Source organism: Oncorhynchus clarkii, chromosome 12 (assembly GCF_045791955.1).
Source record: "Oncorhynchus clarkii lewisi isolate Uvic-CL-2024 chromosome 12, UVic_Ocla_1.0, whole genome shotgun sequence".
Lineage (NCBI taxonomy): Eukaryota > Metazoa > Chordata > Actinopteri > Salmoniformes > Salmonidae > Oncorhynchus > Oncorhynchus clarkii.
Window position 1 is genome coordinate 83,404,538 of NC_092158.1, and position 130,490 is coordinate 83,535,027.

General features: G+C 43.8%; 6 protein-coding genes and 3 pseudogenes across 24 annotated transcripts; 6 read left to right on the forward strand and 3 right to left on the reverse strand.

Annotated features, from left to right (window-relative positions):
• Positions 1-8,541: 8,541 nt before the first annotated feature.
• Positions 8,542-13,993, reverse strand: LOC139422320 (GTPase IMAP family member 8-like; annotated as a pseudogene).
• A 1,723-nt stretch (positions 13,994-15,716) lies between these two features.
• LOC139421517 (migration and invasion enhancer 1-like) lies at positions 15,717-18,938 on the forward strand (annotated as a pseudogene).
• Positions 18,939-19,319: 381 nt separating this feature from the next.
• Positions 19,320-21,603, forward strand: LOC139421518 (migration and invasion enhancer 1-like; annotated as a pseudogene).
• Positions 21,604-24,631: 3,028 nt separating this feature from the next.
• Positions 24,632-36,084, forward strand: LOC139421519 (band 3 anion exchange protein-like). Its single transcript, XM_071172481.1, has 20 exons — positions 24,632-24,854; positions 28,401-28,487; positions 28,631-28,686; positions 29,247-29,332; positions 29,447-29,493; positions 29,599-29,764; positions 29,965-30,173; positions 30,328-30,370; positions 30,737-30,921; positions 31,078-31,285; positions 31,529-31,732; positions 31,872-32,020; positions 32,229-32,423; positions 32,614-32,859; positions 33,010-33,099; positions 33,253-33,419; positions 33,501-33,742; positions 33,896-34,065; positions 34,543-34,716; positions 35,105-36,084. The coding sequence occupies exons 2-20, from the start codon at positions 28,461-28,463 to the stop codon at positions 35,177-35,179; spliced, it is 2,739 nt and encodes a 912-aa protein (XP_071028582.1). The 5' UTR covers positions 24,632-24,854; positions 28,401-28,460; the 3' UTR covers positions 35,180-36,084.
• Positions 36,085-36,290: 206 nt separating this feature from the next.
• On the forward strand, positions 36,291-57,234 carry LOC139421520 (nucleolar transcription factor 1-like). Of its 7 annotated transcripts, none has more exons than XM_071172483.1 (23): positions 36,291-36,926; positions 37,033-37,144; positions 37,786-37,884; positions 39,812-39,909; positions 40,058-40,230; positions 40,384-40,467; positions 40,648-40,803; positions 40,978-41,042; positions 48,614-48,740; positions 48,879-48,989; positions 49,110-49,243; positions 49,358-49,499; positions 49,603-49,644; positions 52,506-52,604; positions 52,914-53,069; positions 53,292-53,438; positions 53,544-53,654; positions 53,742-53,830; positions 53,910-54,099; positions 54,202-54,249; positions 54,377-54,445; positions 54,551-54,667; positions 54,781-57,234. In XM_071172483.1, the coding sequence occupies exons 4-23, from the start codon at positions 39,828-39,830 to the stop codon at positions 54,895-54,897; spliced, it is 2,259 nt and encodes a 752-aa protein (XP_071028584.1). In that variant the 5' UTR covers positions 36,291-36,926; positions 37,033-37,144; positions 37,786-37,884; positions 39,812-39,827; the 3' UTR covers positions 54,898-57,234. The 7 variants fall into 7 exon arrangements, with proteins under 7 accessions (XP_071028584.1, XP_071028587.1, XP_071028588.1 ...); XM_071172486.1 differs by having other exon boundaries at positions 54,787-55,123; XM_071172487.1 differs by having other exon boundaries at positions 54,377-54,430; positions 54,787-55,123.
• Positions 57,235-57,505: 271 nt separating this feature from the next.
• Positions 57,506-69,429, forward strand: LOC139421521 (ataxin-7-like protein 3). 10 transcript variants are annotated; one of them, XM_071172491.1, is made up of 15 exons: positions 57,506-57,555; positions 57,675-57,718; positions 58,307-58,386; positions 58,531-58,643; positions 58,734-58,866; positions 58,970-59,141; positions 59,264-59,364; positions 59,470-59,528; positions 60,041-60,086; positions 64,859-64,896; positions 64,985-65,053; positions 65,190-65,233; positions 66,896-66,967; positions 67,327-67,463; positions 67,554-69,429. In XM_071172491.1, the coding sequence occupies exons 4-15, from the start codon at positions 58,593-58,595 to the stop codon at positions 67,751-67,753; spliced, it is 1,122 nt and encodes a 373-aa protein (XP_071028592.1). In that variant the 5' UTR covers positions 57,506-57,555; positions 57,675-57,718; positions 58,307-58,386; positions 58,531-58,592; the 3' UTR covers positions 67,754-69,429. The 10 variants fall into 10 exon arrangements, with proteins under 10 accessions (XP_071028592.1, XP_071028595.1, XP_071028597.1 ...); XM_071172494.1 differs by having other exon boundaries at positions 57,507-57,555; positions 59,470-59,492; XM_071172496.1 differs by lacking the exon at positions 66,896-66,967 and having other exon boundaries at positions 57,507-57,555.
• On the reverse strand, positions 69,194-74,106 carry LOC139421522 (transmembrane and ubiquitin-like domain-containing protein 1). Of its 2 annotated transcripts, XR_011635641.1 has the most exons (4): positions 73,745-74,106; positions 71,766-72,343; positions 69,530-71,648; positions 69,194-69,467 (listed from the first exon to the last, which is right to left on the reverse strand). XR_011635641.1 is itself a non-coding variant. In XM_071172501.1 (3 exons), exons 2-3 carry the CDS (start codon positions 72,326-72,328, stop codon positions 71,279-71,281), a joined length of 933 nt encoding a protein of 310 aa, XP_071028602.1. In that variant the 5' UTR covers positions 72,329-72,343; positions 73,745-74,106; the 3' UTR covers positions 69,375-71,278. The 2 variants fall into 2 exon arrangements, 1 of the variants encoding a protein (XP_071028602.1); XM_071172501.1 differs by having other exon boundaries at positions 69,375-71,648.
• A 275-nt stretch (positions 74,107-74,381) lies between these two features.
• LOC139422321 (ankyrin repeat and SOCS box protein 16-like) lies at positions 74,382-77,284 on the reverse strand. The gene is made up of 7 exons (XM_071173515.1): positions 77,069-77,284; positions 76,463-76,839; positions 75,981-76,248; positions 75,412-75,820; positions 75,163-75,246; positions 74,797-74,910; positions 74,382-74,703 (listed from the first exon to the last, which is right to left on the reverse strand). The coding sequence occupies exons 2-7, from the start codon at positions 76,794-76,796 to the stop codon at positions 74,518-74,520; spliced, it is 1,395 nt and encodes a 464-aa protein (XP_071029616.1). The 5' UTR covers positions 76,797-76,839; positions 77,069-77,284; the 3' UTR covers positions 74,382-74,517.
• An 88-nt stretch (positions 77,285-77,372) lies between these two features.
• On the forward strand, positions 77,373-82,277 carry LOC139422322 (homologous recombination OB-fold protein-like). Of its 3 annotated transcripts, none has more exons than XM_071173517.1 (10): positions 77,373-77,588; positions 77,787-77,837; positions 78,064-79,140; positions 79,275-79,361; positions 79,501-79,635; positions 80,212-80,320; positions 80,885-80,970; positions 81,152-81,280; positions 81,438-81,630; positions 81,735-82,277. In XM_071173517.1, exons 1-10 carry the CDS (start codon positions 77,577-77,579, stop codon positions 81,785-81,787), a joined length of 1,932 nt encoding a protein of 643 aa, XP_071029618.1. In that variant the 5' UTR covers positions 77,373-77,576; the 3' UTR covers positions 81,788-82,277. The 3 variants fall into 3 exon arrangements, with proteins under 3 accessions (XP_071029618.1, XP_071029617.1, XP_071029619.1); XM_071173516.1 differs by having other exon boundaries at positions 77,391-77,588; positions 79,278-79,361; XM_071173518.1 differs by having other exon boundaries at positions 77,401-77,588; positions 77,787-77,859.
• The last annotated feature ends 48,213 nt before the right edge of the window (positions 82,278-130,490 follow it).

Consider the following 130,490-nt stretch of genomic DNA (forward strand, 5'->3'; position numbering starts at 1 on the left):
AAGTGCACCAGTCCCTCCTGCAGCAAAGCACCCCCACAACATGATGCTTCCACCCCTGTGCTTCCCTGTTGGGATGTTGTTCTTCGGCTTGCAAGCCTCCCCCTTTTTCCTCCAAACATAACGATGTTCATTGTGGCCAAACAGTTCTATTTTGTTATTATTATTATTATTATTATTTTGTTTCATCAGACCAGAGGACATTTCTCCAAAAAGTACGATCTTTGTCCCCCCTGTGCAGTTGCAAACCATAGTCTGGCAAATTTATGGGAGTTTTGGAGCAGTGCCTTCTTCCTTGCTGAGCGTCCTTTCAAGGTTATGTCGATATAGGACTCGTTTTACTGTGGATATAGATACTTTGGACCTGTTTCCTACAGCATCTTCACAAGGTCCTTTGCTTTTGTTCTGGGATGTATTTGCACTTTTCGCACCAAAGTACGTTCATCTCTAGGAGACAGAACGTGTCTCCTTCCTGAGCGGTATGACGGCTGTGTGGTCCAATGGTGTTTATACTTGGGTACTATTGTTTGTACAGATGAACGTGGTACCTTTGGAAATTGCTCCCAAGGATGAACCAATCTTGGAAAAATGACTTGTGTCCTGCACAAAGTAGATGTCCTAACTGACTTGGCAAAACTATAGTTTGTTAACAAGAAATTTGTGGAGTGGTTGAAAAACAAGTTTTAATGACTCCAACCTAAGTGTATGTCAACTTCCGACTTCAACTGTACATTTGAGATGAGTAATGCAAGATATGTAAACATTATTGAAGTGGCATTATTAAAGTGACTAGTGATCCATTTATTAAAGTGGACAATGATTTCAAGTCTGTATGTAGGCAGCAGCCTCTCTGTGTCAGTGATGGCTGTTTAACAGTCTGATGGCCTTGAGATAAAAGCTGTTTTTCAGTCTCTCGGTCCCAGCTTTGATGCACCTATACTGACCTCGCCTCCTGGATGGTAACTGGGTGAACAGGCAGTGGCTCGAGTGGTTGTTGTCCTTGATTATCTTTTTGGCCTTCCTGTGACATCGGGTGCTGTAGGTGTCCTGGAGGGCAGGAAGTTTGGCTCCGGTGATGTGTTGTGCAGACCGCAACACCCTCTGGAGAGCCCTGCGGTTGTGGGCAGTGTAGTTGTCGTACCAGGCAGTGATACAGCCCAACAGGATGCTCTCAATTGTGCATCTGTAATAGTTTGTGAAGGTTTTAGGTGACAAGCCAAATTTCTTCAGCCTCCTGAGGTTGAAGAGGTGCTGTCGCGCCTTCTTCACCACACTGTCTCTGTGGGGGGACCATTTCAGTTTGTCAGTGATGTGTACGCCAAGGAACTTAAAACGTTCCATCTTCTCCACTGCTGTCCCATCGATGTGAATAAGGGGGTGCTCCCTCTGCTGTTTCCTGAAGTCCAAGATCATCTCCTTTGTTTTGTTGATGTTGAGTGAGAGGCTGTTATCCTGACACCACACTCCGAGTGCCCTCACTTCCTCCCTGTAGGCTGTCTCGTTGTTGGTAATCAAGCCTACAACTGTTGTGTCGTCTGTAATCTTGATGATTGAGTTGGAGGCGTGCATGGCCACGCAGTTATGGGTGAACAGGGAGTACTGGAGGGGGCTGAGAACGCTCAAGCTTAATGATGAGCTTGGAGGGTACTATGGTGTTGAATGCTGAGCTATAGGCAATGAACAGCATTCTTACATAGGTATTCCTCTTGTCCAGATGGGATAGGGCAGTGTGCAGTGTGATGGTGATTGCATCATCTGTGGACCTATTGGGGTGGTAAGCAAATTGAAGTGGATCATGGGTGACAGGTAAGGTGGAGGTGTTATGATCCTTGACTAGTCTCTCAAAGCACTTCATTATGACAGAAGTGAGTGCTGCTGGGCGATAGTCATTTAGTTCAGTTACCTTTACATTCTTGGGTAAGCCAAGCAGTCTCTGTTTCAGGCCAGGTACAAACCAATCACAGCTGATTCATCGGATAATAATAATTAATTTTAGGAACTGGGCCTGACCACAAGCCTTATCCTGTTCCCCCAATAGAGTCCTTCTGAATCCTTCTGGGTCCCATGGCATATTTTGAAAGCTTCACTATTGTTTGTTATTATATCGATCTAAATATATTTTTAGTAGATAAACATTATGACAGTTGTGTCCAGCAGCTTTTTAATAACAGCTTGTTTTTATTCATATGAAATCAGAAAGCATATGGCCCTATACATATCAAGATGCACTCTTTATGAGGTATAGAGGTTCAGCCCTCCCCCTGATCTACAGTGTACCACCTCAGACAGATATTGACCCCTTGGGGGGTCATGACATTGGAGCGTGGAGAGGGAAAGGGAAGGATGGCTGATTTATTTTTCACGAAGTCTAAATCATCCCTCTCTCTCCCTCCCTCTCCAAGCCTGCTTCTCTCCCTACCTCCTTTTCCCATCCTCTCTCTCCACCTGGAAAAATAGCAGGCGGTGAAACGTGATCCCGTATGTGTGTGTGTGTGTGGGGGGGGGGTGTCGCTGGGCTGTCCTACTAATGGAGATGAATGTGGGCTCAAGACTGTCTCCTGGGCCACTGCATCGCCATCACGCTGAGAGATCCATTTCTCTCCAGCTTCCGTCCAAGCTGCAAATCTTTTTTAATGAGTGGGGAGGGCTGAGACTCACAACTGGAGCTGTAAGATTGGGGTGGGGGTGGGGGGGGGGTGGATAGAGAGAGGAAGAGAAGAAGACTAGTGACTGGAGGACTATCCTATGCTGAGTCACCAGGACATGCTAACATCTGATTTACAGGGATGGAGTATTTTCAACCTAACTTCAGTTTCCCCTGAACATCGGAAGTGGGAACTTCGCTCAGACGTCTTTCTATGCCTGCTGCGTTAGGCTGTTGGAGGCTAAAGGAGGATGGATGATAAAGCAAGAGAGCGGGAAAGAGAGGGAGGAGTGGATAAAAGGGGGATTGATATTCATGAGGGAATAATGCAGTGAGATGCAGAGAGAGACTGACAGAGATAAAGAGATCATGATTGCAAACAAGTCACCTCTTTGGCTCACCGTGGGAGGAAGTCTTGCAAACACCAAATCTGCTCATCACCACTCTTTCCCTTCCTCCTCCCTTGTACACTCTTAGGGAAAAATGTGCTATCTGGAACCTAAAAGTGTTCTCCGGCTGTCCCCATAGGAGACCCTTTCCACAGAGGGTTCTATATGGAACCCAAAAGGGTTCTCCTTTGGGGACAGCCGGAGAACCCTTTTGGAACCCTTTTGTTCCTAAGAGTGGAGTTTACATCTGTTGTTTGAGAGCCATGGTTCATATTACAACATATTAAAACATCCCATATCCTCTCTGTTTACCACTTTGTACTTACTCTCCTTTCTCTCCAGTCCAGGCTATGCTGGGATGGCAGTCACAACCCTCTCTCCCATTGGCCAGTAAGGTGGGCGGTGGGGAGATGCACTCTGAACACACCAGGTGGGACCCTCCTCACTCTCTCCAAGCAGTCTGGGGATCTCTGCATAATGCATGTGTAACGGTTTTCTTCTATCTCCTCCTCTGATGAAGAGGTAGAACAAGGATCGGACCAAAATGCAGCGTGTAGATTTCGATCCATGTTTTAATAAACAAACGTAAAACACGAATCAAATACAAACACTACAAAAAATAAAGAACGTAACGAAAACCTAAACAGCCTATCTGGTGAAAACACATAGACAGGAACAATCACCCACCAACACACAGTGAAACCCAGGCTACCTAAATATGGTTCCCAATCAGAGACAATGACGAACACCTGCCTCTGATTGAGAACCATATCAGGCCGAACATAGAACTAGACAAACTAGACATGTAACATAGAATGCCCACTCAGATCACACCCTGACCAACCACAACATAGAAATATACAAAGTAAACTATGGTCAGGGTGTGACAGTACCCCCCCCCCCCCCAAGGTGCGGACTCCGGCCGCAAAACCTGAACCTATAGGGGAGGGTCTGGGTGGGCATCTGTCCGCGGTGGCGGCTCTGGCGCTGGACGTGGACCCCACTCCATAATCGTTTTAGTCCACCTCCTTAGCGTCCCTAGATAGGTTACCCTCCTTAATGACCGCTCGGGACAGAGGGACAGCTCGGGACAGAGGTAACTCGGGACTGATGGGTAGCTCAGCACTGAGAGGAAGCTCAGCACTGAGAGGAAGCTCAGCACTGAGAGGAAGCCCAGGCAGATAGTTGGATCTAGCAGATCCTGGCTGACTGGCAGATCTGGAAGAGTCTGGTCGACTGGCAGATCTGGAAGAGTCTGGTCGACTGGCAGATCTGGAAGAGTCTGGTCGACTGGCAGATCTGGAAGAGTCTGGTCGACTGGCAGATCTGGAAGAGTCTGGTCGACTGGCAGATCTGGAAGAGTCTGGTCGACTGGCAGATCTGGAAGAGTCCGGTCGACTGGCAGATCTGGAAGAGTCCGGTCGACTGGCAGATCTGGAAGAGTCCGGTCGACTGGCAGCTCTGGCTGCTCCATGCTGACTGGCTGCTCCATGCTGACTGGCAGCTCTGGCTGCTCCATGCTGACTGGCTGCTCCATGCTGACTGGCAGCTCTGGCTGCTCCATGCTGACTGGCAGCTCTGGCTGCTCCATGCTGACTGGCAGCTCTGGCTGCTCCATGCTGACTGGCAGCTCTGGCTGCTCCATGCTGACTGGCTGCTCCATGCTGACTGGCTGCTCCATGCTGACTGGCTGCTCCATGCTGACTGGCTGCTCTGGCTGCTCCATGCTGACTGGCGGCCCTGGCTGCTCCATGCTGACTGGCGGCCCTGGCTGCTCCATGCTGACTGGCGGCCCTGGCTGCTCCATGCTGACTGGCGGCCCTGGCTGCTCCATGCTGACTGGCGGCCCTGGCTGCCCCATGCTGACTGGCGGCTCTGGCGGCTCCTTGCAAACTGGCAGCTTTGGCGGCATCCTGCAGACTGGCAGCTCTGGCGGCTCCCTGCAGACTGGCAGCTCCCTGCAGACTGGCAGCTCCCTGCAGACTGGCAGCCCTATGCAGACTGACAGCCCTATGCAGACTGACAGCTCTATGCAGACTGGCAGCTCTATGCAGACTGGCAGCTCAATGCAAACTGGCAGCTCCTTGCAAACTGGCAGCTCCTTGCAAACTGGCAGCTCCTTGCAAACTGGCAGCTCCTTGCAAACTGGCAGTTCTGAACAGGCGGGAGACTCCGGCAGCGCTGTAGAGAAGGAAGGCTCTAACAGCGCTAAACAGGCGGGAGACTCCGACAGCGCTGAAGAGGAGGAAGGCTCTGGCAGCGCTGGACAGGCGAGGCGCACTGTAGGCCTGATGCGTGGTGCTGGCACTGGTGGTACTGGGCCGAGGACACGCACAGGAAGCCTGGTGCGGGGAGCTGCTACCGGAGGGCTGGGGTGTGGAGGTGGTACTGGAAAAACCGGACCGTGCAGGCGCACTGGAGCTCTTGAGCACCGAGCCTGCCCAACCTTACCTGGTTGAATGCTCACGGTCGCCCTGCCAGTGCGGCGAGGTGGAATAGCCCGCACTGGGCTATGCAGGCGAACCGGAGACACCGAGCGCAAGGCTGGTGCCATGTAAGCCGGCCCAAGGAGACGCACTGGGGACCAGCTGCGTAGAGCCGGCTTCATGGCATTAGGCTCGACGCTCAATCTAGCCCGGCCCGACACGCGGAGCTGGAATATACCGCACCGGGCTATGCACCCGCACTGGAGACACCGTGCGCACCACTGCATAACACGGTGCCTGTCCGGTCTCTCTAGCCCCCCGGTAAGCACAGGGAGTCTGCCCAGGTCTCCTACCTGGCGTAGCCATACTCCCTGTTAGCCCCCCCCCAAGAAATTTTTGGGGCTGCCTCTCGGGCTTCCATCCGCGTCGCCGTGCTGCCTTCTCATACCAGCGCCTCTCTGCTTTCACCGCCTCCATTCTACGATAACCTTCCTCGCACTGCTCCAGCGAATCCCAGGCGGGCTCCGGCACTCTCCCTGGGTCGGCCGCCCACCTGTCGATCTCCTCCCAAGTAGTATAGTCCATACTCCTGCTGTCCATAACGTCCTCCCATGTCCATTCCTCTTTACGCTGCTGTTGCTGCCTGTTGACACGCTGCTTGGTCCGTTGGTGGTGGGTGATTCTGTAACGGTTTTCTTCTATCTCCTCCTCTGATGAAGAGGTAGAACAAGGATCGGACCAAAATGCAGCGTGTAGATTTCGATCCATGTTTTAATAAACAAACGTAAAACACGAATCAAATACAAACACTACAAAAAATAAAGAACGTAACGAAAACCTAAACAGCCTATCTGGTGAAAACACATAGACAGGAACAATCACCCACCAACACACAGTGAAACCCAGGCTACCTAAATATGGTTCCCAATCAGAGACAATGACGAACATCTGCCTCTGATTGAGAACCATATCAGGCCGAACATAGAACTAGACAAACTAGACATGTAACATAGAATGCCCACTCAGATCACACCCTGACCAACCACAACATAGAAATATACAAAGTAAACTATGGTCAGGGTGTGACAGCATGCTCCCAGAATGGAACTTCTAGTCTGAGTAGGGAAAAACACACCAGGCCAGGGAAGAGACTGGATGCCGAGGCTATGTGTCAGAAATTAAACAAGTGCATTTATGCCCCAAGAGCCTCACTTTGTGGCTGTGGGATTTCTTTACTCTAAAATAACCCAGTGTTGCTATTGACAAAGGTGAATATTGGATGTAGAGAGTTAAACTAGAGGTTGACAAAAAACAGTATTGAGAGGAAAGTACAATTGTCTGGCTGGTTTTTGGCCTAAGTTTCAGCAATTCTACAATGTCTGACTATCAATATTTTTTACAGTACTGCCTATCTGGTGTATGTGACAATAAAACATCTATTTTTTTATTAATCTGTCAACGTTGTAACCTTGTTCAGAGGGTCCAAAAAATAATATCTTGGCAAAAACATTTTTTTTAATGTCTTCCCATTTCCGGATTTCAACAAAAATTGCCCTATAAAAACACTTTACTTTGAGGTTCTTACATGTTGGCTTTAAAGGTAGATAGAGATTGACCTTGACTGCACCAGGCTTTGCAAAGTGTTTACTTACCCAGCCAGAAATCTATTAGCCGCTGTATGTGTCTGTGTGACTCATCTCTCTGGCTCTTGGGCAAATTCTGAAAGGGTTTAGAAATGTAGCCTTCCAGCTTTATGGTATTCTCAGCTAACACAATGTCTGGTCTGCCTGAACCAACTTCCTGTTTTTCATTAACTGGAGATTGAAGGCAATTTAGGACATGCTCTGTTTCTGCATCTCTCTCTCTCTCTCTCTCTCTCTCTCCCTATTCCTCCCCCTTTCTCTCTCACTCTCTTTCTCTCTCATTCTCACACACCTCAGCATGTTGCAAGATGGAGAGCAATTGTGAATAGCACCTGAAGTGTTTCCTAACCATGTGACCTGAAGAGGAAAAACTCCATGCCCTTATTTATGAACAGTAACTACCCAATGTGAAGACCTACAGTATTTCCCTTCCAGTTGTGAATCAGCCCAGTTCTACTGTACATGTTCTGCTTCTGCTGTAGAGAGATGAGTCATCAGCCAGTGGGCTGAGGCTGGGGCTGCAGCACCTGCAGACAGTCATCACAGCACAGTCAGACAGTTTTTCATCCAATTCTTTTTTACATTGACTCGAACAAGTCTCATGAGCAAACACAAAAAAAGAGTCGCCCCGTGGATGGCATGATATGTTTCATGATATATAATATGTTACTTTTATGGCATGACACATGTGCTGTCATCTGGACCCTGATATGTCTGTCTTTATACAAGCCTCATAAGATAAATAAAATAATAATCTAGGAAATTATCAACAATAACTGATTTAAAATGACTGGTGTCTTGCATAATAATGGAGTGAAATATTTCATGTAGTGAATAGATACAGTAACCTATGCAGGAGACCAACCCCGCCACAATTGCTTGTCAGAGGGCTCCCCCTTGTGGAAACATATGACATCATGAAGTTAATATACTGCCTCACCATTAGCATTAACTCCATCAATAAATCAATACTGTTAATTAGTTGTTACCTGAACAATGATGTTAGGGCATATTTAGATAAAACAAACCAATCTATAACTTATAATTTATGTTATTGTTGAACATCTCTCCTCTAGCAACTTTCCTCCACTTCTGCCTCCCCTGCATCAGAGGGAACAGCAGGCTTCTGTGTTGCTTTACTTTTGTCACTGAGTTCCTGTATGACGTCACAGCTGTGATCCAGACTCTGTCTGAGGTCCAGCAAGTCTCTCTGCATGCCTTCCAGGATGTCCAGCGTAGACAGCTTATTGTCAATGGATGACAGCACCTCCTGGTCACCATTATTTACAAGATCCTCCCCAACATCATTCAGCTCTGGGCTGTTGCTGGTGAGACAGTCGTCCTCCTCTACTATGAAAGACCCCATGGTTTTCTTCCACACCATTTCAAAATAGGAGTCAATGAAAGATTCAAGCTCCTCCAAATTACTGTTCCCCCATTGGTCAGTCAAGGTCTGCAGGCCTCCTGTTCTGGCAATCTCCTTGAGGGTCCTGTCCCTCAGCCTGGGGTGTCCAAGGGACTGTATATCAACTATGTCTTTCTTCACCAGCATTTTTTCTGGTTCTTTGGGTTGCTGGACCAGGAGGAGAGCTTGGTGTCCTGGAGAGAACAGGGTGACTGGTTTTCTACCATTCTGTCCATTCCATCTCAGATGATGGCTCTGAGTAGGTCCAGTGTGGAGACAGTCTGGGAGGGTCACCACTAGCGTCTGTCTGCCCCCCATGTTCCACATCAGCCCCTCCTGATTCCCCCGAAGCACACTGGCCATGCTGGACAGAAACCCCTCCACATCCAGGATGGAGTGATTTGCTTCAGTCCACCATCCTCCGCTGGCCTCTGGTAGTGCCAACTCCTGTCCACCAAAGTCTGGGGCTCCTGAGTCATCTGGGGTTAGAAGGTCCTCTGAACTAGCCACCTCACATGCTGCAACACAAGAGAGCTCTGTCAGAATAAATAGTAAAATGATGCACTGTAAGTTCTATCTAATGTGCATCAGTCTTGCTTACCATCATGAAAGGGAGCATCTGTGTGGTTTGCTACAAGGACCTCTCTGCCTTCTCCCATCACTCCATCCATCTCTGGCTCCTGCATCACTGTGAGACTCTTCCCAACCTGTTCTCTTCTCCGTAGAACCTCCAACGTCTCCTCCACCAGCATCTCCTCTATCTTCTGTAGCAGGTCAGTGACCTGTGCACCAGTCCCCTGGTTCTTACTGTCCAACACGTGGTATCTGTTGCCACACTTCTCGACAAGCCTCTGGAGGGGCTCTCCCTCACTCTCAATGCGCTGCTCGATGGTCGTGACCATCCAGTCCCCAAAGGGGAATAGGACCATGGTTCTATTCCATACTTTCTCTCCGAGCGCCTCCAGGTGTTTTTCTGCTGTTCTCCAGACAGTGTGGCTGAAGGAGGAGCTCACATTCACAACCACCAGGACCACAGTTACCCCAGAGGCTGAGGGAGACATCAGGGAGCCAGGACCCACTGACAGCCAGCCTGGTGGGTCCAAAACTGTCACAGTCTTACCCCTGACCTTTCCTTGTACTTCCACACAGTCAGTAGAATGGCACCCTACTTTAAAGTGCTCTCTGTCCAGGATGGTGTTTCCAGCAGAGCTCCTGCCTGTGTTGCGGCCACTCAGCAGCATTATTCTAAGCTCTGAGGGACAGTAGAGCTCCCCTGTCACAAACAAATAAGAATACTGTCATGTATAACACGTCTGCTGTGGACATAAAATGAATGAATACAAAGTGTTTCATTCACATTGTCAGATTTAAAGCTCTATGAACAATTGCAAAATGTTCATCCTAAATATTTCACACCAATATGAATAGAATCAGACACCTAAAGTGCATTTTGAGAGAGATTGATTTAACTCACCTAATAGAGATCTGGCAGTCTCTCTTTGTTTCTGCCTCCTCGTCAGTCTCTCCCCTGCTCTTTTCTGTTCTTCCCTCCTCATCTCCTCCAACTCCTGCAGAATCCCACCCTCAATCTTACAGTAACAACTGCTGTTGCATGACATCAGTTCCTCAATCTTTCTCATCAGTTCCGTAACCTGAAATCCTGAGTTGCTTCTATTGTTGAGGACATGATACCTGTTGCCAAACTTCTCCACAAGCCACTGGAGGGCCTCCCCCTCACTCTCAATGTGCTGCTCGATGGTTGTGTCTCCCAGCCAGTCCCCAAAGTTGAACAGGACGATGATGTGAGCCCAGACTGTGTCTGTGATGAGCTCTAGGTGCTCCTGCACAGCTCTCCTGTAGGTCTCTGTGAAGGACCGGTCCACACGCACCATCAGCAGGAGGGCATGTGGACCAGGGGAGCAAAGAGATACACTACACACTATCTCCTGTCTGTCAAAAACAGGGCTATTCTGAGAGAAGTAATTCATCTGTTCTCCTTCTGACCTCAAAGCTTCCTCCTTGACCCAGGATGGTGTTTCCTGCTGAACTCTTCCCTGAGCCCCGAGCTCCAAGCAGTACGACTCTGATTTCGGAGAGATGACATGACTCCCCTGGTAGAAAAGAAGGAAACAATGCAACATCATAATAGGTAGTGCTTTACGCTGTCATTTTTTACAAGGAGCACATGTGCGCCTAAGTTGGAAAATGTAGGAGCACACAATGAAATGTAGGAGCACACAATGAAATGTAGGAGCACAATGAGAAATATGTATTTATTTTTTATTTTTTATTTAACCAGGTAGGCCAGTTGAGAACAAGTTCTCATTTACAACTGTGACCTGGCCAAGATAAAGCAAAGCAGTGCGACACAAACAACAACACAGAGTTACATATGGAATAAACAAAAGTACAGTCAATAACACAATAGAAAAAGTCTATATACAGTGTGTGCAAATGGAGTAAGGAGGTAAGGCAATAAATAGGCCATAGTAGAGAAGTAATTACAATTTAGAAAATTAACAAGGGGGTGATAGATGTGCAGATGAGGATGTGCAAGTAGAAATACTGGTGCGCAAAAGAGCAACAAAGTAAATAAAAACAATATGGGGATGAGGTAGGTAGATTTGATGGGATATTTACAGATGGGCTGTGTGCACCTGCAGCGATCGGTTAGCTGCTCAGATAGCTGATGCTTAAAGTTAGTGAGGGAGATATAAGTCTCTAACTTCAGCGATTTTTGCAATTCGTTCCAGTCATTGGCAGCAGAGAACTGGAAGGAAAGTTGGCCAAAGTTGGTGTTGGCTTTGGGGATGACCAGTGAGATATACCTGCTGGAGCGCGTGCTACGGGTGGGTGTTGTTATGGTGACCAGTGAGCTGAGATAAGGCGGAGCTTTACCTAGCATAGACTTATAGATGACCTGGAGCCAGTGGGTCTGGCGACGAATATGTAGCAAGGGCCAGCCAACGAGAGCATACATGTCGCAGTGGTGGGTGGTATATGGGGCTTTGGTGACAAAACTGATGGCACTATGATAGACTGCATCCAGTTTGCTGAGCAGAGTGTTGGAGGCTATTTTGTAAATGACATCGCCGAAGTCGAGGATCGGTAGGATAGTCAATTTTACGAGGGTATGTTTGGAAAGAGGCTTGGTTGTGAAATAGGAAGCCGATTCTGGATCAATTTTGGATTGGAGATGTATAATATGAATCTGGAAGGAGAGTTTACAGTCTAGCCAGACACCTAGGTATTTGTAGTTGTCCACATTTGAGGTAATAAAGCTAGAATCCTTCATTTTTGAATTCCAAGTCTCACAGCAAAATATTTTGGCACATATGTGAGTAAAATGGTCGCACTGTAGAGCCCTGATAGAACAGAAATATTCTAAAATCTACTGTTGGCAATATGTCAAAGCATTGTGTCCTAAGAACCATCTCAGTGATAACTCACCATTGAGCAGAGATCTCTGTTTCTGCATCTTCATCAATCTCTGCTGAGCCCTTTGCTCCACTATCCTCTTCTTTTCCTCCACCTCTTGTAAAAGCAGTCCCTCCATTTTAAAATTGCTGTGACTATTTTCTGTCACCAGTCTCTGCATCTTCCTGAACAGCTCTGTGACCTGATTTCCACCTGGTCCACTCTTCAAGTTGAGGCAGTGATACCTATGACTACATTTCTCCACCAGCCACAGTGGGGCCGTGCCTCCTCTCTTGACTTGCTGCTCCATGTGCAGGTGTCCATTCCAGTCACTGCAGGTGAAGACGACCATACAGTGACTCCACACTCTCTCACTGAGGACGGCCAGGTGCTCCTCTACAGCCCTGCGACGCTTCTCACAGAACACTGAGTGTGCCTCAATGACGATAAGGAAAATATGGGGTCCCGGGGTGGTCAGAGAGACACTGCGCACTATCTCCCTTTTCACCAGCTGAGGCGTGTCCTGCACCCTGAAGTCAAAACACCAGCCAGGTGTGTTCACCACAGTAACCCACCCACCTGCCACCTCTCCCACCCTCCTAGAGCACGTAGTCCGCTCCTTGATGACAAACTCCTCCCTGTCCAGCAGCACATTGCCTACTTCGCTCTTCCCAGAGTTTCTGCCGCCAAAAAGGATAACTTTCAGGTCTGAGAGACACACAAACAAGAGTCGTGAGAGTTACTGTTCATGCTAGTGCACATTTTGTGTTGACATTAGGCTTCCATTTTAAAGGGACTGTCATTCCCACAATGATTTACGAATAAATTGTAAAAAACACACACGTACAGTCACAAGTACACACACACTTATAGTCACAAGTACATACACAAACACACACGTAGTCACAAGTACATACACAAACACACACACATAGTCACAAGTACACACAAACACACACACGTACAGTCACAGGTACACACACACTTATAGTGACAAGTACACACACAAACACACACAAACACGTAGTCACAAGTACACACACAAACACAAACATGTACAGTAACAAGTACATACATAAACACACACACACTTACAAGTACAGTGCATACACAAACAGACACAGATAACATGCAGCTGTGTGTGTATTACGCCACTATGAAACTACTGATAACGTGGTGTATTGACAACTTGATCAGATGTCTGTCACATGTTGCACACAGTATGTACCTGCTACATACAGTATGTACCTGCTACATACAGTATGTACCTGCTACATACAGTATGTACCTGCTACACACAGTATGTACCTGCTACACACAGTATGTACCTGCTACACACAGTATGTACCTGCTACATACAGTATGTACCTGCTACACACAGTATGTACCTGCTACATACAGTATGTACCTGCTACACACAGTATGTACCTGCTACATACAGTATGTACCTGCTACACACAGTATGTACCTGCTACACACAGTATGTACCTGCTACATACAGTATGTACCTGCTACACACAGTATGTACCTGCTACATACAGTATGTACCTGCTACACACAGTATGTACCTGCTACACACAGTATGTACCTGCCACACACAGTATGTACCTGCTACACACAGTATGTACCTGCCACACACAGTATGTACCTGCTACACACAGTATGTACCTGCTACATACAGTATGTACCTGCTACACACAGTATGTACCTGCCACACACAGTATGTACCTGCCACACACAGTATGTACCTGCCACACATAGTATACATACAGTACATGGGGATATCATAAAAACATGAATAGTTGCTATAAGTAATGGTAATGTTGCCTAGAAATATCAGTACACGCACCACATTGATAGAGGGCAGTTAATCATCTTAACTTACATTAAACTGGCCATGTTAGGGTTAGAGTAATACTTTTACACTGATTGATGCTAAAGTTATTAAAAACAACTTCACAAGCCATGTGTAAATTGTCCTTTATATACAGTACAACCTTTTTCTAAAGTTGATATGTAAGACAATTGAGATGAAAAAACTTACCACATGTTGATGAATCTTTGGTTGCCATTTCTCTTCATCTTAAGCTTTATCTGTGCTTAGTTTCTCCCCAAAATTGTTACAATCCAACTCATTTTAGTCATCATGCCAATGCCCATTAACAGTCCTTTTACTTCTAGCTTACAACAAGTTCCTGAAAGACTGGGGTGTAGCTTTTACTCTGAAGGGAGTGGACACTTGCCATGATGACTTGTGATGTCTTTATGAGTCTGAAGGTGCGCAGTAATAAGCCGTAATAATGGTGTGTTTAAAGCCAAATGGGAAGATGGTAATTACGAGTTGTGAAGTTGTAAATATGAATTGAATGCATGAGAATAAACTGAGAATAAAAATGGGTTTAGTAGAAAGCAGATTATTCAGTAGACATTCCTATCGGTCCTAGACTATGGCGACATCATCTATATAAATGCAGATGCCACTTCATTAAAGCTGTTAGTTGCAGTTTATAATAGCGCACTGCGATTTATTATGGGCGACAATTTTAGTACTCATCACTGCCTTCTCTACTAGAATGTTGGTTGGCCCTCTTTGATGTCACATAGGTTGATATATTGCTATGTTTTAATTTATAAAGCTATTTTACAAAAAGACCCACTGTACTTAACATCATTACTAAACTTTAGACATACGAGCTACCACACCCGGTTTCAGGGATGGCTAACTCTGGAAATTCCTTTGGTCTCTACTGAGTTTTCTTGCACCTTAATTGTGGAGAAATTGGTCTCTAGGCCAATTCAGAAAGCTGATTGAGGACCTTATTACAGATGAATGTGTTTGTTTTTTATGACTGTGTTTTTCTTTCTTTCTGCTTGCATTTTGTATTTTGATATGTGTATTTTCTGTAATTTATGTAATTCAGGGCTAATCTGTAAAATAAACCTTGGTCTCAGTATGACTCACTGATAAAATAAAGTTAAATAAATAAAATCTACTTCTGAAAATGCTGGTATCAATGTATTTTCCTTAGTAGGTGATGTCAGAGTTCAGCATGTGGGAGAAGTTAGAGCTCAGGGATGACAGACGAGCTTCCCAATAGTAATTACCAGTTGGAGGGCCATTCAACTGGATCTTTACCAGTTGTATATGTGGTAAATACTACTTTCCCACTTGGTTATAAATGCAGCATAAGTAAGGAGCCAGCCATTTATTGCAGTTAAAGAGACATCAATCAACAAGCCACTCCTCTGAGTCAGCATACCTTGCAAAAGTAAAACATAAGGAAGAAAAATACCCAACTTTATGACATGACTCATCTGTCTGAGTTTGTCATCTGCCCAGCCCACCTTTGTCATTGATGCAGTACACCTGTACAGTTATTATTTTATGTTGACTTGCCCGTGACTGAGAGGCAGTATATACATCATGTTGTTAAGCATGTCTTAATTAATTGGTGCAGTCTGATTCCGGTAGGTAAAAACTGCAATCTTGCATACCAAACATTAATTTTGACAGCATTCCTAGAAAAAAATGGCAAACTACTACAATTGTCCATTGTTTTCAAATACTGCTACTGCAATTGATTTTTGCTACAAAGTTGGATTGTTCATTGCAGTGTCACCAATAACGACCCAAACCTCACCTATATGTCTATAGTATTTGCCATTCAAACAGATGATCAATCATCTCAAAGAAGGGAAGAAGAAAGTGAAAGGATGGATGCATTTCAAAAGTATTGGAACAGGTCCCTGCTAGTATTTTCTTCCTGCTTTTTCTCGCTCCTCCCACCTCTGGTTACACCAATCAACAGCATTTCTCTGTTCATACGCTTTAGCTAGCTATGTCGCCTTTTTAGCATCTGTGTTACACAATCGTGTCTTTAGGTCAAACCTGAATCAGCTTATCGAGAAGAAGGAACTAGCAAGCTAGCTAGTTTCTTCAACAGCCATGGGTGTGCAAGTCAAAGTCGAATACTGGTATGCTTATTTTCCATTTATTGGATTATTCCCATTTTTTTTAAAGCAGCTTCAATGCATTTTAGGTAGCTACTGTAGCTACCAGCTCGAACTAGCCACCTTCATAGCGCAGAGTACCCACTCTTTTATTATGAAACGGGCTATGTTTTATGCTAGCTAACGTTAGTTGATGAATGTTTACCTTAGACATTGCTTGGACATTTCCCCCCCAACTACTTTAGGGTTAATTATTCATCACCAAGCTGTGTTTTTGTTTTGTCGTTGTCTTTAGCGGTGGATGAGGGTACGGGCCCCGCTATCAGGAGCTCGCGCGGGTTGTCACCGCGGAATTCACTGAAGCGGAAGTGTCGGGCTTCGTAGGAAGGCAAGGTAAGTTGGTCCTTTCCACAGCCTACTACAGACAATACAGGTACGTACAGTGTTGGTAAGTACACTAATAATGTGAAGCATTTTGACATCGTTACATGTTCTTCTGTGTAGCTATATACTCACTGGACAGTTTATTAGAGAGGTGTGTGTCACCCTCATGCCGGGTTAGTGCAACGGGTGAGTGAGTAATGACAGTGGCAGTGATGGGAGCTCACTGCCACACGGACCCCCTTTGCCTCCAGAACGTCCTGAATTATTTGGGGGAATGGATTCTTCAAGTCGGACACATTCCAAAGGGATGTTGGTCTACACTGATGCGATGGCATCATGCAGTTGCTGCAGATTGGATCGTGGTACACCACCGCAATCAGCCTGTACCATTGACACCAGTCAGGATGGGTCTATGGACTCATGCCGCTTACGCCAAATCCTGTCTCTGCCATCAGCATAAAGCAACAGGAACCGGGATTTGTCGAACCAGGTGACGTTTTTCCACTTCTCAATTGTCCAGTGTTGGCAGTCGCGTGCCCACTGGAGACGTTTCTTCTTGTGTTTAGCTGATAGGAGTGGAACCCGGTGTGGATGTCTGCTGCAACAGCCCATCCGTGACAAGGATCGGTGCGTTCTAAAATGCCATTCTACACACCACTGTTGTACTGGGACGTTATTTGTCTGTTTGTGGCCCGCCTGTTAGCTTGCACGATTCTTGATATTTTCCTTTGACCTCTCATGAATGAGCTGTTTTTGCCCACAGGACTGCTGCTGACTGGATTGTTTTGGTTTGTGGCAACATTCTGGAGAACCTAGACACTGTTGTCATTGAAAAGCCCAGGAGGCCGTTTCAGAGATTCTCGATCCGATGTGCTTGGCACCAACGATCATACCGCACTCAGTCACTTGGGTCACTTGTTTTGCCCATTTTTCTAACATCCAATTGCACAGCAACTGAATCCCTGTGCCGGTCTGCCTGCTTTATATAGCTGGCCACATGACTCACTGTCTGTAGGAGTGAACCATTTTCTTGAACATGATGGTGTAGCTAATAAACTGGCTGATGAGTGTATGTTTCTACCATATTCTCAGACTACATTGTTTTCCTTGATTTGATGCTTTTGTTTCTGCAGGCAGTTTTGAGATTGAGATCAACGGGCAAGTAGTTTTCTCCAAGCTCGAAACAAGCGGCTTCCCATATGAAGACGACGTAAGTTGTTAACTTCTTACAAGGCTGTCATTTTAATGTCTGACACACTGTGTGTGTCAACTGCCAATGACTACCCCCAATGACACAATATGTCTTGTCCCCATGCAGATCATTGGTGCTATACAGAAAGCCCATGATGGCAAGCCAGTGGAGAAGATCACCAAGAGCCGCCCGCCTTGTGTCATCCTGTAGATCTCCTCTCCCTCTATTCTCCAACCCTGCCATCTCCTGACAGCAGCATGCTGAAGACAGGACAGTGAGCATCCATCACTGCCACTGTCATTACTCACTCAGCCTTTGCACTAACTGGGCATGAGGGTGACACGCAACTCTCTGTTGAAACTACACTAGCAGAGTTGGACTAAGACCACTGTCTTTGATTTAGAGTACAACCTGTCGTAAGGTTTTGTTGTGCCTTCTCTCTCCCCTCTTTCTCTGCTCCCATTGAGGTGTTCCAGGACTTATATGATTACTCTAGCCCAAAGCTGAAAGGTTTATAGTATGATGACCCCCGTCCTGGCAGCTCCTATGTTATGGGATCAGAGAAATGGAGGAGACCGTAAGATCGAGGGGCAGACGGGTTGAGGGGAGCACCCTATTTTATTCCGAATGCCTCATTGCCTGGCAGACAGTTACTGCCTGATTGTTCTAATTCCTCTCAAATAATACAGCACCATCATTGGCCAGACATAAACAAAGTTTTGATGAACGTAAAAGATAAATGTTATTGAGTACCAAAAGAAAGGAAGGAGCTCAATAATTTTCAGCCCTCTGAAAATAATTCTATCACCTAGCTCTAAGCATCATAAGCCCTGTTTCACAACTTGTATCCTGTACCCTACTATGATGATGAACGTGCTGCTTGAACCTGTCAATGCAATGTTTGTCAATGTGTCAAGACACTTTAATCAAGGTTGAAGCTTAGACTTTTAATGTTTTTGTTTTGTTCAGTTCTGTCACTACAACGTTTATGTATCTTTAAAACTAGTGTATCAATGTCGGAACTTGGACGTAATCAGGTTTTTTTCTTCAGTTATGTCCATCTATATCTAATCTGCCTGGAGCATTCCAGGCAGTGTCTTTAACAGTGAACTATATCTCTGTTTTGAACTGTTCTCTTTAGCCGAAACATGAGAAACACCGTAGTAGCCAAACCTCTTGTGAATTTGCAATTGTATACTGCCACTGAATCATAGATAATGCATTTTCATTGACTCAGTGGCTTTTATATATGATCAGCTGAACTATTAGTAGAGCTGACCTTGCAAGTAGATAAATCCTAAGTTGTTTTGAAAGCCATCTCTTACCGGTCTGTCTATCACTAACGACACCTCATCAGCCCCTGTTTATGCGCACAGTTTATTGAATATCATCTCTGAACACTGTTTTTTTCTGTTGCCCAGGGCTGTCAAGTATGATACCCATTAGAAGAACTTCTATCACAAAATAAAGTTATTATTTAACTCTATAAATATGTTAGTATTGTCTTAACGTGTCATGCTCAAAACTACTTAGCATGTTTTTTCTTCTCTTTGTTTCACTTCTGTAATAACTACTCAACTCCATTAGAATGGAGAACATGTCAGTTCTAAAGGGCTATGTAACAACATATTACCATATTATTAGAGTATTGGCTCATTCACAGGTCTGAACTCCCCATACAGTACATCCCTATGGCAACATAGCACCTCAGGTGTGTTACTCAGGTCTCAGTAATTACTCACTTGTTGATGCTCACATCCAGACATCGAATGCCACTGTCATGTGATCATTCTATAATGGGAACAGCTGTAGGCTACACCCACGCTGTAATGTCAACAGAGCCAGCCATGACAACTGCAGTAGGAAGAGAAAAGCCTTTGGAGCAAGAAGCATCTTGGTACGTTTCATACATTGCGCCTGCATTGATCAAATCCTGCTGACTGGCTAAAGTAAAGTGTGTCTGAGTTTTTCTTCCTGTATTGAATGTGTTAAGCAGGTTTGTGGTCAATTTTAATTAATTCGATTCAGGAAGTAAACTGAAATTATAAATCCACATTTAATCGATGTTCAGGGCAATTGGAATTTCCATTTCAGTTTTCTTCCTGAATGAACTGGTGTTCAGCTCAAAATACCAGTGCCATCAAGCTAGCTATGTACTTCTGTTAACTGAAATGTTTCCAAGTCACTGTAGAATAGATCCTCTCAGATATGACATTTTGTGGAGGTGTTGTTCCTGCATGTTATGGTCTTGACACTACACACATGGAATCCATTACCCTGCCCAGCTATATTATTGTCTCAATACACGTTTCAATGTTTTCCTAGAACTTATCCATTACTAAAGAACAGGATAGAAACTTCAAATAACTCAGGATGATGAGCCTTTGGTGTCTCGATTGTCAATGGTTTTTGTTTTTGCAGTGTTTTATTGTTTTACATGAAAAAACAGTTAACTATCGGGTAGTAACTTGCCTGTTTCAGTTGATCACTGGCCCAACCCTACCTGGGACAGTAGAGATGTAATCCAATATACCCTTTTAGACTTACTCATAACTAAGGAGGCAGGTTACGATTGCTCCTATTGTATTTTCATATTGAGGTTTCTTACTTCTCCAACCTCAGTCAAAACACCTTTACATCAGCAAAGCACAATCAAGAAGAAAGGAGTGAGAAGAAGAATCTGGATCAAAAGCCATGGGTGTGGTGCAGATCAGAGTGGAGTACTGGTAGGTTTATGTTCATTTATATTTGGGAGGATGCGTTTGTTTAACAACGAAGCCGGAAACTGGAAGTCACGGAACATTTCCATTATGCAAACTATGGAAATATGGCAACTGCCATATCTTTTAACACTCGGGTTGAGTCTGTATGTTGTATGTTTTTATGCTGTTTTAATTATTCATCACAGTTTTGGTTTTCTATCACTGTTTCAGTGGCCAATGAGGGTACGGGCCCCGCTACAAGAAACTTCAGCAGGCTGTCGCTGTGGAGTTTCCTGGGGCGGAGGTGTCAGGCTTTGTAGGACGAAAAGGTTAGCTGGATAACCAATCAATCACATTTATTTTATAAAGCCCTTTTTACATCAGCAGTTGTCACAAAGTGCTATACAGAAACCCAGCCTAAAACCCCAAAGAGCAAGCAATGCAGATGTAGAAGCACGGTGGCTACAGTGAAATGTATTGTTGTAATGTTTACCTATTCTTTTTGGTAAAATACCAGTTTTCATGCCTGTTTTGTGTATGTATCCATCAAGGTTAAACCTACATTTGTTTTGAAGAGAAGTGTGATGCTGTTGTTTCTGCAGGCAGCTTTGAGTTGGAGATCAACGGGGAGCTGGTCTTCTCCAAGCTGGAAACAGGTGGCTTCCCCATGGAAAAGGATGTGAGTACTGGAAGCTTTCTCCTCTGAAGTTGCAGAACTGTCAACTTCAGCCAGTTTGTTTACATCACTGAAATTGACACAAATGTTTTGAAATTGACACAAATGGTCTCAACAATGTGTATGCCCCTTCAGGTCAGGGCCGCTCTCCAGAACACCTATGATGGCAAGCAAGTGGAAAAGTGGACCAGAAATCGCCCACCTTGTGTCATCCTGTAGATCTCAATTCCCTCCATCCTCCAACAGTTATCACTCAGACCAATGCTGCTGTCTGTCACCACTCACACAGCACAGACTCCTTTCTGTTCCTTCTCTCTCTCTGCTCCCATTGCAGTGTTCCAGGACTTTATATGATTACTGTAGACCAAAGCTGAAAGGTTTATAGTATGATGACCCCAGTCCTGGCAGCTCCTATGTTATGGGATCAGAGAAAGGGAGGACATGGGAAGACTGGTTGGGTGGAACTTCCTTATTCCAGATCTTCTATGCCTATCTGTTTACAGTACCATCATCAGCCAGATAAACAATCAATTTGAGCTGCTGAAGCCTGTCTTGCGTTGTGTTACTGTGTATTGATCTCCAATATTGCAACTGATGCTTTGCAATTAGCTTTAAGTAGAGCTGGTCAAGTGAGTAGATGAATTGCTAGTTATGGTAATATAGGCCACCACCCACTGGTCTGTCTGCTACACTAACGAGACATCAGCCCATGTTCACCACACGCCATTTGAATTATCATCGCTGAATACTGTTATTGATTGCTGATGACAATGTTTGATACCCACTGGGAGGACTTCAATCTCAAAATAAAATCAAATTACATTTTGTTTTCTTCCTAATTGTTGTCATGTTCAGAACCCAGGCTTTACTGGCAACACAGGAGGAAGGAGGAGACCGCAACCCATACATACACTTGTTTTCACTGAGGCACATTTGTACACTAGAGGGTGACACAGGCAAAATCTTTTGCCTACAGTTTTATATTACTTGCCACACTCAACTCAGCGTTAAAAAGTCCTATTCTGTAAAGTGATATTTGCTGAATTAGTTTTCACATTTATCTGACTTCTACAGTATGTTCTGCGCGTTCTGTGAATTCCTTTTGCTTGGTTGATGATTTTGCACTTTGGCCCTTTATGAGTTTCTGCTCTTTGGGCGGTAAGTGGCTGACACTGGCTAGGTGGATCCAGGGTACAGGCTCTGGTAAGGAGTGATAATTCATGCAAGCCTGCTTGCTCTATGCCTGATAGAGCCTATCGTCTCAGTCTATGAGCTCCATAGTACTGTCACCGTCTGCCGCCCATTTTGTGCCACACAATTCCCCCATCAGAACTTTATGAATTGAAGCATTCAACATTAGCATTGTGTAATTCATATATGATTGGGTTGCCATGATCATTTTTGCAAGAGGCCCCTCCATACCAGTCAACAGTCATTTCTCAACTCTGTGAAGTATGAATTTTTATGGTGTTATTGGTTTGTCATATGATTTGTTAGAGGAGATTCCCTCCTGCATCGGTTTCGATCAATTATGAAGCTGGTAAGTGACTGTATGTCACAAGAAGGATGCAACCAACAGCCTCTTTAGTTTGTCAATATTGTAGCAATGGCCGGGAATACAGTGTTCCTTGCGGGGATTGAACCGAGGACACCATGACTCCCAAGAGAATAACGTCCTCATCTATGTTCTGCATATTACGTACGATAATGCTAAAGAGGTACAGTACAGGGGCATATGGACACAGCAGATGGACCTCCACTATTTATGATAACCGCCCATGCCATAGCAAAATTGCTATTCTCTCTCTCTCTCTCTCTCTCTCTCGCTCTCTCTCTCTCTCTCTCTCTCTCTCTCTCTCTCTCCTTTTGATTTGTCCTATTAATTATTGTTTTTTCAGTAATTCAATATTTTTGATACTCCCTCAACAAGAAACACTATTATCATTCCCAGAATGCTTCAGCTCCTGCTTATAACATTTAATTTACATATACATAACATAAAAGGCTGATCAGATCACATGTTCACAATGAGTACATTACAATACCGTTTAGCTCTGAGACAGGTGCCATAAATGGGAAATAGCATAGGTGCTATAGTAAATGGGGAAAAATTGGGAATGCAAAAGCCCAAGTGCAGTGAGAGCCCTGAAATTCAACTTGAAGCCTTCAAGACAGTTCCACTCCATTTTTTCATTGTTCCCCTCTAATAAGGGACCGATTAAGACCTGGGACACCAGGTGGGTGCAATTAATTATCAGGTAGAACAGAAAACCATCAGGCTCCGGACCTCATAGGGTAAGAGTTGAGTACCCCTGCTCTAAAGTAAACACATGGGTGTGGTCCACTGCTTATCTAGTAACCCCTCTGTCATGAGCATGGATGAACACACTGTCATATTTCTAATGTCCAATTCATGCTTTTCACAGATTGATTCAGCATTAATTGACTACTGGCAAGAATGGTGGTGGTGCATCAATAACATTCGCGTTTAAAGTAACAACATTTGTTGAGTGGTAACAGGGGATGTTATTGATTTCCTCAAAGTTACCTCGCCCAAAAAAAAGAAAGATCCAACAAGCATTGAGCCAGTTAATAAAAATGTATTTCATACCGGGCTATACGGTTTTTCAATTACAAGGGCCGGCATTTACAGTAGTATAAACATTTTGTTATTTCCCTTACAGGAGGTGCACAAAATAGAGAAAGTTCCTCACGCAAAGCTGGAGAGATCGTTCATACAGGTATTCTGATTCAAATACAGATACAGTATGTTGTGTGTTTTGTAGAATCAGAGCAAATGGAAATATAGCTAAATATTTCAGTCTCTGTTCATCTCATTAAAAGCCAGGATGGATGTCCCTCTCCTGTCTCATAGAGGTACGGTACAGGTCACCCACAGACCCCCACCATCAGGCACTCTCTATATTTGGATACACAAGATATATTTACTTGTTTCATCGTATGTTGCTGTCATCAGTTTCTAGTGTTTGAGAACCAAGACCCAATCAAGGCCCTAAATGGATCAAGGTTGACCTGATGGTGTGAACGTTAAGCCACGTGGTGATGGGGGAGTTACAGTAGGTCATACAGTATGACATGTGTCAGTGGGGGCCTGGTAACACTTTATTTGGATAGTCCATTTGTAGATGCTATACCGACTATCTACAGACTATCAGTAACATTTCAACTAACTATCTACTAACCCTAGCTCTAACCCTAACCTTAACCGTTATTCTAACCCTAAACTTAACTCTAACCCTAACCTTAATCGTTATTCTAACCCTAAACTTAACTCTAACCCTAACCTTACTCTGACCCTTATTCTAAACCTAATCCTAACCCTAACCATAATCTTAGCAAGGAGTTGTTTATTAACAGATTGTTGATAGTATGACCATCTGTAGACCATCTACTGATGGAAAATCCAGACTATCCAAATAAAGTGTGACCGAGGCCTGCTTATAAGTTTGGCAGCTCTTAATGAAAAAAATATGAATTTAATAATAAAACCCACTCGAGGTCATCATGAGGGGGAATCCCTCCCTTCATAGAAGGGAATCCCTAGTACGTTAACAAGATGACGTCAGAAGTCAAGATGCTCACGTTCTGATAGAGTGCCCCCCTTCCATACCCTCTTTCCCCTCCATGCAGGGTGAAGCTGGTCCTGTTGGTCCATACAGGTTTGGTCTCTCTGGCACCCTGTGTCCTGACTTGGCAGCATTCCAAACAGAGAGGGCGGAGGGGAGAGAGGAGGGTTGGGATATCCCTGGCCCAAGGTGGGCCACATCGATAGGGCTGTTTGTCTGTCACACAGGCCTTATCTCTCTATCCCCTTTGGTGCTGAACGTAGTACAGCGTTTCTTGCCCCGGCGTACTTTCAAATGGGTGTTCCCTCCATTTTCTCTCTCTCTCTCTCTCTGCCTCTCCATCCGCCCCAGATCACTCTATCATTGGGTACGTTTACGTTAGCATCGTGGCGATCAACCTATTTCTACTGCCACAGACTAGGCTGGATCACCTTGGTGCAGGTAAGGTTGTGGCCTCCCAGGCCAGGGGTCCTTTACTGGGGTCTGTCATTGAGGGGGCTTGGGGGTCAGTGGTATTGAGGGGAGTACAGGTGAGAAAAGGTTGGGATTTGAATGAAACATGCGACAGACAACTTAATCTAACTTTCCATGTATCTGAGGTTTATACTAAAATTGTATCATATATGCCTATCAGTGAGAATACATTTTTGGAATGACAGTTTGTCTTTCTACAATCCAAGTCTCTCGATGAATCTGTTGCTAACTAACCGTACAATAACCCAGGTGCTTTTTTTCTTGTTTGCAATTGGTACAAAAATGACTGTAAAATCTGTAAAGGTCTGTAGTGTTAGGTTGTGGTCCGTGATGTTTCAAATAACAGCTAACATCACACTTCTCTTCATCAGTTTAATTAGTGATGGTATATGTGAAGGAAGTTGACTTTTTAAAGTTTTCCCTCTCACCTTCATTTAGTGGTCGACGGAGGTTTAAAAAGCTCAGGGTCACAAGGTTTGAGAGACGATGGCGGTAGTGAACAGTGTCTTCTTATCTGTCCATCAGCCTCTGTTGTTTCAATGTTAAACACATTTGCATAGTATTTCTAATCAGCATTGTTTCATGTGTATTTGGAGCACTACATATTCATTGCGTAACCAGATAAATGAAGACACAATTCTAACTTAATACACATGAAAATATTCTACTTCTCACTGTACAATACAATTTGTATTGCCGAGCATTGTACCACGAGTTACCACCAGCCTTTTTTAAATCTTTACTGTTTTTGGAGTAGAGTAGATCTGTTAAATTACAAGTTACTGTACAAAATAGTTGTTGTAATATTGTAAGTTACTGTAATGGATGACTAGAGCACTAGGGTGTCTGTCTGGCCTGGGGAAGGCGTAACCCAGAGATAAGACTCTGTGAGTCTCCTACTCAAACCACTGCAAGGGCCACACTGTCTCAACGGCTGACTCATGATTAGGAGCACGGCTCATAGGGGCTGTGACATGCCCTGGTGGGGCTGTGACAGGGGCTGTGACATGCGCTGGTGGGGCTGTGACAGGGGCTGTGACATGCGCTATCTTGATTAAATGGGCCTCAAAATGTGTCATTAGTGTGTTTATAAGGCTTACTTGTGTAGAGGTTCATATGGTTGGGCTTGTGACACATTGTAACCAATTTGTGTTCACTGTGTGTATGAGTAGCCCATGAAAACATGACAAAAACAGTCCATTTAGAGTTGACACCAGATTACCCCAGATAAAGTTTGCCACAGATTAACCCAGTCAGAGTTTACCATAGATTAACCCAGTCAGAGTTTACCCCAGATTACCCCAATTAGAGGTTACCCCAGGTTACCCCAATTAGAGATTACCCCAGTCAGAGTTTACCCCAGATTAACCCAGTGAGAGTTTACCCCAGATTACCCCAATTAGAGGTTACCCCAGGTTACCCCAATTAGAGATTACCCCAGTCAGAGTTTACCCCAGATTAACCCAGTGAGAGTTTACCCCAGATTACCCCAATTAGAGGTTACCCCAGATTACCCCAATTAGAGTTTACCCCAGATTACCCCAGTCAGAGTTTACCCCAGATTACTACCATTGGAGTTTAACCCAGATTACACCAGTTATAGAACTGATGCAGGGGCAGTTGAGTCTCAGATATTCCCATAATTATTCTTCAGGCCCAGGGCCATAAGCCCCTCCCCTTCCCCCTCCCCCAAAATGGTCAAGATAGAGCTGAGAGGTCTAGACTAGAGCAAGGTCTTATTTGATGTCACTGTTGAACCATTGATTGTGACATTAGAGGGAATCCCCTAATATCCCCCCTCTATATGAGAGCGGGCTGGCATTCTTTAGCTCTTCGGAGACTAAGTCATTGGTATGTTTATATTTATAAGGCCATACTGAGACAGGTCCCTTTTCACCTGTGTACCTACATTGTCCAGCAGAAAAATGACAACTATCGCCTGCGCTCACATGTGCATTGTTGACTGTGCCTTAGGCCCGTACAGAGCTGGGGGGAAAAGGTTAATTGTTTTTTAAATATTTGTTTAATTGAACCTTTATTTAACTAGGCAAGTCAGTTAAGAACAAAATGTTATTTACAATGACGGCCTACCAAAAGGAAAAAGTCCTCCTGCGGGGACGGGGCCTGGGATAAAAAATAAATATAAATACAATATAAATATAGGACATAACACGCATCACAACGAGAGACACAACCCTACATAAAGAGAGACCTAAGACAACAACATAACAAGGCAGCAAAACATGACAACACAGCATGGTAGCAGCATAACATGACAACAACATGGTAGCAACACAACATGGTAGCAGCACAAAAACATAGTAGAAACATTATTGGGCACAGACAACAGCACAAAGGTCAAGAAGGTAGAGACAACAATACATCATACAAAGCAGCCACAACTGTCAGTAAGAGTGTCCATGATTGAGTCTTCGAATGAAGAGATTGAGATAAACTGTCCAGTTTGAGTGTTTGTTGCAGCTCGTTCCAGTCGCTAGCTGCAGCGAACTGAAAAGAGGAGCGACCCAGGGATGTGTGTGCTTTGGGGACCTTTAACAGAATGTGACTGGCAGAAGGGGTGTTGTATGTGAAGGATGAGGGCTGCAGTAGATATCTCAGATAGGAGGGAGCAAGGCCTAAGAGGGTTTTATAAATAAGCATCAACCAGTGGGTCTTGCAATGGGTATACAGAGATGACCAGTTTACAGAGGAGTATAGAGTACAGTGATGTGTCCTATAAGGAGCATTGGTGGCAAATCTGATGGCCGAATGGTAAAGAACATCTAGCCGCTCGAGAGCACCCTTACCTGCAGATCTATAAATTATTTCTCTGTAATCTAGAATGGGTAGGATGGTCATCTGAATCAGGGTTAGTTTGGCAGCTGGGGTGAAAGAGGAGCGATTAAAATAGAGAAACCAAGTCTAGATTTTACTTTAACCTGCAGATTTGATATGTGCTGAGAAAAGGACAGTGCACCGTCTAGCCATCAAGCTCTAAACCCTCAGAGGTAGTAATAACCCCTGTGCGAAGAGGGGCATTCTTCTTACCAAACCACATGACCTTTGTTTTGGAGGTGTTCAGAACAAGGTTAAGGGTAGAGAAAGCTTGTTGGACACTAAGAAAGCTTTGTTGTAGAGCATTTAACACAAAATCCGGGGAGGGTTCTCTGCCCCTTCCATTTGGAACAAGCTTCAAGAAGTCCTGGAATTTACAAGAGCTCCTGCATTTAAATTTGTTTAAAGCAAGGGTCAACACTATGATCTAAAATGAAGTGAGGGGCTGTCAGTGTTTTGACCCTTAGTTGCACGACACTTCCCTAAACCATGTTGTTGCTCAATGTGTACATTTATCTTTTTAAACTGTAGTGTTTTGCTTTTTTGGCCAGGTCTCTCTTGTAAGAGATTGTTCATTTCAATGGTAAAATAAAGGTCAAATGCATGTCTGTATTTCATGTGTCTAATTCTAGTGTGTTTGTGTTTATTAATTTATGTCAATGTGCATTCACATTACAGGGTATGCACAAACGTTGCTGAAAGTTTAAGGACAGACGAAGCAAGCACTGACACACTCCAATGGAGAACGACCTGTCTTTTGGAGAGGTGGATAAAACACATTGTTATTGCAATAATGCAGTAAATGGGATGGGGAAATGTGAATTGTCAATTCAAAGTATTTGTAACATTTTATTTACATATTTTACTTTGACCCCCCCCCCCCCCTCTCTCTCTCTGATTCCATCCAGGATGTCATGTCCTCTGAGGAGGAGAGTGACTCTGCTTTCCCATCTCCGATCAGACCGTGAGTGCTCTCCTCTCTTAAAAGTTCATTTTTAAGTCTAATTAGCATTTCCTCATACAAGAAGTCCAACCTGAACAATATTAGAAGGAATTAAATGAATGGGTGAAGGGATCTAAAACAAGATATTGTGAATGCAGCTACATCATGTGGTTGTCCAGATTGTCAGTGAGAGTGATCAGAAGTAGGCCTACGGTAAGTGATTATACAACACCACCCCCCACTGGTCTAAGCCAGCATGACGTCCTTATCTGAGAAGGCAGGACTGATATTGCAGAGCTTGCCCAAGTCTCTCACTGAAGTCACCAATCTCTGGTAACACAACCAGCGAAGGATTCTGGGCCTACAGAATATACAGACGTCATACAGGCTTTTGCTGCCCCTTTTGGCCAGAACACCAAACACCAGGAGCTGCAGGTACTTCATGAAAGAAAGGAGCACAACCTGGCCTGTTGTCTGTAAGATCTGGTGAGACATGGACAGGTGTTGAGGAGCAGCACACCTGCGTCTCGTGCCTCCCCCTCACTAACCAGGTTCACCCCCCTACCCCTCCCTCCCCACAGTGGCAACTATGACCTGGAGCAGAGCAGGCATGAAGAGGACAGCAACCAGGCCATCCAGAGCATCGTCATTCACACCGACCCAGAGGGTGAGCACTAAACGCCCATCAACACATTCTCTCTACTCCCCTCTGTATGTCTCTCCAACACAAGTACACCTCCAATGAAGTGTTAGGACTGAACACTACCTCTCTGTATTTCAGCCTATCTGAACCTGAACACCAACGCCAACACCAGAGGGGATGCTCAGGTAAGCCCCATTTGGGGTATAGCTTCAAATAAACGTATACCTAGTATATTGACAAGGAAGTTTCCATTTTGAACCTGAGCATGATGTTGTGTGTGTGTGTCTCAGGCCTATGTGGAGCTGAATGAGCTCATAGGCAGCAGCTGGCAGGAGACTGGCCGCTGGGTGGGCTATGAGGAGAATTTGAACCCAGCAACGGGCAAGTGGGGCCCCTCCCACGTCTCCTACCTCACCTTCAAGAGTCTGATCCAGCTTCGCAAGGTCATGAGCACAGGTGACTATCTGAACAAATGCACAGGGTTTATCACTCAATCTATAATAATTTCTTGACATAATCTGGATCATTTCATGAGGTTATTAGAAAATGAATCTTTTCTCAGAGCCACCATATGAAACCGTATTTCCAATAATAGATGGCAGGCAGCAACAGGCCATGAATTGACCTATCCCAAAACTTTGTCTGTGTGTGTTCAGGTGCGATCATTCTGGACCTGCAGGCCAGCAGTCTGTCTGCTGTGGCTGAGAAGGTGGTGGATGAATTGCGGAGCAAGGGTGAGATCCGTGCCGCTGATAGAGATGGCCTGCTGAGGGCTCTACTGCAGAGACGCAGTCAGTCTGAGGGAGCTGTAGCTCAACCCCTGGGAGGAGACATCGAGATGCAGACCTTCTCTGTCACCAAGCAGGTAACACTAGGCTTAGGATCTCTATCCCACCGCTAAATCTAAATATCATTCCAGCACTTCATGACTTCATTCAACCTCTCTTCCTCTTTCTTTGATAAATATATCTTTCTCTCCCAATATCTCACTAACTGACCTTCCTCCCTTCGCTTTTCAGAGAGATACAACTGATAGTGTGGAAGCCTCCATTGTCCTCTCAGGTAAGTCGTGTGTGAAAAGTGAAATACAACTCACCACCAACTTTTTAAATGTATTTTATTTAACTAGGCAAGTCAGTTAAGAACAAGTTCTTATTTACAATGGTGACCTACACCGTCCAAACCCGGATGACGCTGGGCCAATTGTGCGCCACCCTATGGGACTCCCAATCACGGCCGGTTGTGATACCGCCTGGAATCGAACCAGGGTATCTGTAGTGACGCCTCTAGTACTGAGATGCTGTGCCTTAAACCGCTGCGCCACTCGGGAGCCCAACTGGATACTCTGCCTGATTTGCCTATTCAACCATTTATTCTAAAGAATATGGAGACTGTAATCTAAGCTCTATGTGTGTGTGTTTGTTCCAGGGGTGATGGACTCCCTGGAGAAGCCTGCCGTGGCCTTCGTCAGGCTGGGGGACTCTGTGGTGATAGAGGGGGCCCTGGAGGCCCCTGTGCCGGTGCGCTTTGTCTTTGTGCTGGTGGGCCCCAGCCAGGGAGGAGTGGATTACCATGAGAGTGGCCGTGCCATGGCTGCCCTTATGGCTGACTGGGTAAGAAAATAGGAGTGGAAAGGGATGAGACTTATTAAGGCCAAGGAGCGCAAGGGGGGAGGGGAAGAATGAGAAGATGCTTCATAGTATCTAGATTAATCTTTTCAGTGTTTGACAATAGCTAACCATGCTCTCCCCATGTCTCCGGTCCTACAGGTCTTTAGTCTAGAGGCTTACCTAGCCCAGACTAACAAGGAATTGACCAATGCCATCGCTGATTTCATGGACTGCAGCATCGTCATCCCGCCCACTGAGATCCAGGACAAGGGCATGCTCCAGCCAATCATTGACTTCCAGAAGAAGATGCTGAAGGACAGACTCCGCCCCTCTGACACCCGAATCATATTAGGTGGCGGGCCCAAAGGTCAGTCACACGGACTAACCCTGTAGTTACAACTAATCTAAATCTATAAAAACGTGTTAATTAAATTTCCAAATTAGGGATTGTTTACGTTTGGCCTACATTTCCATCTAATATGATTTTCCAAATAAAATTGATGTTTAGAAAATGCAGAGATTCTGGAGATTCTAGTCAAAAAACCCATCCAAAACACTTGCTCTGTCTGTGCTCATTTTGAGTCATTATTTGTTTTGTTTTTGTATCCAGCTGATGAGGCCGATGAGGAGCCAAGAGAAGACCCGCTGGCCCGGACAGGCATTCCCTTCGGCGGGATGATAAAGGACATGAAGCGGCGGTACCGCCATTACATCAGTGACTTCACAGACGCCCTCGACCCCCAGGTCCTGGCTGCTGTCATCTTCATCTACTTCGCTGCCCTGTCCCCTGCCATCACCTTCGGAGGCCTGCTGGGTGAGTTCATGTCTGAAGGAGGGACCCACCTAGTCTCATAGAGGACAGGAGCACTGCTGACTCTATATAGGATTTGTGGGTAGGCCTACATAACAGAGGTTATAATCATGACCTTCATCCCCCTGACCTCTGCCTCCAGCCGATAAGACGGAGCACATGATGGGCGTGTCTGAGCTGATGATCTCCACCTGCGTCCAGGGCATCATCTTCGCCTTCATCGCAGCCCAGCCTACACTGGTCATTGGCTTCTCTGGGCCACTGCTGGTGTTTGAGGAGGCCTTCTTTGCGGTATGTATCATAGCACTTTCACATAACAGCTCAGTGTGCCCTAGCTCTGACCCCTGATGACAGTATGCTGAGCCATCACTGCTTCATGTCCTCAGGATGTCAATCATATTAGACATGATTTGCTATTATTATAAATATGAATTTCAAAGTTACAATGCAAGTACATCATTAACATAAACAACTTATTTTTATAAATCCCATTGTCTAGTTCTGCAAGTCCCAGGAGATTGAGTACATTGTGGGCCGTATCTGGGTAGGCCTGTGGCTGGTGATCATCGTGGTGGTTATCGTGGCCGTGGAGGGCAGCTTCCTGGTCAAATTCATCTCCCGCTTCACGCAGGAGATCTTCTCCATCCTCATCTCCCTCATCTTCATCTACGAGACCTTCAGCAAGCTCGGCAAGGTACCACACATCACTCCACCTCATCTCCTCACATCCATCCCAACATTTACATCCATCCACCATCCTAAGCACTTTTGTATACCTCAACTGTAAATACAAAAATAAAACCTGTCTTTCTCCTTTCCTTCACACCCCTCCTGTCCTCCGCTGCTAATTCATCTACATACCTACTTTTCTTCTCGTTGTTCAGATCTTCAAAGCTCACCCTCTGGTTCTGAATTATGAGCACTTGAACGACAGCCTGGACAACCCTTTCCACCCGGTGGTCAAGGAGCACATAGAGTATCATGATGATGGCAACAAGACAGTGCACGAGGTCATACATGAGAGGGCCTACCCCAACACCGCCCTGCTTTCCATGTGTCTTATGTTCGGGTGTTTCTTCATTGCATACTTCCTCCGTCAGTTCAAAAATGGCCACTTCCTCCCTGGACCGGTAAGAGCTACAGCTGTTTTCAACAGTGTTGACTACTGTTTGTCTGTGAGCAAAGAGAGATGAATCAGGATAGGGTCTTTTAGCGCTGGAGAGCCCCCTCTGTGTTCTGTGTGTGATAGCCTTCACTACACATGTTTTCCCTATCACCAGATTCGTCGGATGATTGGAGATTTTGGTGTTCCCATTGCCATTTTCTTCATGATCGCTGTGGATATCACCATTGAGGATGCCTACACTCAGGTTAGTGATTTATAGGTTTGTGTTGCCTTGACTAAAAGGTGATCTCAGTGTATAACATATTACTCCTTAAACTGTTACTTTAAAAACTGTTTAAAAAGGGATATCTAGTAATAGATTAAATACAGCATATGTATTTTGTGTGTCCCCTGGCAGAAACTTGTGGTGCCCAAGGGTCTAATGGTGTCCAACCCCAATGCCAGAGGCTGGTTCATCAACCCCCTGGGAGAGAAGAAGCCTTTCCCTGCCTGGATGATGGGGGCGTGTTGCGTGCCAGCCCTGCTGGTCTTCATCCTCATCTTCCTCGAGTCCCAGATCACTACGTTAGTAAAATCGTCTTCATGTCCATAGTCTCTCCACAACCGCCAAGCCTCCTCTCATTGTTTGACCTCTGACCTTTCTAGGCTGATTGTGAGCAAACCAGAGAGGAAGATGGTAAAGGGCTCTGGTTTCCATCTGGACCTGCTCATCCTGGTCACCATGGGTGGCATCGCCTCCCTGTTTGGGGTGCCCTGGCTGAGTGCCGCCACCGTGCGTTCTGTCACCCATGCCAACGCCCTCACTGTCATGAGCAAGGGACCCAAGCCTGAGATCGAGAAGGTGCTGGAGCAAAGGATCAGCGGCATGCTTGTGGCCGCCATGGTCGGTAAGTGCTACCATATAGGCTACTGAGATTTAGCTGATGCAGTCGATCCCGACGAACAGACAGAACACTGGGTGTCTAAAGAAAAGTTCAGCACAGTCAGTCTTGAGTTCCTAAAAATGTCTGAGAAATGTTTGTTGTTCCTGCTATTCCCAGGTGTGTCTATTCTCTTGGAGCCTATCCTGAAGATGATTCCCATGACGGCTCTGTTTGGAATCTTCCTCTACATGGGTATAACCTCACTCAGTGGGATCCAGATGTGGGACCGAATGCTTCTGCTTATTGTACCCAGGAAATACTATCCTGCTGACGCCTACGCACAAAGGGTATGCTGCCTCTCTCCACCCCCCAATTGTCCTCCTTTCTGTTTCATCGTTTTATATCATTATTTAATTTATGAAACATACCAGACAATTCCTACACAATAACACACTGTGGCAATCACAACGTAATTATCTGAAAAATCATAAATTACCTTTGCACTTACAAGTTTTACACCATAGTAAATATCAGGAGTACAACTTGGTTTCAGAAGTGGGGGAGATGTAATTTTGTATTTAATTTTTCTACAATCGGATAACCACTCCAAACAGCCTACCCGACCGCTCAGAGGCGTCCTCATGGTCCTAAAGCACACCATTGCCTCGTTTTGTATCACATTCCAAAGATAAAACTGGGGGGGACAAAAATGCTATTTCAGAATGTACCCGTCCCCAGTGAAAGTTATGCCCCTGGTAAACATAAGTATATATCCAATGTGTTGCCCCTGTCTTAACCCTCCTTCTCTCATCTCCTTAATGCAGGTAACTACTATGAAGATGCACTTGTTCACTCTGATCCAGATGGTGTGTTTGGGAGCTCTCTGGATGGTGAAGATGAGTGCCTTCTCCCTGGCTCTGCCCTTTGTCCTCATCCTCACCATCCCCCTGCGCATGGCCATCACTGGAACACTCTTCACTGACAAGGAAATGAAATGTGTAAGTGGCACACAAATGTTTTACTGTGGTTAACTACAATCACAACACGTGCATATGTTTTGGGTAGGAGCCTGGTCCCAGGTCAGTACCTTATGTTGTCATGCCGATGAGTGGTCAGAAGATTTAGCTAAATCACATACACATGAGAACAGTATGGACCTAATGGAATCTGCAGAGAACATTTTCAAAATACCCATTCAGCTGTTGATCAATAGAATGTCAGTATAGCTATTAATTTTCTTCATATTGGGTTCAGTTTCATTAATATTGGAAATGCTATCTTTCAAATCATTTCAGGAGGTTTAGAATAAATTCTGCCTCTCCTAAATCAGTGTGACTCAACTAAACTGTGTGTGTTTCTCTAATGAGACTGTGTGTCCTGTTGCAGCTGGATGCCTCTGACGGCAAGGTGAAGTTTGAAGAGGAGCCAGGAGAGGATATGTACGAGTCCCCGTTGCCATGAACACGACCTTTCATTTCTCAACTCGCTGCGAGGATCCAGTGAACTCAAACAATGCTTTAATAGGGACTGGTGTCTAACACATTTATTAGTATGTGCCATCAAAAATATTTTTTAGGAAAATGTATTTTTAGCCAACTGTCCTGAAACCTCATTGCAATTGGGTATGTTTGTGTGCCAAGCTAAAATGAAGGTCTCGGGTAAGCATTCAAACCTTTTTAATGACAGGTTGCCTAATATTCTACACTATTAATATGCCAATTAACATTTATCTCTCAAATACCCAAATAATGCCAAAAATATAATCGCATCTGTATTAGGCAGATAAATAGATAAATGCAATATTATAAATCACACAAAAATGCTTTTCTATCGGACTGTTATTTTAGCCTTGGTTCTGTAGCCTATTTTATACCCTAGTTACATTACTCTCCTTTGTTACAGTTTGGTTTTATGCTTCTTATGTAGATGACCTTGTGTTCTTGCTGTTTTGTTTAGTTGCAAGCTAAAGTGTGAGTATGGAGTTCAGATCATCTTAGTTCTATTTTTGGGTGTCCAGTGGTGTCACTCATTCAGTTCTTATACCTAAATACATATTTACTTCAGGATGTAATGCTTTCGGGATTGCAAAGGTGAGAGGGATACATATAGGAACATGTATTAATCACTGAATGAATTGTAACAATATAATGATGATGTGGGAGAGAAATGTGTAAATATGACAAATGAATCACAGCAATAAGATCTGACTATAGTAGGCTTATTGCACCATTTTTTCATTGATCAGGGACAGGTGTAAAAGGACAGCTGTATATTTGGTTTATTGTATGTTGATGTGTGTTTGAATCACTGTACAACTGCTGTTTTGATTTTCACCCAACCAATTAAAGACATTTTAAACCCTTTAATTTCTTAATTTGAGACATTCCATCACTTCATTCATCAATGGTAGGAGGGCTGACAGTGCTGGTCCACAGGAGCACCACTCCAACGCGGTTTAACGACGCTGTGCGCTCATTGGAAAGTCATTTGTTTTCATTGGATCTGGCTGTCTGGATTGGATGGCTGGATTACGCCCCCAAACTGACAAGGTGGAGTTGGAAGAAATTACATGAGTGAGAAAATGAAACCGTCAAATAGGCTACTCGACTTTGCAAATAGGAGCACCACTAAAAGTATAGGCCTATCCATGGAACACAATTCCAGTATCGTTTTCGCAATCTGTCAACAGAGTTAGCGCTGGCATGAATATATGTTTATGACACTTTTTTTCTCAAAATGTTCAGTAGGCCTTAACACTGCAGATTGTTATTAAAATGTTAGTTATTATGCTATAATTTGTGAAATGACTTTGTAACAACAGCTGACTAAAGTTCCACTTGGATATAGGCAGCTGTCTGGGACAAATCACTTTTACTAAAGTATCGGTAGTCTAAAATATTTGCACTCGCTCATTGTCTTCGGTTGGCAACGGCCGTTCGAGAGCTAAATGTGGAAAAATAGTATGGCTGTTGGTGATGCGTTCGGCAGCGGGGGAGAGATCGAAAATGCGGATGTCTTTGCTAAGAGAAATGGTCGGATCGAGAGAGCTACGCGTTGAGTGGAAGGAGAAAGCAAGTGAGATGGAGGCGGGGGGAAGTTCCCATCTCTGCGGGGACTGGAGCGCCTGTGCCCTGGACCGGCGGCGCAGTGCTGGCTAACATTCAACCCAACCCTTGTTCCACAACGAGCTCGACTCACGCTGAGACAGGTAAGGCTCACAGCCACCTCCGTCAATTCGACTGCTCAAAAGCTATATAAACAAAATTATTTCCACAAACAATTTACGCTCAATATGGTTTATTTTCTCCCTTTAGTAATTTTAAAAGAACACCTCATCTTGAATGCCTTGTGTTAGCAAAACACTGACTGCTGTAGGGTAGATCATTCCGAGGTCGCCATACCCGAATCTCCTCTCCTTTACCACGGGTAAGAAATGCGAACTATAGGGTCTAAATAATATGGTGTAAATTGATAACATTTGCAGTGATTATGGACCACCGCCAATTTGGAATTTAATTCACCAATGTATCTTATTTTCTACTAAGAATTGACCATTTCCGCGCCGAGACCTCCATGCGGTTGTTGACAGAACCAGCCGCCTCTCTGGTTAGCCATCATGGATCTCAGTTTAATATCTCACCGTGTGGGCTCGCCCTCTATCTCGCTTGACAACCATCATTGCCAACCTGCGAAAATCAGTCTTTGGTACTGTTATAGTTGCCTATGATCCTGGTGCGGGGCAGGTTAGTTGCACACCCAGGCTTACTTTAAACCCCATTTCTTGCTAAGCATGTAGTGCGCCATCTGAGCTTGTCACGGTCGGTATCCTAACTGACTCGCGCTTTGCCTGTAGCATGGCGGCTCTGGGATCAACCTCGCGCCAGTGAACCATTTGCAATCTCGGATGTACAAATATTTCATTATGTGTGGTGTCAATTTGATACAATGTAACCGCGGATTGAAACCTTATGAATGATGATAAATTGTAGTTAAGTATCATTTCAATTCTGAAGATTAGCGAAGATTGTTACCATTTATTTCCCTTTTTCTTCATTCGTGTGCCTCAGTCTTCATGACCCATCCTCGCCACACGGCTACAAAACCTGGTTTACCCCGTGTTCAACAACAGCTGAAAGAAAATTCAGGGTGGATAGAACCGTTTCACGGTGAGTTTGTTAATTTATATCGTTGTTTTTCAAGAAACACAACAGTGAATGTGTCTGTCTGAGATGAAGGATTTTCTAAACATGATTCTCTTTCATGGAGACGAGGTCAGTGTTCGGGTCGCAGTCGTTTGGAACTGGATTTTTTTCCTATGGGTTTATGCAAAACTAGTAACGTTAGGCCGATACGTAATATTTTGGACGACCAATTACAAATACATTTATCTAGTTAACGTTACCTGCAATATTGATGTAAATGTATATACAAAATAAAAACGTGAATCATTATCCATGGTGAATCCCCTGAAGTTAGCCAAGCTTTAGCTAGCTAGCATAAAAGTTGACTGGTCTGGTGGTGGTTTTCATATTTTAAATTTACAGTAGCTAACTACTACACATTTTTAAACCTTAAAATGTATAGATTATTGTCATTTGATTCTTTTCACAGGTGGCCACCGTGTTGGCTAACCTATTGCTGTAAATTAATGTAAATCTGATGGCTGCTAACATAATATAGCTAGCGAGCTAGCTAACCATTGCATTGAACCAGCGTAGTGCGGTTGCAAGTAGCTAGCGCGGTCGTTGGCTCGGTTGGAGTTTGTGGACCCCCAAACCATCTTTACATACCAGGATATTACTTTTACATTTCCCATAAACTGCACTGATTAATTGGGACACTAGCTAATTATGTCCAACCACTGTTTTAAGCGCATCATTAGACCAGCGATACTTGTATCCCCCCTTAAATGCACTGGCAGTCCAACACAGGCTCGTGCGTACTATATCACCAAGAACGGGTAAACAACAGGCGGGGTGCTGACTGCAGAGTCGACATCACATATCCGAAATCGGTTACGCGCAAGAATGTCCTGCTTTTTCGAATCTTTTTCGGTTTGATTATGGTTGCCCGCTTCGATACTAAAACGATTAAAGCATAGAAACGGGTCTCTGAGGACTATGCCCAACAATTTAATTTATTATAAAGCGTAATATGTATCCATATTTGGCCCCTCACAAGAGTCAGCCGATAGAGATTTAAGGCGGAGGCAGGTTTCAATTCCAGCTCAATGTTGGTAGTGTGGCTTTGTCGAGTGGTTCATTTGGTAGTAATGTTCCCTGGCCACCATTCCCCTTCGTTGGAGACCGAAAGCAGATCTCCCGTCCATAGTCAGCTGGTTGCCTACAGCTGCCTCTAAACGTTCGCTTCCTCCTTCTGTGGAACCTCCCCACCACCACTCCGGGAAAATCCTCCATTACCGACCGACAGAAGACATGGTCGACAGAAAGCAAAATAAGTTGCTACTTTAATGTAGAATAAGCTAGCCTATTTTCCAAATCGACATAAAGAACATTACCAGTCGTAGCCTTCTGCGGAGTTATTTGAGATGTGAAACCGTCACAAGCTATAGCCTGTCTCACCGTGTAGCGTAAACGTTTAGGGGCGGTGTAATAAACATTAATAACCATCATGTCGAGGTCGATTTTAATTTCTAGGATTTTAAGAGGCTGGAATTTCTTACCTAATAGCTTGTTTGGAATGATTAAGAGCAGTCGAATAATCTCTGTCCAATAAATATTGTTTTCAGTATCACATTTTACACACTTATTTTAATATGCAAGTCGATATACTAGTATAATTATATACATTTTTAACCTCTAGCCTATGCCATTTCAAATGTGTTTAATCTCCAATCATTATTTTTTCCCACATATTTCCTAATATCACAAGGCATAGCATTGGCCAAAGTAGTTTTCTGTTACTTTCTCACATTTGCATGCATTAGGTGTATGCATAGGTAACTTGGCTATTATGTATACTGTGTAGATACTTTTTTTTGCTGGCACAGTAGTGAGAGTAACTTGTATATTATTCACAGCCATTAAAAGAAAGGGATAGTGTTTTATTGCGATCTGTTTTGTTTATGTGCAGGTTAAAGAAAGTACAGATGAATGGAGAAATGGACGCGTCCACTAAAGACCAAGGTGAGATCATAGTCAATCAACGTGAGATCATAGTAGTCAATCAAGGTGAGATATAGTCACAACATGGAGCTTCTTCCTTCCATCCCCTTCAGATTATTGTGCAAAATTGAGATATTCATGATTTTTTTCACTTCAGCTAGGATAATGGTTGCAGGACAGGCAAGCTGATGTGTGTGTCCTTGTGTGGCTATAGTGTGGACGCAGGACGACCTTCTGAATCTGCTAGAGGCCATGAAAGTCAATCTTCCCCAGAAGGACCTGGCCAAGTACAAGACGTCGGAGTCCCATCTGGACTGGGAGAAGGTGGCCTTCAACTCATTCACAGGAGAGATGTGCAAACAGAAGTGGAACGAGGTCTCCAAAGTGGTACGCCATGTCTCTTTCATGTTATACTGTGGACTGGGGGTATTTATATTTGAGAATAAAAGTGGATTTCCAACTCTTGTCAGTTTAATATCTACATACTGCATCTTGCCTCTGCAATGTGTTTTATGTTGTTGTTCTGTGTCTTTGGTTCAGATCCGTAAATTTCGCACATTAACAGAGCTGATTTTCGATGCCCAAGACTTCATCAAGAACCCGTATAAGGGCAAGAAGCTGAAGGTGAACTGCATATCCTCTTTTTATGATAGACACTATCAGTTGATACTTTCACAGGTGACACATTATTTTCTTAGCAAATTCAGTCATTTGATGACTGATTTGACTCTCTTTTTGTGTGTAATTTTACTCATTTGGTATTGTTCTTTCGAATGTTCTTTTGTTTTATTTTTCACTGAACAGAAGCATCCAGATTTCCCTAAGAAGCCCCTGACACCATATTTCCGCTTCTTCATTGAGAAGAGGGCCAAGTATGCCAAGCTGCACCCTGAGATGAGCAACCTAGACCTCACCAAGATCCTCTCCATGAAGTACAGAGGGCTGCCTGACAAAAAGAAGGTCAGAAGCAGGGAGAGAGTGGGAAGGAAAGGAAGAGATGCAATTAAAGGGAGGGATATAGTGACGTTTGGGATGGGGGGGTAAATATGTTCTCCCTGGTAGATACAATTTATTTGAACTGAGTAATTTGCTGACGTTGCTCATGGTCGACTGACTTGTTTTTTTTTACAACAGAAAAAATATCTAGAAGACTTCCAGAAAGACAAAGAAACGTTTGGGCACAGCATGTCAAAGTTCAGGTAAGGTTCAAATTTAGGTTATCTGCAACTGGAGTAAATCTATATTTGAAGGTGGGATTTCTCCATTGTGTTGAATGTGTTTTAAATTGCTTGATGAGTATTTTTATTTAACCTTTATTTAACTAGGCAAGTCATTCAAGAACAAATTCTTATTTAAAACGACGGCCTACCAAAAAGCAAAAGCCTCCTGCTGGGATTAAAAATAAAATATAAATATAGGACAAAACACACATTACGAAAAGAAACAAAACAACACGACATAAAGAGAGACCTAAGACCACAACATAGCAAGGCAGAAACACATGACAACACAGCATGTTAGCAACACAACATAATAACAACATGGTACAAACATTATTGGGCACAGACAACAGCAGCATGAAGGTAGAGACAATAATACATCACACAAAGCAGCCACAACTGTCAGTAAGAGTGTCCATGATTGAGTCTTTGAATGAAGAGATTGAGAATAAACTGTCCAGTTTAAGTGTTTGTTGCAGCTCGTTCCAGTCTCTAGTTGCAGCGAACTGAGAAGAGAAGCAACCCAAGGATGTGTGTGCTTTGGGAACCTTTAACAGAATGTGACTGGCAGAATGGGTGTTGTATGTGGAGGATGAGTATGTGGAGGATGAGGGCTGCAGTAGGTATCTCATATAGGGGGGAGTGAGGGTTTAATAAATAAGCATCAACCAGTGGGTCTTGCAATGGGTATACAGAGATTACCAGTTTACAGAGGAGTATAGAGTGCAGTGATGTGTTCTACTGATCACCCCAATCCACAAAAGTAGAGACAAATTTCACCCCAATTACTGCCGCGGTATATGCGTCAACAGAAACCTTGGGAAAATCCTCTGCGTTATCATTAACAGCAGACTCATACATTTCCTCAGTGAAAACGATGTACTGAGCAAATGTCAAATTGGCTTCTTACCATATTATTGTACGACAGACCACGTATTCACCCTGCACACCCTAATTGACAAACAAACCAAAACAAAGGCAAAGTCTTCTCATGCTTTGTTGATTTCAAAAAAGCCTTCGACTCAATTTGCCATGAGGGTCTGCTATACAAATTGATGGAAAGTGGTGTTGGGGGAAGATAGCCTAGTGGTTAGAGCGTCGGGCCAGTAACCGAAAGGTTACGAGCTCATGGCTGCTGGTAGACTCTTGACTCATTCCCCTCTCATTCAGCCCCCCTCCCCGAGCTGACAAGGTAAAAATCTGTTGTTCTGCCCCTGAACAAGGCAGTTAACCCACTGTTCCTAGGCCGTCATTGTAAATAAGAATTTGTTCACAACTTACTTGCCTAGTAAGTAGCATTGGTGGCAAATCTGATGGCCGAATGATAAAAAACATCTATCCGCTCAAGAGCACCCTTACCTGCTGATCTATAAATTATGTCTCTGTAATCTAGATGGTCATCTGAATCACAGCCTACTTCGCCAAATGGGTGATTTAACCGGTCTGGGAACGGGGTTCCGCTAGTTCCGCTAGCGGAACCACAATTATGTCTCTGTAATCTAGATGGTCATCTGAATCACAGCCTACTTTGCCAAACGGGTGATTTAACTGGCGAGTGGTTCCGCTAGCGGAACTAGCGGAACCCCGTTCCCAGACCGGTTAAATCACCCGTTTGGCGAAGTAGGCTGTGATACAGATGACCAGCAGGTCAGGGTGCTCTTGAACGGATAGATGTTTTTTATCATTCGGCCATCAGATTTGCCACCAATGTTACTTACTAGGCAAGTAAGTTGTGAACAAATTCTTACACTTACCATTTAGCCAGTGAAATTGCAGGGCGCCAAATTCAAACAGAAATCTCATAAATCAACATTTTCAAACATACAAATATTAGGCACCATTTTAAAGATAAAATGCTCGTTAATCCAGCCACAGTGTCTGATTTCAAAAAGGCTTTACAGCGAAAGCTCCACAAACGATTGTTAGGTCACCACCTAGTCACAGAAAAACACAGCCATTTTTCCAGCCAAAGAGAGGAGTCACAAAAAGCAGAAATACAGAACATTAATCACTAACCTTTGATGATCTTCATCAGATGACATTCATAGGACTTCATGTTACACAATACATGTATGTTTTGTTTGATAAAGTGCATATTTATATCCAAAATCTCATTTTACATTGGCGTGTTATGTTCAGTAGCTCCAAAACATGCAGTGATTTTGCAGAGAGCCACATCAATTCACAGAAATACTCATCATAAACATTGATAATAGATACAACTATTATACATGGAACTTTAGATAAACTTCTCCTTAATGTAACCACTGTGTCAGATTTAAAAAAAAACTTAACAGAAAAAGCATACCATGCAATAATCTGAGTACGGCGCTCAGAGCCCAAACCAGCCAAAGAAATATCCGGCATGTTGTGTAGTCAACATTAGTCAGAAATAGCATTATAAATATTCACTTACCTTTGATGATCTTCATCAGAATGCACTCCCAGGAATACCAGTTACACAAATGTTTGATTTGTTCAATAAAGTTAATCATTTATATCCATATACCTCCTTTTGTTAGGGCGTTTGGTAAACAAATCCAAACGCGCGTGCAAGTCCAGCAGAAAGGTCGGACGAAAAGTCCAAAACTGTTATGTTACTGGTCGTAGAAACATATCAAACGAAGTATATAATCAATCTTTAGGATGTTTTTAACATAAATCTTCAATAAAGTCCCAACCGGAGAATTCCTTTGTCTGTAGAAAAGCAATGGAACGCGAGGTAACTTTCACATGACCGTGCGTCACGAGCTCATGGCTGCTGGCAGACTCTTGACTCATTCCCCTCTCATTCAGCCCCCCTTCACAGTAGAAGCCTGAAACAACATTCTGAAGACTGTTGACATCTAGTGGAAGCCTTAGGAAGTGCAAGATGACCAATACCCCACTATCTTCAATAGGGGCTGAGTTGAAAAACTACAAACCTCAGATTTCCTGCTTCCTGGTTGGATTTTTTTCTCAGGTTTTCGCCTGCCATACGAGTTCTGTTATACTCACAGACATCATTCAAACAGTTTTAGAAACTTCAGAGTGTTTTCTATCCAATACTACTAATAATATGCACATATTAGCATTTGAGACTGAGTAGCAGGCAGTTTACTCTGGGCATGCTTTTCATCCAAAAGTGAAAATGTTGCCCCCCATCCCAATGAAGTTAACAAGCTCATTCGCGAAAGAAGCACTGTCGTTGCACCAATGTGTACCTAACCATAAACATCTATGCCTTTCTTAAAATCAATACACAAGTATATATTTTTAAACTTGCCTGCTAACATGAATTTCTTTTAACTAGGGAAATTGTGTCACTTCTCTTGCATTCTGTGCAAGCAGAGTCAGGGTATATGCAACAGTTTGGGCCACCTGGCTCATTGCGAACTGTGTGAAGACCATTTCTTCCTAACAAAGACCGTAATTAATTTGCCAGAATTGTACATAATTATGACATAACATTGAAGGTTGTGCAATGTATCAGCAATATTTAGACTTAGGGATGCCATCCGTTAGATAAAATACGGAACAGTTCTGTATTTCACTGAAAAAAATAAACATTTTGTTTTCGAAATGATCGTTTCCGGATTTGACCATATTAATGACCTACGGCTTGTATTTCTGTGTGTTATTATATTATAATTAAGTTTATGATTTGATAGAGCAGTCTGACTGAGTGGTGGTAGGAAGCAGCAGGCTTGTGAGCATTCATTCAAACTGCACCCTCCTGCATTTACCAGCAGCTCTTCACTGTGCTTCAAGCATTGCGCTGTTTATGACTTCAAGTCTATCAACTCCCGAGATTAGGCTGGCAATACTAAAGTGCCTATAAGAACATCCAATAGTCAAAGGTATATGAAATACAAATGGTATAGAGGGATATAGTCCTATAATTCCTATAATAACTACAACCTAAAACTTCTTACCTGGGAATATTGAAGACATGTTAAAAGGAACCACCAGCTTTCATATGTTCTAGGGCACGGAACTTAAACGTTAGCTTTTTTACATGGCCACATATTGCACTTTACTTTCTTCTCCAACACTTTGTTTTTGCATTATTTAAACCAAATGGAAAATTTTTTCATTATTTATTTGAGACTAAATAGATTTTATTGATGTATTATATTAAGTTAAAATAAGTGTTCATTCAGTATTGTTGTAATTGTCATTATTACAAACAAAAAAAATATATATATATATATATATATATATATATATATATATATATATATATATATATATATATATAAATAGGCCGATTTTAAATCAGTATCTGCTTTTTTGGGTCCGCCAATAATTGGTATCGGCGTCGAAAAATCATAATCGGTCGACCTCTAGTAGAGAGCTTGTTGGACACCAAAAGCTTTGTTGTAGAGCATTTAACACAAAATCTAGGGATGGGCCAGCTGAGTATAAGACTATCATCTGCATATAAATGTATGAGAGAGCTTCCTACTGCCTGAGCTATGTTGTTGATGTAAGTTGAGAAGAGCGTGGGGCCTAGGATCGAGCCTTGGGGTACTCCCTTGTTGACAGGCAGTAGCTGAGATGGCAGATGTTGTGACTTTAAACACTGCACTCTTTGAGAGAGGAAGTTAGCAAACCAGGCCAAAGACCTCTGAGACACCAATACTCCTTAGCCAGCCCACAAGAATGGAATGGTCTACCGTATCAAAGCTTTGGCCAAGTCAATAAAAATAGCAGCACAACATTGCTTAGAATCAAGGGCAATGGTGACATTGAGGACCTTTTTAAGGTTGCAGTGACACATCCATAACCTGAGCTGAAACCAGATTGCATACCCGAGAGAATACGAAAGACATCAAGAAAGCCAGTCAGTTGATTATTATAGTTTTTCCAACACTTTTGATAAACGGGGCAAAATAGAAATAGGCCTATAACAGTTCGGATCAGATTGATCTCCCCCTCAAAATAAAGGATGAACTGTGGCTGCCTTCCAAGCAATGGGTACCTCCCCAGAAAGGAGAGACTGGTTAAAAGATCAGAGATGGGCTTGGCGATGATAGCCTTAAAGAAGAAAGGGTTGAAACCATCTGACCCAGATGTTTTTTTTGGGGTCAAGTTTAAGGAGCTCCTTTAGCACCTCGGACTCCGTGACTGCCTACATGGAGAAACTTTGTAGTGGGGCAGAGGAAAAAGAGGGACAAGCATCAGAGATTGTCACATTAGAAGGGGTGGGAGATGAGAAAATGTTGGATGGGAAGTGAGGCATGGCTGAGTCATAGGAATCCTGACTTAATGAAGTGGTGATTTAAAGAGCTCATTCATGTGCTTCTTGTCAGTAACAACCACATCATCAACATTAAGGGACAGGGGCAGCTGCGAGGAGGAGGGTTTATTCTCCATGTCCAGAGCTTCTTGGGGTTAGACCCATAGAGAGAGAACTGCTCCTTAAAGTAACTAACTTTAGCCTTCCGGATAGCCTGAGTGCACTTATTTCTCATTTGTCTGAACGAGAGTCTGTCAGCCTGAGTATGCGTGTGTGCCGAGCCTTTCACCTAATGCAATTCTTGAGGTGGATTAACTGCAAGATCACGGTTGGACCAGGGGCTGAACCTGTTTTTAATTCTCATTTTCTTTGTGTGCATGTTTGTTAACAATACCACAGAAAATATTTTTAAAAAGAACGTCCAAGCATCTTCGACAGGGGATCAAGCTGATTATATACCATTTTAGAGGCCAGTTCATGAAGGAAGACTTGCTCATTTAAAGTTTTTTAGCAAGTGTCTATGACACATCAGGACAGGTCGTTTCACTGACCAGCCATTACGAACACAGGCTGTAAAACATTGTTCATTAAGGTCATTACAGAAAACACCAGCCTTATACCTATCAGGATTATTTGTGAGGATAACATTGAGGAGAGTAGCCTTTTCTGGGTGTTTGGAGTCATACCTTGTGGGATTGGTAATAATCTGAGAAAGATTTAGGGAGTCCCATTGCTTTAGGACATGGTCAGGTGGTTTAAGCATGTCTTAGGGCTGTTAGGGTACAGGTCGGTGCTGATGGGAGGACGATAGCACCCAGCAACAGTCAACAAAAAGCCATTTGAAAGTTGTAATGCTTAAAACCAGCAAATCAAATTGTTCGGAGACAGACTTGGTGGAGATAACCAAGCACTGAAGGTGATCCTTGGTAAAGATTGCCACTCCCCCACCTTTGGAAGATCTGTATTGCCAAAAAAGGTTATAAGCAGAAAGGTTAACATTAGTATTCAAAACACTCTTCCTTAACCATGTCTCAGTAATGACCAACACATCTGGAGCTGTGAACCCACACCTTCAATTGATACATTTTAGGTAATAAGCTTCTAGTGTTAACGTGCTGAAAACCCAGGCTTTTACAAGAGCAGAAATCAGTGAAGCAGAGCACAAGTCAGAATTAGGGCTAGAAACAGTCGATGGGCTCGGGTGTACATGCAGATTTCCAGATGTCATCAACAGTAATACAATCAAGGCACGGCATATTACAGGGAGAGCTCTGCAGTGCTGATTTATGACATCTGAATGTGCATCAGATGGCAACAAGATCCTATTGTACAGCAATTTCATCAGGTAACATGAATGCAAAGCTGGCGAGAGGTGGTTAGAATAGGATGGAAGGTCAAAAGTCAGTGTAACCAATAGTCAGAGTCCCGAGTGTGGGAACAAACAGTCTGTCCCACGGTTTGGTAAAGAAAGTTTGTAGTCAACAAAGCATGCAGGAGTCATGAGGCAAATGGAAAAATGCACAAGAGAAAAAATAAGCCATTGTAAGTTCAGAGTCACTCGCCCCAACAGTGCGCGTGTGCTGGAGGCGAGCAAAATCTCAGGAGAGAGGGCAGTGTGGTGGGGGTACCTGTACCAGACAGGGGGAGACAGGCCAGGGCAGACGGTGAACAGATCGCCAGGTGGAATTTAACCCGCATTGCAGCAGGCAACGGGGGTAGGTGTCACACCCATTTGGGAGAAGCTTCTATTTCTGGAGGCAGATTTCTTGTAGAAAATAACAGTGAATGGTCTTTGAACAGCAGGTGGGGGCTTCAAAGGGCGCTTCAAAGATTCCTGCCACTTGTTGGGCCCAAAGGCCTCGACACCCTTTACTTTACACCTCAGTGCTAATTAAAGTTGTATTTGGTCTGTCCTTGCAAGCCTGGCAGCCTTAACTCAGCATTCAGTCCCCATAAAGTAAAATATCATTGTTTTCTTTTTTTTCCTTCTTGGCTTTCAAAATAGCATCAGACCAAACACTACTCACTTAGTTCCAGGTTGGACGGTATCATCAGGTCTCTACTGTTTGTTTGCTAGAGCCCCTCCGTATAGCTTGGAAAAAGGAAACCTTGGTAGCAGTAATCTCTCCGGTTAATTTTGGTCAAAATTAGGTTTTAGGTTTGAAGACCATGCTGTGGAGGGTAGCATCCTGCATATGTCCCTGCCGAAAAATAAAAGTTTATCTAACTCCAAGTCTATTCTTTTGTAAAAAACATGTTAACATGTGAGAGCTCACATGTAGCTGTCTCTCTCTCTCACAGTAGTCATTGGGTTTCTGTGTGACTATAGGGAGGACCATCCCGACCTGGTGGAGAGCATGGCAAAGAAAGGTTCTAATGTGCCAGAGAAACCCAGGACGCCTCAGCAGCTATGGTACAGTCACGAGAAGAAGGCCTTCCTCAAAACACACGCAGACGTGAGTTACGCTTTTCAGGACAGTTTGTTAGCAACCAACAAAAACACAATGTTCACACTCAATGCTAACGTGCTAAAGTTGAACTATGTCCATCTGAAGCAACATATATGTTCTAGAATCTATAATATCTGTTACTAGGCGACCACCAAAGACATTAAAGACAGTCTTGGGAAGCAGTGGACACAGCTGTCAGACAAAAAGAGACTCAAGTGGATTGCCAAGTCCCTGGAGATGCACAAAGCATATGAGGTGGGAGCATCCTCAAATATGAGGCACAAGACTCTGAAGATGGCCAAATTACTGCCTGACTTGGCTATTTCCAAGAGGGTTAATTGATTTTTAACCCGTGACCCTGTTTGTTTTCCACAGGAGGTGATGAAGGGCTTCATTGAGACTCACCCAGAGCTCAACATGAGCAACGAGGACATCGTCAAGTCCACCCTCACCAAGGCTGAGAGACATCTGAAGGACAAATCTGATGGCAGGCCAGACAAACCACCCCCGTGAGTACTAATCCACACCAGCACACTTTTAATCTTACCACTGGGTGATCACATTGTTAACTGGACTTGGTGACGAGGGTTGTGACCGTGTTGTGTATTCTGTGTGTTTTATAGGAATGGTTACTCCATGTTCTGTGCGGAGTTGATGTCCAGTATGAAGGACGTGCCCAGTACAGAGCGCATGGTCATGTGCAGCCAGCAGTGGAAGCTGCTGAAACATAACGAGAAGGACGGCTACCAGAAACGCTGCGAGCAGGTCTGTACTTCACTAGCAGGTGGACTGTTCACTCCAATGTTGACTTTTTGGACATACTGTCAGAAGTCCTAAGTGCTCAACTTTTCACAATTCTCTTTTTCAGAGAAAGAAAGAATACGAAGTCGAGATGAACCGGTTTCTTTGTGTAAGTTTGTTTTTCTACATGTATGTGTGTGTCTGTATATAGTTGAAGTTGGAAGTTTACATACACTGACACAGAACCCAAACCGGCTGCGCGTGTGTGCCATCGTGCATACATTTATTTTGTCCCCCCACATCAAACGTGATCACGAAACGCAGGTTAAAATATCAAAACAAACTCTGAACCAATTACATTAATGGGGACAAGTCGAAAAGCATTAAACATGTATGGCAATTTAGCTAGCTTGCACTTGCTAGCTAATTTGTCCCATTTAGCTAGCTTGTTGTTGCTAGCTAATTTGTCCTGGGATATAAACATTGAGTTGTTATTTTACCAGAAATGCACAAGGTCCTCTACTCTGACAATTAATCCACACATAAAACGGTCAACTGAATCGTTTCTAGTCATCTCTCCTCCTTCCAGGCTTTTTCATCTTTGAACTTATATGGTGATTGGCATCTAAACTTTCGTAGTATTACCACCACGACCGGCAACACAGTTCATCTTTCAATCACCCACGTGGGTATAACCAATGAGGAGAAGGCACGTGGGTACCTGCTTCTATAAGCCAGCAGCATACCACCCTGCATCCCAATGCTGGCTTGCTTCTGAAGCTAAGCAGGTTTGGTCCTGGTTGGTCCCTGGATGGGAGACCAGATGCTTCTGGAAGTGGTGTTGGAGGGCCAGTAGGAGGCACTCTTTCCTCTGGTCTAAAAAATATTTTAATGCCCCTGGGCAGTGTTTGGGGACACTGCTCTGTGTAGGGTGCCGTCTTTTGGATGGGATGTTAAACGGGTGTCCTAACTCTCTGAGGTCATTAAAGATCCCATGGCACTTATCGTAAGAGTAGGGGTGTTAACCCTGGTGTCCTGGCTAAATTCACAAGCTGTCCCTCATACCATCATGGTCACCTAAATTCCCAGCTTACAATTGGCTCATTTATCCCTCTCCTCTCCTGTAACTATTCCCCAGGTCGTTGCTGTAAATGAGAATGTGTTCTCAGTCAACTTACCTGGTAAAATAATAATAAAAAATTAAACGAGGAGATGGGAGACCTTGCAGTGCGATCTGCGTCAGAAATAGAAAGGACTTCTATTTTAGCCCTTGGCAACGCAGACGCTCGTGAGCAGTGTGGGTGCAAAAATTGAATAACATAGATTTCTACATTTATTTTGAAACGCTCGCGCACACGACGCTTGCGGTGTAGTCAGGGTTTTAGGAGTCATTAAAACTTGTTTTTCAACCACTCCACAAATTTCTTTTTAACAAACTATAGTTTTGGTAAGTCGGTTAGGAGATCTACTTTGTGCATGACACAAGTAATTTTTCCAACAATTGTTTACAGACAAATTATTTCACTTATAAATTCACTATCACAATTCCAGTGGTTCAGAAATGTTCATATACTAAGTTGACTGTGCCTTTTAAACAGCATGGAAAATTCCAGAAAATGATGTAATGGGTTTAGAAGCTTCTGATAGGCTTATTGACATCATTTGAGGCAATTGGAGGTGTGGCTGTATGTCAAGGCCTACCTTCAAACTCAGTGCCTCTTTGCTTGACACCATGGGAATATCAAAAGAAATCAGCCAAGACCTCAGAAAAAATGTGTAGACCACCACAAGTCTGGTTCATCCTTGGGAGCAATTTCCAAATATCTGAAGGTACCACGTTCATCTGTACAAACAATAGTATGTAAGTATAAACACCATAGGACCACGCATCAAACCGCTCACGAAGGAGACGCGTTCTGTCTCCTAGAGTTGAACGTACTTTGGTGCGAAAGTGCTAATCAATTCCAGAACAACAGCAAAGGACCTTGTGAAGATGCTGGAGGAAACGGTATAAATGTATCTATATCCACAGTAAAACGAGTCCTATATCGACATAACCTGAAAGGCCGCACAGCAAGGAAGAAGCCACTGCTCCAAGTCTGCCATAACAAAGCCAGACTACGGCTTGCAACTGCACATGGGGACAACGATCGTACTTTTTGGAGAAATATACTCTAGTCTGATGAAACAAAAATATAACTGTTTGGCCATAATGACCATCGTTATGTTTGGAAGAAACAGGGGGAGGCTTGCAAGCCAAAGAACACCATCCCAACCGTGAAGCACGGGGGTGGCAGCATGATGTTGTGGGGGTGCTTTGCTGCAGGAGGGACTGGTGCACTTCACAAAATAGATGGAATCATGAGAATGGAAAATTATGTGGATATATTGAAGCAACATCTCAAAGACATCAGTCAGGAAGTGAAAGCTTGGTCGCAAATGGGTCTTCCAAATCAACAATGATACCAAGCATACTTCCAAAGTTGTGGCAAAATGGCTTAAGGACAACAAAGTCAAGGTATTGGAGTGGCCATCACAAAGCCCTGACCTCAATCCTATAGACAGTTTGTGTGTGTAGAACTGAAATGTCGTGTGCGAGCAAGGAGGCCTACAAACCTGACTCAGTTACACCAGCTCTGTCAGGAGGCATGGGCCAAAATTCGCCCAACTTATTGTGGGAAGCTTATGGAAGACTATCCAAAACTTTTGACCCAAGTTAAATAATTTAAAGGCAATGCTACCAAATACTAATTGAGTGTATGTAAACTTCTGACCCACTGGGAATGTGATGAAAGAAATTAAAGCTGAAATAAATCATTCTCTCTACTATTATTCTGACATTTAAAAATGAAGTGTTGATCCTAACTGATCTAAAACAGGGAATTTTTACTGGGATTAAATGTCAGGAATTGTGAAAAACTAAGTTTAAATGTATTTGGCTAAGGTGTATGTAAACATCCAACTTCAACTGTTTCTAGTGAATGAGAGCAGAGGCAGTATGTATGTTATTTACTCAGTGTCTGTCTGCAGAGTATATCAGAGGAGGAGCAGCAGCGTGTGCTGGGGGAGCAGAAGATGATTGGCTTTAAGAAGGGCAGCGGGGGCAGCAAAAAGAAGAGCAGAGCAAAGGTAAGTCCCACAATGCGTCAGTATCACTCACCTCATCAGCTCCACATATTTCACAATAACAATCATAAGGAAGTATGAAATGGAGATGACTGTAATTTTATCAATCTCAGACAAAATAGATATTGACTGTAGTATGCATTATTTCACTGGTATTGTCACAGCCCTACTTTCTGCTTACAAGCATGGCAAGGATGAACATATTTTTATTTTTTTTACAAATTCAATTGGATCAAGGGGTGTGTGCTTCACTTTTCCTGTTGCGATAAAGTTGTATTGAATTGAAAAAAGCTCCCATCGCTTAAATTGCAGCCTAGCCCAGAAAAGCCCAAAAGGCCCATCTCGGCCATGTTCATCTTCTCTGAAGAGAAACGTCCCAAGCTGCAGCAAGAGCGACCAGACCTGTCTGACAGTGAGCTCACCAGGCTGCTGGCACGCATGTGGAACGAGCTCTCAGATAAGAAGAAGGTACACACCCCAGTTTAATACACACTACCATAGTGCAGCTGAGGGAGGGTTCTGAACAGTAAGATGCAGTATATAAATATCTATGGTATAGAATAAAATGCAGTACGATGCATGACCGCATCAATTATATGGCATCGGCTTGTGTCGATGAAAGGGGATTTCTGGTTTCAGCCTCTACCTGTGATTGTTAGCTAAATAACTGACGTTGTCTTCCCCCTGTAGGAGAAGTACAAGCGCCTTGAGACGGTCCTGAAGGCAGAGTCTGTGAAGAAGGGACAAGAGGAGCGCAGCCGGCTGCCAGACACCCCCAAGACTGCACAGGACATCTGGCAGCAGAGCGTCATAGGAGACTACCTGGCCAGGTTCAAGGTGGGTGACACAACTATGACCTTGGATCAGGACTGCCTTTTAAAGCATGTCAACTGCTTCTCCCCTTGTCCTGACTATCTACCTCATTCCTCCTGTGCTTTACAGAACGACCGGCCAAAAGCCCAGAAAGCCATGGAAGCCACTTGGAACACCATGGAGAAGAAGGAGAAGATCATGTGGATTAAGAAGGCAGCTGAGGACCAGAAACGATACGAGGTAAGTGGAATCCAATGTATCTGAAAGGCATAGGCCCCAGACATTTAAGTGTCCATTGAGACTTACTGGCACTCTTTTTGCTGACAGAGGGAGCTGAGTGAGATGCGCTCTCCTGCAACCATCATTGCCTCAGGGAAGAAGATGAAATTTGATGGTGAACCCAAGAAACCCCCTTCGTGAGTGTATTTCTGATGGAGTGCTTCTGTCTGTTTTTGATAACTATATTGATCTAGGATTTGTAAACGTACCTTTCAGGAATGGCTACCAGAAGTTCTCTCAGGAGATGCTGTCCAACGGAGAGCTGAACCACCTCCCTATGAAGGAACGCATGGGGGAGATCGGGGGCCGCTGGCAGAGGCAGCCCCAGAAGGAGAAGGACCGCTACAAAAAGATCGCTGAGGAGAAACAGAAGCTGTACAAAGTAGAGCTGGAGCGGTGGCTGGCGGTACGCCATCTTTGATTTGTTGCAGACACTAAGTGCATTGAACATCCTAGAAATTGTGTGCCTGTAATGACCTGACAAATTAAAATGTCCCTGCTTTCACAGAGCTTGTCCTCACAAGAAAGAAATGTGTACAAGGAGTACAACTCACAAGTAAGTCGTCCGTGCTATTCTATTATGCCTTAGAGTGAGTGTTACCACAAACTCTCCCTGTAGTTGCTGGCAAATTAACATGTAAACAAACTGAGTGTTAATCTTAATCTCCTATTGTCTTCCTCAGAAAAGAAAAACCCCAGTGAAACCAGGAGGCACTGCAGCCAAAGTTAAGGCCAAGGTAATCAAGAAGTCGGTAAGTCCCAGCTCTGTTCAGTTTATCATTACCACTCTACTTTTAATTTTACTACTCTGCTCTAAGTCAAACATCATTCATCTCTGACGATCAATCTTCCCCCAGGACACAGAGGATGATGATGATGATGATGAGGAGGAAGAGAAGGAGGCTGCCTCATCAGATAATGATTCTTCCAGTGCAGAGGACAGTGAGGAGGAAGATGATGATGATGATGATGATGTTAGTTTTCAGACTTGGGTGAAATTCATCATTGCTGTTGGAAATTATAATGGTGCCCTTGACTGACATGACATGAGGCTAATGTTCTTGTTGTGCGACACCTCTTCTTGTAGAATGAGGAAGACGACGATGATGATGATGAGGAGGCGGAGGATAAAGAGAACAAGTCAGAGGGGAGTAGCAGCAGTGACTCGAGCTCAGTGGAGACATCGGACTCTGATTCAGACTGAAACTGGTCCATGGTGACCCAAGAGAGACTGAGCAGCGCTGAGCCAAGAGTTCAGGGAGCGCTGCCACTGTGCCGGCCCTGCTCTCCTCACAACCCACCACCAGAGGCAGCCCCTGCCCCACCATGTCCATTTCTCACTCGCTTTCTCTCTTCTGTGTTTCTTCATTGGTGTTCTGTACAAGGAGGGTGAAGACCCTAACACCACCACATCATGCCCTTCATCTGTTATTCCTCCAACCCTGCCTTGACCTGCTCCCCTGCCCAGCCCACACAACGCTGGGTTCAGGTGGGGACATTTGGCTTCCTTTCTATATTCTGTGACTAATAGGTTTCTATTAGCTTTTTTGGGGGTGACTGTTGATTTTGGCCCCATCCTGTTTTGTCAGTGTCTGTCAGATGCTAGAGGCCACGATTGTGAAGGGGGGAGCGGGGAGTTGTGAACAGGCCTCCGAGAGCCAAAGAACCTATTTGTCTGTGGGGTTATTTTGGGGTGGGGGGTGCAGGGGACCAAATAATTGCACTCTTGAGAATGTTTCCTTTAGTCTTTTGTTCTTCAGCGCCTCTCAACTTTCGTCCTGCTCTCAATGTGTATGTTTTAATTATTAGGTTCTTAACGAGGTGGTATCTTCAGGAAAAATTAAGCCATTATGAATGTCTCTTGTTGTTGCTGGAAATTTAGAGGAGATGTATTCATCCACAGTTTTAGTTAGATTTTGATGCATTTAGTAAAATGGCTTTTGCTTGTCTTTGACAGGTGTTCAAGTTCAAAGGTGACTGACAGTCTATTTATTTATGCTACATAGAAATGCGTCCAAGCTTTTTTGGGGGACAATTTCAAGGGTCTTTGTGGAGCAAGTCCAAGACAATTCTGTTTGACTCATGTTGGTTCTCATGTTGATTTTTCAGTTTAGATTTGTTCATCCACTGGCCTGTTGAACAGAATAAATAATGAATGTTTCTTAGTGGCATCAAAGGAATATATCGTTTATCGATTAAGAGTTTTTGCTTGCCACTCTTACAGAGTAGTTATTTTTTCCCGGACTGCAGATAACAAACAGACTATGTTGTACAATTTAATATTGGTTTTGATTTCTTCCTTGAACCACTGTTTTACACTTCTATTTGATCTAAAGCTGATTTAATGAATTTGTTTTAATAATGTTGAGGGCTGTGGTCAGTTCCATTTGAAATCAGGGATAGATTGAAATGGATCCATTTAGTTATTTTAAATAAAATAAAATTGACCCCAACCCCGATATTCTTTTAGTCGAAGTATCCCATAAAATCTTTGCACTTCATGTAAGCCTGTCCCATACTTCCTGTGGTAAACTGTTCAGCCCCTTCATGTGTTTGTATGAGAGCGACTGCATTGGTGTGTGCTGTCTGCATCCTGCGTTTGACTGTGGCTTCGATTATCTACTCTTCTCCGTGTGTGTACTTCTCCACTGCCCAAGGATTAAAAAACATTTGCTTGGTGAGAGAATGGGCTAGACTGTGTTCCTAAAAATGTTTCTTACACCAGTCGCATGCTTTTAAATCCTTGAGGGGGCAGTGAACGAGTTTGCACTTAGGGGAGAAGGGTACAGAACCCGACTGCAATCTGTGAAGGATGTATGTGCCTGTGTGGTGTAGGAGGCACTTCTCATCCCATTACAACACAAACACCTTGATGAAGATTTTTGTTAATGCCCTTTTCTCAAAATGATTAAAGCTGAGTTGTGTGGTCCTGTTGGTTACCAGCACAAGGACAGATGTGTTAGACAACCCACTGGACAGGTTATGTCATAAGTTTAACTTGTTTCCAGGGCAGTACAATGGGTTAACAATGGCCCCAGTTTTAAATGGGACTGAATTAGTCCATTTCTAAATCTCATAATTGTTGATTAACACCAGCATGGTGGGCTATATATGATTTGGTGAAGGGAATGTGGGAAATGTTATGGAGGGTGGGATACTGGATTCGGGAAAGGGATTTGTGGGATGGTGTTGCCAATGGGGATACAACATACTGTTTGTATGGTATTTGTAAATATTGCTTTTTTTGTATTGTGTGGAATTACTTTGATTTGTAGTTTGATTTATTTGGCCAAGTCTTGTCAGTGGCTCCGTCGGAGGTGTGAGTCCATTGCTTGCAGGGGAAACGTTTTTGATTGTGTTTGTCCGTTTTAGTTACTATCTCTCCCCATGTTGGTTTCTTTGTATAAATGACTAAATGAGAACGGCTTTACAGATTTGTACTGCTGATCATTTGACACATTTTTGATGTTTTCTATAGCAGAGGGTGTTATGTCCCTGCTATTTAAGCATTTGGCAAATAAACTTGGTCTTTAATAAAGTATACATATTGCATTCATTTTTTTTACAAATGATTGTAGGTATTATATGATGGATGTTGAAGACAATTGCCTACTGAAAATGGATAATGGACCAACTCAAATAATATGTTCGAAATGCCGACCAAACAATAGTGTCCTAAATAAATGGATCAATTAGAATTGTCAGATACTTACAACTAGATATATAAATATACCCTAATCTGTGATTTGGTTGTTTCATGAGAACTAATCGATAAACGATAACCGTGATTATTTCACCTCTTCCCTTTCCGTCAATAACAGAAATGGCCACTCGCGAGAGGGGGCGGATCCAGAGAGCCGAGGTTTTTTCTATTTAATTATTGCATATCCAATTAAACATTAAATGTATGCACTTAAGTACAGTCACTTGATTTGATTAGAAGTTAATTTCCTTTCTCTGCCATTTTTTCCCCGACTTTAGGCCAAGTAAAACTGCACGGAGAACCTCGGTGATCGTTTAGTGAGGTCTGTTAGGGAGGAAAATGGCAGACTCTTTTTCCATTTTCTTATTTCCCTTTGACTGCTCTGCTGGATCACATTTAAATGACTAGCTAATAGCTACAACAACATGTATCATCCTAGCTAGATACAATGTAGCAAAATAATATATTGTCAATGTCCAGCTAAACTGTAACGGCTCAATCATAGATTGGTCGTTCATGGTGAGTGCGAGCTGACCAGTATGATATTCTCTGTAAAGAAATCATTGAAATAATTGTACGTACACGTATTAGTAAGATTATGTGCAATGAGCTGATTTGTTAGCTAGCTATGTTTTTGCTATCGGTAGCAGATATTAGGAAAATATTTGTTTTGCTAACTAGATAGCTCATTTGCTGTCTATCAGTTGTAACTGCGTTCTATCCTAGCTAATATCGAACGTTAGCGCAAGCTAACACGTAGTAGCCGTGTCTTAATGCTCACTCTAGTCTCTAGACAATACAACTGTTCTGGCTTTACTTAATTTTTTGTTCTGGTTCTGTCTTGTATTGTGTAGCCGCAACACCAAATTTACTAATTCAGTGAAATTTATTTGTTTATTTGTTTCAACAGCTAACCAAAACAATATCAGGCAGTCACCTCTGCCAACTATTAGCGAAGAAGAGGTCTCAACTGAGTGTCGGTGCTCCTTTGTAAGTGTTGATTCAGTCTCAGTCTGGGACTTTTGTTGGGTTTTGTCCAACAAATGGATAATCTCTTGTCTCATCACTTATTTTTTATTGTTTGAATGACTGAGGTATTTTAAATCACTAAATGTGTGCATTTCCTGTTTTCAGCTCTGTTGTCCCCCATAGCTGTGCCATGTAGAAGGCAGTGATTCGCCCTTCAAATTTTGCAAATGAAAATGGAGGATATGTCTCTGTCGGGCCTGGACAACACCAAGCTAGAGGTGAGTAGTGGACTACACTTGCTTTAAAACAGGAAGTTGCTCATGTAGTTTCCTTTCCTTTGTGACTTTATTTTTTTCTGCCCTCCACAGGCCTTGGCTCAGGACATCTACTCGGACCTGGTGGAGGACGCCTGTTTGGGCCTTTGTTTCGAGGTGCATCGTGCTGTCAAACAGGGCTACTTCTTCCTGGATGACACGGACCAAGAAAGCATGAAGGACTTTGGTTAGGACCAGAGTGCTTTCTCCTGGGTCTGGTTATCTGGTTCATCTCTCTGCCTTTAATTTGTTAGTTTATCTTTCATGTATGTTCTCGCCTTGCTCCGTAGAAATCGTTGACCAACCAGGAGTGGACATTTTCGGGCAAGTGTACAATCAGTGGAAAAACAAGGAGTGTGTGTGTCCCAACTGCAACCGGAGCATTGCTGCGTCCCGCTTTGCCCCTCATCTGGAGAAATGCTTGGGCATGGGGCGCAACAGCAGCCGCATCGCCAACCGCAGGTCAGCAAGGGGCACTGGACATGGACAGTGGACACTACACTACAATGTAACAAAGAAAACAAACCAATACATTCCTCAAGTGATTGGGCAATTCTGATAATTTTCTTGATATTGGTCTACAGAATAGCAAGCAGTAACAACATGAACAACAAATCAGAGAGCGATCAGGAAGACAATGATGATGTCAATGACAATGACTGGTCGTATGGCTCAGAAAAAAAAGGTGAGAATAAAACAAGTGTGAATCCCTGTCTGAATGTTTTTTTGTGACTTTAGCTGAACAAGCACATCTATGCTTGTCTTACACCCCTCTATTTTCCCTCTACAGCTAAGAAGAGAAAGTCAGATAAGGTATTTTTACATTCTTTGAAACAACATATACCTTTGGTAAGTTTCATTGCTGTGGAGATTCATGTTCTGTATGTTGTGTTTTTGTCCACATGTAATTGCAAGGGGGCCAATAGATACAAAATAACCTTAAGGATTTCTGGTATCCCTCTGTCCTTTCTGCTAGGGCCGGGATGATACCAGTATCGCATTACCCGTTAGTGTCGTGGCAAGGAAATCATTAAGTTGTTATCCAGTCACATGTATTTATTTTATAAGCTATAGTGCACATTTTACAAAAATCAACTTTTTAAAGGACCAAATAGTTTGCTCTGCTTTGTTTGAATTTTTCCCATGGATTTTTTTTTGCCATACTGGTATTGTCACAGCCCTACTTTCTGCTTACAAGCATGACAAGGATGAACATTTTAGATTTTTTTTACAAATTCAATTGGATCAAGTGTGCTTCACTTTTCCTGTTGCATGCTTCACTAGTTGTTTGTGATATGTTCATCTAGATTAGTGTGAATCTAAATTGACAGTTCTTCTCTTTTTGTGTATTATTTCCTTAGAATCCAAATTCACCCAGAAGATCAAAATCTGTAAAGCATAAAAATGGTGAGTATAACATTACCTCTTAGAACCCATGTAAGATGCAGGTTAAGTGACAAACTATAAGCTGTGTGTCGTTTACATTTCCCATCTGGAATGTAAATATTTTCCAATTGAAACACATGATTAGAATGGCATTTTTCTTTTTTTAGTCTTAGTGGCAATCGGCAGTTAAAACAATAACAAGGCATCGTCGCCGCCCCTTATTCTGTAAAAAGCTGAGGGATTGTGCTAGAAATGTTTTACTACTCAAATTAAGAAAGAGCTATGGATGCAAGGACTGACCATTGTGATATCTAGTTTTGAGGCTGTATAGTGTTTTGTTAACAAACATTGGAGTACAACAACAAGTTCTGATGGGGTATAACAGTTTCAGTTATATTCTTCAAGAATCAATGGGTACATATCATTACTTTATAAATCCTAAAATGGATGTAGCAACTGCAGATTGCCCCATTTTTTTTTAATTGTCATTTGTCAATATCATTTCTCAATCAGCATTTATTTTACTGAAATTCACACTGATATTCATACTTAATTGCATACATTATTGTTTATATAATGCATTCTGATATACAGAATATTATACAGTGCATTGCGAAAGTATTCGGCCCCCTTGAACTTTGCGACCTTTTGCCACATTTCAGGCTTCAAACATAAAGATATAAAACTGTATTTTTTTGTGAAGAATCAACAACAAGTGGGACACAATCATGAAGTGGAACGACATTTATTGGATATTTCAAACTTTTTTAACAAATCAAAAACTGAAAAATTGGGCGTGCAAAATTATTCAGCCCCCTTAAGTTAATACTTTGTAGCGCCACCTTTTGCTGCGATTACAGCTGTAAGTCGCTTGGGGTATGTCTCTATCAGTTTTGCACATCGAGAGACTGACATTTTTTTCCCATTCCTCCTTGCAAAACAGCTCGAGCTCAGTGAGGTTGGATGGAGAGCATTTGTGAACAGCAGTTTTCAGTTCTTTCCACAGATTCTCGATTGGATTCAGGTCTGGACTTTGACTTGGCCATTCTAACACCTGGATATGTTTATTTTTGAACCATTCCATTGTAGATTTTGCTTTATGTTTTGGATCATTGTCTTGTTGGAAGACAAATCTCCGTCCCAGTCTCAGGTCTTTTGCAGACTCCATCAGGTTTTCTTCCAGAATGGTCCTGTATTTGGCTCCATCCATCTTCCCATCAATTTTAACCATCTTCCCTGTCCCTGCTGAAGAAAAGCAGGCCCAAACCATGATGCTGCCACCACCATGTTTGACAGTGGGGATGGTGTGTTCAGCTGTGTTGCTTTTACGCCAAACATAACGTTTTGCATTGTTGCCAAAAAGTTCAATTTTGGTTTCATCTGACCAGAGCACCTTCTTCCACATGTTTGGTGTGTCTCCCAGGTGGCTTGTGGCAAACTTTAAACTACACTTTTTATGGATATCTTTAAGAAATGGCTTTCTTCTTGCCACTCTTCCATAAAGGCCAGATTTGTGCAATATACGACTGATTGTTGTCCTATGGACAGAGTCTCCCACCTCAGCTGTAGATCTCTGCAGTTCATCCAGAGTGATCATGGGCCTCTTGGCTGCATCTCTGATCAGTCTTCTCCTTGAGGGACGGCCAGGTCTTGGTAGATTTGCAGTGGTCTGATACTCCTTCCATTTCAATATTATCGCTTGCACAGTGCTCCTTGGGATGTTTAAAACTTTGGAAATCTTTTTGTATCCAAATCCGGCTTTAAACTTCTTCACAACAGTATCTCGGACCTGCCTGGTGTGTTCCTTGTTCTTCATGATGCTCTCTGCGCTTTTAACGGACCTCTGAGACTATCACAGTGCAGATGCATTTATACAGAGACTTGATTACACACAGGTGGATTGTAATTTATCATCATTAGTCATTTAGGTCAACATTGGATCATTCAGAGATCCTCACTGAACTTCTGGAGAGAGTTTGCTGCACTGAAAGTAAAGGGGCTGAATAATTTTGCACGCCCAATTTTTCAGTTTTTGATTTGTTAAAAAAGTTTGAAATATCCAATAAATGTCGTTCCACTTCATGATTGTGTCCCACTTGTTGTTGATTCTTCACAAAAAAATACAGTTTTATATCTTCATGTTTGAAGCCTGAAATGTGGCAAAAGGTCGCAAAGTTCAAGGGGGCCGAATACTTTCGCAAGGCACTGTATGTGTGGTCTCATGGTATTTTGTTTGTCGGAGTTGTAGTAATGCTCTAGAGTCCAGACTCTCTGTAGCCTTGAAATGGAAGTGTGTAGTCGAACAAAGAGCCCACTCCTGAACACACCCAATTTATGGCCCTACTTTGTGTGTGTTTGTGTGCGTGAAAGTTTTAGAGTAGTTGGTTGAATGGTTGGGGATGTTTTACACTCTGCTCGTTTCAGCATTGCTGGAGCCAAAGCTTTGTTGCAGATCAGGAAGCTCCATGCGTGCTGTTGAGAGATGATGCATTTCCTCGGTGATCAGAAGGGGCTGGTTACTGCCAGGCCAGGTCTATAATGCCCTCCCCCGCTTCAATGTAGGGTCAAAGGTCAACCCGAGAAGAATCTGGGAAAGACCCCTGCCGTTTTAGGGACAGTATATCAGGAAAAGAGTGCCTGGAGTTTGAACTTTCATTCCTAAGGAAATGAACCTTAGCAGAGACCCAGGGTGTCTCCAAAATCCTCTATTGAGAATGTTAATGTGGCCTTCTGGATTCTTCACGATAGATGGCCATTGAAGGAGTCTGCTGCTTAAATCCAGGTCAAATGCACAATGTTGGCAGAATACAGACGTAGTGCAGTATGAAAAGGATCACAATGTTAGCAGAATACAGACGTAGTGCAGTATGAAAAGGATCACAATGTTAGCAGAATACAGACGTAGTGCAGTATGAAAAGGATCACAATGTTAGCAGAATACAGACGTAGTGCAGTATGAAAATGATCGCAATGATGGCAGAATACAGATGTAGTGCAGTATGAAAAGGATCACAATGTTAGCAGAATACAGACGTAGTGCAGTATGAAAATGATCGCAATGATGGCAGAATACAGACGTAGTGCAGTATGAAAAGGATCACAATGTTAGCAGAATACAGACGTAGTGCAGTATGAAAAGGATCACAATGTTAGCAGAATGCAGACGTAGTGCAGTATGAAAAGGATCACAATGTTAGCAGAATACAGACGTAGTGCAGTATGAAAAGGATCACAATGTTAGCAGAATACAGACGTAGTGCAGTATGAAAAGGATCACAATGTTGGCAGAATACAGACGTAGTGCAGTATGAAAAGGATCACAATGATGGCAGAATACAGACGTAGTGCAGTATGAAAAGGATCACAATGTTAGCAGAATACAGACGTAGTGCAGTATGAAAAGGATCACAATGTTAGCAGAATACAGACGTAGTGCAGTATGAAAAGGATCACAATGTTGGCAGAATACAGACGTAGTGCAGTATGAAAAGGATCACAATGTTAGCAGAATACAGACGTAGTGCAGTATGAAAAGGATCGCAATGTTAGCAGAATACAGACGTAGTGCAGTATGAAAAGGATCACAATGTTAGCAGAATACAGACGTAGTGCAGTATGAAAAGGATCACAATGTTAGCAGAATACAGACGTAGTGCAGTATGAAAAGGATCACAATGTTAGCAGAATACAGACGTAGTGCAGTATGAAAAGGATCACAATGTTGGCAGAATACAGACGTAGTGCAGTATGAAAAGGATCACAATGTTAGCAGAATACAGACGTAGTGCAGTATGAAAAGGATCACAATGTTGGCAGAATACAGACGTAGTACAGTATGAAAAGGATCAGAAGCAGCATTGAAGATGAGGATAAGCAATTAAGATACAAAGCAAAGGCCGACTTCGTGCTCCACAGTCTCCTGTTTGCTTGATGATTTTAATTTGACATGGATCATGGTGCAAAGTTAATGAGCTGAGAATGACTTACAGGAAGCTGACAATTGTGTGCAATAAATCACAGTTCAGCCACCAGTTTTCAGTTCTTTGTATGTAATATATCAATTTATTTTCTGTATTGTGTTATATATTGTTTAACTCGTTCAACACTTGAGTGAAAAAATCATGTCAGATGATAGACTACAGTCATGTCTACAGTCATGTCTCTAAAGCAGACCAGCTGTTTATCTCTTAGTTTCTCAGGTGACTCAACAAGTCCTCTTGTGCATTATCCTATCCATTATCCACTTGACATATTCATGCTTTTGTTTGCATTTGTTTTTGTTGTTTGTATCATGTCTTCATTGATTCTTGATTTCCTGATTGTCCCTGTTTCTTTAAATGGAGCTGAAATGAAACGGTGCTGCTATCTTCTATGGAGCGTCAAGGATGTTCCTATGTAATAAATGACCTGAACTCAATCCACACCAGTTTGATCGACCTGTCATTTGTGGTTTTGGCCCTTAAAGTGCTGCTCAATTTCAATCACAGATTGATTAAACCATTCAAATATATTTTGCCTTATGCTTGCTATTGCAGCACGTACATAATAATCAATTATGTTCTCTTACCTCACTGGTCAATAGCTAGAGAGACCTTTCCTTCAACCCCTCATAAACTGTACATTTTACATATGTTTTCTCAGACATAGGAATCAATGTGACATGTAATATTGTGGATATTGCACTAAATGTAATCACTGCTTTATTTCATGGTTGGTGGTGGTTGTGTGCATCATCTGTGTCCTTGGGAGTCTGGCAATTAGACTGATAGATCATATGCTGTTCTCTTTTTCAGGGGAGCTTAGTAATAGTGTCAATGCAGATCCATACAAGGTAACCAGAATCCATTTTTCTGATGGTTCACACCTACATATCTATTAGTGTGTTGATGTCTGTTATCGTTCTCTCTCCCTCACTGCAGTACAACTATAACACTGGCATCAATTACGAAACTTTAGGCCCTGACGAACTGAGGTCTCTGTTGACAACAGTGAGTCATTTTAATTGATCCATTCTACCATCCATCCACAAGTCTAACTGTATTGGATCATATCTAAAATCTCAAGACATTTATCAGCAGTGTGTATGACTGGCTTGTCTCTAACTACACTGCCCCCTGTCTGCAGCAATGTGGAGTGATCTCAGAGCACACCAAGAAGATGTGCACCAGGTAGGGATTACTCTGCACGCAAACACAGCACATGCACCTCTAATAGTTTTGTCATTTCCACCTAATGTCCTATCAGCTACACGGAGTGCACACACAAACCTTTATCACACAAACTCATTAATACTTTTTGTATCTCAAGCGCTGGCACTAGATGTTAGCTTGAGTCAAAGTTGCTGATTATGATCATGATGAGCCATTCAGGGTTGCACTGGTTCAGACAGACATCTTCCTGGAAGTTTGATGTCAATGTCTGTACATCCTGTGTCCATTCCTCAGCCTGCCCCTTAGTATGGACCTTACCAGGTTCTCAGAGGTGTTTGTTAAACTAGCTAGTCAAGAAGGTCTTCCGTGACTTGAATGACGTGTGTTCCGGACAAGTGGTAAACCTGTGGCCCAACTCCATTATGGAGGCTGCCAACAGACACTTATGGTTACTGTTCTGCATGTTGTTTCTGTGAGACCTTTAACATGATCAGTTTCATTGGTGTGTTGTGATCATGTGTAGTTGGGACTGATTTTTGGGGTACACAAGTGGCAACTCTATATGATTCTCAATTATTTTCCATTTCCTTTATAACATACAGTATTTATTAGATGATTGGGGTCAGTTATTGACTAATTTCCTTCTTTAAAAAAAAAAATGTATACTGAACAAAAATATAAACTAAACATCTAAAGTGTTGGCCCCATTTTTCATGAGCTGAAATAAAAGATCCTAGAAATGTTCCATACGCACAAAAAGCTTGTGTGTATTAATGTGTTTACATCCCTGTTAGTGGGCATTTCTCCTTTGCCAAGATAATCCATCCACCTGACAGGTGCGGCATATCAAGAAGCGGATTAAACATAATGACCATTACACGGTGCACCTTGTGCTGGGGACAATAAAAGATTAGTCACACAACACAATTCCACAGATGTCTCTAGTTTTGAGGGAGCGTGCAATTGCCAGAGAATTTAATGGTTATTTCTCTACAATAAGCTACCTCCCAACGTAATTTTAGAGAATTTGGCAGTACATCCAATCGGCTTCACAACCGCAGACAACGTGTAACCACGTCAGCCCAGGACCTCCACATCCTGCTTCTTCACTTGCGGGGTAATTTGAGGAGTGGGAGGGGGGGTAGTGAAAAGTATTTCTGTCTGTAATAAAGCCCTTTTGTGGAGATAAAACTCATTCTGGCTCCCCAGTGGGTGGACCTACAGTAATGCCACCCATGGCTGCGCCCCTGCCCAGTCATGTGAAATCCATAGATTAGGGCCTGATTTCCTTCTATGAACTGTAACTTGGTAAAACCGTTGAAGTTGTTGCATGTTGCGTTTATATTTTTGTTCAGTATAATACCAAATCGTGTAAAATTAGTGAAACAATTAATATTTGATTGGACAGATATTTTCCAATTGGACTATGTAAGACCCTGATTGGACACTGCCTGCCATACGTGGTGAGAGACGAACTGGACACTGTCAGTGAGCAAACGTTAATCTCTAACCTCCAAACTCTCATGACACCTGACCCATCATCTGATTGGTCACTGGCAGTGTCTGTTTCTGTCTCTCTCCCACTCTTGTCTCTGCCGTGGCCCTGGGTAGGCGGGGCCACTGTGCATTGTGGGCAGGTGTTTCTCAGGTGTTTGTAATGCCACGTTGTGTCCCTGCCAGGTCCCAGCGGTGCCCCCAGCACACGGACGAACAGAGGAGGGCCGTCAGGGTGTTCCTCCTGGGGCCGTCCGCGTGAGTGTGCCACTCCCCTGCCCCTCAGGCCTCCATTGGTTCTGACTGGTTTATTCCTAGAACTGATATATTCAATCTTGACTGGTGCCTGTGGTGTCCCTAAATGTACAGGTGTTTGCTTGAGGAGTTGTATTGAATGACTATGTATTTATTGTGGATGTTTTGTGCCAGTTGTTAGATGGACAGGCCTTATCATTGAGGGTGGACTATGTTAGTTAGCTACTGTATGAGCACTCATGGGGCCAACTGTATGGCCTGGATGTGTACTACAGTAGGTGTGCTGTATGGCAGATTGAATGGCTCCACCATGTGTTGCTGTCTGTGGCTGGTCTGATCTGAGCGGCTGTTGTCTCTGTCAGGTCGTCTCTGCCCGATGCAGACACGATGGTGGAGAGTGACTGCTACGACGCCTCAGACGGACAGGTTCTCATGAGTCGCCTACAGTGGGATGGATCCTCAGACATCTCCCCCTCCGATTCAGCCTCCTCCAAAGCCAGTAAGAGAACCGAATTCAGGTCCACATTCTGTACGTTCATACAGTGGAAGTCGGTCTCATCTCATCCCCTGCTCTCGATCTCTCTACCAGGCACCAACAACTCAGATTCTAAGAAGCCCAAGAAGAAGAAGAAGACGTCTCTTGGCCTAAACAGCACAGGAGGAGGGGGCGGCAGTGGGAGTGGAGGGGGCAGTAGCTCCCAGAGTAGTCTAGTAGGCCAATCCAACAGAAAGAAGAAGCCCAAGCTTCCTGTTCCCCCTGCCCCCAGTATCTATGACAACCTAAACTAGGGTAGTCCCAGTCTGCCCCCACCCCCCCCTCTCAGAGGCAAAGATGATAACCCATTAACTCACATCCACTCACTCACACATTAATATCAGCTCTGATTATCCCAGGGGTTGTAACTTCTCTTTTTTCATAACTGGACACAGCACCCCTTCATTTGAACGCCATTCTTATTTGTTTGTTGTTGAAGACAATATTTTGCAATTCCAGTTATAAAGAAACATGGATTGTTCACTTTATGTTTTTGTTAATCAGTGATTTAGGCTTCAGACATGGACCAATCACACTCCGCTTTTTTGCACTCTGATCTGTTTTCTCCTGAAAACAAAACATTGCTTTCTTTTTTGACTCTGTCTCTGTTTAGGAGGGGACTTGTGGACGAATTGCATCACCTTACGACTACAGCGTTGTTATTGTGGTGGAGGATGTCAGTGCCATCTTGTTGTTTCACCAGTATTGGGGTACTTGATGGTGGCTTTATCCGTACTAGCATTGTATTGCACAGTGGTGTATGTGTGTATGAATGTTTGTTGTGTAAAGTTGACTGTTTTCCATGTTGTGGGTGTGTGTGCGTGATTTAAGTTGTTTTCAGATTACTATGCATATCTGAATGTGCCATTGTGGTAGAGTCAGTATATGTGTTATTTTGTAGATTTAACTTGTTTGGTTTACATTGACTGTGTCAAGTGAGAATGTGTATTTAATGTCTGCACTCAGTAAATTGTAAATGCAGATGTTGACGTGTTTTTATATACCGATACATGTGGTATGATGACCTATGTAAAAGAATCATGATTTAATTGGATACTGTTTACATACACGGTAACCTCTCTACCATACACAGCTTCATGCTTAACAGTGCTTCTTCCCTGTCTATCTTTACTGTTTCATACTCAGTCTGAAGTTGCTCTAACCTGCTTCTGCTGCAAATCACAATATCACTCTATACAAGTTGTAGATCTCGCATTGCTTTCTGTTGAATAATGCTAAAGTATAGTGGAGTCAACCTGCTTTTCCCCCCAATAATACTCTAGGTCAATCTGCATCACTTGACTTGCTTTAAAAGTCTGTCTCTGCTTATGTGCAGTGTCTATGCGCTTGTAGGAATTCAAATCCGCCGCCTGCAACAGAAGTGCCATGGCTGTTGCATGGGATATTTCAGACTGTTATTCTTGCCATTTTCAGTTTTACTCTAGCTAACGAGTTAAGTTCGATATATGTTGTTATTCATTCCTGTTTGAGGGGCCCACCAGACTATACTTGCTAGGGAGAATCTTATATACCCTGAGCTTTCATTTAGAACAATCAGCCAGTGATTAAGTATGACATCACTTTAATGTGCACTAAAAGAATCAACCTTCACGTGAAAAAACACCTATTTTGGTTATGGCTCATTTCATTTGTCCCTCTTTGCTGACAGGGTAAAGAATGGCCTGTATTACTAATGCTGTGTAACTGTTTATTTGTGTGTATCAGTGTGTCTCTGAACAATATGAGTGTGGACAAATGACGCAATAGAAAGTGTCTTCACAAAACAAAAACAACTTTTTTCATGCACGTGTGTGTGCATGTGCAAATATGTCAATTGTATATTGTGACGCACAGCTAGGTTTTCTTTATATCTCAGTTTCCCAAGTGTACAGAGGTTTCTTTGTCTGAGTAAAATTAAGTGTCATTCAGATTTCTTGCGTTCTGTCATTTTGTCCAATATCAGACATACTCCCTCTTTACACAGGGACTGATTGGTTTGAATGTCTTTAAATCTGAAGCCAGAGGAAAACAATCAAACTTAAGGGATAAAGAGATTTTCCCTCATCTGTGTTAAATTCCCCAACAGAAGTCCTGATGTGTCCGATGTGGTTTCATCCCATTCATTCTATGTACAGTAAATACATATTTACAGTATTTTCTAAACCAAACATGTTGCTTATTTTCATGCATTAACTTATATGGTTTAAAATAACTAAAGATATTAGCGTAGAGAAATTCAAGCAACAAAAATCCTTACAAATGGTTTTGCCTTGCAATAAGGCAGTCGTTACAGTCCACAATAACAAAGGTGAAAGCTCATTTCCAAAGAACTGGAAAGAAAGTAGAAATATAACCACCACTCCATACATAGCGAGTGGTTTCAAAGTTGCTCTAGAGTCAAGTCTTTAGTTGTATAATCTTCATTTTGTTTCTGTTGCAAATGAGGAAATGAATTGCTCGTTCAAACACGTACTACAAAAAGAAAACATTTCTGGAACGTTAACATGTATATAATGAAAAGAGTATGTGGCCATAATGTGAAGAGATGCATTATCCTAGGTCTAGATTCAATCAGATCAAGTGTTAACCGGCGATAGCCGACACGCGCATAGCTGATTTCTGGCGGTGCACCTGCGTTGGAGCTGTCAAATCTGTGAGTGGCTGCTCTTTATCATTATCACGAAGCCACACCTGTCCTACTTGCATTAGAAGTTCAGAACGAGAACGTGTAGGCTAGATAGAAATGACGCTCAAATTGAAAATAATTCAAATAAAGATTTCTAATCAGCCACATCGAGGTGTAGATTACATCTCACATTCCATTGTTCGAACTTGTAAACAAGGCTCCGTGGTATTTACTTAAAGCAGAGCACGGTTTCGACTGCTACAGTTTTGCAGTTTAACTGACGCTCAGCCCAGAAGGACAATTTCCATACACGGCCACATAGATAAGTCAGATTTCAAAATTCATAATAAGACACTTAGGTCATCACCTTTGTGCACAAATCATCCATTGAATTATTCAAATATTTGTAGCTGATGCCAACATTTTATATTCATCAGTCTGCCATGTTTTTGGATGATGTCTGCGCTGCTCCCTGTGCACACTGAGTGCTAGTGTGCATGTGATGTTGATCTGTATAAACTGGATTCAACCCGGATATAGACGGACATGAATTGGCGTATGCGAACGTGAGTAGATAACCTTGAAAACATAAGGCGGACATCTTGGGTGCAGTCTCCAGTTCTTATACTTCAGTGGATTTGACAGCACTAACACAGTTCCACCTCCCACACAATTTCTATACTGATGTGGGCTTAAGCGGATCTGATTGAATAGAGACCCTAATTTCTGAGAGCAACCTAACACAGAACAGGCTATGTGAAGCCAAACTGACCAGAAGATGTTGCTGACACAGTGGACCAAGCAGCCTGTGGTCCTGGGTGTGATGCTGATGGTTCTGCCCTATAAAGGACCAACAGGAGCTGGACCCACTCAATGTTTTTCTGAGAAACAAAATTACCACTCAGTATTATCTCTGCTTCATACTAACAAACACACATTCCAGATAACTTAAATCTCTGCACATACAATCAATCTCATATTATGCTATTTGCTGGTGCATGCACAAACACAGGCACACCCACTCTTAGGATTCCAGTTGAGCTCTATGGTGTCTGAGGCAGAGGCCCCCTGACTCCATTCTCCTGACACAGTTGTTTTTCCCTCTCATTCTCCTGCCCAGATGAGGGCCCTTCCATTCTGCCTCCTCTCCTGCTCACCGGCTGTGCATTCCAAAGATGAGGAAGCTGAAGAACACAGTGACTCCCACCAGGGAGATGGTAGCAGGGGCGGTGAAGAACTGACGGTAGTTGATGCGGAAGTACCAGACCACGGCTAACATCACCACAAACACAGGCACCACCAGGCTGCTGGTGCTCAGAGCCAGGCCTGCAGCCCTGATTCCCCCACTAGCCCCAGAGCGAGCTGCCTCCTCTGGGCTGGCCTCCCGCAGCACCTGGGACACGTGGCAGTGGATCACACTGTTGTGAGAGATGTTGAGGGAGAGCAGAGTCCGTTTGGGATCCTGAAGCAGCTGGCCCTGGTAGATCAACTTGATCTGACGCTCCCGCCCTGAGAAGTGCTTACTAGAGGGGAGAAAGAAATGTCTCTGTAAGACTGTATGGAGAGATATGCATGTTCAATAAATCAAAAAAAGGTTAAACACAGAAAATACATAATGAGAGCTGCCATATCATAATAACCTCTTCAGTAGACCCACTGTATCCTGGGGACTCAGGACTGCCACCTCTTCTGTGTCATTCAGGAACTTCAAACGAACCGTGATGCTGGTGCAGGAGACCACTGGGCTCAGCTTCTGAACCTTGTCTTCTTCCTCATAGTCCTTCTCTTCCTCATCATCTTCATCATCATCATCATCAGGCTGGTATGTCTGAGGTTTCTTCCCCTGGATATTCAACAGCAGGTCAACTCCAGCCCCTGCAGTCCCCTCTCCTGTTATCTCACCATCTTCCCTCTCAGACCCAGGCTCCCCCTCCTCTGGCTTGTTCTCCTGGGAGGGTGGAGGTGTTTGCTGCTCTGGTGTGTCTGCACTGGGTGGCCCTCCACTGTAACTGTCATGGCCCCCCAGCCCGATTAGAGAGGCGTGGGCCCCGACTGTAAGGATGGTGCTCAGGATGTGGTCTCCCCGATCTGCCACTTGCGTGGAGAGCCAAGCCAGGACCAGGGCCAAGACCAGGAGTAACACACTGCTTACTGCAGCCACCTCGTCTCCCATCCCGTCCATTGTCAGTGCACACACTGCCATCTCTGTCCTTAGTGTCTGTTGAAAAGTAAAAGAGAAGTGAAAGAAGTGCATAGATACATATGAGTAGAAAGCCTATGAGCAGAGACCTGTATTACAACTGTCAGGGACAAAGACCTGTATTACAACTGTCAGGGACAGAGACCTGTATTACAACTGTCAGGGACAAAGACCTGTATTACAACTGTCAGGGACAGAGACCTGTATTACAACTGTCAGGGACAGAGCCCTGTGTTACAACTGTCAGGGACAGAGCCCTGTGTTACAACTGTCAGGGACAAAGACCTGTATTACAACTGTCAGGGACAAAGACCTGTATTACAACTGTCAGTGACAAAGACCTGTATTACAACTGTCAGGGACAGAGACCTGTATTACAACTGTCAGGGACAAAGACCTGTATTACAACTGCCAGGGACAGAGACCTGTATTACAACTGTCAGGGACAGAGACCTGTATTACAACTGCCAGGGACAGAGACCTGTATTACAACTGCCAGGGACAGAGACCTGTATTACAATTGTCAGGGACAGAGACCTGTATTACAACTGTCAGGGACAGAGCCCTGTATTACAACTGTCAGGGACAGAGCCCTGTGTTACAACTGTCAGGGACAGAGCCCTGTGTTACAACTGTCAGGGACAGAGCCCTGTGTTACAACTGTCAGGGACAGAGCCCTGTATTACAACTGTCAGGGACAGAGCCCTGTATTACAACTGTCAGGGACAGAGACCTGTATTACAACTGTCAGGGACAGAGACCTGTATTACAACTGCCAGGGACAAAGACCTGTATTACAACTGTCAGGGACAGAGACCTGTATTACAACTGTCAGGGACAAAGACCTGTATTACAACTGCCAGGGACAGAGACCTGTATTACAACTGTCAGGGACAGAGACCTGTATTACAACTGCCAGGGACAGAGACCTGTATTACAACTGTCAGGGACAGAGCCCTGTATTACAACTGTCAGGGACAGAGCCCTGTATTACAACTGTCAGGGACAGAGACCTGTATTACAACTGTCAGGGACAGAGATTAAGTGCTACTTCAAAGCAACCGTCTATAGTTTCTTAAGTGATGGCCTGGCAATATTGTCACAAAAGTTAGCTAACAAACCATCTAACTAATGTCAACCCAGTTAAAACGTCACTAATGTGTTTACTACTACATTTTGCATCCGTTGGAGAACTGGCTAGATACAGAGTAATTCTTTTTTTCAATGTTTATGCTAACGTTAGAAGACATATTGGTAGGTTACTAGCTAGGTATTAGGTAAGCTAGCTAGCTAGTAATAGCAACAAGGACAACCTTCGTTTGCTAACTTTCACTACATTGTCAAAATGCTTTCTATAGATGTTCTTATTAAATGCACACACTAGTTATATACGCATTTGAATATAAGAGGTGCGCTTACCTGCTATGTAGTCAAATCATGTTTGACGAAATGCTACCATGCTAATTTAGCCACAGCCCCGATAATAAAACTGGAGTAGAGGGCCACATAAACACAGATGACGTTACGCCACCAGCACGTAGGTCGGTTAGTGCTCTCTGTGATCCTTGGGACGTCCAACTCTTGTGTAGCTGGTACGCAAACGGGCACAAGCAAGGAAACAAATAACGGTATAATTCTAAAATATTAAAAAGTGACTTCCTCTCCTCGCATCCTTTATGTGCTGAAAATAGAGTACAGATGAAAGAAATAGTGTACCTGTGGTGGTTGCTTTCACCGGTGCAGGGTAGCCTAGTGGTTAGAGCGGTGGAAGGTTGAAAGTTCAAACCGCAAGTTCAAACCCCCGAGCTGACAAGGTACAAATCTGTCGTTCTGCCCCTGAACAGGCAGTTAACCCACTGTTCCAAGGCCGTCATTGAAAATAAGAATTTGTTCTTAACTGACTTGCCTAGTTAAATAAAGGTAAAATAAAAGATGAAGTAGTTGAGTCATTCAGTTGTTGTTAATACATTCTGAGATGTCTTTTCATTCCTACCAATCGTCCATACAAATGCAATTCATACAAGAACATAAATTAGTTCAGAAAAATAGTATCACATTTTCAAAGGCAAAATAGAAAGTTCATTTATTAATAAATTAATACAGAAAACACAATTTATTGCAACCATTCTTTTAGTTATTGTAAATGCAAATCATTCTCTCTCTTGGCTTCTGTCCCATGTGTTCCACTTTATTCACCGGATCTCCCCGTCATTCCGAAGTAGTAGATACTCCATCAGAGAGCTGGGGATGTCCAATCTACTGATAGCTGCGTCGATACCTTTTCCTAAGTGGCGGCGCAGAGCACAGCGGCACAGGTGCTGCAGGGAGCGGGGCTGGCTCGTCATCTGCCTCACAGAGTCAAAGAAACCCTGGTGCGTCTGGGGACAGAGAGATGGTGAGGGAAATGGAAGAAGGACATTAGATGGTTCAGGCAGTGAAGGAGAGAGCTGAAAATGGAGGAAAGGACAAACCTCATGCATCTCAAGAGGGATAGACTGCATCCATTCCTCACAGGAAGGGACAACAGCATAGCAGTTCAGCATTACCTCCAGGGTGGCAGGGGAGAGGAGGCAGAGCTTCAGCATCTATATGGAGGAAATCTGTGGGTTATTATTATTATCATGCCCTCCAAAATGTATTGTCTACGTAGAATTGCAGGGAATTAACTTTAAAACATTTTCATAGCGCCCCCCAAATGAAATAAAATCAAGCTTTTGCTGGTGCACATATTTCATCCCAATAAAATATAATTAAATGGGCCCAAATGCAGCCTCCAACTGGCATTTTTACACCCAGCTTGGCCCAACACACTTTTCCAATTGCCCACCCTGACATACCAAGCTTTTACCGGCCTTGGCCCCGTGATTTAGGAGGGAGCGTGCTACAGCCTCCGGATGCTGGTCTGGATAGTCCTCCACCACCTGCAGACAGGAGAAGGAGAAGAAGTCTGTCTTATCTACCACTCACTGACTATGAAAATTGTAAATATTATTAAATAACCTTATGTCCAAATGGATCTTACACTTTGACCACATAACTCTCTGTAGCTCCCTCTGCCTCCCCATATGGCCCACCCTTAACCCCACCTGTAACAGACAGTCCATGGGTGTGTATCCTGCACAGTTCTGCACGTCTGCTTTGGCTCCGTGTTGTAGTAACATTTCTGCAATGCGTGGGCTGCAGTTACTACAGGCGTTGTGTAGAGGTGTGTGGTGTTTCCTGCCTGCAGTGCAGGGGTCAGCCCCAGCTCCCAGCAGCATCTGGACCACGCGGAGGTACCGGCCAGCCTCGGCAGGCCTCTCAGCCCCACCACAGGCGGCATTCAGGGGAGTCTCCCCCTCACGGTTCCTGGCTGACACGTCAGCTCCATGGGACAGAAAGAGCTTCACATGCTCCTCCAGACCCCGACGAGCCACCACATGGAGGGGCGTTAGCTTTGTTTCACTGGTCAACACATTGACCTCTGCCCCACCCGTCACCAGCAGCTCAGCACACCTGAAGAGAGTAGAGACACAACCTTATGATCTTATCATTCATTGGCACCCACATCAACAGACCCACCTGCCATATAACTTTTGAAACATTCCTCTATCTATAAATAATAGAAATTATCACCAGGCATAGTGTCAGTATGGCTAAGAGCGCTGTCACTCACTGAAATGTCTGGGCTGTGCTGCAGAGGTGAAGGGGTGCACTGCCGTCTTCTGCCAGCAGGTCAGGGTCTGCTCCGTGGGCTAGCAGCAGCTGGACACAGCTGTCATGGCCACCTATACAGGCATCATGCAGGGCTGTGCTGCCACCAGGGTCAGCATCCACCTCTGCCCCTCGAAACAGCAGCTCCTCCACACAGCCTGAGTGTCCCTTGCTGGCTGCCAGACGCAATGCAGATGTCTGCTTGATCTTGGAGCTCATGGTCCACATCCCTGCCAGAGGGACAGAGAGTATGTACATTATTTACCTAGCAGATGCTCATAGCCAGAGAGGCTTAAGTATGTTTAGAGGATAGAATAAAGAGAGTCGATGAGCGGTGATTGGGGAATGATTGGAAGATCTATAAGAAAGGCACAGATAGGTCTAACAAAAAGACAACAGTGAAGCATACAGTAAAAGTGAGTATTCTCTGCGTTTGACACCTACCCAGCTCTGCAGCCCACACCATCTCCTCATGTACTGTTTCCATCAGTGCATTGACCATACAGGGGTCCTTTAACACAGCGTGCACTCCCTTCATGTCCCCACACATGAATGTGTTGTGGATTGTGGTGTCTCTGCATCGGGCCTCATAGACCCGGATCTCCTGGAGGCCCCGTTGCTGTCTGGGAGGGGGTCTGGAGGCCCGGGACACAGGTGGCCGGCTCATGGCCCTCCTGTGAGCCAATGCCTGACGCTTATCCTCCCACTCCTGGAGCTCCTGATCCACTTTCAGAGAATGCAAGGCGGCTGAGCTGAAGGCAAATGTGTCCTTGGACATGACACCCAAAGCTGGAGCAGAATCTCAAGCAACCCACTGAGGTCTTTAAGCAACACATTTGAAACAGTTCCAATTTTAGTTGTTTACAGTTTACACAACATGACTCAGTGCATCAAATTTGACTTAGACACCGACTAAAAACCTACTGTTATGGCCAATACTAAACGAAAATCAAGACAGAGATAACAGAGACAACAATTTATTTTGTCTCTGGTCTTTGAAGATTGCATTTACATAGTATCAATGTTGTGTGAATATAGAATTCTACTCACCTTGAACTTGTAACCACTGTGAAATCAGATTTTTTTTCATGTGAACTCAAATAAGTTACTATACAAAATATAGTACATTTGCTGTTGTGGATAATGTAATTTGCTTTCGACTACTTCATGACGTGTTTTACAGACACGTCCAAATGTCCTTTCACAAGATATTGTTGCCCCAATATAAGTTTAGTGCCTGTTATAAATAGACAGGGAACGCAATCTGATATTCGGGGAACTGCATTAACTGAGATAGTCAGCAGGTGGCGACAAGTGACGACCCATCTCGCAACGTCACGCAACGTAGACATTGATTACGTAATTACGTTCTACTTGAACGTGGCGGTGCCAATCTCACAAAATTTCGCATTTACAACATCTTGCTTTGCTTGAAAAGTTATACTATTTTTACTGCAGCAAGTGCTGGATGGCTGAATTAAATGACATCTACACTTCCGATTGATCTTATGTACCAATATAAATAGGCAGTTAGAAAAGACATTCGACACGAGATCGCATGACTGCTATGGTAAGAATCAGTCATGTTTGTTTTCTAGCTCTGGTCCCCAGGTCGGTAGCTGCCACAAGTTTACAAATGAGAGAAGCTTCTAGCTAGCTTGGCACGTAGCTAACAGTGTTAGCCAGCCATCTAGTTGGCGAAATGTAATTTACATCTAGCTCTTTCTTGGTTGATGTTATATTTGAAGATGTCTTTCTTTTTCGACAGACTTGCAAGTGGAATGGATTATTTAACGTTGGGGAGGACTTCGATGATGAGGTGCTGCAAACTGATTTACACAGTCAGTGATTACCACCTGCTGATATGATAGTTATGACAGATTATAGCCCTCTGAATAAATTCTCAGATTGACATCACTAGTAATGTAGAGTACTGTTGTGAAACTATTTAGTCTGAACACCTCTGGCTTTCTTTGAATATGAGTTATACAACGTTTTGTGTGTGTGTGTGTGTGTGTGTGTGTGTGTGTGTGTGGGTGTGTTAGGATCTACTTGAGATGGACTGGTCTGCTCCATCAGTGTCTGCTTGCACTGTGTCCTCTGCAGCACAGTCCTGTTTCCTCCGTTCAACTGCAGCATCAACTCCTGCTGCCCCCTATGGCCAGAATAACTCACATCAACCATCCACAGAAGGCATACTTGCCCATAGGGGCCTGTCAAATGGCCCAGGGTCAGATAATTCAACACCGAACAGTGTAGGACAGTCTCCTGCTTTGGGTTTGAGACAGCTCTCTACATCTAAACCATTGCACTCATTCCCTCTTCCCCCTCTCCACCTTCCTACACTGAGTAGGGGACTGTGTACAGTTACCCAACAGAGCTCCTCACCAGCTCAACAGATGAAGTCAAACACAACAGGACAGCAAGAGGCCCCCTTGCCGCAGGATGGCTTTGATGATTGGGATGTTGACCTGGCAGACCTAGATGAAAGTGACCCACAGATGAGCACTTGGGCTCAGGTCCGAGAAACTGCTCCAGCTGCAGATCTAACCAAGCCCAGCGATGACTCTGTATCCCCAGCCAAAAGACTACGGCCCACAGCCTGTGGTGGTGCTCAAACCGGGCCCAATGTGGGTCTGAGAGGATTCAGTACCTCTAACCAAATGTCTGGTCCTCCCAGTAGTAGTAGTAGTATACTCCACAGGTCCTCATTCCCTGGTCCCTTCCCCTCTCCCCGCCCTGATCCTAGTGCTACCTTCCTCCTAGCTCCACCCCAGAGCCCAGTGTTATCTGGCCTCACCATAGCCTCCAGCCCCTTCCCCAGGCCTGTGACCCACAGGCCAGTCAGAGGGCTTCCTTCCCAGGTACAGAGGCCCTGGGCTACACCTCTGGCTCAGGGACGCAGCCTTTTTGGCCCTATCTCCCCAGCCCCCTCTAGTAGGTTTGGTGAACCCATGCCTTCCCCCAGTCTCACCCCCCGTTCCCTCCACCCGCCCATCTTCACTAACCACTTGATTCAGCTGGTGTCCAACTCCAACAAGACCCCCCAGAGACCGGGTTCTGACCACATCCGGCCCAATACCCGCCGCTTCCCCGGGCCTGCAGGAATCCTACCACAACAGGTGTGTCTCTTTCTGCTTCTGTCCCTACCTGCCTCTCTATCTGTTTATTTGTAGTCTTAACTAATCTCAGCAGTCAGCAATGTGCTTGGTTGTGATACTAAGCTACTGCGAGGTTCCATTCTCTCTCCTTAAAGCAGCTCCATGGGCAGAGCCTGGATGACATCGTGGTGGCCATTCCTCAGACACCTGCACATGGGGCCGTGGCTCGACTGCCCAGTCAGGTACTATCACACTGATGTGTAGCCTATACATTTACAGAATGTATCATGTGTCATGATATTAGTTAACCTTTTTGTCCATTCTTTATTATATCATGTTGCTTTATGAACATGTGATGTGTGTGTAAAAAAAAACTTCCAGGTTCCCAGCTCTCAGACTGAGGAAGAGGATTTCAGTGGAGGTCCGTGGGCAGCGATGAAAGCAGAGATGGGATTGGACGAAAGGAACTCCTCCTGTTTTCTGCACTCTTACAGCGTGGCCATGGTACTCCGCAAGGTGACCAGCACATTTAGCGGTATCCAATTTACACAGCCTATAGTAGTGTAAATGGCATGAAAGGTGACTGAAAGGCTAACAGTGTTCAGGCTGTGCGTGGCCATGTACCCTTCAACAATATGCATCATTTAACATATTTAGCATATTTAATGTTAGAAGCTTTAAATGCCATATAATCTGGTGCAAAAATGTAACACTTGCGTAACACCGTTTGCATAATTTGACTTCATGAGCATGTTTTTCTGCACCCAGGGCAGCCTCCCTGATAGAAGTGGATGGGCTGTTTTTCTCTATGTTAATGGCCCTTGTCTCTGTGGTGGCACTCTATCAGTATAATCAGGACAAATGACAGGCCTGTGCCTGGGGTGTTAGTAGTTATCATCCCAAGCATGATCACACATTAATCATCTTAATGGTTATTCTGTTGTTTTTCCACAGTCTTAATGTGCCACTGCTTATGGCAACTCTGCATGAGTAATTGAGATGTTTAGTTAATTAAAGTTAATGATTGGAAGTTGTTTGAACTTGTTTTGTAGTGCTCTAGTACGAAGGTCTCTGTCTGTCTCTCTCTGTCAGGCGGCCCTGAAACAGCTGGTGAAGAACAAGGTCCCCAACATGGCTGTGGTACTAAAGAGCATCCTCCACACACACGCTGATGCCAAGGCTGTGTTCAGGGATCCCACAGGTAAGGCCTACTGATGGTAAGCTTGTGCTTGTAGGTAGAACTGGTCACACAGCCATTTTAGTGAGTCTGTGGCTGGTGGTTTCATTGTCTCTAGGGCTCTCTTTCTCTCATTTTCTTGCAGTTCCTGCTTGAACCTGAGCAGATCTATTAAAGTATTTACTTAACCTTAGTGTTGTGCTTATTAGTGACTCTATCAGCATCAAATGAACGTGTATTAGCACATGCTGATCACCACGGACTATTAAGTCTCAGTGATCTGTGCATTCCCCCCTGAAGTGTGGCCCATGGTGCTACCTGTCAACAGATTACCACTGGAGGGGATGCACTGATTACTACACTGTTGTCATTAGCAGGAATAATGTGACCAGTGTGCTCCATGTGGAATGAATCAATCACATGTATTTTATACAGCCATTTTAACATCAGCAGTTGTCACAGAGTGCTATACAGAAACCCAGCCTAAAACCCCTAAAAGGCAAGCAATGCAGAAGCACAGTGGCTAGGTATGCTGTTTTGCTCTAACTGCACCGGTAGAACACAGTAGTAATACGCGTGTCTGACTAGGAGAGATGCAGGGCACAGTGCACCGGCGCCTCCTAGAGGACAGACTAGGGGAGCTCAAGACGGGGGCGTTACTGCTGCTCAAACAGGTAGGACTTCCACAGGCCACACACCTCACTATTTACTAGTGTTTCATTGCAAATCATTTGTTGGATTCTTCAAAATGATTGAGCCACTCACAATAAAATCACAAAAACAAATTGTGTGTAAAGTTGATAATTTTTGCACTATGTTAGCTGTAGACCCATAATTAGTTGTCTCTTCATGAAGGTGGGTGTGTTCTCACCGTCCCACCGTAACCACTACCTGAACGTGACACCCAACAACCTCCTGAGGATCTACCCTCCTGACGGCTCGACCTTGTCCTCCACACAGAGCCAGCTGCTCCCACTCCCCCCGGTGAGAGACCACTACCAAGGCCTGGAGGATATCTTGTTGTTATCCTGTATCCTGCTGTTGGGAGTTTGATGTAACAATTACAAATCATTGATGAGTAAAACTTGGTGTCTTGACAGATGTATTGTATTTGTTTGTCTAACTCTACTGTTGAATGTAGGAGCCAAAGTTGGAATCATCTGATCAGTCATCCAGTGTCCCAGGAGCCCCTGTGTCTCAGATGGAGTTGTTCTATGATAATGATGATGAAGAGGATGTTCGGGCCCCACAGGTCTCTGCAGACTCTGGTGCTGGCTCCTCTAGTGTTCCACAGGGCCCGCCTGCTGCACCACTGGACCTGTCCTGGGACGCAGGTGGGACTTGGATATGCATATGAGTGTATGTTCTTGGTAAACCAATCAGCAGCTCCACCCTGTGTGTTTGTTTGATTGAATTTGTCTGTCTCTGTGTTGTGCAGATGACCTTGATGAGCTTCTTGGGGAGTTGCCTGTTGAGTCCTACTGCCTCTGACACCTGCCCACCTACCCCTTACGGACAAGGTACATTTATACAGGGGAGATGTAAGCTGTCACTTGAATGTGAATTTGATTTTGACGCATTCTGACCGCACGTTGGATGCCTTTCTACCTGATTCCCCCGGAGAATCTTGTCGCCTGAAGTGCTATCATTTTGTGTTTGGTGTGCTGTGACCATTCATTTCACCGGGAAAATGTGCATGTCGGCCGTGTGGGGGGGGGAAACTCTTGAGGTGTTGGGAACTGGGACGGACTGTCGCTCCCGCATCTCCCCAATTTGAATGAAGCTTCACTACCCGTACTGCTACGGGTACATCCCATAGACAGTCATTCCCCTGTTTGAAGACCTGCTGGCTGATGTTTTGTATATTTTTTTACTTCACAGTGCAGTCTCCTATAAATCATAGCTAACTACTGTATGTGCACATAATGTCTTGTAAAACATGTATATATATTAAAGAAGACTTCTGTTCAATAATACACTATACACAACTGAAATGGTCTCTGATTTTCTTGTCTCTAATTTGTGGTCTTTGGAGTGATTGAGAATTAAAATGCATGAGAATGCACTTACTAATAGGAACAGTATATGGAAAATCAAACATTACAATTAAATGTCCATTTAAACCCTGGCTTGATTGATCCACACTTCTGGTTTAATTGCATCGTGGTGGTGTGCTGTAATTAGGCACCGGTGTTGCAAGGTTTCATTGGAGAGGCAGAGTATCCTGCTGTTCATAGCCATTGTCCATTAATTGGAACTGCAAATCTTTTTCTCAACGTTTTTAAACAGTTTTCTTGTCTTTCAGTCAACTAACACTATTTTAAACATTGATGGCACTGATGAAACATGGTGTGAACTAAAGTATCAGCCTGAAGTGAATGACTTTAAACATTGTCTCCTGGAGCCTTCTGACTGTCATTCTCTGCCATGCTTTTCTTTCTCCATTTCTGTCTTATTGCCATTTCCTCTGTCTCTCCTATCCCCTTCCTCTGGCTATGTTCCAGTCCAGCCTGTTTACCATGCATTACAATTGTGTAGAGACTTTTGGGGAGGGATTTTCTGGGTTTTTCGTCTCTGTGGAGTTAAATCCTTCTTTCCAGCTGGGCCAAATATATTCATCCAGCTCTGTCTGGTGGAGCCCTGGGCGGCTGGGACAGTCACAGCCTGACAAATGGGGTCTTATCTGGGCTAAACCAGCAGGATGGGAGGCCCACGCCAAAACTTTCACCACCACCAACCTCTCTCCTCCATCCAGATCAGCCTTACTTTCTGTACTACCCCACACACCCCTCCAAACTTCAATTGTAGACAGACTGACCTACAATTCAAATCACCTTGCATCCTAATTAACTACTCAATATTGACCAGTCAGCCAACATTTTCCCAAGATACATCAATGTTTTGCTCTTTTACACGACCATGTTCTTTTTCCTGTGGAACTTTTGGCCATATATCCCATTTTCCTTACCTGAACATGTACTACCAGTAGGGGGCAGTGGCTCACCCCCCACTGCTGTGTTTTGCCTTATAGGCAGTGTCGGTGTGTATGTAAGACTTATTAAAGTCTCAGCTGGTAAGATCTGAGCTGTTGGAGGGTAAACCCTACTGTCGTTTGCACATGTTCCAATTATATATAGGTGTAACAAGGTGGGTCTAGCCGGCTCAGGTCCAGTGCTGTACTTTGTATATTCCCATGCTGAAACCAGATGTGTGTGTATACATACTACCGTTCAAAAGTTTGGGGTCCCTTATAAATGTCAGTGTTTTCCATGAAATTAATAGGAAATATAATCAAGACATTGACAAGGTTATAAATAATGTTTTTTTAATCTTTATTGAAATAATAATTGGTGTCCTTCCAACTTTGCTTTCGTCAAAGAATCCTCCATTTGCAGCAATTACAGCCTTGCAGACCTTTGGCATTATAGTTGTCAATTTGTTGAGGTAATCTGAAGATATTTCACCCCATGCTTCTTGAAGCACCTCCCACAAGTTGGATTGGCTTGATGGGCACTTCTTACGTACCATACGGTCAAGCTGCTCCCACAACAGCTCCATAGGGCTGAGATCCGGTGACTGTGCTGGCCGCTCCAATATAGACAGAATATCAGCTGACTGCTTCTTCCCTAAATAGTTCTTGCATAGTTTGGAGCTGTGCTTTGGGTCAATGTCCTGTTGGCATGGTGTTGAAAAATGGAGTGATAAGCTTCCTTCTTCAAGATCCCTGTTACTCTGTACAAATATCCCACTTTACCACCACCAAAGCACCCCCAGACCATCACATTGCCTCCACCATGCTTGACAGATGGCGTCAAGCACTCCTTCAGCATCTTTACATTTTTTCTGCTTCTCACGGATGTTCTTCTTTCATCCAAACACCTCAAACTTAGATTTGTCTAGAAAAAAGTTTTATGGACAATCTTCCTCTGTCCAGTGTCTGTGTTCTTTTGCCCATCTTAATCTTTTCTTTTTATTGGCCAGTCTGAGATATGGCTTTTGATTTGCAACTCTGCCTAGAAGGCCAGCATCCTGGAGTCGCCTCTTCACTGTTGACATTGAAACTGGTGTTTTGCGGGTACTATTTAATGAAGTAGCCAGTTGAGGACTTGTGAGGCATCTGTTTCTCAAACTAGACACTCTAATGCACATGACCTCTTGCCCAGTTGTGCACCGGGGCCTCCCACTCCTCTTTCGATTCTGTTTAGAGACAGTTTGTGCTGTTCTGTGAAGGGAGTAGTACACAGCATTGTACGAGATCTTCAGTTTCTTGGCAATTTCTCGCATGGAAAATGTTCATTTATTTGCTTTGTTTAACCTATTTTTCGACTTATTTTGTACATAATGTCGCCACTAACGTCTCTTATTACCGAAAATAACTTCTAGACATCAGGGCTGCGATTACTCATCACGGACTAGCAGAATCCTTTTTTTTCGTTCACCAGTCTGACGAGCCTGATGCGAAGGATATACTGCCTCCTCGGGAACAGGCCCAGATCCCTGTGATTTGCATGAAGAGGTGGAGAAAAAGGGGCCGAAGGGCGGGCTGCCTTCTGAGAATTCGTAGGCGATCGAATAAACCCCCACTTCTGTGTTCCAATGGCACGTAATGTTAGCTAATCCAAGTTTATTATTTTAAAAGGCTAATTGATCATTAAAAAAACTTTTGCAATATGTTAGCACAGCTGAAAACTGTTGTCATGATTAAAGAAGCAACAAAACTGGTCACTTAGAAATGTCCTTGTTTTCGAAAGAAAAGTTACATTTTACTTAGTTACAGTTCATATAAGGAAATCAGTCAATTGAAATAATTTTGTTAGCCCCTAATCTATGGATTTCACATGACTGGGCAGTGGTGCAACCTGGGAGGGCGTAGGCCCACCTACTGGGGAACCAGACCCAGCCAATTATAATGGGGTTTTTCCACAAAAGGGTTTTTACTGCAGACAAACATACTCCTCAGTTTCATCAGCTGTCGGGGTGGATGGTCTCAGATGAATCTGCAGCTAAAGAAGCCGGATGTGGAGGTCCTGTGCTGGCATGGTTACATGTGGTCTGTGGTTGTGAGGCCGAAGGTGACGTACTGCTAAATTCTCTAAAACGATGTAGGTGGCGGCTTATGGTAGAGAAATTAACTTTGAATTATCTGGCAACAGCTCTGGTTGGCATTCCTGCAGTCAGCATGTCAATTGCACGCTCCCTCAACCTGAGACATCTGTGGCATTGTGTTGTGTGACAAAGCTGCACATTTTTAGTGGCCTTTTATTGTCCCCAGCACAAGGTGCACCTGTGTAATGATCATGCCGTTTAATCAGCTTCTTGATATGCCATACCTGTCAGGTGGATGGATTACTTTGGCAAAAGAGAAATGCTCACTAACAGGGAAATTAACCAATTTGTGCACAAAATGTTAGAGAAATAAGCTTTATGTGCATATGTTTTTATTTTATTTAAGCTTATGAAAGCTTATGAAATTTGAGACCAACACTACATTTTGTAGTGCGTTTAGTTTTTGTTCAGTGCATTCGGAAAGTATTCATACAGCCTTGTTCTAAAATGGATTAAATTATTTTTTTCCCCTGCATCAATCTACACACAATACCCCATAATGACAAAGTGTAAACAGGTTTTTACAAATGTTTCCAAATGAAACTGAAATACCTTTATTTACATAAGTATTCAGAGCCCTTGATGTTTCTCCAACTTAATTGGATTCCACCTGTGGCAAATTCAATTGATTGGACAGGATTTGGAAAGGTACACACCTGTCTTTTATAAGGTCCCACAGTTGACAGCGCATGTCAGAGCAAAACCAAGCCATGAGGTCAAAGGAATTGCCCGTTGAGCTCTGAGAAAGGATTGTGTCGAAGCACAGATCCAAAACATTTCTGCAGCATTGAAGGTCCCCAAGAACACAGTGACTTCCATCATTCTTAAATGGAAGAAGTTTGGAACCACCAAGACAGGGAGGTGACCAAGAACCCGATGATCACTCTGACAGAGCTCCAGAGTTCCTCTGTGAAGATGGGAGAACCTTCCAGAAGGACAACCATCAATGCAGCACTCAACCAATCAGGCCTTTTATGGTAGAGTGGCCAGACGGAAGCCACTCCTCAGTAAAAGGCACATGACAGCCCGCTTGGAGTTTGCCAAAAGACACCTAAAGACTCTCAGACCATGAGAAACAAGATTAGCTGGTCTGATGAAACTAAGATTGAACTCTTTGGCCTGAATGCCAAGTATCACGTCTGTAGGAAGCCTGGCAGCATACTTACATACATACTTACTCAGGCTGGGGCGAAGGTTCACCTTCCAACAGGACAAAGACCCTAAGTACGCAGCCAAGACAATGCAGGAGTGGCTTCGGGACAAGTCTCTGAATGTCCTTGAGTGGCCCAGCCACAGCCAGGACTTGAACCTGATCGAATATCTCTGGAGAGACCTGAAAATAGCTGTGCAGCGACACTCCCCAGCCAACCTGAAAGAGCTTGAGAGGATCTGCAGAGAGAATGGGAGAAACTCCCCAAATACAGGTATGCCAAGCCATACCCAAGAAGACTCGAGGCTGTAATCACTGCCAAAGGTGCTTCAACAAAGTACTAATGTGATATTTCAGATTTTGCTTTGTCATTATGTGGTAATATTTCAATCATTTTAGAATAAGGCTGTAACATAACAAAATGTGGAAAAAGTCATGGGGTCTGAATACTTTCCGAATGCACTGTGTATGTAATATAGATTATATATATAGATATACATCTATCATTGGCTGAAACATCTGCCCTTTAACTTCAAAACCCCCTTTCTCTGCTGTAGTATTGAGCCAGTGCCACTCTCCTACTCCCTTACACTCCCCATGTTTAATACTCCCTAATTATCTTCATCTAAGAGCTTATTATTTTTCATAAGCCATTATGTTATGAAAGAGTAATTAACTTACTTGTTCATTCTCCACAAGCGTATCAGTGACTCTTTCATTAATTATTTGATAAAATGTCAACACAATACTCTCCCCTGTGGTCGTTTTCTTTTCACTCGAACCCTGGGGTAGAGGAGGCCTTTTATCTCTGGTGGAAAAGGAAGTTAACATTCTGTCATTTGCAGGGTGACTCATCATGATTGTGATTCACATGAATAACAGAACTCAGAGGTTTAGGGACTTATCCACTGACTTCTGAGTGAAAATGGATGACAGAGTACTTCACATTCCATGGCAGGTAGGGCTGAGAAGTGCCAGGGACCTCCTGATATGATATATATCGCAATTCACACAATTCTCTCTCTCTCTCTCTATCTATATATATATATATTGCGATTGGATGTTCTAAACATATTGCCACATCTGCTGCAGAGAGATGAGAGAGAGCCATGAGAAAAGTGTCGATCAGTCAGGGAAATAAAAGTTGTGAAAACATGACGGCTCACAATTTAAAAAGAAGATGGAGAACAAGCTATAGGATGAAAAATACAGAAGTTTTAGCGCCGGTACAGCCGACTAGCTCTAGCTAACGCAACCTAGCAAATAAATTAATAAATTGATACTTGGGAGTGAAATTATAGTGTGATAGTAACTTTTTAATATATTTTCATCACTAAATTGGCAGGTTATGAACACCCTCAGGTAGATGTCCACGCTTTCCAGTGTGAGAAGTTAGACAGCTGCAAGAGGATGAAATGAATTCCATTATGCAGTGCAAATCTAACAATGCATACTGTAGGAAGACTACAATATCCTGCCTGAGTGGTTGGTTTTATGTAATTGCATTAGTATATGACTTTGGGTAAGGAAACTACTGCTGCATCCTGTAGAATATCCCTGGTAGTTGGCTAAATGGAGAAAAATGAATCCACTCAGGATGGATAGCATTTGCTAAGTACAGAAAAGGTGGTAAATAATAAAGACTTATCTCCTACCCAGGAGACGGCTAATCCCTGTAAAACTATGCTCATTACTTCAATGGGAAAGGGGAGATTTGCTTAATTAAGTCGTTAAGGAGCCAGCAACCCCACAGCTGTTTGGGACCACTGCAAATTTAATTTGAGAGAAATGTGATTGACTGATACTGGGACCAGAAATTGGCCTTGGCATTGTTAACACACCTTGAGGCCCCCAGTATTAGCAAGAGAATGATCATTTTGTGCAGTTAAACAGGCCCACTGGGCTATATATGGACCAGCCCAACTGGCATTTGCCTGAAATTCCAGATGGCTAGTCCGCTACTGATATTTGTGTCACTTCGTGTGTCAGGCTGTGTGTGTATCTCAAGTGCTCACAGACTTTAATTTTTACACTGAACAAAAATATAAATACAACATTCAATCATTTCAAATATTTTACTGAGTTTCAGTTCATATACGGAAATCAGTCAATTGAAGTAAATTAATTAGGCTCTAATCTATGGATTTCACTTGACTGGGAATACAGATATGCATCTGTTGGTCACAGATACCTTAAAAAAAAGGAAAGGGTGTGTATCAGAAAACCAGTCAGTGCCTGTTGTGACCATCATTTGCCTCATGCAACATGACACATCTCCTTCACATAGAGTTCATCAGGCTGTTGATTGTGGCTTGTGAAATGTTGTCCCACTCCTCTTCAATGGCTGTGTGTAGTTGCTGGATATTGGCAGGAACTGGAACACGCCGCCGTACACGTTGATCCAGAGAATCCCACACATGCTCAATGGGTGACATGTCTGGTGAGTATGCAGGCTATGGAAGAACTGGGACATTTTCAGATTCCAATAATTGTGCACAGATCCTTGCGACTAGGGGCCGTGCATTATCATGCTGAAACATGAGGTGATGGTTGTGGATGAATGGCAGACGACAATGGGCCTCAGGATCTCGTCACGTCAAATTGCCATTGATAAAATGCAATTGTGTTACTTGTCCATAGCTTATGCCTACCCATACCATAACCCCACCACCACCATGCTGCACTCTGTTCACAACATTGACATCAGCAAACTGCTCACCCACATGTCTGCCATCTGCCCAGTACAGTTAACTGGGATTCATCTGTGTAGAGCACACTTCTCCAGCGTGCCAGTGGCCATCGAAGGCGAGCATTTGCCCACTGAAGCCGGTTACGACGCCAAACTGCAGTCTGGTCAAGACCCTGGTGAGGACGACGAGCACGCAGATGAGCTTCCCTGAGGCGGTTTCTGACAGTTTGTGCAGAAGTTCTTCAGTTGTGCAAACCCACAGTTACACCAGCTGAAACACTGCTGTGGGGACTTGCTTCTATTCAGCCACAACAGCATTAGTGAGGTCGGGCGATAAGGCCCGGCTCACAGTCGGAGTTCCAATTCATTCTAAAGCTGTTTGATGGGGTTGAGGTCAGGGTTCTATGCAGTCCAGTCAAGTTCTTCCACACCGATGTCGACAAACCATTTTGCTTTATGCATGGGGGCATTGTCATGCTGAAAGAGGATAGGGCCTTCCCCAAACTGTTGCCACAAAGTTGGAAGCACAGAATTGTCTAGAATGTCATTGTATGCTGTAGCGTTAAGATTTCCCTTCACTGGAACTAAGGGGCCTAGCCCGAACCATGAAAAACAGCCCCAGAGCATTATTCCTCATACACCAAACTTTACAGTTGGCACTATGCATTCGGGCAGGTAGTGTTCACCCAGATTTGTGTTTTGGACTGCCAGATGGTGAAGCGTTATTCATCACTCCAGAGAACGTGTTTCCACTGCTCCAGAGTCCAATTGTGGTAAGCTTTACTCCACTCCAGCCGACGCTTAGCATGTGTATGGTGATCTTAGGCTTATGTGCGGCTGCTCGGCAATGGAAACCCATTTCATGAACAGTTATTGTGCTGATGTTGCTTCCAGAGGCAGTTTGGAACTCGGTAGTGAGTGCTGCAACCGAGGACAGACGATTTTTATGTGCTTCAACACTCGCCGGTCTTGTTGTGTCGTCTGTCACTTTGCAGCTGAGCCGTTGTTGCTCCGTTTCCACTTCACAGTAACAGCACTTACAGGGGCAGCTCTAGCAGGACAGAAATGTGATGAACAAACTTGTTGGAAAGGTAGCGTCCTATGACGGTGCCACGTTGAAAGTCACTGAGCTCTTCAGTAAGGTCATTCTACTGCCAATGTTTGTCTATGGAGATTGCATGGCTGTTTTCGATTTTATACACCTTCCAGCAACGGTGTGGCTGAAATAGCCGAATCCACTCATTTGAAGGGGTGTCCACATACTTTTGTATATATAGTGTATCATCACGTCACTCTGTTATATAACTATATGATAGTTATTATATCAACATTTGCTCATAAAGGCGCTTCCACCGACATTATTCGCATAATTAATTTTACCGAAATTGTTGGCATTTCTAAAATTGTACTGGAATGTCATGTTTCCATCAAACGTCAGGTAATTTATCCGCATGAAATGGTTGGAATGAAACGTGGTTACTGTCACAGACCCCACAAGGGGTGATGGGACCGACTACTGATAAAGAATTTGACTCACTTTATGCTCCACGCAAGGATCGATCATCAAAGCACTAGCGCAAAGGTAGGTCAATCTTCCGAATAGGCAAAAAAAAGTCCTAGTGGTAGCCTATTATATGAATAATATAACTCAAATTTACCATAAAAGAGAATGAATCACACAGGCATGCAAGTTGTGTTGTTCAAGGATGCTGTGTTCAGGCGAAGATTATGACTACAGTAACTGCCCCTCTCATTTGTGGTTCAAGTGTGTAAACCCATCTTGCCACGCGCCAAACCACTTTCGCTGCATAGGCCTAAAGAGCTTGAGCCGACATATCTACTTTACTTGTTGACATATCTACTTTACATGTCTCAACCGTGGTGGTCCCACAGTTGACGATGAATGTATATAAAAAAAAAAAACGGTGTTGGGTTTAAAAAGAAAGAGGGACGCAAAGTTTAGTCTCAATAGGGAAAGAGTTAAGAGCTGGAATGAATTTGGAACAAGCACACCACAATCACAACTTTTAAGTAAGTCTCTATAGATGTTAATTTGGATAAAACGCCTTCGGCTTTTATTAGTATATAATATGTATATAATATGCTAAGTGTGTCTCTAATATATCTGTCTAAATGACTGCTGCCTCATTCCCAGATTTACAAACCAAATCTAGTCAACCTAGGCTAATTCAGGCCTGGGGTGGTCTACAAGCAAGTTCTCATTTTTCTGTTCAGAAATGAAGAGCAAAAGTCTATCCTACAGCCAATGGATATCTAAATTGCCGACCCATTGGTCAAAATGAGCTCTGGCGCCAACTACATTGTTCACAAACCATGCTGATGCTGTAGCATTCAGGGGTTGGCCAGTTTTGCCATGCTCTCTCACATTTTATAGCCTAGCCTATATATTTGAACAGACTATTGATTTCTAGATAAAGATCATTGAATGCTTCCTTGTCCACCCATATAGTGATCATGTACGCAGTAGGCTAGTTAATTTAGTGGGAGGGCAACAGGAAAATGGAGATATTAAAACTGTGAATGTTACATTGCATTCGGGGGTCCTAAGCAAGATTTGGTTGGGCTCCCAACGCAAAACATTTCAGTGGCCCCCCTCTTGACGATGGAGAGAGAAATGTATGTTTTAAAGTACATTTCCTGCAGTTCTACACATTTTGCCATGGGGCCTAGAGAAAATGTTGCCGTTTTAATGTACGTTTTCTGCAGTTCTACACATTTTGCCATGGGGCCTAGAGAAAATGTTGCCGTTTTAATGCAAGTTTTCTGCAGTTCTACACATTTTGCCATGGGGCGGAGAGAAATGTTTTCTGCCATTACTTATGCCATGTTAATGATATCTAAGTGAACGTGACTAACAAAATCAATGAGGGTCCCCTGGAGGTCAAGGCCCCTGGGATGCATGCCCGGTCGGTATTTGGACATGATAACTGACTAGACTAACTTACCAATCTAAAAAGTTCTCCCATGTCACCCCGTTCCTTCACACTCTCCACTGGCTTCCATATGAAGCTTCCATTTGAAGACCATGGTACTTGCCTACGGAGCAACTAGAGTAACTGCCCCTCCCTACCTTCAGGCTTATGCTCAAACCCTACACCCCAACCCGTTGTACTCTGTTCTGTCACCTCTGGTCTCTTGGACCTCCCACCCCTGTGGTAGGGCAGCTCCCCCTTAGCCCAGTCCAAGCTCCCCTCTGTCCTGGCACCCCAATAGTGGAACCAGCTTCCTCTGAAGCTAGGACAGCAGATTCCCTGCCCATCCTAGGACAGCAGATTCCCTGCCCATCCTAGGACAGCAGATTCCCTGCCCATCTTCTGAAAACATCAACAACAACAAAAAACACTTGCACTTGACTTTTTTTCCCCCTTTCAAGCTCTGACTTTTCTGACAGCTACTTTATTGAGAAAAAAACTGTACTGACTATGACTGATATGTGGTTGTCCCACCTAGCTATCTTAATGTGAATGCACTAACTGTAAGTCACTCTGGACATTAAAATGTAAAAATTGTTAGCTCACATTGCTAATTGTGTGACTGTCAGTTACTGACAAAACAAGAGAGAAACTGATGATGCACGACTTTTAAACTTTTACCATTCTGATTCTCAACAGTCAGTTGAGACACCAACTGAGTTCCCAAAACCTGCTTATGTTGCTTATGCCTGGAACCGGCCCTGTGTATAGAGGACTATATTTAAGAAATAAGGCCTGAGGGGGTGTCGTACAGTATATGGCCAATATACTACAGCTAAGGGCTGTTCTTATTCACGATACAACGTGGAGTGCCTGGATACAGCCCTTAGCCATGGTATATTGGCCATATACAAAAACAAACCTGAGGTTCCTTATTGCTATTATAAACTAGTTTCCAACGTAATTAGAGCAGTAAAAATAAAAGTTTTGTCATACCTGTGGTATGTGCTCTAATATACCACGGCTGTCAGCCAATCAGAATTCAGGACTCGAACCAACCAGTTTATAATTATCTTCTTATTGGCTAGCCACATACATGCTCTCACCGCTCCTAACTCCATGTCTGTTTCTATTTCATCAAATTTGTAGCCCTCTCCATTTACTATGCTCTTCCTCTCCCTCGATTGTCTCTTCTCTTTTTGCACACATAGCCACACTCCTTTCTCTTCTCAGTCCCCCTCGGTCTCCCCTTGTCTCCTTGTATTACTTGGCACATGTAGCCCTGCTCTCTCCACGCTATACCCCTGCCACCCCCTCTACCGACACACTGTTACATATCTCTGGGTCAAATGTAGCTTCAACACACAAGTTCTCTCATACAGACTCTTTGTGATATATCTCACTCACGCTAACACACATACACAGGGATACACAGGACACACACATTTGACTGTCTGTCTTTCTCCTGCTTCCCCTCTCATTGCCCCCCCCTCCATCTGTCTCTCTCCATCCCTCTCCACCACTCCTCATGCGTGATCTCTCTCCTCCACCTTTCCCTATCCATCCGTCTCCCTGACAATCTGCGTCCTGCATCCATCCGTCAGTCGGTTAGTGGTGAGATGGGGGATATGAAAACAGGAGGGCGGAAAAGAAAAATGAGAGCAAGAGGGAAAGAAAAACAGAAGCAGATTCAATAAGAGACTTCACTGTGGAGAGGAGGAGTGTGTTTGTGTGTGCTCTATCCTCTCTCTCTCTCGCTCTCTCTCTGCGCAAGCGTGTGTAAGCGTGTGCGTCTCTTCTGGCTCCACTGTTGTTCACTGGCTCCATGGATGAGCTGGGAAGAGGAGGGAGAGCGGAATCAGCGGATGCGTCTGGCCAGAGGAGAACGGGAGGACTTTGGATCGGCATGCGCGACAAACTGGCGGCGCTGATCATCAGCGGCTCTATCCTTCCTCCTCTCTCTCCCCTTCTCTCCCTTTCTCTCTCACGTGCACACACACTCTCAGACTCACACACACTTGCACACAGACTGGATGCCATCTCACTAGGCTGAACAAGAGGTGCTTAGGCTTGTCATTAGTCGCACAGGGAGATCCAGAGAGTTGAGTGTGTGTGTGAAGTGGGGACACTGAATACACAGAGGTGGCTTTGATTGGCTCGTGGCTTAAATGACTCTCTCACTCTGTGTCACAGTGGACTTACTTCTGGGATCCTGACAACAAAAACGGTCACTGAGAGAAGGAGAGAGGGCGGGGGGATATTGGAGGAGTGGAGGGGGGAGGTTTCAGGCACAGAGAGGCTGGCATCCAGAGTAACTAGGGACAGAGAAAGAGTGGAGGCGCGGAAGGAAGGGATGCCCTGGGGGTGCATCTTTCTATTCTTCACGCTCTCTTTTCTATCTGGAGTAAGGACTTGGGGGTTGTGAAGATCTCTGCCTCATGTGCTCTTCCTCTCTCTCTGTCTGTAGGTCTGTCTTAGGCTTGACTTTCTGGGTCGCTTTATTTTGCTCAGTGTCTCTGTGTTTGTCACTCTTTCTGTGCTGCTGGTGTGTATGTTTGGGACACTCACCCTCTCCCCTTTCTCTCTTTCTCTGTGTGAACTGAACGTGTGATTATGTGTTCCTTTTCTAGGTGGTAGTTCAGGGCTCTCATTGCATTGTCTCTCTCTCTCTCATTTCTTTCTCTCTATCTCTCTCTCATTCTTTCTCTCTCTCTCTTTCTCTGTGTATGTGTAGGTGTCTGTGTATTGGGGTGTCCTTGGCTGTGGGACCGGAGCGGTCATGATGGACCTAAAGGAGAGTTGTGGCAGTGAGGGGAGCCATGAGAGCTCCAGTCTGCACCCGTCCTCCTGGCAGGCCTTCTCCCACACCAGCACGCTCCACGGCCTGCGCTTCATCTTCCCCTACGGCCGGCCAACACCTCGCCGCCTGCTCTGGGCCGCCGCTCTGCTGGCCTGCCTGGGCCTCCTGGCCCTGGAGAGTGCCGAGCGCCTGGCCTACTTCCTCTCCTACCCCCATGTGACGAGCGTGGATGCCGTGATGTCGGGCAGCTTGGTGTTCCCTGCCGTCACTGTGTGCAACCTCAACGCCTACCGCTTCAGCCGCCTGTCCCGCAATGACCTGTACCACGCTGGGGAGCTGCTGGCCCTGCTGGACGTCCACCTGAGGATCCCTGAGCCCCAGCTGGCCGAGCCCCATGTCCTGGCCTTCCTCACAGACAAGGCCAACTTCACCGCCTACAGGCCCAAGCCCTTCAGCATGCGTGAGTTCACCGAGAGGGTGGGCCACGACCTTAAGGAGATGATGCTCTACTGCCGATACCAAGGCCTGGAGTGCAGCCACAAAGACTTCAAAATCGTAAGTCTACTCATAGTCTCCCTGTCTTTGCTCAGGTCTGGCACGGGTCAGATTTGCCGCTACTGCAGCGCAGTTGAGTCTCTCACTCAGAAGGCTTTGTCTGTCAAGTGTTAATGTGTGTTCTGTGATATGGTCTACAAGTTTTCAAAGTCCGGGAGAGGTTTTTTTCGCTCTGAGTTGACTTGATGTATGTTGGTAGCTGCACTGGGTCCCCTGCTGTGTATTTCTCTTTATATTTTTGTACTTCCATCTACAGGTTGTTTTTTAGTGATTGTGTACTGTAATCACACACTCTGCAGCTGTCCTGCTACTGTTTTCTTTATTTCATCCATAGGATAGCTCTTGGGGTTTTCTTGGGGTTTTGACAGTCTGTTGCACAGGTCTCTTGATAGTCCCCATAAATATGGAATATGTAGTTTGTCTTTGGGCTGAACACATGTGATATCATTTCAGATTTCATGGAATGACAGCTTTTGTTACCCAGCTACAGCTCTTGTTACCCAGTTACAGCTGTTGTTACCCAGTTACAGCTGTTGTTGCCCAGCTACAGCTCTTGTTACCCAGTTACAGCTGTTGTTGCCCAGCTACAGCTCTTGTTACCCAGTTACAGCTGTTGTTGCCCAGTTACAGCTGTTGTTACCCAGCTACAGCTCTTGTTACCCAGTTACAGCTGTTGTTGCCCAGTTACAGCTGTTGTTACCCAGTTACAGCTGTTGTTACCCAGTTACAACTCTAGTTGACCAGTTACAGCTGTTGTTACCCAGTTACATCTCTTGTTGGCCAGTTACAGCTGTTGTTGGCCAGTTACATCTGTTGTTACCCAGTTACAGCTGTTGTTACCCAGTTACAACTCTAGTTGGCCAGTTACAGCTGTTGTTACCCAGTTACAACTCTAGTTGGCCAGTTACAGCTGTTGTTACCCAGTTACATCTCTTGTTGGCCAGTTACAGCTGTTGTTGCCCAGTTACAACTCTAGTTGGCCAGTTACAGCTGTTGTTGCCCAGTTACAACTCTAGTTGGCCAGTTACAGCTGTTGTTGCCCAGTTACAGCTCTTGTTACCCAGTTACAGCTGTTGTTGCCCAGTTACAACTCTAGTTGCCCAGTTACAGCTTTTGTTACCCAGTTACAGCTGTTGTTACCCAGTTACAACTCTTGTTACCCAGTTACAGCTGTTGTTGCCCAGTTACAACTCTAGTTGCCCAGTTACAGCTGTTGTTGCCCAGTTACTGCTCTTGTCCTCATACAGCTCTAGTTGGCCAGTTACATCTCTTGTTGCCCAGTTACATCTCTTGTTGCCCAGTTACAGCTGTTGTTGCCCAGTTACTGCTCTTGTCCACATACAGTGCCTTGCGAAAGTATTCGGCCCCCTTGAACTTTGCGACCTTTTGCCACATTTCAGGCTTCAAACATAAAGATATAACACTGTATTTTTTTGTGAAGAATCAACAAGTGGGACACAATCATGAAGTGGAACGACATTTATTGGATATTTCAAACCTTTTTAACAAATAAAAAACTGAAAAATTGGGCGTGCAAAATTATTCAGCCCCCTTAAGTTAATACTTTGTAGCGCCACCTTTTGCTGCGATTACAGCTGTAAGTCGCTTGGGGTATGTCTCTATCAGTTTTGCACATCGAGAGACTGACATTTTTTCCCATTCCTCCTTGCAAAACAGCTCGAGCTCAGTGAGGTTGGATGGAGAGCATTTGTGAACAGCAGTTTTCAGTTCTTTCCACAGATTCTCGATTGGATTCAGGTCTGGACTTTGACTTGGCCATTCTAACACCTGGATATGTTTATTTTTGAACCATTCCATTGTAGATTTTGCTTTATGTTTTGGATCATTGTCTTGTTGGAAGACAAATTTCCATCCCAGTCTCAGGTCTTTTGCAGACTCCATCAGGTTTTCTTCCAGAATGGTCCTGTATTTGGCTCCATCCATCTTCCCATCAATTTTAACCATTTTCCCTGTCCCTGCTAAAGAAAAGCAGGCCCAAACCATGATGCTGCCACCACCATGTTTGACAGTGGGGATGGTGTGTTCAGGGTGATGAGCTGTGTTGCTTTTACGCCAAACATAACGTCTTGCATTGTTGCCAAAAAGTTCAATTTTGGATTCATCTGACCAGAGCACCTTCTTCCACATGTTTGGTGTGTCTCCCAGGTGGCTTGTGGCAAACTTTAAACAACACTTTTTATGGATATCTTTAAGAAATGGCTTTCTTCTTGCCACTCTTCCATAAAAGCCAGATTTGTGCAATATACGACTGATTGTTGTCCTATGGACAGTCTCCCACCTCAGCTGTAGATCTCTGCAGTTCATCCAGAGTGATCATGGGCCTCTTGGCTGCATCTCTGATCAGTCTTCTCCTTGTATGAGCTGAAAGTTTAGAGGGACGGCCAGGTCTTGGTAGATTTGCAGTGGTCTGATATTCCTTCCATTTCAATATTATCGCTTGCACAGTGCTCCTTGGGATGTTTAAAGCTTGGAAAATCTTTTTGTATCCAAATCCGGCTTTAAACTTCTTCACAACAGTATCTCGGACCTGCCTGGTGTGTTCCTTGTTCTTCATGATGCTCTCTGCGCTTTTAACGAACCTCTGAGACTATCACAGTGCAGGTGCATTTATACGGAGACTTGATTACATACAGGTGGATTGTATTTATCATCATTAGTCATTTAGGTCAACATTGGATCATTCAGAGATCCTCAATGAACTTCTGGAGAGAGTTTGCTGCACTGAAAGTAAAGGGGCGGAATAATTTTGCACGCCCAATATTTCAGTTTTTGATTTGTTAAAAAAGTTTGAAATATCCAAGAAATGTCGTTCCACTTCATGATTGTGTCCCACTTGTTGTTGATTCTTCACAAAAAAATACAGTTTTATATCTTTGTGTTTGAAGCCTGAAATGTGGCAAAAGGTCGCAAAGTTCAAGGGGGCCGAATACTTTCGCAAGGCACTGTACAGCTCTAGTTGGCCAGTTACATCTCTTGTTGGCCAGTTACAGCTGTTGTTGCCCAGTTACATCTCTTGTTGGCCAGTTACAGCTGTTGTTGCCCAGTTACTGCTCTTGTCCACATACAGCTCTAGCTGGCCAGTTACAACTCTAGTTGGCCAGTTACAACTCTAGTTGGCCAGTTACAGCTGTTGTTGCCCAGTTACAGCTGTTGTTGCCCAGTTACTGCTCTTGTCCTCATACAGCTCTAGTTGGCCAGTTACATCTCTTGTTGGCCAGTTACAGCTGTTGTTGCCCAGTTACAGCTGTTGTTGCCCAGATACAGCTCTTGTTGCCCAGTTACTGCTCTTGTCCACATACATCTCTTGTTGGCCAGTTACATCTCTTGTTGGCCAGTTACATCTCTTGTTGGCCAGTTACGGCTGTTGTTGCCCAGTTACAGCTGTTGTTGTCCAGTTACAGCTGTTGTTGCCCAGTTACTGCTCTTGTCCACATACAGCTCTAGTTGGCCAGTTACATCTTTTGTTGCCCAGGGACAGCTGTTGTTGCCCAGTTGCAGCTCTTGTCCACATACATCTCTAGTTGCCCAGGGACAGCTCTTGTTGACCAGTAACAGCTCTTGTTGACCAGTTACATCTCTTGTTGGCCAGTTACAGCTGTTGTTGGCCAGTTACAGCTGTTGTTGCCCAGTTACAGCTTTTGTTGCCCAGTTACTGCTCTTGTCCTCATACAGCTCTAGTTGGCCAGTTACATCTCTTGTTGGCCAGTTACAGCTGTTGTTGCCCAGTCACAGCTCTTGTTGCCGAGTTACTGCTCTTGTCCACATACAGCTCTAGTTGGCCAGTTACATCTCTTGTTGGCCAGTTACATCTCTTGTTGGCCAGTTACAGATGTTGTTGCCCAGTTACAGCTGTTGTTGCCCAGTTACTGCTCTTGTCCACATACAGCTCTAGTTGGCCAGTTACATCTCTTGTTGGCCAGTTACATCTCTTGTTGCCCAGTTACATCTCTTGTTGGCCAGTTACAGCTGTTGTTGCCCAGTTACAGCTCTTGTCCACATACATCTCTAGTTGCCCAGGGACATCTCTAGTTGCCCAGGGACAGCTCTTGTTGACCAGTAACAGCTATTGTTGACCAGTTACTGCTCTTGTCCACGTACAGGTCTAGTTGGCCAGTTATAGCTCTTGTGGCCCAGTTATAGCTCTTGTTGCCCGGTTACAGCTCTTGCCCAGTTACAGCTCTTGCCCAGCTACAGTTTGTAGCCCACAAGTTCTCCAGACCATGCACAGGCTGTAGTATATGTACAGGTTGCTGCTAATGAGTTTTCCTCAGTGCTTTTTGTCTTGTAGCCATAGAGCCGTAGCACACACACAGGCCCTGCTGTAGACATGCCTTTAGGCTGATCTGCTTTGATGAGGTTCCCTTTGAGGAGTGTAATCATTTTTGTCATTAAAGGAGAATATCAAAGACATCACTCTCTGTCTAAACTAGCATACTGGCAGCTTGTAGATTGTCTGAGTTGAGGTATCCAGGTCGCCCAGTTTTGTAGTCACAGATGGATTCATATCTTGGTTTTTCATCTCAGAACACACTCACTGTCACTGCACAAAGACTAACTGGCAAGGCAACAGTGATGTGTAATGTAATAGCTTCCCTGGTATTATTGGGGTGGTCTCAGTGACTCATTTATAATTCTGTCAGGAATTAGTCATTCTTCAATGGTGAATCTGTAACCTAGTAATCTTTTGGGAATCTCCGTTTGGACAATATGTAATTTCCTGTTAACTCTGTTGGATCCTTTGGGTGTAAATATTGACCTAAGAATGCTCTGTAGTCATACTTGCTAGTCCCTGTAGTGATTTATGTACTAGTGACGTTTCTTCAAATCAAATTGTATTAGTTACATACACATATTTAGCAGATGTTATTGCGGATTTAGCGAAATGCTTGTGTTCCTAGCTCCAACAGTGCAGTAATATCTAACAATTCACAACAATACATACAAATCTAAAGTAAAAGAATGGAGTTAAAAAATACAGTACTGGTCAAAAGTTAGGACACACCTACTCATTCTAGGGTTTTTATTTTTTACTGTTGTTTACATTGTAGAATAATAGTGAAGACATCAAAACTATAAAATAACACATGGAATCATGTAGTAACCAAAAAAGTGTTAAACAAATCAAAATATATTTTATATTTCAGTTTCTTCAAAGTAGCCACCCTTTGACTTGATGACAACCTTGCACATTCTTGAAGGAGTTCCCACATATGCTGAGCACTTGTTGGTTGCTTTTCCTTCACTCTGCAGTCCAACTCATCCCAAACCATCTCAATTGGGTTAAGGTCAGGTGATTGTGGAGGCCAGGTCATCTGATGCAGTACTCTATCACTCTCCTTCTTGGTCAAATAGCACTTACACAGCCTGGAGGTGTGTTGGGTCATCAGTGAAAAATATTTTTATTTGTTTCACACTTTTTTTAGTTACGACATGATTCCATATGTGGTATTTCAAAGTTTTGATGTCTTCACTATTATTCTAAAATGTAGAAAATAGTAAAAATAAAGCAAAAACCTTGAATGAATAGGTGTGTCCAAACTTTTGACAGGTACTGTATAGAAATATTTGGACGAACAATGTCGGAGTGGCATTGACTAATATACAGAAGAATAGAATTCAGTATATACATATGAATTGAGTAAGGCAGGATGTAAACATTATTAAAGTGACTAGTGTTCCATTATTAAAGTGACCAGTGATTCCATGTCTATGTACAGTGCCTTGCGAAAGTATTCGGCCCCCTTGAACTTTGTGACCTTTTGCCACATTTCAGGCTTCAAACATAAAGATATAAAACTGTATTTTTTTGTGAAGAATCAACAACAAGTGGGACACAATCATGAAGTGGAACAACATTTATTGGATATTTCAAACTTTTTTAACAAATCAAAAACTGAAAAATTGGGCGTGCAAAATTATTCAGCCCCTTTACTTTCAGTGCAGCAAACTCTCTCCAGAAGTTCAGTGAGGATCTCTGAATGATCCAATGTTGACCTAAATGACTAATGATGATAAATACAATCCACCTGTGTGTAATCAAGTCTCCGTATAAATGCACCTGCACTGTGATAGTCTCAGAGGTTCGTTAAAAGCGCAGAGAGCATCATGAAGAACAAGGAACACACCAGGCAGGTCCGAGATACTGTTGTGAAGAAGTTTAAAGCAGGATTTGGATACAAAAAGATTTCCCAAGCTTTAAACATCCCAAGGAGCACTGTGCAAGCGATAATATTGAAATGGAAGGAGTATCAGACCACTGCAAATCTACAAAGACCTGGCCGTCCCTATAAACTTTCAGCTCATACAAGGAGAAGACTGATCAGAGATGCAGCCAAAAGGCCCATGATCACTCTGTAAGAACTGCAGAGATCTACAGCTGAGGTGGGAGACTCAACAACAATCAGTCGTATATTGCACAAATCTGGCCTTTATGGAAGAGTGGCAAGAAGAAAGCCATTTCTTAAAGATATCCATAAAAAGTGTTGTTTAAAGTTTGCCACAAGCCACCTGGGAGACACACCAGACATGTGGAAGAAGGTGCTCTGGTCAGATGAAACCAAAATGGAACTTTTTGGCAACAATGCAAAACGTTATTGTTGGCGTAAAAGCAACACAGCTGAACACACCATCCCCACTGTCAAACATGGTGGTGGCAGCATCATGGTTTGGGCCTGCTTTTCTTCAGCAGGGACAGGGAAGATGGTTAAAATTGATGGGAAGATGGATGGAGCCAAATACAGGACCATTCTGGAAGAAAACCTGATGGAGTCTGCAAAAGACCTGAGACTGGGACGGAGATGTGTCTTCCAACAAGACAATGATCCAAAACATAAAGCAAAATCTACAATGGAATGGTTCAAAAATAAACATATCCAGGTGTTAGAATGGCCAAGTCAAAGTCCAGACCTGAATCCAATCGAGAATCTGTGGAAAGAACTGAAAACTGCTGTTCACAAATGCTCTCCATCCAACCTCACTGAGCTCGAGCTGTTTTGCAAGGAGGAATGGGAAAAAATTTCAGTCTCTCGATGTGCAAAACTGATAGAGACATACCCCAAGCGACTTACAGCTGTAATCGCAGCAAAAGGTGACGCTACAAAGTATTAAGGGGGCTGAATAATTTTGCACGCCCAATTTTTCAGTTTTTCATTTGTTAAAAAAGTTTGAAATATCCAATAAATGTCGTTCCACTTCATGATTGTGTCCCACTTGTTGTTGATTCTTCACAAAAAAATACAGTTTTATATCTTTATGTTTGAAGCCTGAAATGTGGCAAAAGGTCGCAAAGTTCAAGGGGGCCGAATACTTTCGCAAGGCACTGTATGCAGGGCAGCAGCCTCTAAGGTGCAGGGTTGAGTAAAAGAGTGGTTGCTGGCTAGTGATGGCCGTACCAGGCGGTGATACAGCCCGACAGGATGCTCTCAATTGTGCATCTGTAAAACATTGTGAGGGTCTTAGGGACCAGGCCAAATTTCTTCAGCCTCCTGAGGTTGAAGAGATGCTGTTGCGCCTTCTTCACCACACTGTCTCTGTGGCTGGACCATTTCAGATTGTTGTGATGTGTACGCTGAGGAACTTTAAGCTTTTCACCTTCTCCACTACGTTTTGTTGACGTTGAGGGAGAAGTTATTTTCCTCGCACCCCTCTGACAGGGCCCTCACCTCCTCTCTGTAGGCTGTCTCATCATTGTTGGTAATCAGGCCTACAACTGTTGTGTCGTCTGCAAACTTAATGATTGAGTTGGAGGCGTGCGTGGCCACACAGTCATGGGTGAAGAGGGAGTACAGGAGGGGGCTGAGCGCGCACCCTTGTGGGGCCCCTTTGTTGAGGATCAGCGATGTGGAGGTGCTGTTTCCTACCTTCACCACCTGGGCGCGGGATAGGGCAGTGTGCAGTGCGATGGCGATTGCATCGTCTGTGGATCTATTGGGGACATATGCAAATTGAAATGGGTCTAGGGTGTTAGGTAAGTTAGAGGTGAAATGAATCTTAACTAGCCTCTCAAAGCACTTCATGATGATAGAAGGGAGAGATAGTCATTTAGTTCAGTTACCTTTGCTTTCTTGGGTACAGGAATAATGGTGGACAGGAGGAAGACGTCGGGTTCCGCAACGTGGCTGGTTTTCCCTTTGTAATCCGTGATTGTCTGTAGACCCAGCCACATACGTCTTGTCTCTGAGCCATTGAATTGCGAGCCCACTTTGTCTCTGTACTGACGTTTTGCCTGTTTGATTGCCTTACGGAGGGAATAACTACTCTGTTTGTATTCAACCATATTCCCAGTCACCTTGCCATGGTTAAATTCAGTGGTCTGCGCTTTCAGTTTTGCGCGAATGCTGCCATCTATCCACAATTTCTGATTTGGGTAGGTTTTAATGGTCACAGTGGGAAAAACATCTGCTATACACTTCCTGATTAACTCAGTCACCGTGTCAGTGTATACATCAATGTTATTCTCAGAGGCTATCTGGAACATATCCCAGTCCGCGTGATCAAAACAATCTTGAAGCATGGATTCTGATTGGTCAGACCAGCATTGAATAGACCTTAGCACGGGTACTTACTGTTTGAGTTTCTGCCTATAGGAAGGGATGAGCAAAATGGAGTCATTAGTGTTTTAGTAGCGCGAGTGCTACAGTCAATGTGTTGATAGAACTTTGGAAGCATTTTCCTCAAATTTGCTTTGTTAAAATCCCCAGCCACAATAAATGTGGCCTCAGGATATGTGGGTTCCAGTTTGGCTGTGACTATAACCGAAGATAATTATCTTGGGAGGTAATATGGTCGGCATTTGATTCTGAGGTATTCTAGGTCGGATGAACAAAAGGACTTGAGTTTCTGTACGTTATCACAATCACACCGTGTGTAGTTAATCATGAAACATACAACCCCACCTTTCTTCTTCCCAGGGGGGTTCTTTATTCCTGTCTGCGCAATGTACTGAGAACCCAGCTGGCTGTATGGACGGGGACAGTATATCCGGAGAGAGCCATGATTCCGTGAAACAGAGCTTGTCTACTTTATTGTCCAGAGACTGAACATTAGCGAGTAATATACTCTCAGTGGCTTTTGAGTTATTCTTATCTTGTGACTCTCAGTTGACCTGTGTCAGGGAGAATGTTGGAGCTTGGAGCCTAAGATTTTCATTGTACCCTGAAATCACACCTGCAACCCTGTACATGTGACTGTTAAACACTCTGAATCTGAATCATGTTGACAGTCTACAAGATAATGCACTGTCATCTCTGCCCACTGCCTGTTTCCTTGGTCTCTCTCTTTCTCTTTCCACTCTGCCCCTTCCTTTGTCAGAAAAAAAACCAAAATATCCTTCTACCAAGGCAAAAAGATTCACAGAAATAGAAACACACACACACTGGAGCATTACCATGACACAACAGGGACCAGAGTTTGAGTGACATTGTGATGAATGACCGCAGGGAGGATTGTGGGAACATGGGCGTCAGTGTGATGTGGCAGATGGAACTGGAACAGAATAGAATACCACACAAAAGAGAAAGCACAAATGTGTTTTTCCATTTTAGTGATAGTGTCAATGTGTATTTGTGTACATTTGAAATGTATTTACACATGTGAATACAGATTGCATTTGTGTGAGCGTTAGATTCTAAATGTAAATACATTTGAATAATTGAAAAGTCTGTGTAGCCTGTGTGTGTGTGTGTGTGTGTGTGTGTGTGTGTGTGTGTGTGTGTGTGTGTGTGTGTAATTAACTGTGAAGGTGTGTGTGTGTGTGTTTATGTGTTTATAATGTGTGAATGTGATTCTGATTGTGTTAAGTAATGCTCCCTCTGTGTGATTATTACAGCCCTGATTAAACACTGATTGATCACAGTGACAGGCTACATCAGTGTCTGCCAGACTGAATGCAGCTCAATGTGACAGTTCTACAGTAGCATCCCCTCAGCTTTTTGCCAGGGTGGGCCCTATCACACACTCAACCTTAATGAGAGCCAGCCAGCATGGCCTGATGATAGCAGCCAGACTAGGGGCTCTGTATAACAGACGCTAATTAGCAATACATCTGATCCAGCCTGGCCAAGGATTACAACCACAATGGTGTATTTTCAGCACCACATTTATGCACTACACAAACTGTGGCCTCATCTGACTGGCTGGTTGTAATACATGGCCAATTGCCTATGTCTACATTGTTGTGTCTGTGTTTAACCTTGATCCCTACGAAGGGATATATCCACTCGAAGTAAGTTTATTGGGTGTCAGATAGCCTAGAGGTTAAAAGTGTTGGGCCAGCAACCGAAAGGTCGCTGGTTCGAATCCCTGAGCCTACTGAAAAATGTGTTGATGTGCCCTTGAGCAAGACACTAACCCTAGTCACTCTGGATAAGAGTGTCTGCTAAATGACTTAAATGTAAAAATGTCCCACCATCAGAGCAGAACAGAACACCATCAAGTAGGGGGGTAGGCTACATTGTTTCCTCTCACAAAAAATTGTATTTGTTTTAAAATTGTGCATTTCACTCCATTTGAAATTCCCATGCACAATATTACATCCTTAATGTGAATGGATCCATTCATCGTTAATGTGCCACTACGAAGCCACTTTACACTCCCTACAGGGCACTGCTCAGTCTGTTAAAGCGCACGGGAACCACTGCTAACACACTCTCCCTGGTCCGCCCCTCTAAAACACCCCAGAGACAGGAAAGCAACCTGTTCAGCAGAATAAACCTGGGGTGAGGCCTGGCTTTAAATGTGCATGCCCTGCTGTTTATTTAAAAGACACTGCAGTAGTGTGGATAATGTGAAGTAGTGAATTATGGTGGTCTCTGGACAGTGGTGCACTTTTCGAGAGAGAAGAGGAGCGCTTGAGTCAGTGAAGACGGAGGGACGTGAGCGAAAAAGAGAACGTGATGGAGCCCCAGTCAGTCAGTTAAGAGAGGGTGAGAGAAAAGGGGATGTCAAGGCGTGGAGAGATGGACTAGGTGGTAAAGCCAGCAGGGAGAGATGGAGAAATGGACTATGTGGTAAAGCCAGCATGGAGAGATGGAAAGATGGACTAGATTGAGAAATGGACTATGTGGTAAAGCCAGCATGGAGAGATGGAGAAATGGACTAGGTGGTAACGCCAGCATGGAGAGATGGAGAAATGGACTAGGTGGTAAAGCCAGCAGGGAGAGATGGAGAAATGGACTAGGTGGTAAAGCCAGCAGGGAGAGATGGAGAAATGGACTAGGTGGTAAAGCCAGCAGGGAGAGATGGAGAAATGGACTAGGTGGTAATGCCAGCATGGAGAGATGGAGAGATGGACTAGGTGGTAAAGCCAGCAGGGAGAGATGGAGCGATGGACTAGGTGGTAAAGCCAGCAGGGAGAGATGGAGAGATGGACTAGATTGAGAAATGGACTAGGTGGTAAGGCCAGCAGGGAGAGATGGAGAAATGGACTAGGTGGTAAAGCCAGCAGGGAGAGATGGAGAGATGGACTAGATTGAGAAATGGACTAGGTGGTAAAGCCAGCAGGGAGAGATGGAGAGATGGACTATGTGGTAAAGCCAGCAGGGAGAGATGGAGAAATGGACTAGGTGGTAAAGCCAGCAGGGAGAGATGGACTAGATTGAGAAATGGACTAGGTGGTAAAGCCAGCAGGGAGAGATGGAGAGATGGACTATGTGGTAAAGCCAGTAGGGAGAGATGGAGAAATGGACTAGGTGGTAAAGCCAGCAGGGAGAGATGGAGAGGTGGACTAGATTGAGAAATGGACTAGGTGGTAAAGCCAGCAGGGAGAGATGGAGAAATGGACTAGGTGGTAAAGCCAGCAGGGAGAGATGGAGAGATGGACTAGATTGAGAAATGGACTAGGTGTTAAAGCCAGCAGGGAGAGATGGAGAAATGGACTAGGTGGTAAAGCCAGCAGGGAGAGATGGAGAGATGGACTAGATTGAGAAATGGACTATGTGGTAAAGCCAGCAGGGAGAGATGGAGAGATGGACTATGTGGTAACGCCAGCATGGAGAGATGGAGAAATGGACTAGGTGGTAAAGCCAGCATGGAGAGATGGATGGTGGTAGAAATGGACTAGATGGAGAGATGGACTAGGTGGTAAAGCCAGCAGGGAGAGATGGAGAGAGAGAGATGGACTAGGTGGTAAAGCCAGCAGGGAGAGATGGAGAGAGAGGGATGGACTAGGTGGTAAAGCCAGCAGGGAGAGATGGAGAGATGGAGAGAGATGAGAGGGAGAGATGGAGAGATGGACTGGACTAGGTGGTAAAGCCAGCAGGGAGAGAGAGAGAGAGGGAGAGATGGACTAGGTGGTAAAGCCAGCAGCAGGTGGTAAAGCCAGCAGGGAGAGAGAGAGAGATGGACTAGGTGGTAAAGCCAGCAGGGAGAGATGGACTAGGTGGTAAAGCCAGCAGGGAGAGATGGACTAGGTGGTAAAGCCTGCAGGGAGAGAGAGAGAGATGGACTAGGTGGTAAAGCCAGCAGGGAGAGATGGACTAGGTGGTAAAGCCAGCAGAGAGAGAGAGAGAGAGAGAAATGGACTATGTGGTAAAGCCAGCAGGAAGAGGAAGAGGGAGAGAAGATGAATATGGTCCATTTCCTCAGCAGCCTGCCTGGAGACGTGCCTCATCATGGACACAGAAGGAGGGTACAGAGTGTGTGTTTCTGTACTGTATCACATAGTACATGTATGTGTGCTTTTGTATCAATTCAAATTTAAGACACTGATGCCCTTTGCAACCACGTACCTATGTGAAAGTTGATTCTCGGCCCTCACTAGCATGAAAACTAAATACAGGCACGGACTGTGTGTAGAAAATGATATAAGACTTAGACTCTCTCCAATATAACCCAACATTACAGAGTTATGTGCATCCTTTCAAGCACACCCTTCCCATTAACCTGTGGTGAGGTATTCACAATTTTCGATGAACACATATGGTTTTATATGTAAGATGGTTAAATAAAAATTATTGAATATTAGTATTTGTGCCCTGGTCCTATAAGAGCTCTTTGTCACTTCCCATGAGCAGGGTTGTGACAACAACTCAAACTCATTCTTATGTTTAATAAATGTATCATATAGTGTGTGTGTGTGGCAGGCTTACAATGATGGTAAAAAACAATATTTGAGAGTGTGCTGACCCTGGTGCTAGAGACGGTATGGAGCTGGAGGTTGAATGTTTGAAGGGATACGGTACTATTTAAAGTTTGGGGACCACTGGCCAAGACTAACCAATTCTAAATGCCACTAGCAGTTCGCTAAGTAGGATCGTCACTAACATTAGTTACCACAGCCACAAAGTCATAAACCGTGTCTGTTTCTGCAACTTCTCTTCTTATAATCAGATCAAAATAACTCTAATCTGCGCTGTACTGCAGCGCCAGCTGTGCCACCAGAGACTCTGGGTTCGCGCCCAGGCTCTGTCGTAACCGGCCGCGACCGGGAGGTCCTTGGGGCGACGCACAATTGGCCTAGCGTCGTCCGGGTTAGGGAGGGCTTGGCCGGGTAGGGATATCCTTGTCTCATCGCGCACCAGCGACTCCTGTGGCGGGTCGGGCGCAGTGCGCGCTAACCAAGGTTGCCAGGTGCACGGTGTTTCCTCCGCACATTGGTGTGGCTGGCTTCTGGGTTGGATGCGCGCTGTGTTAAGAAGCAGTGCGGCTTGGTTGGGTTGTGTATCGGAGGAGGCATGGCTTTCAACCTTCGTCTCTCCCGAGCCCGTACGGGAGTTGTAGCGATGAGACAAGATAGTAGCTACTAAACAATTGGATACCACGAAATTGGGGAGAAAAAGGGGTAAAATAAAAAAAAAATAACCCTAACCTTAACCACTGCTAACCTTAAATTAAATTAAGACCAAAAAGTACATTTTTGTTTTCATGCATTTTTACGATATAGCCCATGGATGTGGTAACTAAAGAAAACCGCAAAGTAGCCTACACAGAAAATGACCAAATTTTTCCAAACCTGCAGCTCATTGTTGGAACACACATTTATTTCTCTACATCAATCAACCAGTCTATTTTGAATTTGCGTTAAAACTGTCAACGTTTTGTCAAGGAATGTGGTACCCCTCAGTTAGATACGCGTTTCTAGTTTTATAGACATATACAGTATCTGTAGGTGCACACAGCAGGCTTGTGTAGATGGAGCGGTCGGAACGCAATTGAGAGAGTGAGACATGGTGGGTTTATTTTCTGTTGTGTCCTGCAAATGCACAAATGGGACACTGGAGTCAAAGCAAATTAACGTTGTCTTCAAGCCAACATTTTGACCAAGTAGTTTTACAGTATTTGAAAAAACATTGATCTCTGTTTTATGATGGAGTTTTGAAGACAGTTTGAGTACTCATGTCCATCCCGAGCTGTGATCAGTCACTCAGAGCACACACAAATATACAGTATGTGTTAGTGATGTGCAAACTAGCACACTCACATGCATGGATGCACACACACACAGAGACACACACTCTTGTATAAGTAATTCTGTGGGGATTCAGTCCCATTCACAATCCTATTTTCCCTAACCCTTACCCTAACCTAAACCCCATTTACTGTCATTGTGGGGAATTCTGGTCCCCACAAGTATATTTAAACACATTCATGCTTACAGCAACAGCAGCCAATTAACACCATGATTTGCCAAGGCAGGATACTATGAGCACAGCCCAATCCAGAAATCTGGCAGTGGCTTCTGATTAAATTCAGTTTTTACACAACCGCTTGTTGCAATTTCGACGAGGCTCTCTTGTTTAGATATCGGTAAGTGGACTGGAGGCAGGGCATGAAAGGGATAACAAATCCAGTTGTTTTGGGAAAGTACCTGCGTAATTGCGCACCCAACTCACCCAGGTGCTTCGCTATATATCACATTTGACATTGTCTGTGAACTTGAGTTAATTTGCGCACAAAAAAGCATACAATTATGGAAAGACCTGTGTGTTGTCCTTGTTAATGCAGACAGAGGAGAGCTCCAACTTCTTAATCATAGCCTCAATTTCGTCCCGCACATTGAATAAAGTTGCACAGAGTCCCTGTAATCCTTGATTCAGATCATTCTGGCGTAAAGTTATCATGCAAGCGGCCAGACAAGTGAAAATTGTGGTCAGTAAATAAAACTTTAAGCTCATCTCTCAATTTAAAAAAACGTGTCAATACTTTGCTCATTAATAACCAGCACACTTCTGTATATGGTCGCTGCCCATATCATTGCATAGTGCAGAAAATGCACGAGAGTTCAGGGGCCTTGCTTTAACAAAGTTAACCATTTTCACTGTAGTGTCCAAAACGTCTTTCAAGCTGTCAGGCATTCCCTTGGCAGCAAGATCCCCTCGGTCGATGCTGCAGTGTACCCAAGTGGCTTCGGGAGCAACTGCTTGCACGTGCATTACCACTCCACTATGTCTCCCTGTCATGGCTTTTGAGCCATCAAAACAGATACCAATATGAGCAGCAGCTACGTTTGGCTACGTATGGACCGTTAGTGGAATTCCAGCGAGAGAGTAACAGTTAATGTGATTGGATGTTAATTATTTGACTAGGCTACCTGTATTTGACATTGTGTTGTTATTTCGCTGAACACTAGATGGTTTAATGTTATTTTTTGCAGTGAAATGAGGCTACTTAGGTGAGAAAAAAACCTCACCCAAATGTAAAGCCCCATTGAAAAATATAAATGGACTGCGCGTACCCCAGTTTGGGAATACCTGGTCTAGACTATTACCTTCCCTAAAAATAGACAGGTTCCACACTGAAAACATGCAAAAACATTAGTTTGATAAAGACAAAGAGCATATTTTCATCAGAATCTTTAAACCTAGGCCTACTCACCAAACAGATGCCCCGGCCATAACTCATCCCTATGCAGTGTTCAATGTAGAATTGTTGATCATTTTAGAAAATTCCAAGGAACTGGCATAATAAACTAAATAGAAGTATATCGAAAAGAAGACCGATTTTGGTTCGTAACCATGAAAAATGTCTCTTTCAACTTGCTAAATTGAGCCCCGTTTCAAATGATCACTTTGAGAATAACTGTTCAGACGCGAGATGTGAATCACTTCACACTATTCTGTTCTATTTTATGATGTTATATTACATCATGTTTTTACTATAAAATAGTTGTCTAGACTGTGATAAGGGCTCTGGAAATAAGAGCTTCTTGTCGGCTAAATTAACAAAAGAAGGCTATGCCATTACACAGCCATAGGCTTCTACAAGAAGTGCCACACAGCTGAGGTTACTACCTTTTTGAAGATTAGGTCCCAATATATAATATAACCAGTTGATATTACAGGTTCAAATAAATTCATCTTAAATTGCACTTGTTTTTTAATATATGAGTCAATTTAGCAATTAGGATTCGTTATCTGTAACGGTTATGATACATTTGGCATTGTTGCTCACTGTTGGCATATATGTAAATGCAATTTTCTTTCTTCTCAGTGATGCCCTTGTTCTAAAAATGGCTTCTTTTTTGATCAGTAATCCCTTACTCAGGGCTGCATCTGTTTCCCACGTAAGCAGGTTAGTCCATTTTTCCTTTTGCAGCCTCTATGACCTAGGGTGCTAGTACTACCTCACAGCTTTGGTTGATGATCCTCACTCTTCCTACATAGACACCATACATAGACACCAGACGACACCATTCTGTATTAGAGGTCGACCGATTCTGATTTTTCAACGCCGATACCGATTATTAGAGGACCAAAAAAGCTGATACCGATTAATCGATTTTTATTTATTTATTTGTAATAATGACAATTACAACAATACTGAATGAACACTTATTTTAACTTAATATAATATATCAATAAAATCAATTTAGCCTCAAGTAAATATTGAAACATGTTCAATTTGGTTTAAATAATGCAAAAACAAAGTGTTGGTGAAGAAAGTAAAAGTGCAATATGTGCTATGTAAGAAAGCTAACGTTTCAGTTCCTTGCTCAGAACATGATGACATATGAAAGCTGGTGGTTCCTTTTAACATGAATCTTCAATATTCCCAGGTAAGAAGTTTTTAGTTATTATAGGAATTATAGGACTATTTCCCTCTATACCATTTGTTATTCATTAACCTTTGACTATTGGATGTTCTTATAGGCACTCTAGTATTGCCAGTGTAACAGTATAGCTTCCGTCCCTCTCCTCGCTCATCCCTGGGCTCGAACCAGCAACACAACGACAACAGCCACGAAGCAGCGTTACCCATGCAGAGCAAGGGGAACAACTACTAGAAGGCTCAGAGCGAGTGGCGTTTGAAACGCTGTTAGCGCGCGCTAACTAGCTAGCCATTTCACTTCGGTTACACCAGCCTCATCTCGGGAGTTGATACGCGTGAAGTCATAAACAGCGCAATGCTTGACGCACAATGAAGAGCTGCTGGCAAAATGCACGAAAGTGCTGTTTGAATTCATGTTTACGCGCCTGCTTCTGCCTACCAGATACTTAGATACTTGTATGCTTGTATGCTCAGTCAGATTATATGCAACGCAGGACACGCTAGATAATATCTAGTAATATCATCAACCATATGTAGTTTAACTAGTGATTATGATTGATTGTTTTTTATATGATAAGTTTAATGCTAGCTATCAATTTACCTTGGCTTACTGCATTCGCTTAACAGGCAGTCTCCTTGTGGAGTGCAATGAGAGAGAGGCAGGTCGTTATTGCGTTGGACTCGTTAACTGTAAGGTTGCAAGATTGGTTCCCCCGAGCTGAAGATGGTAATAATCTGTCGTTCTGCCCCTGAACAAGGCAGTTAACCCACAGTTCCTAGGCCGTCATTGAAAATAAGAATGTGTTCTTAACTGACTTGCCTAGTTAAATAAAGGTATAAAAAAAAATTATCTGCAAATCGGCGCCCATAAATACCGATTTCCGATTGTTATGAAAACTTGAATACATCTGGCCCTTCTTTGGACACTGTGTTAACAAACCTCCGGGCCTCCCGGGTGGCGCAGTGGTCTAGGGCACTGCATAGCAGCGCTAGCTGTGCCCCCAGAGACTCTGGGTTCGCACCCAGGCTCTGTCGCAGCCGGCCGCGACCGGGAGGTCCGTGGGGCGATGCACAATTGGCCTAGCGTCGTCCGGGCTAGAGAGGGTTTGGCCGGTAGTGATATCCTTGCCTCATCACGCACCAGCGACTCCTGTGGCGGGCCAGGCGCAGTGCCAGGTGCACGGTGTTTCCTCCGACACATTGGTGCGGCTGGCTTCCGGGTTGGAGTTGTGCTGTGTTAAGAAGTGCGGCTTGGTTGGGTTGTGTTTCGGAGGGCTTCGTCTCTCCCGAGCCCGTACGGGAGTTGTAGTGGTGAGACAAGATAGTAACTACTAACAATTGGATACCACGAAATTGGGGAGAAAAGGGGGTAAAATAAAACATTTAAATAAAAAAAAACTCCAAACGAGCTTCGAGCTAGTAAAACTAAATGCATGCTCTTCAACCGATCGCTGCCCGCACCCGCCCACCCGACTAGCATCACTACTCTGGACGGTTCTGACTTAGAATATGTGGACAACTACAAATACCTAGGTGTCTGGTTAGACTGTAAACTCTCCTTCAAGACTCATATTAAGCATCTCCAATCCAAAATTAAATCTAGAATCAGATTCCTATTTTGCAACAAAGCCTCATTCACTCTCGATCTCTGTTCCTCCCTACCTCTCTCTCCCTCCCCTGGGGTTTGTATCCAGACAGAGCCCCCCAGACATCTTACTGACTCAATACCAGCTCAAAGCCTGTCGTCATTGGGACACCTGGACTAAACAACACAACACCAGGAAATCCATCCATAAAATTGTGCTGTAAGGGAACTGCTACTGGTGTTTCAGTCTGGAGAAAAATTGTTTGAGTGGCGGTGGCACGGCATTGAATTGGTAGTGTGAGTGTGGGATGTCTACTGCCTACTCTGATCAATTCACTGATGTTTCTTAGAGGTCCTCTCTTGTAAAGACCACTCTGGTGAGGTACTCAAGCCTTTATTCTGCTTCCAATAGGGTTTCTGACAAATGTGATGTTAATTACCTTCTAGTTACTTTCTTACTGTCATACTCCACAGTCTGTGTACCTAAGAGACATCAGAGAGACAGACTTTATGAATCCTTTAGTATGTATGGTATCCCACCTTGGCAGATAGTATGCTGCATAAGTTATTCAAATGATCAGTATTACAACTGCACTTTGCCGTCAGAAATCAATACATGAATGCAACTAGGGTTGCTAAGGCAACAGCCTTAAGTTTACATGTATGCACGCCATACAGGCAAAAATATTCAAAAAGATTAACACACACACACACACACACACACACACACACACACACACACACACACACACACACACACACACACACACACACACACACACACACACACACACACACATACACACATACATACATACATACATACATACATACACCCCCCCCCCCCAGGTCCAGGTTGTTGTCCTCAGTACTGTAGTTCTTCTGTTTAGCATTCACACTCATCCTTGGTCTGTGAGTTGTGGCATCGTTTCCCCTCCCATCCATTATTCAAGGCTGTGTGGCTGTGAGATCCATGGACCTGGATCCAAACAAGTCCCAAAATACCCACAGGCAGTACCGTTGGGCTAGCGGCCATGTCTAGGTTAGCCTACTGGAAACACTGGTGTTTCTGGTCATGCTACAGATGCTAATGCTAGCGGTGCTGCAGTAGCCAGAGTTAAGTGCTCTGACCTAATTATTATTATTTGTATATATATTTTTTCTTTAACCTTTATTTAACTAGGAAAGTCAGTTAAAAACACCTTATTTACAATGACGGCCTAATGCTATCCTTAGCTTTCCTGTTGGTGCTGTGGGCGTGTGTGCCTGTCTGCTGTTAGTGTTTAGTGATGGTGTTAACAGTGGTGACAATGTTAGCTCTGACTGGGATGTCTGGGTTGCTGTCGTAGGATGTGTTGGGTCGATGTGGATGTACCAGCTGTATGAGAGGCCAGGCAGACAGCAGTGCAGCGCATGCTGTGTCTGGACGTGTGTTAACGCTACAGCAGGCTGGCAGGAAGCCCCTGACACCCAAAGCGGTGCCGTCTCACGCCTGGCTGACTGCATGATAAGAGAGAGAATAGTGGAGGAGAGGGCGAATGAGAACGATGGAGAGTGAGTGTGTTTGCGGGGTTTGTGTGTGTGAGCGAGAGAGATAAAGATAGTGTGTGAGTGTCTGGGCTCTCAGCTGGCGATGCAAGTCTGTGTTAGAATATTCACATTACATCCCTTCTTATGTAACATTGAAACACTAGCAGAGGGACAGCATGTGACACACACACACACACACACACACACACACACACACACACACACACACACACACACACACACACACACACACACACACACACACACACACACACACAAATATTTTAAATTAATAGAATGTATTATTATGTTTTCATCAGAAACACACACTTTTCCACACAGTCAACAATCCAACACTCCCTTGTGTGTGTTGTCCTCCTCTGTTTCAGGGGTCATTAGCTTAGCTGCAGCAGGGCTCATCAGGTATAATGAGGTGCTAATTTACACTAATGTCCTGTCAAACCAAGCGAGAGTTTTCCCGTGAGAATATACCATCAAAGAAATGGAGAGAGAGGTGGAGAGTGTGAGAGAAAGAGAGGTAGAGCGGTAGAGAGAGAGTATTTGTCTTTGCTCAGGTTATTAGTGCAGAGCGCGTGCCCTCACCGTGTGTTTGAGGGTAAATTGACATGTGTGTTTCTGTATGTGTTTCTCTCTATGAGCAAACAACAGCAGGGGCAGGAACTCAAATGATATGATAGTTCGTTCTTGTCTGTCCCTGCTGCTGTTTATTACTACCATACATATTTCATCCTCTAGTCTAAATGAACTTGCCACTCACAGGTTTAGTTTAATTTCCTTGCTCTAACTGTACAAACACTTCCCCGCACTGCGTTTATGTATCCCAGTTATCCACAGTTTTCAGTAACTATGCTGTGTATACTACGTTATGTGCTACATTGTTGGTAGCAAATATCTTTCACTGTGTTGTGCCTTTAACGGTGAAACAAGCAGACTTCCAAAACATGTATTACTTGCAGATCTATGTAGCAAACCATCTAATGAATTTCAGATTTCATAGCCTGCAGTCACTGATAAGATGTAACAATCCAATCCATAGTGTTTTTCCTTTTCATACATTATTCAGCCCTGCCTATCTGTCTCCTCAGAAGACCACAGTTCTACAGGGAGTCTCTGCTGTCTGGTTTACAAAGGTTCATAGAAATGGGTTCTATGTTTAGTGTGTGTGTTTAAGTGTTTGTGTGTGTTAGGTGTATCTGCGTACGTGTTTGTGTGCACCACCAGTTAAAGTGCTCTCTGACATTCAGAGTGGTGGTTGTTTGACATGCTGGCTCAGCTTCAAGACTGTCCTTCTGTCATTACCACGGTCAGCAGTGTATGACTCCTAGTTACTCCCTGTGAGGATTCATTTTAGTTTTGTATTATTTCCCCTTCAACTTGACCTTTTTGTTTGGACTGTTTTTGTACCTCCACCTCTCTTTTCTTTACCCCTGTGCCACCTTCTCATTTGTTATCACTCCTTTTGTTCCCCTTCTCTCTCTAGGGATGCACCGGAATGACATTTTTGGCCGATACCGATATCCAATATTTTCCTTGCAAATAAAAAAAAATGTTACCATTAACCGATATTTAAAATCTTTGCAGCCTTTTAAACATTCTAGTACAGTTAAATAGTTAACACACACACACATGGACGTAGCAGGGTAAGTCACTGCATCTTAGTGCAAGAGGTGTCACTACAGTCCCTGGTTCGAATCCAGGATGTATCACATCCGTCCGTGATTGGGAGTTCCATAGGGCGGCGCACAATTGGCCAAGCGTCGTCCAGGTTTGGCCGTCTTTTGTTAATAAGAATTTGTTCTTAACTGACTTTCCTAGTTAAATAAAGGTCACACACACCATACACACAATGACCAAAAAGTTATTTTGTTGGCATTTACGCATGTCCCCATTACCAGTAAAACATCATCAAAACCTATTTCTTTCACTTACTTGCTGTGCTGTTTCATTGTTAATTTGTTCAGTCTCAACCAGGATTTCATCATTCATGTTAAGTTTCTGATCTGTCTGTCCGATGCCTCGCTTCCTCGGTGCACACTGTCACTGTGTCTGTTTCCATCTTGTCCAGCTGTGTATGTAACATTTCACGTAAACCCTGTTCCTTGTCTGCATCGAAGTAGCGGTCCTTGTACCTATCATCGAGTTTGATGGCAACACAGTAGAGGCTCAGAGAATGCCACTGAATTGCTTGTTCACAGCCTCGAGGACTTTTAAGTTTTAACCCCCCGGTCTGTCGGCAGTTTTGTTGAGCAGGCGTTTCAATGCCATGACAGAGGGTATCACGTCTGCTGCAGACGCTGTTGATGAGCTTATTTCTCCAGTTAGTTGTTCGAATGGCGCTAGGAGTGTGTTCATGTTTCAAACATGTTCTCTAATGCTATTGAAATGGCTGCAGCGGTATGAGAACCAGCACATTCAGCATGCAATACGACTTTCCTCAGTACGGAATCCTTGTCGACCCACTGTGCTGTCAGACTCAGCATGCTAATGGGGCTGACATCGCTGGTCCAAATGTCAGTCAGGAAGCTAATAGCAGTGAAATCATAGATGTACGTTTCAACAATACTGTGTAACTCTGGTAGGGCAACTTCTGAAAAATTGTGTGTACCGGGGCTCGACCAGTCGGGGAAAGCCAACATCCACAACAGAGAAGGGTTGATTGTCAAGGGCAATTAATTCCTTTATCTTGGCGTTAATGGATTTTGCCTTTGAATTGTCTCGCTGAAATGTTCTTACTCTTTCAAATGACTGCTGGACTTGTTTGGTTGTTGGAAGTGTGCACTTAGTATTTTAATGCTTTTGTTCTGTGTAGCGCTGTATTTTTCGTGGCGTCATTACGTTATCTACCTACGTTATATAGGTATGTACGTCATCTACCTACGTTATATAGGTATGTACGTCATCTACCTACGTTATATAGGTATGTACGTCATCTACCTACGTTATATAGGTATGTACGTCATCTACCTACGTTATATAGGTATGTACGTCATCTACCTACGTTATATAGGTATGTACGTCATCTACCTACGTTATATAGGTATGTACGTCATCTACCTACGTTATATAGGTATGTACGTCATCTACCTACGTTATATAGGTATGTACGTCATCTACCTACGTTATATAGGTATGTACGTCATCTACCTACGTTATATAGGTATGCACGTCAGCTTTAACATCGGTTTTGCACATCGGCGTTAAATTAGACACCGTGCCGATGTTGGCATTTTGAGCTAATATCGTCCGATTACGATATGTTCACGGATATATTGTGCCCCTCTCTCTCTCCCATACCCCTTCTCTCTCCTATATCCCTCTCTCTCATGTACCCCTTCTCTCTCTCTTTCTCTCTCATGTACCCCTTCTCTCTCTCTTTCTCTCTCCTGTACCCCTTCTCTCTCTCTTTCTCTCTCTCCTGTACCCCTTCTCTCTCCTATATCCCTCTCTCTCCTGTACCCCTTCTCTCTCTCTTTCTCTCTCCTGTACCCCTTCTCTCTGCTATATCCCTCTCTCTCCTGTACCCCTTCTCTCTGCTTTATCCCTCTCTCTCATGTACCCCTTCTCTTTCTCTCTCCTGTACCCCTTCTCTCTCTCTCTCTCTCTCTCTCTCTCTCTCCTCTCTCCTGTACCCCTTCTCTCTCTCTTTCTCTCTCCTGTACCCCTTCTCTCTCTCTTTCTCACTCCTGTACCCCGTCCCTCACTCTCTCCAGTACACCTTCCTTCCCTCTCTCCCCTGTACCCCTTCTCTCTCTCTCCCCCCTGTACCCTTGTCTCTCTCTCCCGTACCCCTTTCTCTCTCTCTCTCTCTCTCTCTCTCTCTCTCTCTCTCTCTCTCTCAATTCAATTGACTTTATTGACATGGCAAGTTCATTGTTACTCACATTGTCAAAGTATACATATCGAAAAATAAAATACAAATATATATTTATATATAAAATATATATATTTATATATAAATAAATGGTGGGGCCAACAGCAATAATAATAATAGTAGTAGTGGACATGGGATTACCATTAACAACAACTACAAAAAACAATATTAATGAGAACAACAATACATTAAAGCTATGGTAGTAGACCAGTGTCAACATGACTGAGAAGACACATGACCTGGTATGAAAGACAGAACAAAACAAGTGGGGAAATATTATCGACATGACATTGCACTTTTCACTGGCTGTCCCTCAGGTTGTGGCAGGAGGACACATATTTGGCTGCCAAAACTGCACATTTAGTCTTTTCACCCAATAAATATTCAATTTTTTCTTCAACTTTTATAGTTTCAAATTCTTTGTATTGAATTATAATTTTGGGAAAGAAATATTCTCTTAGGTCTGAGTATTTGTCACAGTGTAATAGGAAATGCAGCTCTCCCCTGGAGCAGAGTGAGCACGGCCTGTCCTCTCTGGGCAGCCAGGTTTGTCTGTGACGACCGGTCTCTATAGCCAGACTGTGCTCACTGAGTCTATACCTAGTCAATGTTTTCCTCAGTTTTCTATCAGTCACAGTGGTCAGATAGTCCGCCACCATGTACTGTCTGTTTAGAGCCAAATAGCATTGAAGTTTACTTTGATTGCTTGTGGTGTCTTTCCAATAGGTGATATATTTTTTATTTTTGTTTTGTGATGATTTGGTTGGGCCAGATGTTCTGAGTGCTGTCCTGAGGCTCTATGGGGTTGGTTTGGGTTGGTGAACTGAGCCTCAGAACCAGCTGGCTGAGTGGACTCTGCTCTGGTTTCATCTCTTGACATTGTAGAGCTGTGTGATGGAATGTTTTGGGGTCACTGGTTTTTAGATGGTTTTTAAATTTGATGGCTCTTTTTTATATTCGAATGAGGAGGGGGGGTTATTGGCCCAATTCTGCTCTACATGCTTGGCCCATTTGGTAAATTCATTATTAGAGATTGGACCCCATACTTCACTGCCATATAGAGCAATTGGTTCTATAACTGATTGAAAACGTTTGAGCCAGATTCTAATTGGAATTTCGATTTTAATGTTCCTTTTAATGGGAAAGAACGCTCTTCTTGCTTTGTCTCTCAGCTCATTCACAGCCATGTGAAAGCTACTTGTGTTGCTGATATTTAGTCCTAGATATGTGTAGATTTTGGCTTGTTCTAATAGAACTGTGTCCAAATAGAATTTATATTTCTCATCCTGATTTCCGGACCTTTTTTGGAATATCATTATATTTGTTTTTTTTAGGTTAACGGTCAGAGCCCAGGTCTGACAGAACCTGTGAAGACGATCTAGGTGCTGCTCTAACCCCTCTTTAGTGGGAGACAGCAGCACCAGGTCATCTGCGTACAGCAGACACTTGATTTCAGTATTGCGTAGGATGATACCAGGTGCTGCCGATTCTTCCAATGTTTTTGCCAATTCATTAATGTAGATGTTAAATAGTGTTGGTCTTATTGGGCAGCCCTGTTTCACTCCCCGTCCCTGAGCGAAGAAGTCTGTTTGCTTGTTGACAATTTTAACCACACATTTGTTTTTAGTGTACATTGATTTAATAACATCATGTTTTCACTCCAATACCACTTTCTATTAGTTTATTAAAAATACCTTTGTGCCAAATTGAATCAAATGTTTTCTTGAAATTTACAAAACAGGAGTAAATTTTGCCTTTACTTGTTTATCAATTAGAGTGTGGAGGGTGTAAATGTGGTCTGTTGTACGATTAATTTTTAGAAAGCCAATCTGGCTTCTGCTCAGGACGTTGTGTTCGTCAAGGAAATGATGTAGTCTGCTATTTATAATACTGCAGAGAATTTTCCCCAAGTTGCTGTTAACGCAAATTCCTCTGTAATTATTTGGGTCAAATTTGTCTCATTTTTATAGATTGGTGTGATCAATCCCTGTTTCCAAATATCGGGGAAAATACCTGCAGTGAGGAATAATGTTGAAGAGTTTGAGTATAGCCAATTTGAATTTGTGGTCTGTATATTTAAAATACCATCAGCACCACAGGCCTTTTTGGGTGGGAGAGTGCATTGTTTTTCCAATAATTCTTCTTCTGTAATTGGGGTATCCACAGGATTCTGATAGTCATTGACTGCTGATTCAAGGATTTGTAATTTTTCTTGTATATCTTTTTGTTCTGGGCTCTTTGTTATATTGCTGTAGAGGTTTGCAAAGTGATTTCTCCACATATCCCCATTTTGGATAGCCAATTCCTCATGATGAGGTTTGTTTAATTTATTCTAATTCTCCCAGAAGTGGTTTGATTCTATGGATTCCTCAATTCCATCCAGCTGATTTCTAATGTGCTGTTCCTTTTTTGTTCTTAGGGTGTGTTTGTATTGCTTCAGTGTTTCCCCATATTGAAGGCGTATATTTTTGTTGTCTGGTTCTCTGTGTTTTTGATTAGATATATTTCTCAATAACTTTCTTAGATTTTTTGCAATCATTATCAAACCATTTTTCATTATCTGTTATTTCTGGTTTGCTCTATGCTTCTTTAGATTAGCCAAGGAGCAAATGAATAGCTAATTTGTCAAATATAAAGATTATGTTCCAAACGACGAAAGTTACACCTTCATTGCTGAAGGAGAAGGTTAAGGCTAAAATGTTGTTCAGGAGAGATTGTATTTTTTGGGTACTAATTGCTTTTTCTAGATGTCTGTAATATTTGCACTCCATCTATAGGGCTGTTTTGTACCATGTAATTTATTGGGCTGTGATGCTTCATGGTTGGGTTCTGCTCTTCTCAGATACACTGTGATTTTACTGTGGTCTGAGAGAGGTGTTAGTGGGCTGACTGTGAAGGCTCTGAGAGACTCTGGGTTTAGGTCGGTGAGGAAGTAGCCTACAGTGCTGCTGCCAAGGGATGAGCTGTAGGTGTAGGTCTCTCTCTCTCTCTCCCCCGTACCCCTTCTCTCTCTCTCCCGTGCCCCTTCTCTCTCACTCTCTTTCTCTCGCTCACTCTCTCCCGTACCCCTTCTCTCTCTCCCTCTCTCTCTCTCTCTCTCTCCCGTACCCCTTCTCTCTCTCTCTCTCTCTCTCTCTCTCTCAATTCAATTCAAGGGCATTATTGGCATGGGAAACATGTGTTAACATTGCCAAAGCAAGTGAGGTAGATAATATATAAAGTTAATATATAAAGTGAAATAAACAATAAAAATGAACAGTAAACATTACACATACAGAAGTTTCAAAACAATAAAGACATTACAAATGTCATATTATATATATATACAGTGTTTTAACAATGTACAAATGGTAAAGGACACAAGATAAAATAAATAAGCATAAATATGGGTTGTATTTACAATGGTGTGTGTTCTTCACTGGTTGCCCTTTTCTCGTGGCAAAAGGTCACAAATCTTGCTGCTGTGATGGCACACTGTGGAATTTCACCTAGTAGATATGGGAGTTTTTCAAAATTGGATTTGTTTTCGAATTCTTTGTGGATCTGTGTAATCTGAGGGAAATATGTCTCTCTAATATGGTCATACAATGGGCAGGAGGTTAGGAAGTGCAGCTCAGTTTCCACCTCATTTTGTGGGCAGTGAGCACATAACCTGTCTTCTCTTGAGAGCCATGTCTGCCTACGGCGGCCTTTCTCAATAGCAAGGCTATGCTCACTGAGTCTGTACATAGTCAAAGCTTTCCTTAATTTTGGGTCAGTCACAGTGGTCAGGTATTCTGCCGCTGTGTACTCTCTGTGTAGGGCCAAATAGCATTCTAGTTTGCTCTGTTTTTTTGTTAATTCTTTCCAATGTGTCAAGTAATTATCTTTTTGTTTTCTCATGATTTGGTTGGGTCTAATTGTGCTGCTGTCCTGGGGCTCTGTAGGGTGTGTTTGTGAACAGAGCCCCAGTACCAGCTTGCTTAGGGGACTCTTCTCCAGGTTCATCTCTCTGTAGGTGATGGCTTTGTTATGGAATGTTTGGGAATCGCTTCCTTTTAGGTGGTTGTAGAATTTAACGGCTCTTTTCTGGATTTTGATAATTAGTGGGTATCGGCCTAATTCTGCTCTGCATGCATTATTTGGTGTTCTACGTTGTACACGGAGGATATTTTTGCTCAATTTGGTGTTTGTCCCATTTTGTGAGGTCTTGGTTGGTGAGCGGACCCCAAACCTCACAACCATAAAGGGCAATGGCCTTTATGACTGATTCAAGTATTTTTAGCCAAATCCTAATTGGTATGTTGAAATTTATGTTCCTTTTGATGGCATAGAATGCCCTTCTTGCCTTGTCTCTCAGATCGTTCACAGCTTTGTGGAAGTTACCTGTGGCGCTGATGTTTAGGCCAAGGTATGTATAGTTTTTTGTGTGCTCTAGGGCAACAGTGTCTAGATGGAATTTGTATTTGTGGTCCTGGTGACTGGACTTTTTTTGGAACACCATTATTTTGGTCTTACTGAGATTTACTGTCAGGGCCCAGGTCTGACAGAATCTGTGCATAAGATCTAGGTGCTGCTGTAGGCCCTCCTTGGTTGGTGACAGAAGCACCAGATCATCAGCAAACAGCAGACATTTGACTTCGGATTCTAGTAGGGTGAGGCCGGGTGCTGCAGACTTTTCTAGTGCCCGCGCCAATTCGTTGATATATATGTTGAAGAGGGTGGGGCTTAAGCTGCATCCCTGTCTAACCCCACGACCCTGTGTGAAGAAATGTGTGTGTTTTTTGCCCATTTTAACCACACACTTGTTGTTTGTGTACATGGATTTTATAATGTCGTATGTTTTACCCCAAACACCACTTTTCATCTCTCTCTCTCTCTCTCTCTCTCTCTCTCTCTCTCTCTCTCTCTCTCTCTCCCGTGTCCCATCTCTCTCTCTCCCGTGCCCATTCTCTCTCTCTCTCTCTCTCTCTCTCTCTCTCTCTCTCTTTCTCTCCTGCACCCCTTCTCTCTCCTGCACCCCTTCTCTCTCCTGCTGATCATTTTACTTCTCTACCGTTCGTGTGAAACAGTATCATATATTTTCAGAATTTTCTCCATATTGTGTAACTTTCCCTGTATTCCACTAGCCCACTTTAGCAGCCATAAGTCTTACGCTGACTCTGTGAGGATATGTAGGCTTTAGGTCAGAGGTCAAAAGTCACCATGTAGAGAGAAACAGCCAGATCCATCTATCCCTGCCTCAGGCCTGAGAACATCATGGCTGTGGAGGGTGAGCTGTAATGGCTACCCCACTGCCAGCAGTTTCTCCTCCCACACTACAGAGTATAATGGATACATCCCCAGCTCTCAGACAGCGGCTCAGTTATGGGGACCCGTTTAATACTCTTAATGTAATCAGATTCATTCAATTACAAAGCCCCAAACACTTCACTGTGTGCATTAATATAGATGAAGGTTTGCAAACACAGCACTGCGGCCAGCTGTGGTGAAATGACTCATTTTCAGTTCTGTTTTAGCAAAGAAGAATAAATGTTTGTGAATGTTCTCTTGGCTTTATTTGAATGTTTGCTGTTTTCATCAGTCTGTTTTGAAAGCTCCGTTCTTATTTAAATGTGTATTCATTCCTCTATTTTGGCTGTCAAGTGTGTGTGTGTATATGTCTGTGTCTAGCTGTGTTTGGAGACATGCTGGGTTATTGTTCAGTGATGCCTGGTTACTCTGTTCTGTCCAACAGTAAAGTAAATCTAGCAAGTCATCTCTTTCCCCCCTTCTATCTGTCTCGCTTTCTTGTAAAACATCTTTAGTGAGATAAAAATAAAGAACGACAGAGAGACCATAAGAGAGACAAATTATCATTTAAGTGATTGCACTATCGCCAAGGTTTCTGTTTTCATGGCAGCAGGTTTCTGCTCCCCCTGTCTTTTGGGGGTCAAAGGTTATGGTAACACTTTCACACACACACAGAGAGGAGACAGTCATTATGGCTGGTACAGTAGCATGCCTCTGACACAGAGAGAGAGGAGACAGTCAATATGGCTGGTACAGTAGCATGTCTCTGACACAGAGAGAGAGGAGACAGTCAATATGACTGGTACAGTAGCATGTCTCTGACACAGAGAGAGAGAGAGAGAGGAGACAGTAATTATGGCTGGTACAGTAGCATGTCTCTGACACAGAGAGAGAGGAGACAGTCAATATGGCTGGTACAGTAGCATGTCTCTGACACAGAGAGAGAGGAGACAGTCAATATGGCTGGTACAGTAGCATGTCTCTGACACAGAGAGAGAGAGAGAGAGAGAGAGGAGACAGTCATTATGGCTGGTACAGTAGCATGTCCCTGACACAGAGAGAGAGGAGACAGTCAATATGGCTGGTACAGTAGCATGTCTCTGACACAGAGAGAGAGACAGGAGACAGTCATTATGGCTGGTACAGTAGCATGTCCCTGACACAGAGAGAGAGGAGACAGTCATTATGGCTGGTACAGTAGCATGTCTCTGACACAGAGAGAGAGAGAGAGAGGAGACAGTCATTATGGCTGGTACAGTAGCATGTCTCTGACACAGAGAGAGAGAGGAGACAGTCATTATGTCTGGTACAGTAGCATGTCTCTGACACAGAGAGAGAGGAGACAGTCATTATGGCTGGTACAGTAGCATGTCTCTGACACAGAGAGAGAGAGAGAGGAGACAGTCATTATGGCTGGTACAGTAGCATGTCTCTGACACAGAGAGAGAGGAGACAGTCATTATGGCTGGTACAGTAGCATGTATCTGACACAGAGAGAGAGAGGAGACAGTCATTATGGCTGGTACAGTAGCATGTCTCTGACACAGAGAGAGAGAGAGAGAGAGAGGAGACAGTCGTTATGGCTGGTACAGTAGCATGTCTCTGACACAGTGAGAGAGGAGACAGTCATTATGGCTGGTACAGTAGCATGTCTCTGACACAGAGAGAGAGAGAGAGAGAGAGAGAGAGGAGACAGTCATTATGGCTGGTACAGTAGCATGTCTCTGACACAGAGAGAGAGGAGACAGTCATTATGGCTGGTACAGTAGCATGTCTCTGACACAGAGAGAGAGGAGACCGTCATTATGGCTGGTACAGTAGCATGTCTCTGACAGAGTGAAAGAGGAGACAGTCATTATGGCTGGTACAGTAGCATGTCTCTGACACAGAGAGAGAGAGGAGACAGTCATTATGTCTGGTACAGTAGCATGTCTCTGACACAGAGAGAGAGGAGACAGTCATTATGGCTGGTACAGTAGCATGTCTCTGACACAGAGAGAGAGAGAGAGGAGACAGTCATTATGGCTGGTACAGTAGCATGTCTCTGACACAGAGAGAGAGGAGACAGTCATTATGGCTGGTACAGTAGCATGTCTCTGACACAGAGAGAGAGAGAGGAGACAGTCATTATGGCTGGTACAGTAGCATGTCTCTGACACAGAGAGAGAGAGAGAGAGGAGACAGTCATTATGGCTGGTACAGCAGCATGTCTCTGACACAGTGAGAGAGGAGACAGTCATTATGGCTGGTACAGTAGCATGTCTCTGACACAGAGAGAGAGGAGACAGTCATTATGGCTGGTACAGTAGCATGTCTCTGACACAGAGAGAGAGGAGACCGTCATTATGGCTGGTACAGTAGCATGTCTCTGACAGAGAGAAAGAGGAGACAGTCATTATGGCTGGTACAGTAGCATGTCTCTGACACAGAGAGAGAGGAGACAGTAATTATGGCTGGTACAGTAGCATGTCTCTGACATATAGAGAGAGGAGACAGTCATTATGGCTGGTACAGTAGCATGTCTCTGACACAGAGAAAGAGGAGACAGTCATTATGGCTGGTACAGTAGCATGTCTCTGGCACAGAGAAAGAGGAGACAGTCATTATGGCTGGTACAGTAGCATGTCTCTGGCACAGAGAGAGAGGAGACAGTCATTATGGCTGGTACAGTAGCATGTCTCTGACACAGAGAGAGAGAGGAGACAGTCATTATGGCTGGTACAGTAGCATGTCTCTGACACAGAGAGAGAGAGAGAGAGGAGACAGTCATTATGGCTGGTACAGTAGCATGTCTCTGGCACAGAGAGAGAGGAGACAGTCATTATGGCTGGTACAGTAGCATGTCTCTGGCACAGAAAGAGAGGAGACAGTCATTATGGCTGGTACAGTAGCATGTCTCTGGCACAGAGAAAGAGGAGACCATCATTATGGCTGGTACAGTAGCATGTCTCTGGCACAGAGAGAGAGGAGACAGTCATTATGGCTGGTACAGTAGCATGTCTCTGGCACAGAGAAAGAGGAGACAGTCATTATGGCTGGTACAGTAGCATGTCTCTGACACAGAGAGAGAGGAGACAGTCATTATGGCTGGTACAGTAGCATGTCTCTGACACAGAGAGAGAGGAGACAGTCATTATGGCTGGTACAGTAGCATGTCTCTGACACAGAGAAAGAGGAGACAGTCATTATGGTTGGTACAGTAGCATGTCTCTGGCACAGAGAAAGAGGAGACAGTCATTATGGCTGGTACAGTAGCATATCTCTGGCACAGAGAGAGAGGAGACAGTCATTATGGCTGGTACAGTAGCATGTCTCTGACACAGAGAGAGAGAGAGAGAGGAGACAGTCATTATGGCTGGTACAGTAGCATGTCTCTGACAGAGAAAGAGGAGACAGTCATTATGGCTGGTACAGTAGCATGTCTCTGGCACTGAGAAAGAGGAGACAGTCATTATGGCTGGTACAGTAGCATGTCTCTGGCACAGAGAGAGAGGAGACAGTCATTATGGCTGGTACAGTAGCATGTCTCTGGCACTGGCACTGAGCGATAGATAAAGAGAGGGTGAGAGAAACACACAGAGAGATACAAGAGATACAAGAGAGTAGGGCTCTGAAGGTCATGGATTTTTGGATGACAGTTATTGGTCAGCCAAATGACCACGGTCGCTGTTATTATCGTTTGAATAGAAAGTAATGGTTTTGACGGTTATTTAATTTTCATGACGGTCTTCATCCATAATCGTTGGTTACACGGTTAAGACGGCGAGAGAGAGGAGAAGTGTCCCCTAAGCAAGCTGGTCCTGGGGCTCTGTTCACAAACACAAACACACCCCGCAGAGCCCCAGGACAGCAACACAATTAGACCCAACCTATTTGGCCCTACACAGAGAGTACACAGTGGCAGAATAGCTGACCACTGTGACTGACCCAAAATGAAGGACATGTTTGACGATGTACAGACTCAGTGAGCATAGCCTTGCTATTGAGAAAGGCTGCCGTAGGGAGACCTGGCTTTCAAGAGAAGACAGGCTATGTGCACACTGCCCACAAAATGAGGTGGAAACTGAGCTGCACTTCCTAACTTCCTGCCAAATGTATGACCATATTTGAGATATATTTTCCTCAGATTACACAGATCCACAAAGTATTCGAAAACAAATCCAATTTTGATAAACTCCTATATCTATTGGGTGAAATACCACAGTGAGCCATCACAGCAGCTAGATTTGTGACCTGTTGCCACGAGAAAAGGCCAACCAGTGAAGAACAAACACCATTGTAAATACAACCTATATTTATGTTTATTTATTTTCCATTTTGTACTTTAAATATTTGCACATCATTACAGCACTGTATATATACATAATAGGACATTTGAAATGTCTTTATTATTTTGGAACTTTTGTAAGTTCAATGTTTATTGTTAATTTTGTATTGTTTATTTCACTTCAATTGTTTATTTCATTTCAAGTGTTTATAATCTATTTCACATGCTATGGCAATGTAATGTTATGTTTCCCATGACAATAAAGCCCCTTAAATTGAAAAAAAGAGAGAGAGAGAGAGAGACAGTCCTGAGAGGGAGAGAGAGAGAGTCCTGAGAGAGAGAGAAGGAAAGAGATGGAGAAAGGGACAGTCCTGAGAGAGAGAGAGAGAGAGAGAGAGAGAGAGAGAGAGAGAGAGAGAGAGAGAGAGAGAGAGAGAGAGAGAGAGAGAGAGAGAGAGAGAGAGAGAGAGAGAGAGAGAGAGAGAGAGAGAGAGAGAGAGAGAGAGAGAGAGAGAGAGAGAGGAGAGAGAGAGAGAGAGAGAGAGAGAGAGAGAGAGAGAGAGAGAGAGAGAGAGAGAGAGAGAGAGAGAGAGAGAGAGAGAGAGAGAGAGAGAGAGAGAGAGAGAGAGAGAGAGAGAGAGAGAGAGAGAGAGAGAGAGAGAGAGAGAGAGAGAGAGAGAGAGAGAGAGAGATGGAGAAAGAATAGAAAGAAACAGAGCGAGACAATCAAAGTAAACAGTGATGAGGGGAGAGGGAAGCAGAGTGTAGTGTCCTAGTGTGATCAGATGCTCTATGAGTGAACAGTGATGAGGGGAGAGGGAAGCAGAGTGTAGTATCCTAGTGTGATCAGATGCTCTATGAGTGAACAGTGATGAGGGGAGAGGGAAGCAGAGTGTAGTGTCCTAGTGTGATCAGATGCTCTATGAGTGAACAGTGATGAGGGGGGAGGGAAGCAGAGTGTAGTGTCCTAGTGTGATCAGATGCTCTATGAGTGAACAGTGATGAGGGGAGAGGGAAGCAGAGTGTCGTGTCCTAGTGTGATCAGATGCTCTATGAGTGAACAGTGATGAGGGGAGGGAAGCAGAGAAGCAGAGTGTAGTGTCCTAGTGTGATCAGATGCTCTATGAGTGAACAGTGATGAGGGGAGGGAAGCAGAGTGTAGTGTCCTAGTGTGATCAGAGTGTGAACAGTGTCCTAGTGTGATCAGATGCTCTATGAGTGAACAGTGATGAGGGGAGAGGGAAGCAGAGTGTAGTGTCCTAGTGTGATCAGATGCTCTATGAGTGAACAGTGATGAGGGGAGAGGGAAGCAGAGTGTCGTGTCCTAGTGTGATCAGATGCTCTATGAGTGAACAGTGATGAGGGGAGAGGGAAGCAGAGTGTAGTGTCCTAGTGTGATCAGATGCTCTATG

Coding starts and splice junctions, on each gene's coding strand:
- LOC139421520 (XM_071172483.1), top strand. CDS start 39,828: ATGAATGGAGAAATGGACGCGTCCACTAAAGACCAAGGTGAGATCATA. Junction 49,500..49,602: donor ACCAGAAACGCTGCGAGCAG/GTCTGTACTTCA, acceptor TCTCTTTTTCAG/AGAAAGAAAGAATACGAAGT. Junction 54,446..54,550: donor CCAAGGTAATCAAGAAGTCG/GTAAGTCCCAGC, acceptor ATCTTCCCCCAG/GACACAGAGGATGATGATGA.
- LOC139422322 (XM_071173517.1), top strand. Junction 79,362..79,500: donor TGGCTCGACTGCCCAGTCAG/GTACTATCACAC, acceptor AAAAACTTCCAG/GTTCCCAGCTCTCAGACTGA. Junction 80,321..80,884: donor TGTGTTCAGGGATCCCACAG/GTAAGGCCTACT, acceptor GTGTCTGACTAG/GAGAGATGCAGGGCACAGTG.
- LOC139421521 (XM_071172491.1), top strand. CDS start 58,593: ATGAAAATGGAGGATATGTCTCTGTCGGGCCTGGACAACACCAAGCTA. Junction 58,644..58,733: donor TGGACAACACCAAGCTAGAG/GTGAGTAGTGGA, acceptor TGCCCTCCACAG/GCCTTGGCTCAGGACATCTA. Junction 59,142..59,263: donor AGCCGCATCGCCAACCGCAG/GTCAGCAAGGGG, acceptor ATTGGTCTACAG/AATAGCAAGCAGTAACAACA.
- LOC139421519 (XM_071172481.1), top strand. CDS start 28,461: ATGGAGAACGACCTGTCTTTTGGAGAG. Junction 31,733..31,871: donor CACCTTCGGAGGCCTGCTGG/GTGAGTTCATGT, acceptor CTCTGCCTCCAG/CCGATAAGACGGAGCACATG. Junction 33,420..33,500: donor CTCGAGTCCCAGATCACTAC/GTTAGTAAAATC, acceptor TGACCTTTCTAG/GCTGATTGTGAGCAAACCAG.
- LOC139422321 (XM_071173515.1), bottom strand. CDS start 76,796: ATGTCCAAGGACACATTTGCCTTCAGCTCAGCCGCCTTGCATTCTCTG. Junction 74,911..75,162: donor CCAAGGCCGGTAAAAGCTTG/GTATGTCAGGGT, acceptor TCCTCCATATAG/ATGCTGAAGCTCTGCCTCCT. Junction 74,704..74,796: donor TCCCTCTTGAGATGCATGAG/GTTTGTCCTTTC, acceptor CTCTGTCCCCAG/ACGCACCAGGGTTTCTTTGA.
- LOC139421522 (XM_071172501.1), bottom strand. CDS start 72,328: ATGGCAGTGTGTGCACTGACAATGGACGGGATGGGAGACGAGGTGGCT. Junction 71,649..71,765: donor ACAGTGGGTCTACTGAAGAG/GTTATTATGATA, acceptor TCTCCCCTCTAG/TAAGCACTTCTCAGGGCGGG.